Consider the following 144,179-nt stretch of genomic DNA (forward strand, 5'->3'; position numbering starts at 1 on the left):
CATTCCTTGCAGTTACAAGAATAAAGACATGTGGCCTCACCTTGACTCTTGTCCAAAACAAAGCATAAACAGGGCTTCTCTCTTGTAGTCCGGGTCCAAACACAAACGTCAATACAGGGATGACTCGTCAGGGCTGAAGATTCACTCAGTAGATTCACTTCAGATTAATCAATCAGCTCTCTGTCTTGTCTTCAGTGAAGCTGAAGCTACAAGTGCACTGCTACTCAGTAGCACAACGGACAGAGAGGGAGACAGGGAGAGTGAGAGAGAGAGAGAGAGGTCAGCGGGGAGAGACCTGGAGGGGGAGGAGTATATGAGGGGGAGAGTGCAAGGAGGAGAGGAAATGACAGCTGTTTCACAAACGGATAGAGTGCGCACACACATGTCCTGTCCAGACATGTCCAGACCAGATAAGGTATCTGGTCAGGTGTTATTTGACTGTTTTTGTAAGTGGGTGTGTGCGCCTCAGAAAATATTAAACATATAATATATATATCAAAAAAAGTATAAATAAATACATACAAATATAAACAGATCGAAGACACAGTTTTGTACAGTGCCCCTCTGGTGACATGGGTGAATATTTATTAATTTGTTGCCATAGATTAATAATTCGTGGCCACACATTAATAATTTGGGCCCACGCAATAATAATTCGTGCCCACACATTTATAATTCGTGGCAACAAAATAATAATTTGTGGCCACACATTAACAATTCGTGGCCACAAAATAAATAATTCATGGTCACAAAATAATAATTTGTGGCCACACATTAATAATTTGTGCCCGCACAATAATAATTTGTACCCACACATTAATAATTCATGCCCACGAAATAACACTTCGTGGCCACAAAATAAATAATTTGTGGTCACAAAATAATAATTTGTGGCCACATAATAAATAATTCGTGGCCACAGCATAATAATTTGTGGGCACGATTTTTCTTTTTTGAGCCCACTAATGAGTAGGCTAATCCACACCATCAAGTGAAGTCATACCGGGCCGCCACACATGGATAACTGGAGTTTGGAAACGACTTTACAAGGTTGGTCTTACTAGTATTACCTGGCTGAATGGTGGCTTAACAACACGAGACATTAGGAGATATACTGGTATGTAATTAAAGTAAGTGTGTAGGCAGGGGGTATTAAGAAAGTATTTAGTTAAGGATCTTTGGTGTAGCCTAAATTGCAGGCTAATTCCACGTCTGCCCCCTGCACACATGAGGTTGCTACGTAGCTAGCTAACGCTATGTATTTAGTAGACGCTAGAGAGGTTTCTCAAGACACTTTGGAGTCTGTCAAAGGGAGATAGGCAGAGGCAGGGAGCCTGGAAAGACTAGATCTATCGTGTCGACGCCATTACGCACATAGCTGCGGGAACGTATTTCTCAGCAGGGGGTGCTGGAAAAAAAAGCTCAGCCTGCACTTGACTCGCAACTCGCTACATTGATCAAAAAATATATATAGCAGCGCACTGCACAGCTCGATTACACCAATGCAATATTGTGCATGCACGCACAGTCGAAAATTGATCGCTGTATTCACGCCATTGTTCACATCCAGAACAAGTTTAGCGCACCACCGCTCTCCCTCACACTTTTTCAGAGAACCTTTTCAGAACTAGGTCATATGAGCATTAAATAAATGCTGCATCTCAAAACGCCTTGGACAGCAGCAAGGATGACCAGCTTTGCTGCGGGCCGAAACAGTGCAGAGCGACCACAGCCAGAGCGAATGCAGCGGGGCAGAGGAGCATAGGCGTCGATTACGGGGACGGTGGGGACGCGTCCCCACCAGATTTCGTCAAGATTCATTTTGTACCCACCACTTGAAAAAAAAAAAAAAAAAATAGAGTTGAATTATTATGGATTATTACACGGGTCTTCTCAATGCCGTGGAACGCTCCGTTCACTTGCATGGGCTCTTCACAACTTCCGGCAGTGAATTATATTTGATAATTCACCATTGCAAAGTATAATTGACGCTGTCAAGGAAAATAAAGGACTTTTTGCCTATAATGACGTTTTTGGTAATACTCCTCAAGTAGTCCGGTAACTTTTCAACCCCAGCATCTTCGGTTGCTAAGCGACGTCAACGTCTTTGGCAGACTATTTCCCTGCTGATCAACACTACGAATGCTGGTAACAAATAAATTGTAAAAAGACACACCATACAAAGTCATTTTTTCGTTTTTGCACGTAGCCGTGTAATAAGCGGGAAAATGTATAGAACGTCGCCGGTCATTATCGAATTAAGCCCCTTCAGGGCGAACCAAGACACCTTCGCTGCGTGTCTGTGTCCTGTTCGCCCTGTTGGGGCTAATTTTCCCGATAATGACCGGCGTTCTATACATTATCCCTTACTTATTACACGGCTCTTCTCAATGCTGTAGACTGCTCCATTAACTTGCATGGGCCTTCCTAACGTTCAGCTGTCAACTATTTTTGCTCACGTCCACCATATTTGACCGCAGTCAAGGAAAGTGTTTTTTTTTGCCTCTGTATCACTCCGCAGTCCGGCAACTTATCAACCCCAGCGTATTCGGTTGCTAAGCGACGTCAACGACTTTGGCAAACTATTTCTCTGCTGATCAACGCTACGAATGATAACAAATACATTGGAAAAAGACACAGTGTGTGAAGTCATTTTTTCGATTTGGCAAGTAACCATTACTAATAATACCAATACTCTTTGGCTGGGATGATGAGGCATCAGACAATCAAGTCAGTTTAGCCTGAATACATAGGTAAAAAGCACCAGAGCAGGTTGCTATTACCATGGACAGTATGAGAATGATTAACTTATTGAACTAAATGGATGTGATAGGCTACACCATGGGATGCATATGCAGACCACTGCCACATAAATAAAGGTAAGATGCGATATTTATTGCATAAGATTTGCTGGTGCTGTGGCGAGGTCTTTTGTGTTTTTTGCACTCAAGTGGTCGGCTGTTTTAACTTGCAATTGATAGTCGGTGGAGTCAGTTTCTTGTTGACACAAAGTGACTTTTGGTCATCCTTGCTTTGCTTGAATTCTGGAATTATTGTGGGGGGGAGTGCATGAGTTTCGGTCAGAATGCCTGATGTAGGCTAGTTTTGATGGAATGCGTGTTGTGAATTGAGAAAGCCAGCTCATGACAGCGTTCAGCTGTGCAACAAATATTTTTTTCTTTTTCAATCTTGACTTTTGTAGTGCTGTGTGTCAACTCGTGACCGTGTTAACTGGTGACCATTAGGGTTGGATTTAGTGATTCGCTTCCGCGATTCAGTTCGTGTCATTGAGTTCGACAAGAGGAGTCGTTCGCGAATCGTTCGTTCGTTCGTTCAGTCGAGTTTCCGGTAGCGGTGAATCGAATCATGCACGGTTCTCTGAGTCAGTCAGATTCAGCCCCTCCCTCGTTCGTTCGTTCAGTCGAGTTTCCGGCAGCGGTGAATCGAATCATGGAATGAATGGCTCAGACTCAGCGCCTCCCTCGTTCTCATTCTCATACGTCAACATTACAACTTTAACCAAACGCAGCGGGATTGGGGGTGTAGTTGATTATTGGATGTTTAACATATCAGCAAAATAATAGACTTGATTTAGCAATGATGGTGTGGGTCCCGGGTGTTTTAGGCTCTCATAAACAGAACCCTGTGCAGCCCAAGACTAAATCTAGCTGCCAAAATTAACACTGCCTAACTGAGCTGGTTAATTGTGAAAAATGCATTAAACTGTCATCAGACAACGCGTTTATATGCTATTGTAATGACCTCACCGGTGACATAACGATGCCCAGTCATGAGTACTTGAAGGAACTTTAATGTAACAAACCAGGTCACTGAAAACCCGTAACCAACCTCAAAAAGCCACACTAACAACAACCGGTTACCCGGGCAACCCCCAACCCGGTCCCTTCAACGTGCAAGCCCCCACCCTCCTCCCAACGAAATACAATGCAACACATAACACACAAACCCTTTAAATGTCCCAGGGTTGCTACACTATAGACCCTTGAGTTTCTGGTATAAAGGCTGGGACGAATTTCACATGATAAATATGTACACTTTATGTTGAAAGTATACTGTCGCGATTCCCATTGAAACGAATTGAGCGGTGACAAGTCTTATCAACGAGAGCTGGTAGGTTGTGAATAATGTGGTATAAAGGCTGGGACGAATTTTGAATTATAAATATGTACAATGTATCCTTTAAATACGTCCATGCAGCAGATGGCCAATGTGAATAATAGATAGCTGGCTCACTAAGCCCATTTGTTTTTTCCCCATTAAACCGGTTGATTTCTGTCTCTCATTGACTAAAATTCCACAAGAGCGTACTAGACTCAGTCCTAGAACAGTATACGATTGGCTGGCTCTCGTGATTCGTGACGTCTCTCAGTCGGTCCCTCCTCACCACTCACACAGTGAGTGAACGAACTGTCAGCGAGTCAGTGACTACTGGGTCTGGGAGGAGTCAAGTCAGAGAACGAACGAGACGAACGAGAGAGAGAGGAATCAGTTCGGTTAGTTCGTCTTAAAGATTTGTTCATTTGAACTGATTCGTTCGCGACCGAGCCAACTCTAATTCATGGTCTTAACTCTACATGGATAGTAGGGTCACAATTTGATCTGGCTGCCTTTCGTGTTTTCAGGAAGAATTTGTGATTTGTATTACGCCTACTACGGCGGAAAATTTCTCTGTGGGTCTACGGGACAACGGAATAGAATCAGAACTTGTTATTTTTTTCCCTCACAATGGTATGAGTTCGAATCCCGTAATGTAGGCCTATGCTTTGTTGATCTGAATAAACGTTGTGTCTCAAAGTGATTCGCCTTGCGTCACATTGATTTCCGAAGTCGCTGCTTTGCTTACAGAGGCGATCACCACATCAGGCGACCGAAATGATAGAATGAAAGCATAAGTGTTTTTGGCTAGTTTCAAGCAGTGGAAGGAAACACAACATTAGGTTTTGATTAACTGGATGTAAAGGCGTCTTATTTTTGGAAACGCGACCAATTTATGGTCTTAACTCTACATGGATATTAGGGTCACAAGTTCTGGCTGCCTTTCGTGTTTTCAGGAAGAATTTATAATTTCTCTACTACGGCGGATAAATTCTCTGTGGGTCTATGGTACAACGGAATGGAATCCTACATTATTTTCCCTCACAATGGTATGAGTTTGAATCTCGCAATATATCATATTCTAAACATTAATTTTCCATTTATTTCAGCTTAAAGCGGTTCTACGTGACAAGTTTCTTCCAATTACACTCCAAATACAAATGAGATGGGACTGTTTTGGGCATTTTGTGATTGTATGAGAGAGCGCACCTGCCGTGGTGATGTTTGGCTTGTTGTGGGCTTTGTGTATGTGTTCAATGATGTATCTGTCTGATCGTATTAGCTGTAGATGGATGGTTAAATAATGTCACAAGATCGGTCATACTGCAAGCTCTCAATTGCAAGTGCACTGATTGTGTGCCCGTCTCCGATATGCTATATACCTGGCATTTATTCAGTTCATTTTTCTTCTGAGTGCGCAAGAATGGTGCCAATTATTGTCGTGTTTGCATTGTAATGCACAACTTTGCCTCTCCCTGTTATAAAATAATGTACATTTCAACAACTTTAGCCAATGCAGGCTCCTGTCAGTGTAACTTTACGAGTGTTTTGTGTGTGCGTGCGTGCGTGTTGTCATGTAGGCTATCATGCTGGCTTGCATCCATGAAATATTGTAATGTTATGGCCTAGGCTACTGCATATTGAGAACATTTAGATCGGTGTTGCGTAACAATCTGGGGATGAGGACATCCCCGAATATTGACGGGTATTTCGCACACTGCCATCTCAATATATAACCTAACATATTGTAGCGAGCAGTGCGGGAAGAACAAGACAGGAGCCCAGGTCAAGCGGTTACGCAACTCTCGTACCCCATACACCGCACGACTCCGACAGTTGCCTTTATTTTAATACCAAACACACAACACACAGCGCACAGCACACCCAACCAACAATACATGTAATCCTCGGTAACGTGGCGGCAACACTACAGACAACAAGTAAACACTCCACAACACACAATTACACCCTACCGACCACACACCCCAAACCAGTTAACCCCAACACAAAAAGACAATGAAACCCCTTTTCCCCAACCGGCATCACGGATCCCCAGAATCCCCGGTGCGATCCCCGTAGGAGTCGTCACAATATAAACACTGTACTAGACACAAATGTATTTTCAACTAGCTAGTGGTGGTCAATACATTGTAGTGTATTATACTGTAGAGAAACTAGTAGAGTCAACACAGCTTTATGTTACGGCGTAACATGGAAGGCACTGCAGCTCTCGACAATGCATTACTTTAGTCTGGCATTTCTCTTCACTGATTGGTTAGAAAGCTTTCAAAGTTAGTGGTCAAGTAAAAAAGAGGGAGGGGCCCGTTTTGCATACCTAATAGCCGCGGCTATTAGGTATGCAAAAGTGGCTAATCGTCCGCGGCTAAATGCGTCTAAGCCGCGGCTTAGAGTGTTTAAACCGGCCGATTTCCGTACGGATTCCGGCCGGCGTCCGGCCGGTTTAGCCCTTTTACCGCGCCATTCTAGGGCCGTATTATGGCCTTCTTGGCATTCCATAAAGAAGAGAAGTTACTAGCACATGATGTGAGCCTCCTTCAGGCGTTCAGTCGTCTACTCGGTCGTGTCAGCAGCAAGAAACATGTAAACAACTGTCTCAAAGAAATTCAACAGTCCCATTATCTGCAGTGATACAGAAATTACAGGTTGCACTCGCAACCAAACACTACTACACAGTAACAAGCATAACCTGCATTGGTCGTTTAATAATTCGTCATTCAAGTAAATCCGGGATATTGATTATCTTAGATACAGGCGTTACTACTGGTGTTGAACATTCTACATACTGCAGCTGGATAGGGTCGGGCCCCTCAGGTGATATCTCGTCCACATTCACCGGATTATATCTGATCCCCATGTAAGCCTGAATGGCACCTGGCGCTTCTGTAGCGCCCACTGCTGTGGTGATTAGCCGATTCAGTAGCCCTCGCGCGCAGGGAATACAACAGCAGCCGACCACAATTAACACGGTCACTGCCACTATTCCCGCGACGAGCACTGACTGGATCATGCCTTTCCACCTCCCAAACATGTTCTCCATCCATCCTGTGAAAGGGTCATTAATGCCGGAATTCTCTGCCACTTCAAACCTGGGGGATTGTAATCTTGCCAGCGCCCTGGCTACCAACTCATCCGAAGCTGTGCTATTGGGGATAAAAGTACAACATGTTGTGCCTATCATTCAATACACCCCTCCTTGCTTTGCCAATAACATATCCATATCTATATAGCCCTTTAACCTTATGTGACGGTCGGGATTATTGCCGCCGCCTTGTAGGGGTAACACAGTTCTTAGTCTGGAGAGGACTGAGTGGGACAGGGTCTAGGTCCCCCACACCCAATGCCTATGGCTTCAATGTCCAGGTGAGTGAACACGTTGTGCGCTGTTAAGCCGTTTAGATCAACGGTAGCCTACTAGACAGGGTAATGTAGGATTCAGGAGGTCCTGAGGAACCGCCAAAAGTGTGTGCAGTGTATGCGACCTGACACCACCCCCCTTCTTTACTAATATTCGGCTAAACAGGTGAAGCGCCCCTACCCCCAGATAAGTAGCCCAATACAAAATAAAAAAAATAGAAAATGTCTGTAATTTACTTCTGATGTTTACTCAACATGAAACACAGCTTATATTTTCAGAGAAATAGCTCAAAATAGCTGTGTGTGTGTGTGTTGGTTTATGTGGTTTAGACGGGCAATTGACCTGACGCCACACCTGGGCTCCGAAGACCTGAGGGTTTTACGAGGACTATGCCAAGATCCTCATAAAACATGGAGTATAAATGCGTTTTTAGCATCTTAATAGCTTAGTTTAGTTTAGTTTTATTTATTTGTCACATACATAATTGTACAGGGCAATGCGTAGTGAAATTATTATGTAGGCAGTCCGGCTATAATAACATATATTATGATTTTCGTAAAAGTCCTCTTATACCACTTGACTGACTTCGGGTGTATCGCAGTGTATGGGATTGCGACTCCTCTGGCATCTTCCGAGAATGCAGTTCGATACACATTTTGATACACATGGAAGTATTTTGGCGACCTGTCTTGTGATTGGCTGGTTTACGCATGTGGGCGATACCGAAAACATCACCATCCAAGCTCCGCCCCCTCAGCTCGACCTTTAATTTATTAAAGCCCCTGGAAACACGTGCGCGCTGGACTAGGCCGTACATACAGGTAAGCACTTTATATTTCTTAAATACAGCTGCTTTTTGCTTGAGAAAGTAACAGTAACTTAAAAATAATGTATTTTCGTGAAAAAGGCAATATATAAAACATATTTTTTTCCAAAAACTTCGGAAAAAATGTAGCTTTCTCTGAAGTAGCAACCGAGTAAAATCGCGATGTATGGCGAACTGGTTTGGAAGAAGAGGATATGAGGTAACACTTTATTTTGATAGTCCACTGTTACACTCAACAAGCTATCAATTGACACTCAAGAAGCTATCAGTAGCTATCAGTGGACACTCAACAAGCTATCAGTAGATATGCAGTTGCATGTCAACACTCAACAAGCTATCAGTTGACACTCAACAAGCTATCAGTAGCTATCAGTTGACACTCAACAAGCTATCAGTAGATATGCAGTTGCATGTCAACACTCAACAAGCTATCAGTTGACACTCAAGAAACTATTAGTAGCTATCAGTTGACACTCAACAAGCTATCAGTAGATATGCAGTTGCATCTCGACACTCATCAAGCTATCAGTAGATATATCAGTAGATATGTCAACAGTGAATGAGTTGACATTCAATCGTATGTCAACTCATTCATTGTGAAGTTAGGGTTAGGTGAAATGGGTGATGATTGGGGAGGACTGTGTGGTCGCAGTTGCAACTGGCCTATTGTAACGTGTGTGAGGTGAGGTCTAGGTGTGGGTGAAAGGTGTGATGAATGGAAGTAAGAGTAGGATGACTATGTAGGAGGTGGTACCTGGTGGATGTATGTGTAGAATGGGTGTGTAATGAATGTGTACTTGATGGTGGTTGTGTGTGTAGTGAATGAGGAGTGGGTAGTGAATATGTAATGGGTGTCTATATTGAGATATTGTAATAGGTGTATTGTGAATAATGTTGTGTAAGAGAACACGTGCGCGCTGGACTAGGCCGTACATACAGGTAAGCACTTGATATTCTTAAATACAGCTGCTTTTTGCTTGAGAAAGTAAAAATCTATTTTTGTGTAAAAGGCAATATATAAAACTTTTTTTTTTCGAAAAAAAAGGTAGCTTTCTCTGAAGGTAATGGTAATGATTGGTGAGTGAGGGGTGGACGGTGTATGGAGTAGTGTGTGTTCTAGTTGATGTAAGGTGGTGCGTAATAGTCTGTGGCCCAATCTCTTGTGTGCCCAGCTGGTAGCGATCTTAAGTGAGAGTGTGTTGGTGGGCTGGGGTGTTTGTGTGAATTTGTCTATTGTGTGTGTGTAGTGTTCTTTTAGGATCAACATGATATTGTGCATCCAAGTGTTGGTGTTACCAGGATGAGCCTTGCGGCGGTGGAAGGATTGGAGGCAGTATGAACGATGTTAGTAAGGCCGTTGACCTGAATTTATTCCGGTACAAAAATGTCCATCAGAAGGCAAAAAAAAAAAGAACAATGAATAAACACCAAAAAAAACCCAATCAATAATTCCAAATAACTTTCAATAATCGAAAAAAACAACAGTCCTCTTCTCGGCACTAATAAAGCCCTTGGCTGATCTAAGAGCCAGGTGTTGTCACCCGCTCACCTCAGACCCTTCTGCCCCACCTACATGATTTGGACCTGAATATATCCTACCTGGCCTGACCCATACCCCTCTTAATTCAATTAACCCTCCCCTACACATTTCCGATTTACCTATCCCCACCCCTAGTTACCCACCTTACTCCAGACCTATTAGTCTAAAACCCATCCTTCCCCTCTACTTCCCTGACACCTTAAATATTACCCAAGTACCCCAACACACCCCTCTCCTCTCACACACTTGGTCTCGCCCGTCTGACGTCACCCCCACACCGCACAAATGTTCTTCCGGGCTTCACGTCGGGTCCTCCCGCAGCCCCCGGCACCCGGAAGCCAGCGTAACCGTAACGTGAGTGTTTTTACGTTGTCCTTGTTTGTACTGTGTCCCCTGACCGGCTTCCTCATAACGTATGTTTTTTGTGTGTTGCAGGTGGCGTCATGAATGTGTTTGAATGTTCTGTGTGTGTTAAATAAAAGGGTACTTGTAAATCCCGGTGTCAGTCCTGTTTTTATCCATTGCCTGCAGTAACGGGCCGCCGCACCGTTACATTACCCCCCTCCCGTACAGACGACTCCTGTCGTCCCAGGGAAGGAAAAGGCCCTTCCAAGCCGGGCTCCATGCTCACTCCTTCCCCCCCCGCTTCCGGGATGCGGGAAAGGAAATCCGCCACTCTGTTCGTAGCCCCAGGCCGGTAGGTCACGGTGAACCTGTATGGCTGGAGAGACAGGTACCACCTGGTGACCCGGGAGTTCGTGTCGCGCATCCTCTCCAGCCACTGAAGTGCTCTGTGGTCGGTCTCCAGATGAAAAGGTCTCCACAAGAGGTAATACCTCAGGGAGTCGAGGGGCCACTTAATCGCCAGGCACTCCAGCTCCACAGCCGAGTACCGCCTCTCCCTCGGGACCAGCTTCCGGCTGATGTATGCGACAGGCCTCCGGAACCCGTCCACCTCCTGAAGCAGGACTGAGCCCCACCCCAGAGGCGTCTGTCTGGACAATGAACGGCCTATCGAAGTCTGGGCTCAGCAGGACAGAGTCGCCGCAGACTGCCCCCTTCAGGTCCTGGAAGGCTGATTCGCACTGCTCCGTCCAGACCACTCTGTTTGGTGCCGCCGCCCTGGTGAGATCAGAAAGGGGAGAAGCCCTCTCGGAAAAATTAGGAATAAACCTCCGATACCATCCTGCTAAGCCTAAAAAGGATCTCACCTTCTTTTTGGTGGTCGGAGGTGTGCAGTTGCGCATGGCGTCCACTTTCTCCACTTGTGGTCGGATCACACCCTCACCTATCACGTAGCCCAGGTAGCTGACTTCTTTCTGCCCCAGGGCACACTTCTTCGGATTTATGGTCAGCCCTGCTCCCCGAATCCGTCCAAAGACCTGCTTGAGGTGGTCCAGATGATCCTGCCAGGTGTTGCTGTAAATCACCACATCATCCAGGTACGCTGCAGCAAACTCATGGACTCCTGCCAGTATGGTGTCCATGAGCCTCTGGAAACTGGCTGGCGCCCCCTGCAGGCCAAACGGCATCACCCGAAAATGGTAGAGGCCAAATGGGGTCCGGAAATCCATGATCTCCTTTGCTCGCTCCCTCAGTGGCACTTGCCAATAGCCCCGGGAAAGATCGATCGTAGAAATGTACTTCGCCTTCCCTAGGCGTTCCAGCAGATCGTCAATTCGGGGCATTGGGTAGGGGTCCACCTTGCTGAGGGTATTGACTTGCCGGAAGTCTATACAGAATCTGATGGTGCCATCTCGCTTCAGCACCAGCACCACTGGGCTGCACCAGTCACTGGAGGAAGGCTCTACGACTCCCTGCGATAGCATGACATCAAGCTCTTCCCGCAAGGCGCCCACCAACCTTTCTGGCACCCGGTAGCTCCTCCGCTGAGGGGACGCGTCTGGTTGCAGGATGATGTCGTGCTTCACGGCCGTCGTACGCCCAGGTTTCTCCTGGAACAGGTTGGGGTCCAAAAGCTCCTTTACTTGATCCTGCTGGTCTTCCTCCAGATGGGAAATGTCCACCCTCTGTGAGGTGGTCTTGACCGGGAAAAACTGCTCCTCTGGCTCCTCTTCCTCAATCACCGCAATCCCAGTTATCCTTGACATCGTCGTCTTCATCTTCGCCTTCCCATTTATCCTGCACTGCCGCCTTTTTGATCGGCTCGTCCGGCTCGAAGTTGTCGGCGTCCCAGTCCGCCATGTTGGTTGTGTCCACTCTTGCTTCTCTTGACCAGCTTCAACCGTAATTTTCTGTCTGCGCTTCTCCTGCCTTGACAAGTGCTTCCGCTCCCCTCTACTCTCCACGTCCAGCACCAATTCATCCTCCGCAAAGGGAAGTGCCCTCAACTCACTAACCCTTTGGGCCCTAGTAACTGCATTACAGTGCTTAACCTGGGGGATTAAATCACATAAAATAGGTAGATCATGCCCCAACACAACTTTATAAGGCAGCTGGGGTGCTACAGCAACAGACATGAAAAAGGTCTGGCCACTCACGGTAAGAAAAATCTCAGCAGTAGGATAACTCTTAACATCTCCATGGACACAGCATACTTTAACTGGGGGTTGCACCCTACACTCCTCCAACGGGATTAGACTCTGATGAACCAGTGTTTGTGAACTGCCAGTATCAACAAGAGCTTTTACAGCATCTCCATTAACCAAAACCTGAACTGAGTGACCTGTGCTGTTAGGTGTATGTTGTGTGTGTGGTCTCGGTGCATAGCACATGTTTGTGTCCTGTGTTTTCTTCTCCTGACAGTTTTGTCTAGTGTGACCCGGTTTCCGACAGTGATAACAGTTACCGTCCTGTCTGGTACCATCTGGCCATCTATTATAACTGGTGGACCTACCATAAGACTGACCACGCTTCTCATCACCCCATCAGATTTCCTTCCGGCTGAGCTCCACCGGCTTGTGTTGGGGCCTCTGGTGCCTAGTCGAGCCGACTGGAACACTTCTGCCAACCTGGCTGCCTCCTCTGCTGTCTTGGGATCATGCTCTCGGATCCAGATGGCCATATCCTCGCCCAGCATATCCATAAACTGTTCCAGGATGATCATCTCTGTGATCTCCTTCACTGAATGCTTCTCGGGCCTGATCCACTTCTGGAGGTATTCTTTTAGTCTGACATACAATTCTCTTGGTGTCTCACCCGGAAAAATCTCTGACGTACGGAATATCTGTCGGTAGGTCTCGGGCCTTAAATTGTACTTTTTCATAATGGCCTCCTTTACCAGGGTGTAGTCGTCCGTGTCCTCCATGTCCATGGCGACGAATGCACCGCGAGCCTTCACGGTGAGCAGTGGCACAATCCGTATGGTCCATGTGGACTCCGGCCACCTGCAGGTCACTGCCACCCTCTCGAACGTGGCTAGAAAGTGTTCGATGTCATCCTCTTTCGATAGCGGTTGAAGCTTAGGGTCCTCAAACCTTGTTTCTCTGGAGTGTCCCGTCAGCGTGTTGGCTCTTGACGACCCACTGCCTAGGATGTCTCCCACCTCACCCTGGAATAGCTGGAATTGGTGGCTCATCACCTTCCAGCGCTGATCCTGGGACTGTACCACTTTCTCCCATCTGCTTTCCCTCACTTCTTGGGTCTGTAGCAGTGTCTTCATCATGCTCGCCAGCTCCGACACTACTCCCCCTGCTGGGCTACCGGCTACCGGTTCCTGAGGGTCCCTCTCCCTCTGCTGCCTGGTGCTGGTGGTATCCACCTGTTCCTCTTCCTGCTGGTGACGTACATCGCCCTCTTTGGCCGGCTTGGCTTTTGGTCCCATCCTCCACACTGCCCCCTGTTGAGGCGCTCCGGTTTCTTCTGACACCAATTGTTACCAGGATGAGCCTTGCGGCGGTGGAAGGATTGGAGGCAGTATGAGCGATGTTAGTAAGACAAAAAATGTCCATCAGGAGGCAAAAATAAATAAATAAATAATGAATAAACACAAAAAAACAAACCCAATCAATAATTCCAGATAACTTTCAATAATCGAAAAACAACAGTCCTCCCCTCTGCACTACTAAAGCCCTTGGCTGATCTAAGAGCCAGGTGTTGTCACCCGCTCACCTCAGACCCTTCTGCCCCACCTACATGATTTGGACCTGAATATATCCTACCTGGCCTGACCCATACCCCTCTTAATTCAATTAACCCTCCCCTACACATTTCCGATTTACCTATCCCCACCCCTAGTTACCCACCTTACTCCAGACCTATTAGTCTAAAACCCATCCTTACCCTCTACTTCCCTGACACCTTAAATATTCCCCAAGTACCCCAACACACCCCTCTCCTCTCACACACTTGGTCTCGCCCGTCTGACGTCACCCCCACACCGCACAAATGTTCTTCCGGGCTTCACGTCGGGTCCTCCCGCAGCCCCCGGCACCCGGAAGCCAGCGCAACCGTAACGTGAGTGTTTTTACGTTGTCCTTGTTTGTACTGTGTCCCATGACCGGCTTCCTCATAACGGATGTTTTTTGTGTGTTGCAGGTGGCGTCATGAATGTGTTTTGAATGTTCTGTGTGTGTTAAATAAAAGGGTACTTGTAAATCCCGGTGTCAGTCCTGTTTTTATCCATTGCCTGCAGTAACGGGCCTACACCTGCATGCTTCTTTATGCTTTTGTTTGTTTAATTTGTCAGTTCCTTTCATTTAACTGTGGGGGTTTATCTGTCCAGTCTGCTAATTTATTGTGTACTGTCTTGTGTGTCCCAGGTGGTGACCAGACATGTAATTAGTATCCGGTATTTGTAATAAATTATATTAACTTGAACTCAAGTCTCTTGCCCAGATTGTACGAACTTGTATTGCCTCAAGCTTTGTAGTGTCTCGGGGGTTGCTATAGCACATGTTAGCTAGCAAAGTTCTGGTCCTAGGGTATCCCCTCCCCTAGGTGGCGTTGTCGTCTATTAACAAATTATTGCCATGGTCCCATATGCAACCAATAAAATGTTGTCTCTGGGCTTGCAATTGGACTATACCTGATCAGTTTGCAAAATACTGACAATTGCAGTACAGCAAGCCTGATATTTTATCTTCAGATCAGAAATGTGTTGGATTGCATTGTGTCCCCTGTTTTTCTATCTCATCATCATTCAGTAGCTCTAGCTCTGACTCTTCTTTTACTTGATCAGACACTGTGCCTGTCTGCGTCTCCTTCTCATCTTTTTTATTCACCAGGTGGTCTTGCTCAACATGTTCAATCAATATCTGTCCTGTAGCCTGTTCACTCTGTCTCTGTAGTGTTGCCTCCACCCTGGTTTTTATGCCTTTTCGGTTTAGTGTCCATGTAGTGGACACTAAACCAAGAGTATAGCCACTTATGGTTGTTTGAGTTGTCTTGGCCGAAAACAACTGAAGCCAGTGAGACCAAACCTCAGAGCTTGATGATATAGGGTTTGGCAAATACCAATAGCGATGAAACTCTGTAACACCCTGTCTTCTCCTCCAGCAAGCGGCCAAAGGTCCCTTCTGGTACCTCCACGTCCTCTCCGTAGTTTTGGCATGATTTCTTCTCTGAAGTTTAATTACACCTAGAGTAATAAATGAAAATACAATAACATATTAAAATCAACTACTTCCTGACGCTGCATATGAAATTGTGGCTGGATGAAAGTATTATTTGGACAACATTTTGGAATTAACCATGGAGGGAATTTGTCTATCATACCCATCAATCATTTCATTATTGTCAGCTGCAATACGGTTTTGAGAATCTGCTATAATTTAAGTGGAGATTTATGGATCAGACTTGCGAAAATGTCTTTATCTTTTTTAATTGTTGTTGGCAGCATTTCGATCCACTAAGGGTGGGTCGATCTAAATGACACACAAATACTGTGTGTTTCTGCAAGGAGGAGATCGAGTTCTTTAGAATGCAAAACCTGCTTTTTTCCTGAGATAATCATTTTTATTGTAGGCTTAAACTGTTTAGTTTCAATTGTTTTTGTGCCAGTTATGTTATTGGCTGTTTTATGTGTAGCTCCTCCCATTTTGGCCAAAATGTTCACCGACCCTAGGTAGCCTAAAGGTGTTGTGTTGCTCAAACATCCATAATTGACTTATTCTAAACTCAAATTAGATACTTGCTGTCAGCCCTTATCGCAATGATATTAATGACAGAACATATTTGTTTTCTTTTTTAATGACATTAATTGCGTGCAACCAAAGATGTTTTATTCACTTGTGCTGTTACTCTTTCTTTGGTGGCATGCCTACTATGTGGAGGCTGAATTGCGCGTTAAAAAAATAATAAAGCTCGGCACTTCGAGTTCAAGCTATCATACCATGAATCCTCAAATTATGGCCGGGGTCTTTTATTAGGTGAGTGCTGCATGCAGCGCTCAACTATTGTTCTTCATAAGTTTTATTAGTGTGAATGCTGTAGCATTCACACTCTAGATATTGAAATCTTTATTTTTCTTATTCTTCTTCCGCCTGTTTTTTGGTCTTCAACTCCTCCGCCATAATTTCAGCTACAGAAACAATTCAACTATTAAAACGTTCAGCTCTTTAATGACATGATGGCTATTATTCAGCCTTTTTCAACTCTTTCAACTTTTTAAACTATTCAGCTTTTTCCAAAAAAATGTTAACATTCATTTAACATTTCCTCTGGTACTTCAACTGTTTAAGACTTAACTCAATCGATTTTCAACTGTTTATCTTCGTTCAAACCATTTAACAAGTCTACACACTTATCTTCTGTATCTTCCATAATATCTAAACAGAATTTCGATATCATTTAAACTTTCTTCAGAATAACAGTTTTAGTTTCAAACCGTCATATTCTACAGTTGGTCCCATTGAAGCCGTCTGCCCATTCTGACCCTTAAACTAGAAATTGCATTTCCTGCAGAAAACGTGTGTGAATGCTGACGTCTGAATGAAAAGCTCAAAGTATTGCTGAAAATGAAGAAATGTAAAATCAATTGAATAGAAGAATCTGAAAGAAGTAGTAATAGTAACTGGAGTAGTAGTAGTAGCTGAAGTAGTAGTAGAAGCTGAAGTAAAAGTAGTAGAAGCTGAAGTAGTAGTAGCTGAAGTAGTAGCTGAAGGAGTGTAGTAGCTGAAGTAGTAGTAGTAACTGAAGTAGTAGTAGTAACTGAAGTAGTAGGTAGTAGCTGAAGTAGTAGTAGTAGTAGCTGAAGTAGTAGTAGTAGTAGCTGAAGTAGTAGTAGTAGTAGCTGAAGTAGTAGTAGTAGCTGATGTAGTAGTAGTTGAATTATAAGTAGTAGTAACTGAAGAAGTTGTAGTAGCCTAAGTAGTAGTAATAGCTGAAGTAGTAGTAATAGCTAAAGTAGTAGTAGTAGCTGAAGTAGTAGTAGTAGCTGAAGCAGCAGTAGTAGCTGAAGTAGTAGTAGCTGAAGCAGTAGTAGTAATTGTAGTAGTTGTATTGGTAGGAGTAGTAGTAATGGTAGTAGTAGTAGTAGTATTGGTAGGAGTAGTAGTAGCAATGGTAGTAGTGGTAGTAGTAGGCAGTAGAAATGTTGAATAGCTTTAATCAAGTGAGATATTTGAACACAGATCAAAATGTTAAAATCGAATTGGAATAAAGCTGTGTGTGCATGTGTTTTTGTGTGTGTGCGTGTGTATGTGTCTTAAGAGAATGGCGGGGACATTGCATGTTTGTGTGTGTGTGTTTGTGTCTCTTTAAGAGAATGGCGGAGCCATTGCGTTTCTGTGTGTGTCTTTAAGAGAATGGCGGGGCTAATGCTTGTGTGTGTGTCAACGGAAATCAATGAGAGCAACTGAAAACAATGCCGGTTTGAAACTAAAACTGTGATTCTGAAAAAAATATCGTTGGGATAGTATTGAAGATACAAATGTGTAGATTTGTTTAATGGTTTGAACGATGGTAAACGATTGAAATTTGAATGAGTTACGACGTCCTAAGTAATTTAAGTATCAGAATGGGCAGACGGCTTCAATGGGACCAACTGTAGAATATGATGGCTTAAAACTAAAAACTGTGATTCTGAATAAAGTATAAATGATACCGAAATTCAACTGTTTAAGACTTAACTGAATCAATTTTCAACTGTTTATCTTCGTTCAAACCATTTAACAAATCTACACACTTATCTTCTGTATCTTCCATAATATCTAAACAGAATTTCGATATCATTTAAACTTTCTTCAGAATCACAGTTTTAGTTTCAAACCGTCATATTCTACAGTTGGTCCCATTGAAGCCGTCTGCCCATTCTGACCCTTAAACTAGAAATTGCATTTCCTGCAGAAAACGTGTGTGAATGCTGACGGCTGAATGAAAAGCTCAAAGCATTGCTGAAAATGAAGAAATGTAAAATCAATTGAATAGAAGAATCTGAAAGAAGTAGTAATAGTAACTGGAGTAGTAGTAGTAGCTGAAGTAGTAGTAGAAGCTGAAGTAAAAGTAGTAGAAGCTGAAGTCATAGTAGTAGCAGCTGAAGTAGTAGTAGCTGAAGTAGTAGCTGAAGGAGTGTAGTAGCTGAAGTAGTAGTAGTAACTGAAGTAGTAGGTAGTAGCTGAAGTAGTAGTAGTAGTAGCTGAAGTAGTAGTAGTAGTAGCTCAAGTAGTAGTAGTAGTTGAATTATAAGTAGTAGTAACTGAAGAAGTTGTAGTAGCTGAAGTAGTAGTAGTAGATGAAGTAGTAGTAGTAGTAGTAGCTGAAGCAGCAGTAGTAGTAGCTGAAGCAGTAGTAGTAATTGTAGTAGTTGTATTGGTAGGAGTAGTAGTAATGGTAGTAGTAGTATTGGTAGGAGTAGTAGTAGCAATGGTAGTAGTGGTAGCAGTAGGCAGTAGAAATGTTGAATAGCTTTAATCAAGTGAGATATTTGAACACAGTTCAAAATGTTAAAATTGAATTGGAATAAAGCTGTGTGTGCGTGTGTGTTTTTGTGTGTGTGCGCGTGTGTGTGTGTGTCTTAAGAGAATGGCGGGGACATTGCATGTTTGTGTGTTTGTGTCTCTTTAAGAGAATGGCGGAGCCATTGCGTTTGTGTGTGTCTCTTTAAGAAAATGGCGGGGCTAATGCTTGTGTGTGTGTCAACGAAGATCAATGAGAACAACTGAAAACAATGCCGGTTTGAAACTGAAACTGTGATTCTGAAAAAAATATTGTTGGGATAGTATTGAAGATACAAATGTGTAGATTTGTTTAATCGTTTGAACGATGGTAAACGATTACAATTTGAATGAGTTACGACGTCCTAAGTAATTTAAGTATCAGAATGGGCAGACGGCTTCAATGGGACCAACTGTAGAATATGATGGCTTAAAACTAAAAACTGTGATTCCGAATAAAGTATAAATGATACCGAAATTCCGTTTGGATATTATTGAAGATACAAGTGTTTAGATTTGTTAAATGGTTTGAACAAAGGTAAACGGTTGAAAATCGATTGAGTTAAGTCTTAAAGGAACACTCCACTCATTTGCATTAAGCTTTGCATTGTTAGAAACCCAGTCATACTTTTGAATGGTCATGCAACACTATATCATTTTCCCCTGAGACGGGATGAATCCATATTTACCTCTTACACTTCCTTCTGGCAATGACCCAAAAATCATCATTTTCGGTCATTGCCAGAAGGAAATACAAGAGGGGGGATTTCTATTGAGACTACAAGCACTAGTCCAACCCTTTCAAACCCGCCCATAGGGGGTGGGACCTAATGCGCTTACAGACCTATCACAGATCAGTGCCAGTGCGTTAGACTTCACCTGCAGAAAACATGGCTAAAGGTACTGAATAGGCAGACGGACACATTATGGAGGATTGGGATTTTAAAGAAGTTACGGTAGAAACGGATGTTCATGGCTACCTTCATGAGCCACAATATAGCGACGAGCAGCTGAGGGCTATGGAGGAACAGGAAGCTGTATCGACGGCTGTAGCTGCCGCTGCTTCAGCCGAGGCAGACGACCTGCCTGCCGCAGATGAGGAGCCCGCAATGGCTCGAGCTGGGCGGATTGGTGGTGCCTGTGCTCTCACTGTGCGCCAATGGACACAGAACAAGAGTCTGTCGAAGTTACGGTAGAAACGGATGTTCATGGCTACCTTCATGAGCTACAATATAGCGACGAGCAGCTGAGGGCTATGGAGGAACAGGAAGCTGTAGCGACGGCTGTAGCTGCCGCTGCTTCAGCCGAGGCAGACGACCTGCCTGCCGCAGATGAGGAGCCTGCAATGGCTCGAGCTGGGGCGGATTGGTGGTGCCTGTGCTCTCACTGTGCGCCAATGGACACAGAACAAGAGTCTGTCTGCTGCCGAGAATTCCAGCGGTGCCAATTTCTTCTGGACGAAATCACGGATTCGGAGGATGACACGGACGTGTGTGTTGTCGATCACCTGAGTTTCCCACCCCAGGCTTTATGCCTCATCTGAACAGTTGGGTATTGGATACATATTTCCGGACCCAGAAAGTGGACTGGAAATGCCAGCCAAAGCCCACCGGGAGAAACAGACGTCTGAGCATAGAGTAAGTGTTTGTTTTTTTACTAACACATTGGGTACAATAGTTTTGAGTCCCGGGCAACGTGACAATGTAGCTATCCGAAAGTAGCCGATCTTATTGGCAGATCATAGGCTACTTTATGTTAGCTTGAAGTCCGTGTAATGCTGTATAGGCTCCTCAAGGCATAATTTATCTTGCTTTGCTAATGTTGTTTGCTCTTTCTTTCTTAGACAGTATCGGCTTCCTGTGTTGTCCAGGCCATCAGAGTTAATTACCCAGTACAAGATGGGCAGTACCGTGGCTACCAGGAGACAGTAGATGCTCAAGATGAGCTGTGACTATTTTGACTCTAGCAAACGCACACTACACGTTTTATTTTTGTAAATAGTTCATATTTTTTCATGAATAAAACTTTAAATTCATGTTGGTTGTTGTGATTTGTTTACTAACCTAAGTGAGGTTATACTAAAGTAGGCCTACTGTATAAGATAATCAATTATTTCAGCTGGGGAGAAAAGGTTGAGTACAAATACTTGATATGCTGAGCTACTGTAATTAGCAAATGTTTTTATGCTGTACAGTAATATACAAATAATGTGTTTGGAAAAACGAGGGCATTGACTGTTAAATGTTTAAAAAAAGTGGGAAAGCTGAATAGTTGAAAGAGTTGAAAAAGTTGAAAAAGTAGTTTAATGGTTTCTGTAGCTGAAAGTATGGCGGAGGAGTTGAAGACCAAAAAACGGCAGAAGAAGAATAAGAATAATAAAGATTTCAATATCTAGAGTGTGAATGCTACAGCATTCACACTAATAATAAAGATTCCAATACCTAGAGTGTGAATGCTACAGCATTCACAATAATAAGAACTAAAAATTGCATTTCCTGCAGAAAACGCTTGTGAATGCTGACGGCTGAATGAAAAGCGCAAAGCATTGCTGAAAATGAAGAAATGTAAAATTAATAGAATATGTAAGTAGTAGTAGTAGTAGTAGTAGCGTAAGTAGTATCAGTAGCTGAAGTATAAGTAGTAGTAGCTGAAGTAGTAGTAGCAGCTGAAGAAGTAGTAGCAGCTGAAGTAGTAGTAGTAGTAGCTGGAGCAGTAGTAGCAGCTGAAGTAGTAGTACAAGCTGAAGTAGTAGTAGCTGAAGTATTAGTAGTAGTAGCTGAAGTAGTAGTAGTAGTAGCTGAAGTAGTAAGTATTAGCTGAAGTAGTAGTAGAAGCTGAAATAATAGTAGTAGTAGCTGAAGTGGTAGCTGAAGGAGTAGGTATTAGCTGAAGTGGTACTAGTAGGTAGTAGCTGAAGTAGTAGGTAGTAGCTGAAGTAGTAGGTAGTAGCTGAAGTAGTAGTAGTAGCTGAAGTAGTGGGTAGTAGCTGAAGTAGTTGTATTAGCTGGAGTAATAGTAGTAGCTGAAGTAGTAGTAGAAGCTGAAGTAATAGTAGTAGCTGAAGAAGTATTAGTAGCTAAAGTAGTGGTAGTAGCTGAAGTAGTAGTAGCAGCTGAAGAAGTAGTACCAGCTGAAGTAGTAGTAGTAGTAGCTGAAGTAGTAGTAGTAGTAGCTGAAGTAGTAGTAGAAGCTGAAGTAGTAGTAGAAGCTGAAGTAATAGTAGTAGAAGCTGAAGTAGTAGTAGTAGCTGAAGTGGTAGCTGAAGGAGTAGGTAGTAGCTGAAGTGGTATTAGTAGGTAGTAGCTTAAGTAGTAGGTACTAGCTGAAGTAGTAGTAGTAGTAGCTGAAGTAGTGGTTAGTAGCTGAAGTAGTGGGTAATAGCTGAAGTAGTAGTAGTAGCTGAAGTAGTAGTAGTAGCTGAAGTAGTAGGTAGTAGCTGAAGTAGTAGTACTAGCTGAAGTAGTAGGTAGTAGCTGAAGGAGTAGGTAGTAGATGAAGAAGTACAAGTAATGGTAGTAGTAGTATTGGTAGGAGTAATAATAGTAGTAGTACTATTGGTAGGAGTAGTATTAGTAGTAATGGTAGCAGTATAAGAAGTAGGCAGTAGAAATGTTGAATAGCTTTAACCAAGTGATAGATTTGAACAGAGTGTCAAAATGTTAAAATTGAATTGGAATAAAGCTGTGATTGTGTGTGTGTGTGTGTGTGTGTGTGTGTGTGTCTCTTTAAGAGAATGGCTGAGCTATTGCGTGTGTGTATGTGTGTGCTGAACGTCCTCACGTTCTGACGTCAACGGAAATCAATGAGAGCAACTGAAAACTATGCCGGTTTGAAACTAAAACTGTGATTCTGAAAGAAGTATAAATTCTATCGAAATTTCGTTTGGATAGTATTAAAGATACAAATGTGTAGATTTGTTTAATGGTTTGAACGATGGTAAACGGTTGAAATTTGACAGAGTTACGATGTCCCAAGTAATTTTAGTGTCAGAATGGGCAGACGGCTTCAATGGGACTAACTGTAGAATATGACGGTTTGAAACTAAAACTGTGATTCTGAATAAACTATAAATGATATCAAAATTCGTTTGGATGTTATTGAAGATACAAATGTGTAGATTTGTTAAATGGTTTGAACGTAAACGGTTGAAAATAGATTTAGTTACGTCTTAAACAGTTGAAGTACCAGAGGAAATGGGAAAAAATTTGTAAAAAGCTGAATAGTTTAAAAAGTTGAAAGAGTTGAAAAACGCAGAATAATAGCCATCATGTCGTTAAAAAGCTGAACGTTTTAATAGTTGAATGGTTTCTGTAGCTGAAAGTATGGCGGAGGAGTTGAAGACCAAAAAACGGGCGGAAGAAGAATAATAATAAGAAGTAGAATTGCAATCCCTGAATCCCTGTATTGCGGTGTGAATGCTGACGCTAAAATGATTCGCTACACTGCTGAAACTGAACGTTGAAGAATCATTATACTGAATCTAGGAAATCTGCGGAACAATTTGAATGTAGAATGAAGTCTGTAGGATGAAGTATGAATGAGTTGAAGGGTTTTGAAGTCATACTGCTAATGTCTGCTGACGCTGAAATGCTCCGCTGCACTGCTGAAGCTGACCGTTGAATCATTTCACTGAATCCAGGTAATCTGCTAAACATTTTTAAGGTAGAATAAAATCTGTAGAATGAAGTATAAATGAGTGGAATACAGTTCCAAACGTTACGTGTGTTTGTGTGTGTGTGTGTCTAAAGAGAATGTCGGAGCCATTATATGTGTGTGTGTGTGTCTTTGTGTGTCTGTGTGTTTGTTAAGAGAATGGCGGAGCCATTGCGTGTGTGTGTGTGTGTGTGTGTGTGTGTGTGTGTGTGTGTTTGTCTCTTTAAGATAATGGCGGCACAATTGCGTGTGTGCCTGTGTGGGTACCAGATTGACTCGGCTACCAGATCGACTCAGGGTCCTGTGCTTACAGATGACGTATCGACACTTGACGTATCGACACAAGCCAACGGACAAAACCCGGAAGGGTTGTTTATTAAAGGGGCTCAATCATGGACATAAAAAGAAGGCTCAATCCGTTTTGGCTTTGATTTCATTGAATGCAGCCCGTTCTTTCGCACAAACAAAGCCATTGGAAACATGTCTAAAAGCACTGATGAATGCTTATGTAACCCAGTTTCTGTTAGGGACTCTTATTCTGAAGGAGGAGAACGGAAGTGTCTGCGTGTGGGTCGCTGTTTTGACTCTGTGTTGGGAGCGCTGGAAATAAAGTGGATCGCCCCGTTCAGTGAATGGAGTTAACCGATTCTTCTTTTATATATTACCCAAGTATAGGCAACAATAATTTGTGCATTTCATTATTATTTATAGATTAGAAAACAAAAGGAGATCATTAATACTTGGGAATAACATGGGAATGAATGAAACGCGCATGCACATTTAAAAGACAGCGTTTACAGGAAGTGCGTCATTATTGCGCATCTAGGACCCCGAGTCGATCTGGCAGCCGAGTCAATCCGGTACCCACACCTGAACGTCCTCACGCTCTGGCGTCAACGGAAAACAATGATAGCAACTGAAAACTATGCCAGTGTGGTAGAAAATAACCGAGTTCTATCACTTCAACTAACTAAGAGAGCAAAAGAAATCGAGGGGTCCGGAGCAAGTATGACAAAAAGACTTCATCATTAAAAAGGCAACAACAAAGCCGAGTAGTTTGCAAAGCACTGCCAGTTAACAGATCCCGGCCTCTTTTTTATCCTCACGTACAAAGCTGTTTCTTGTTTGAGGTGTCCGCCCATGGCCACCCATGGCCGATCAGTCATAAATTCCTTTAAGCGAGTGGCCGGCAACACTTATCTAAAACACCAGGCTGAGGTCAGCATGCATCGACCCCATAGCCTCTGGTGTCGTGTTGGCTTCTAACTTACGCTCTGACCCCAGACTCACTGGCGCCATGCCAAGTCTTAGATAAGAGTCCAGAGGCGTTTTTAGATGTTTTCAACCAGTAGATATATAGGCCTAGTAATAATCATGGTTTACCATACAATATAATCATTAATTTCTTCCATACCAGAAAGAAACTAAAACTGGGATTCAGAAAAAAGTATAAAAGCTATCGAAATTTCGTTTAGATATTATTGAAGATACAAGTGTGTAGATTTGTTCAATAGTTTGAAAGAAGGTAAACGGTTGAAAAATGATTTGGTTACTGTAACATAATTCACACATTCATACCAACAGGCCACATATGCCCTTGCCAATTAAAGAGGCTTCTTTCTCATGTTAGGGAGGTATCCTGAGCCTAGGGAGGCGTCCAGCTCATACAGGAAGACATTCATCATGTGTCAATTCTAGAGATACGAGCGGTCAAGATGTTCGAGAGACCCAGACGCTCAAGGCCACAAAAAACAAATGTAATTCCCACACATAGCCCCAAGAGATCAGCATAGAGTACACATACGGTAACCCAGGAGGCGGGAGTTCAGCGCCATGCTTAGTCAATCAGAGCACATAACTGAGTCCAGGCCTGCCCGGTATTAAAGTCACAACACATAGCCCAGGGGGCCAGAACGCTCCAGGTAACGCATCTATTAGATGCCCTTCTAAGTGTATCTCCACGCGTGCATAATACAATTCCTCTCCTTTTGCTTCATAGAGACTAGACTAAACCTTTACCAAATAAAGTGAGTTAAAAGCGATCCTGATTCGAGTACCTTTTCCAAAGAACACGGCATTACGGTGTGTTGAATTGTCAGAGGTTGACCAGGCGGCTTCAATAGGACCAACTGAAGAATATGACGGTTTGAAACTAAAACTGTGAATCTGAAAAAAGTATAAATGATATTGAAATTCTGTTTAGATATTATTGAAGATGCAAATGTGTTAATTTGTTTAATTGTTTGAACGATGGTAAACGGTTGAAAAATGATTTAGTTACGCTGTCTTTAGTAATCGAAGTGTCAGAATGGACAGACGGCTTTAATGGGACCAACTGTAGAATATGACGGTTTTTTAACTAAAACTGTGATTCTGAAAAAAGTATAAATGATATCGAAATTCTGTTTAAATATTATTGAAGATACAAATGCGTAAATCTGTTTAATTGTTTGAACAATGGTAAATGGTTGAAATTTGACCAAGTTATGATGTCCTAAGTTGTTGGAAGTGTTGAAGAGGATGAAGGATGAATCAGCGTTTTTGGAATTTCCCAGTAGGAATGAATAGGGGAATTTTTGGTGAATAACCTTGATATCTCGGGAATTATGAATCATATGAATACGGAAAATAATAGCAACATGATACTAATGGAGCTGAACGTTTTAATGTTTGAATGATGTATCTACGTTGAAGTATGTTGAAGGAGTCGCGTTCTTAAAAAGTGGCAGAAGACCTATAATAACTAAAATTGCAATCCCTGAGGGTATTGCGGTGTGAATGCTGACGCTGAAATGCTCCGCTACACTGCTGAAGCTGAACGTTGAATAATTACCCTGAATCTAGGAAATCTGCTGAACATTTTGAAAGTAGAATGAAGTCTGTAGAATGAAGTATGAATGAGTTGAATGGTTTTGAAGTCATACTGCTAACGTCTGCTGACGCTGAAATGCTCCGCTACACTGCTGAAGCTGAACGTTGAAGAATCATTTCACTGAATCTAGGAAATTTGCTGAACATTTTGAAGGTAGAATGAAGTCTGTAGGATGAAGTATGAATTAGTTGAATAGCGTTCCAAACATTAAAAATGTGTGTGTGTGTGTGTGTGTGTGTGTGTGTGTCTCTTTACGAGAATGGCGGAGCTATTGCGTGTGTGTGTGTGTGTGTGTGTGAGTGTGTGTGCCTGAACGTCCTCACGTTCTGGCGTCAAAGGAAATCAATGACACCACCTGAAAACGATTCCGGTATGAAACTAAAACTGTGTTTCTGAAAAAAGTATAAAAGCTAAAAGTGTGTAGATGTGTTAAATGGTTTGAACGAAGGTAAACGGTTGAAAATTTATTTGGTTACGATCAGTGGCGGCTGGTGATCAAAAATGTTGGTGGGGCACAGTAATAGACAGGGGGTCCGGGGTTCCCCCCCCCCATAAAAATAATTGAATTTAATAGATTTATTTCCTGTATTCTGGTGCATTTTGGGGATGGCCACTACCTATTTACCTGCTATTCATTCAGATTCATAGCCTACATCCTGACTTGCAGGGCCTGGACAAGCTTACACTGCATATACAGACCTACTTTAGGCCATTCCACCAGCCATTGCTAATTCAGCTACTACTACTACTTCAGCTATTACTACTACTACTTCAGCTACTACGACTACTACTTAATCTACTACTACTACTACTTCAGCTACTACTACTACTACTTCATCTACTACTACTACTTCAGCTGCTACTACTACTTCAGCTTCTACTACTGAAGACACAGGCGGGTGGTAAGGACAATTTCGTAAGGAAAGTTGTGGCATACTGTAACTGACATCCACTCAAGCAGTCCTTTCAGACATCCATACATACCTCATATGCCACACTAGTCAAGGCACAGCTTTACCAACTTTAGGGTCACAGTGGTGCCTTCCGTAGCCTACTAAAACAATTCAAACCCACCGTCCACTCACTCCTCCTCTGAGACAACATAAGATTTCGGCACATGCGCATATCATAACACATTTGAAGACAGAAACAATGAACATATGATAACTGTATTGATAAGCAATGACACTGTACATTAGAGTGATATGTTTAATGATCAATAGCCTAATAATGACATTAAGTAAAAATACATGGTGACTTGTTCAGGACTTGAAAAAGTTTGGGACATGGACTTGGACTCGACTTGGCTTTGGTGTGACTTTGACTTGGACTCGACTTGCCTTTCCCTTTCTTGACTTGGGACTCGACTCGGACTTGACTGCTAAGACTTGGGAATTACTTGGGACTTGCCAAACAGATACTTTGTTTACTAGTAGTAGTTGCTGAAGTAGTAGTAGAACTCAGAACTTCAGCTACTACTACTACTTCAGCTACTACTACTACCTCAGCTACTACTACAACTTCAGCAACTAGCTACTACTTCTTCAGCTACTACTACTTCAGCTACTACCTACTACTTCAGCTACTACTACTACTTCAGCTACCACCTACTACTTCAGCTACTACTACTACTGCAGCTACTACTACTACTACAGCTACTACCTACTAGTTCAGCTACTAGTACTACTTCAGCTTCTACCTACTACTTCAACTACTACTACTACTACTTCAGCTACTACCTGCTACTTCAGCTTCTACTACTTCAGCTACTACTATTAGTTCATCTTCTACTACTATTTCAGCTTCTGCCTACTTCTTCAGCTACTACTAATACTTCAGCTACTACCTACTACTTCAGCTTCTGCATGCTTCTTCAGCTACTACTAATACTTCAGCTACTACCTACTACTTCAGCTACTACTACTACTTCAGCTACTACCTACTACTTCAGCTACTACTACTACTTCAGCTACTACTACTACTTCAGCTACTACCTACTACTTCAGCTACTTCTACTACCACTTCAGCTTCTACTACTACTTCAGCTACTACTACTACTTTAGCTACTACAACTACTTCAATTCAATTCAATTCAATTTTATTTGTATAGCCCTTAATCACCATTACAGTCTCAAAGGGCTTAACAAGTCAAATATTTATGACACCCCCCTTTACCCAAGCCCCCACAAGGGCAAGAAAAAACTCCCTTGAAATTACCAAGGAAGAAATCTTGAGAAGAAACGCATAGTGGGGGATCCTTCTTCCAGGGATGGTCAGGAGTGCAATGGGTGCCATAATTGACATACAGGTAAATACATGCACAAAATTGGTGATGTGGTGCTGGCCGGTTGACCATGAGGAGAGTCCAGGCATCCAGTCCAGTCACCGCAACATGCTAGAACAGACAGAATAGTGAATTAGAACGGAACAGTACATAGCGGGAATGTATACTGCATTAACAACACAAACAACCAGAGTGGTCTTCACTTCGCATTTTCACAATCGTTTTCACAATCCTATGTTCCAAATGCAAGATCGTAGAGGTGCGTTTTGAGCTTTCCTTTGAATAGCTCCACAGAGTCAGCTTCCCTGATCACTTGTGGCAGCCTATTCCATAGGAAGGGGGCTCGATAGGCAAACGCTCTCTGTCCGGCCGATTTCTTTTTAACCTTCGGCAGTGAAAGAAGGCCAGCTCCCGAAGACCGGAGGGACCGAGAAGGACTATAAGGAATGATCAGGTCCTTCAGGTAGGATGGAGAAGATCCATGCACGGCTTTATAGGTTAGCAGTAGCACCTTAAAGTCCGATCTGAAAGTTATTGGTAGCCAGTGCAGAGAGGCGAGGATAGGTGTGATATGATCAAACCTTCTCGTTCTGGTCAGCAGTCTAGCTGCAGCATTCTGTACAAGCTGTAGACTTTTTGTGGTAGATTTTGGTAGTCCCGAGAACAGTGCATTGCAATAATCCAGTCTTGATGAAACAAATGCATGAATCAGTGTCTCTGCATCCGCTGCAGATAACATTGGTCTGATTCTTGCAATGTTTCTCAGATGAAAAAAGGCAATTCTAGTTATGCTTCTAACATGTTGGTTGAAGCACAGTTGAGGGTCGAACAGGACCCCAAGATTCTTGACTGATGCACTCTGTAGGATGGCGAGTCCATCCAACCACAGTGAGACATCCTCAAACTCTCTCCGGTCCCGCTTCGAGCCGATAATTATCAGCTCTGTCTTCCCAGTGTTAAGCTGGAGGAAGTTTTGTGACATCCAGCCCCTCACCGCAGCTAGACAGGACTCAACCCTCTGGATCTGGGGCGAGTTCCCTGAATCCACTGGAATGAAGAGCTGGGTGTCATCCGCGTAGCAGTGGAAACTAATTCCGAAGCTGCGGATAACGTCGCCCAAGGGAAGCATATAAATTGCAAAAAGTAATGGGCCAAGGACCGACCCTTGTGGTAAGCCAAAGCGTAGTTTGCAGTGTTTTGATTCTGAACCCTCATGGAGCACAAATTGGGTTCTATCTGTGAGGTACGATTCAAGCCAACCAAGAGCCGTACCCCCGAAGCCAACATAGTGCTCAAGACGGTGAAGAAGAATGCTATGGTCGATCGTGTCGAACGCAGCACTCAGGTCCAGCAGCACAAGCATTGAGCTTGTATTTTTATCCAAGGCAAGAAGGATGTCATTTACAACTCTTGTAACAGCAGTTTCAGTTGAGTGGAAATTCCTGAACCCTGACTGGAAAGGTTCGAAGAGATTGTTCCTCGTCAGATAATCGACGATTTGCTTTGCTACAATCCTTTCCTGTACCTTGGACAGGAAGGTCAGGTTCGATATAGGCCGATAGTTCCTGACTAAGTCAGGGTCTAGGCCAGGCTTTTTGAGTAGCGGTTTTATCACCGCAGCCTTGAAATTGGAGGGAACAATTCCTGTTGAAAGCGAAAGATTCATAAGCGAGAGGATAGTAGGCCCCACAGTTGGAAGAAGTTCTTTAAGAACCTTGGAAGGGAGAGGATCCAACATACAAGTTGTTGGTTTCGATGCCTTTATCACCTTTTCAAGTTCCACCAGAGGAATTGCCTTGAACTCCAAGAAAGTTGCGTCAGAATTCCCCATCCTACTAGGCAGGACCCCATCCTGCCCCACAGGATGTGTAGGACAAGCTGTACGGCAAGCATCAATTTCCTCTCTTATCGATTGAATCTTATTCACAAAGAAATCCATGAATTCACCTGCCATGATGGAAGAACTTACTGTCTCAGTCTGATTCTGAGTCAGACTCTTCACCGTGTCAAAAAGAAACTTGGGATTGTTTCTATTCAAGTTGATGATACGGGAAAAGTAGGCGTTCCTGGCAGTAGTCAGCGCACCCTTATAGGTGAGCAGACTGTTGTGCCATTCAAGATGAAAGACCTCAAGTTTAGTCGAGCGCCATTTGCGTTCAAGGATTCTGCAGCTTCGCTTCATAGTGCGCGTTTCTGCATTAAACCAGGGAGCTGGTTTTTTCAATGATCGTTTTTTAATTACGAGCGGGGCAACTGAATCAATGGCAGCAGACAGGGCAGCGTTGAGGTCATCAGTAAGGCAGTCCACAGAACCCCTATAGTTACAAAGAGGAGCAAGTGAACGGGGTAACTTATCTGCCATCGCTGTAATGGTTGCAGGTGTGATGCGGCGACAGCTGAAAGTAGCCTGCTGATCGTTGCAGGTGCAGGGTACCACCACCTGGAAAGTGAGCAAATAATGGTCTGATAAAGCTGAGGTGTAGGGAGAGACCACTAGCTGTGAGATGTCTACACCGCGGGTCAAAACGAGGTCCAGCGTGTTTCCACCGATGTGGGTTGGGTGCTGGACGAGCTGTTTGAAGCCAAGCGTATCTGTAATGGACAGAAAAGCCCTTGCGAGGGCATCAGATGGGTTATTCACATGAATGTTGAAATCCCCAATGAGCAAAATATTGTCTGAATATGTAGCCAGATCAGCTGCAAAGTCAGAAAACTCATCAACAAAAAGTGAATACGGTCCTGGGGGACGGTATACTATAGCTGAAACGAAAGAGTCTGGAACTCGTTTCGCTTGTCGGGGAGCTGAGGAGCAGAACGCAAGCACCTCAAAGGATCTGAATGTATATCTATTCTTTGGCTTTAAGTTAAGCTTAGAATTAGATATCAGGGCTACTCCACCACCTTTCTTAATTTCTCTAGATACTTGAGCGCTGACGTAATTGGGGGGAGTAGCTTCGTTTAGGGCTAGAAACTCATCTGGTTTTAACCAGGTTTCACAAAGGCCCAGTATGTCGATCTTATTATCAACAATTAGATCATGGACCAAGAGCGCCTTAGAAGAAAGCGACCTTATATTCATGAACCCTATTCTGAGTGCTTCCATTTTATTATTTTCAGAGGGAGTCCGATTAACACTCAGCTCTGAAGCGATCAAGGGGATGGTGCGATTTCGACATACTGGTCGCGGCCCTTGCCTGCGGGTTTTACACCTCAAGACAGTGCGAGGCCGCACCACCGTACATATAGGAACAGCGTTATTTTCAGAGGGAGTCTGGTTAACACTCAACTCTGATAAGATTGGCGCAATAAATACACCTTCCTGATAAACTGGATCAGCTAACCTGTTGCTAGCAGGTTTGCTAAGCTCCTGCAACCCAGCGTGCTGTGATTGGATGAGTCACGCCTGGATAAGACATCTGTCTATGTTTTTTGACATAATTGAGGCGCCTAACCCAGTAGGGTGTAGGCCGTCTCTCATGAGCACACCAGGGCGGCCCCACAAGGAGGGCCAGTTATCAATGAAACCAAAGCCCTGCTCCGAACTAAATCGTGCCAGCCAGCGATTTAGAGACAGTAATCTACTATAGCGCTCATCATTACCCTTATCGGGTAGAGGGCCAGAGAGGATTAATCGATGCCGACACATCTTTCTGGCGAAGTCACAAAGCCTAGCTATGTTACTTTTTGTGACCTCAGTTTGTCTCGTCCTAGCATCGTTGGTGCCGACATGAACTACAATGTTGTCGAAAGTAGTGTCGGTGTTTGCCAGCACCCTAAGATTAGCTTCAATGTCGGGAGCCCTGGCCCCGGGTAGGCAAATCATTTTTGCTGGCGAGTGTAGTCTAACTTTACGTGTAACAGAGTCGCCTATGACTAGCGTTTTTACCCCCGAAAAGGACTTGCGAGGCAGGCTACTGACAGCACTCTGCCTCGCAGGTGGTGCTGCCGACAGAATTGCCTTGACGGAGTCGCTGCTAACGATAGCGTTAGCTCTACGAGTCCGCCTGGCGGGTCTCTTCTCTGTACTTTCTGGAGCATCTGTCTTCTTTATGCTCGCCACCCTTTCATCCTCCAACTGACATATACGTTTCTCTAACAGAGCAATCTTATTTATGAGAAAGGCGGAACAAGAGCAACCGGAATCCATGCTTACCGTGGTTGATGCAGACGGAGCTCCAGCGGGGGAAACAGCGAATACAATACAGAGTATGCAGAACAGGTCGTAGATATAAATGCCGGAAAATAGATACAAACCAAGATACAAACCGAGGTAGCAGGTCGACGCTAAGCGTCCTGCTAACCAAACCAAACAAACCAAGCCGGCTACCCGGAAGTTGCGTCTGCGGCGTCACACAGCAGCCTCGGGTCAGCCTGTGGAGAGAGACTTCAGCTACTATTACTACTTCAGCTACTACTAATACTTCAGCTACTACTACTACTGCAGCTGATACTACTACAGCTACAACCTACTACTTCAGCTACTACTTAGGGCTGGGCGATATATCGTTATTTAAAATTTAAAAATAAATTAATTTTGCGTTCAAATTACAGTACATTTGTTCCAAATAACATCAGTTTTGAACCGCACCTGCCGCCTGCTATTTCGTAACTCTGCTTATGTCTCTCCCGCTCTGCCTCCGGCTCCCCCCCCCCCCACCTTCCAATCACGTCACTTGTTGAAATCACGAAACATTGAGTCCGCCGGCACAAGCGGCTCCGAGAAGCTTGTGTGTAAGAAAAAGACCAACGGCTCCATAGTATGGAAATGGTTTGGATATAACGTGTCTGACGAATTACAAAATCCCATAATTTGTAGAGAGTGCTTAAAAACTGTCAACAAAAATTGCAACCAAAGGGTTGCAATTCTGTGCATAATATTCCGGAGGCGCACACAGCTTTTCGCCGTGATATTATATATTATAATGTTCTCAAATACGAGGCGGAGGCAGTGTCTAGTCCACGGTTTATTCAACCATCAAACTGTATTCAATTCTGAACGGTAGAAATAGTAATGGTAAATCCAAACGGTAGGTAGGTATAGTAATAACGGTAACTCCACAGCAACTAACTTCAAGGTTTCTCACTCCGCGAGACCCAAACATAAAACATAAACAAGTAACCTAGCAACGCCCCCCCCCATGCAGTCATTACAATTCATAATATTTCGGAGGCGCACACAGCTTTTGGCCGTGATATTATATATTATAATGTTCTCAAATACTAGGCGGAGGCAGTGTCTAGTCCATGGTTTATTCAACCATCAAACTGTATTCAATTCCGAACGGTAGGAATAGTAATGGTAAATCGGTGCACGATTTAAGATAAATATCGACAAATATCGATATTTATCTTCTATCAATATTCTGCTTGAAGATATCGAGATATGACTTTTGGTCCATATCGCCCAGCCCTACTACTACTACTAATTCAGCTGCTATCTACTAGGGCTGCAGGATATATCGGCTATGTAAGATATATCGATATCATTTCCAAGGGGATACAAGATTTGACAATATCGTTTGTATCGATATATGCGTTAAAATGGTCAATTACCGCCTCAAGTGTCTGTGTTTGCGCGACCCCTCCCCCTCCCAATCTGTCCTTCCGAACGTGCCGTGTGCGAAGACGCCTCATTCCCGCCTCCGCCGCCCCCTCACAACACAACAAGCATGAAGGATACCGGTAAAGAAAATGAGACGGCGGCATGAGATGAAATTGTTTCAAAGAGGAGAAACAACCGCTCCATAATATGGAAATGGTTCGGGCTTAAAAAAACATGAGCAGCAGCTGCAGGTCATCTGTAGAGAGTGTAGCAAAACCGTCGCGGCTAAAAGTGGAAGCACGACAAATGTGTTCCACCATTTACAGCAGCGGCAAAAAGTGCAGTATGAGGAATGCGTAAAACTCTGTGGCTGTGCATCGCTGCATCACCGGCCGCGACAGCTTCTTCTGCCCCGAAACCAGGGCTGGCGCTCGGCATAGGCGACCTAGGGGATCGCCCAGGGCGGCAAATGTGTTGGGGGCGACCTCTGGTGGCGCCCCTTAATTAATTAATTAAAATATACGAAACAAGCAAAATTAAACCAAACATGTTCCCAAATGGAACGGAGAAGGGAGGGGGCGGGGGATTAAAGTTAGGGCGCACTGAAACCCTCACCGTAGTACGCAGGACAATGCGATGAAGTCAATGCTCTAAATGGTAGCTAATGTGTGTAACCTACAGCTTTATATTATTGTTTTGCACAGGTGATTATTTTGTTAAGAAGATGAAAAACTGTTTTCTTTTTTTTTTTTAAACATGTTCATTCAATTTAACATTCTAGCACTTGGCACATGTGCCATGTGCCAGCCAGAGTTCCTTAATGGCACAACCAATGTTCTAACTGGCAGCTATTTGTGTAACCTTCAAAGTGTTGCTTTCTGTTGAAAATAACGATACAAAATCACATGTTGCAGTCATACTGACCTGTGTTTTAATAAAAGTGATTGCAACATCTCACATGTGGCCTTTGACTTACAAAAAAAACATCTAACCCACTCTATAGAAAATATCGAGATATATATCGTATATCGCCATTCAGCCCAAAAATATTGGGATATCATATTTTGCCCATATCGTGCAGCCCTACTATCTACTACTTCAGCTACTACTACAACTACTTCAGCTACTACCTGCTACTTCAGCTTCTACTACTTCATCTTCTACTACTACTTCAGCTACTACTACTACTTCATCTTCTACTACTACTTCAGCTACTACTACTACTTCTTCTACTACTACTTCAGCTACTACTACTTTAGCTACTACCTACTACTTCAGGTTCTACTACTACTTCAGCTACTACTACTACTTCACCTACTACTACTTCAGCTACTACTACTACTTCAGCTACTACTACTTTAGCTACTACCTACTACTTCATGTTCTACTACTACTTCAGCTACTACCTACTACTTCAGCTACTACCTAATAGTTCAGCTACTACCTAATAGTTCAGCTACTTCTACACTTCAGCTACTACAACTACTTCAGCTACTACAACTACTTCAGCTACTACAACTACTTCGCTACTACTCCTACCTCAGCTACTACCTACTACTTCAGCTAATACCCACTACTTCAGCTACTTCAGCTTCTACTACTACTTCAGCTACTACTACTACTACTACTACTTCAGCTACTACTACTACTTCAACTACTTCAGCAAGTTGCCACCAACAGGCCAGGGCAGGTTCCGCCCCCCACTGCACGCAGGGGCAGATACACACACGTGAGTGAACTTTACACGCAGCCAATGCAAGAGCCAACTGAACTGTCTGCATGCAACACTGGCAGGCAACTGACTGTGAAGATTGACACTGGGGCCAAATGCAACGTCATATCCAGGGCTCTTCTACAGCACATTGATCCTACTGCTCACATCAATCTCAGCAAAAGAGCAAATTTTGTAGCCTATGGAGGTCATGTAATCCAGACTCTTGGTGCGGCAGACATGGCCTTTAGCTGCAGTTTGCTGTGATTCCAAGTTGTGGACAGAAACGTCAAACCACTGCTGGGTCTCAGAGACAGTGTCAGACTCGGCTATGTGACTTTTGGACCAGAGGTGCATGCCATCATCCAGCAGGGAAAGCCAGGGCTGACAGAGTACAAGGACCTATTCGACACCAGCACCATTGGCAAGCTGCCTGTGGTGTATCACATGCGTCTGGATGACACTGTGCACCCCACTGTATGCGCTCCAAGACGGGTGCCACTGGCCATGAAGGACAAGATTGTGGCAGAACTGCATAGAATGACCCGACTGGGAGTCATCATGCCGGTTTAGGAGCCCACTGAATGGGTCTCAGCCATGGTGGCTGCGAGCAAACGAGATGGTAGCATGAGACTATGCATCGACCCCGTCAACCTCAACAAAGCCCTCCTTAGACCCCACCACCCACTGAAAACTGTGGATGAGGTGATCGCTGACATGCCTGATGCCAAACTGTTCAGCATTCTGGATGTTAAGTGTGGCTTCTGGCAAGTGCCGCTCAGAAAAGAGTCCTCAAAACTCACCACCTTCATGACTCCTGTGGGCCGCTATGCTTTCCTACGGATGCCCTATGGCATCACCACGGGGAGTGAGGTTTTCCAAAGGTGCATGGAGCAGCTTTTCGAAGGACAGCCGTGTGCAATTGTGATCGATGACATCTTGGTGTGGGGCCGCTCGAGAAAGGATCATGATCTACGTCTCCGCCAAGTCATGGACAGGATACGGGCTGTCAATCTCAGACTGAACCCTGAAAAGTGCCGTTCCAGGGTCACTGTGGTTGCTTATGTTGGTCACCTGCTCACCGACCAGGGTGTTAGACCTGACCCTGCCAAGACCGCTGCCGTCCGCCTGATTCCCCCGCCGGAGGACAAGTGCAGTCTCCAAAGGTTTCTGGGCATGACCAACTACTTGGCCAAATTCATACCAGACTACAGCGAGGCCACGGCACCCCTGTGCGAGCTGTTGCGCCAGCATGTAGACTGGTGCTGGCTGGAGCTCCACACAGCGGCATTCACCAAACTCAAAGAACTTATCGCAGGACCCCGGGGCTGCGGTACTTTGATGTGCACCAACCTGTTGTATTGTCAGCTGACGCCTCACAGCACGGACTGGGTGCTGTCTGCCTCCAGAATGACAGGCCGGTGGCTTTCGCTTCAAGGACCCTCACAGAGACTGAGTCACGCTACGCTCAGATTGAAAAAGAGCTCCTGGCCCTTGTCTATGCCTGCACAAAATTCCATCACTACATATATGGACGGGCTGTGACTGTCGAGACTGACCACAGCCACTCATTACCATACTACAGAAGCCGCTTCACACAGCCTCTGCACGCATCTAAAGGATGATGCTCCGTCTGCAGCATAACAACCTCAACATCATCTACAAGAGGGGCAGGGAGCTCTACGTCGCTGATGCTCTCTCCCGTGCACATCTGCCCTCCACTGACCAAGCTGAGGAGGTGGAGGAGTACGAGGTCATGGTGGTGGACGTCCTCTCCTCACACAGGGTTGAGGAACTGAAGCGTGAGACATTGGCTGATCCGGTGTGCCGGCGTCTCTCTGAGGTCGTTGCTGCAGGCTGGCCCAATACGTTTAGGGAGGTGCCACGTGACCTGAGGCAGTTCTACGCCATGAGAGAGGAACTCATGAGTGACAGTGGTTTGCTCCTCCGTGGACAGCGGTTCATCATTCCACACTCCCTCCAGCGCTACTACATGCAACAGCTGCACCAGGGCCACCCTGGTCTCGAGGCCACAAAGCGCAGGGCCAGGGAGATGATGTTCTGGCCGACCGTGGCCACCATCTACAGTGATATTGAAAGAGAAGTTTCCAGGTGTGCCCCCTGTAATGGTCTCAAGCCACACCAGCCTAAGGAGCCCCTTCAACTGCATGACATCCCTGACCTACCGTGGTCCCTCAGTGCAGCAGATGTTTTTGAGTGGGAGGGAAAGGAGCATCTAGTGCTTGTTGACTCTTACTCTGGCTGGTTCGAGATAGACCGGCTCCCGGGCACAACAAGTGCCACATTGGTAGCCAAGTTTAAACGCCACTTTGCTACTCACGGAGTGCCACAGCAACTCATGACAGACAATGCTGCTTACTTCACAAGTAGGGAGTTCCAGGAATTTGCTCGCAAGTGGGATTTCTGTCATGCCACCAGAAGTCCGCTGTGACCTCAGTCCAACGGGCTTGCTGAGAGGGCTGTGCGCTCGGCAAAGCACCTGCTGGAGAAATGTGCACAAGATGGAACAGACATAGATGCAGCTCTCCTCAGCCTACATAACATGCCCAGGGATGGGCTGCCGTCACCAGCTCAATGCCTGCTTTCTTGGCGCACCAGGGCTTTCATTCCCATGACCAAAGCCATGTACTCATCCAGAGTGGAGACACAGGTCCAAATGGCCCTGACACAGGCGAGACAGAGAGGAAAGGCCTACTACGACAAATCAGCTAGGCCGCTGGTTCCACTGCGAGCTGGGCAGACAGTGAGAATGCAGACACAGAGAGGACATGACAGGCTGGCAACAGTGGTAGGGGCAGCACCACAACCCAATAGTTACCAGGTCAAGGCTGGGGATGCTACATATGTCAGGAACAGACGCCACCTACTCCAGACACCTGAGACCTATGTTTCTGACTCCACGGCAGGGGACCTACCTGCTGATGCTGCTATCGCACATCCACGAAGCCCACAACATGACAGTGTGGGACCAGAATTGTCACAGGGACAGCGGCCTGTGATTGTTACTCGCTCAGGGAGAGCATCAAGACCCAGCTCTCTCTACAAGGACTTTGTCACAGACCAGCTCTGTGATGTGCAGGCACACTGACCTTTTGACCCCTCCTCATGTTGCAGCCTGTTCCGGCTCTGTGGACTGTTGGACACTCTTTCTCAAAAAATTAAAATAAAAAATACATAAAAAATAAATAAATAGAACCAGGGGGAGGACAACAGATATATGTTACATGTTCTGCATTAGAGGTTTGGTGTTTCGTTATATGCAAGTCTGTGCTATTTTTCTATTATGTGCTTCGTTGACATATAACTTAAGAAGGGGGATGTAGACTGTGTTGACAGTTTCTATGGTTACCACTACAGTATGATGACGTCAGGGGGCGTGGGGAATGCTGGGGAACACATTGGTTGTTGTGTGTGGTTCTTGTTTAATAAAAGCTAACGGGTGTTACACCGTGACTGTTTACAGTGTTCCTCATTCATGCACATCTACAAAATATTAAGAAGACCTCTTTTATTTCATTGGGTTAAATCAAAACAACGTCCTCTAGTGTTCATGGACTGATAGCCGAAGCTGATAGCTACTGGTGGGCAATTATTTCCCCGACTTGTATTTGGGGGCCGGCCTTTATTCGTCTGAATCCATCGATTTGAGGCCCGGCTTTATGAGGTCATTATGATCAGTGATAATCCCGGCCATGATTTGAGGATTTACGGTATTCAAAGTGTTTCAACAAAACTTGTTAACAGAATTGAACATGGGGCTATTGATTAGCCTTCAGATTGTTGACCGCTTTATTGAAATGTGCTGTACATTTTGCATATGCACTTGTGCATATTAGTCAATATGCAACTTTCTTATTTTCAACTGAACTCAAAGATAATAAAGATATAGATAGGATATCCTATGTTTTGTTTGTTATGCATTTTATAATTGATGTACATTTTGTGCAAGCCCTTCTGTTGCAGCATTTAGTTCTGTTTAAAACTTCCTAGATACATTTCTGAATGCAGCATTGTGTTGATACAGGCTCTTTGAGCACATTTTCAGATTTGATTGAGTTTGACTTAAAATTGCTAAATATACATCTTCACATAAAACAGCACTAAGACACATGAAATAGTAACGAAAGTTACTTTTTTTTACTATTGTGTAAGCATTTTCAAGGATATGCCAACCTCATAAACTAGAACAAAAGATGACTGCTGCAGTGTAGATAATTGTCACTGAAGTCCAAACATATCAAAACACAGAGGCACCACCCTAATTGAAATGGCAGGCAATGTGCAAAGTCATTGCACAAGCAAAGTTATCATGCATGAACTATTGCTATCCTGTGGCACATGAGAGCATAGAGCTGACTCATCAATGTATATTACATTTTAAATTAACTTTAGGTCTGCCTAAGATTCTGTACTTTTCACTATCATTCAAATTACAGCTCTAATAACTACATTAAATACTCTCTAACCTGAAAAGTTCTTAATATACGGTTATTACTCCAATAGAAACATGATTTTTAAGATTCAAGACTCTGGGCCTCAATTTCACATCCTCCAGACCCATTAAAAAAGTCTTAATGAAGTCAATGGTGTTAGCCAAGTCTTTAGGGTAACTTAGATGAAGGGCATAAATGAGCCACCTCTGCTCAGCCAATCTCGTTAAATCAGTGATCATGTCAATCAACAACTCAAGAACTATCACAATGCTTTCAAGGCTAAAGAATAAGGCATCCGTTGAACTGGAACTGAGTAAGAGGAGGCCAACTTCAAGGTTGTTAATGTTGAGCTAATCAGACTGTCTAACCTGAAGACAAATACAAAAGACAAAAACAAAGAACTTTTACCAATTTTGATGATGAGGAACATTTTAACAATCAGAGTGTTTGCTTTTCCTCATGCAGAGGGTACTTTTCTTTGTTCATCAGATGTGTTGTGACATGTGTAGGTGAAAAGGTCAAGCCGCATTAATAGATTTAAAGCATTATTTTAAGTTTTTTCTAGAAAATCAAAAGTTTTTTTTTTTTTTTTAATAAGCTTTGTGTTATGTGTGGGGCAGTTAGCTGGGTTCACCAGATGTGTTTTGACATGGGTAGGTGAAAAGGTCAAGCCGCATAATAGATTTAAAGCATTTAAAGCATTTTTATTTACATAAAAAAGATATATTTTATCAAACGGTGAGTTTTTTGAGAAATTAAGCTTTTTGTTATATGTAGGACCAGAGATGGGACGAAGTCACTGTTTGGTTATTCCCAAGTAAGTCTCAAGTCTTAGCAGTCAAGTCCGAGTCGAGTCCCAAGTCAAGACAGGGAAAGGCAAATCGAGTCCAAGTCAAAGTCACACCAAAGCCAAGTTGAGTCCAAGTCCAAGTTCCAAACTTTTTCAAGTCCTAAACAAGTCACCATGTATTTTCACTTAATAATGTCATTATTAGGCTTTTGATCATCTCAGTGAATGCTTCAACGACAGGCTGATGTCCCTCACACGAGATTATGATGAAATCATCCTTGTGTTTGACACATACAGGGATGATTCTCTGAAGAGTGCTACCAGGGATAAAAGAAGGCAAGGAAGAGCACCAATCCAGTATCAGGTCCGAGATGACACAAACATAAAACACATCCCAATGAGCAGGTTCCTTTCACATGACAAGACGACGGCTGACCTGACCAATTATCTTGCTGCAAAGACTCTAGAGCAGTGGTTCTCAAACTGTGGTACACGATGCGCTATCAAGTGGTACAAAAAAGTGGTAGGAAAAAAAAAGTTTAAAAAGAGAGCATCGGCCCTGGAGGGAACGTCTTCCCTGTGCTCCTCGGTCTGTGTGCCGACAGCAGGAAAGGTGTAAAACTAACCATCTCGTAGTTGGAGGCAAGAAAGTAGGCCTACGTGCTCCAATAGTGCTAGATAAAAAATAAAGCACATTCATTTGAATGATTTTAGCTTGTGTGTCCCCGTGCCCACGATAAATCACACACAAGCTAAAATCATTCAAATTAATGTGCTTTATTTTTATCTCGCACTATTGGAGCAGGTATACTCTCTTGCGATCCGCCTCCAATACGAGATGGTTAGTTAAACCTTTCCTGCTGTCCATGGGCGTCAGTTTGGTTTGAAATGTGCTGGGTTGCAGAGACGCATTCAGAAGTGCATTTTCAGAAGTGCTTGGTACAATGAGGATGCACTCTTTTTTCTCTCTTTAGTGCCGGTAATGAAAGGTTCTGAAAGACGGCATACCCATGTAGCTAATTACTAAGGAATAAAATGTATACAAAATCTGTCTGGCACGTTTTATGAAGAAAACGTTTCCAAAAAGCATTGGACATATGACCCACTATGTTCTGCTCCATGTATCCAATGTTGACAACGTGACATGACATGGCTAAGCTTACAACATAAACAAGAGGAGCTAGGAAAGGAAATTAACTGCGTGTTTAAGTTTAGAAGGGCCAAACGTCTGGGTACACACAGCACTACAAAAGTCGTCAAGATTGAACAGCTGGCTGTTCTCTATGGAAGCATATATGTAGCAAAATTCAAATGGCAATGCAATTTGCAATTCAATAAGTCATTACATTATGCAATTGACAATTCATTATGCAATTTAATAATGTAATTTGTAAATAAGTTATTCAAAGTGTATTTTAATATGCAAAGTGACAATGAAATCCTCAATAAAATTTGCAAAAGTTATAACAATAAAAATAGGATAACATTTTGTGTTTTGAGTTCCTTTATTCAAATTGAAAAGCTATAGCGTCCCCGTGATTGCAATGCACTTCGCCACGCTCCGTGTGTTGAACAATTCAAATGACATTTCATTCCGCAAAACACTTGGTACGCTTTGCAAAAGATTTTGCTAAACGTTTTGCAAAACGCTTTGCAAAAGATTATGCAAAACGTTTTGCAAAACGTTCAGCCAATCGCGTCTGGGAGGGAACTACGTCACTTCCTCGTCACACCAGCTGATCATCCACGACCTAGCACTTGGCACTTTCTTTTCTATGCCTAGCATTGTTCCAGGTTTGACTGGGTTGACGTATATAATAATAAGGTGAAAATGGCGGAAAAGACGGAGCGGAGCTGCTGCGGGAGGCTGCAGCTCTAGATAAGCAGCGGTATGCAGGGTCCGAAACAGCGACCAACATGCCTGCACCGGATGCACCGGAGAAGGGCGCCCAAACCGCGTGTGCCACTTTTCTGCTCGTATAGGCTACTTTACTGAAATAATTAGTCAGGGGCGATATCTCCTTTGGACGATCTGTAGGTATGCTTTGTTGATCTGAATAAACGTGTCTTGAGCAGTGCTTGAATTGGGCCGGTACTCACCAGTACGCAGTAGCGGAACTTCTGATTTTTACCCATCTGCATACCGTTACTTCTTACTGCGTGCCGCCACCTCATGACGCATCTAGGTACGCATATTGTAGTTCATTTAACATGTTGTGGATACCTATAAAGAGAGCAAGTGCAATTCAAGCTAATTATATTATATCATAATGTAGAGACCCTGGGACATTTAAAAAGTTTGTATTATGTGTTGCATTGTGTTTCGTTGTCCGTTATGCCAGTTGTTCTGTGAAAGCATTGGAATGTTACACTTGTCAATCAGTGTGGGGGGCGAATCATCAGGTCAGCTGGGGGAGGGGCTTGGGAGAACAGGAGGGTGGGGGCTTGCACGTTGAAGGGACCGGGTTCGGGGTTGGGGGTTGCCCGGGTAACCGGTTTGTAACATTAAAGATGAACTGAACTGGATTAATCAACATCGATAACGTGTTAGTTATGACCATTATAAAAAAAATGACACTAAAAAAAATATTTAAGAAATCAATATATAGCTTTTTTTAGCAACAAAAGAAAATGCGTCTGTTAGTATTAGAGCGCCGACATTTTCGATGACGTCACTGACATGGTAGGACTAGGTAGTTTCTGCAGACACGCGAACGTCTTCTACACCCCATGGCGGAAAATAGTGATTTTAATATGGCTGGTTACGCGTTTCAGCCTGTGAGGGACATGCCTGTAGTGTCCGACTACCACCCGGTGGAGAGGGATCAATTTCAGGCTCGAGCTCCACCTTCGGATCGTGTGGGTGTGACTGGTGTGCAGGTGGGTGCTGCTGGAGCGTGGACACTGCCGTTGAATCGGTCTGCTGCCGAGAGGTCCCTGTCAACCTTGACCATCTAATGGTGGGATTAGGTTGCATAACCATGCTTAGGGCATTTCGGGTGCTGTGCGGCAAGAGAGGTTTTGGAAGTGGCCATGCTCTCTCTAAGGGACGTCCGAGCAGAGACGCTGGAGCTTCCCATGAATAGCAACCACAAGTCGAAAACGATCTTTCCCCCTCCGATTTCCTTTGATGCGTTTCAGGAATATCTCCATAAAGACGGACTCATTGCGAAAACGCATCGAGCAGTACAAACGCTGTAGTACCTACATATTCAAGGCGCTGGTTCTCCACAAAAAAATGTGGAGGGCATCAAGCCTGCGCGCATCCAGCCTGCGCGCCGCTGTATAAAAACATTCAAGTTGAGGAGGAGATAGCAGTTGTTTAACCTATTAGATTGAGTAGAAATACTTTTTAATGTACAGTAAGTAATTAAATTGACCAAGGGGCTGTATTTAAAGCTACAAAAATAATAATAAAAAAAACTAACTTTCAACGCAACTCCAACGTCGCTTCAGACGTCCACACGAAACCCTATAGGTCCGGTTTTATTTGAAACCACCCTGGGACCATGGACCTATTAAAGAACATGGTTTATTATCTGCCTAATAACATGGTTATTAAAGATTTGGTCTCACCAAAAAATCGGTTCCGGGTTGACAGGACCTGAAAGACCTGTTAGATGCACTTTTGGAGATACACCCGCGGATGAGCATAGATGCAAGGCGGATTCACAAGTGTCACGTTTACTTTAGGTGGATGTTAGAGGTTTACTTTCTTGTGAATGTTGATGGATATTGCACAGATGGATATTGCACAGATACATCTTACTATGAAACTACTTCTTCTAGTTTAACTCCCTCTGCATCAGCAACCGGCTTGTCGGCGAACATCAGGGTTAGTAGAAAGAGACATTTGTGGAACTTCCGTTTACAGACCCGCCGTGGTTTAATTAGCAGCTTGGAAACATAGATCTGTGATATAGTCGGAGAGTAATAGTTAATACACTTTATGGTCGGAATGCTAGCTTGTGGAGATTTACATGACGGGGCTATCGGAGGGTTAGCCAGTTTTAAGGCTGCCATGTATTAAGGGCTGGTTTCCTATTCAAAGGTAGCCTGTGGAAATGTATGATTACCCCAACTGCCTTGGCCCTATATAATGCAATACTGCAGCCAGGGGCAATGCAGTATTATCCTCCTGTATACCTGGTTGTTTGCTTTTCCGTAGCCTTTTCAGCGAGCCTCAGAGTCTGATTTATTACCTGCTATGGCTGCTAGAGCCACATAGTAGGAGTAGGTTACCATGCCAGTGACGTTGCTGATTGTTGAAATCCAACATGACGGCGCCCAGTAACATAAATAACACTTTCACGTACAAATTAATGTACGTGAAAGTTCAGCCATTTTTAGTTATTGTACCAATGAGAAGGCAGACAATACATCTGTTATATCAACTAAATTTCAGTTCAGTTCATCTTTAAAGTTCCTTCAAGTACTCATAACTGGACATCGTTATGTCACCGGCGAGGTCATTACAATATAAAGACTTCTCTACCCAGAATGCAACATATTACCGAGTGAATTGACGTGCATAGAGCGCTCCAAATGTGCAATATTTATATTTATGTACAGGGAGCAGCAATGGAAAAATAAAACCGGTCACCCTCTCTGGATAGAGAGGACTAGACAGAGGAATTCAAGAGTGAGTATCTAAGTTGTGATATCTTTATAAAAAGACTCTCTCTCTCTCGCTCTCTGTGTGTTCTAATTGTTTGTGTCTAATTTGCAGATATGCTACTTCAATCAGAGACGACAGAGCTGGGACTAGGGCAAGCAAGTTGAGAGACAGAGCAAACAAACAAGCAAAAAGCAAGTAGCTACAATAAAACCACACATAGTTGCCATCTCACTGTACATTGTATCTATTTGGACAAACAATATTTTCCTGTAGAAAAATATGAACTAAATAAATTTGAGGATAAGGATTGAAGTTTTTTTTAATTTATTATTATTTTTTTAACAGAGAAATGTGTCTGAAAGTTATCAACTAGTATAGGGTTTATCTAGGTAAACCAGGCAAAAACACATGGTACCCACGAGAGCCACAAGCGCGCGTGCTGTGCAGTTGCTGATTTAGAGTACTTTTTTTTAATTTCAATTCAAGCACTGGTCTGGGCATGATCTGTTTTCGCGGGGCCCCCGTTGCCCGGGCCGCGGTGCCCGTGGTTCCCGGGCTGCGGTGCCCGCGTTGCCCGGGCCGCTGTCACGTATGGAAAGCCAAGAAGGCCATAATCCGGCTCTAGGATTACCGGCCGGTTTAAACGCTCTAAACCGCGGCTTAGACGCATTTAGCGGCTATTAGGTATGCAAAATGAGCCCCTCCCTCTTTTTTACGTGACCACTACGTTTGAGAAATGCCAGACTAAAGTAATGCATTGTCGAGAGCTGCAGTGCCTGCCATGTTACGCCGTAACATAAAGCTGTGTTGACTTTACTAGTTCCTCTGCAGTATTATACACTACAATGTATTGACCACCACTAGCTAGTGGAAAATCCATTTGTGTCTAGTACAGTGTTATATTTTTATATGTTAAGCTATATATTGAGATGGCAGTGTGCGAAATACCCGTCAATATTCAGGGATGTCCTCATCGCCAGATTGTTGCGCAACACCGAACTAAATGTTCTCAATATGCAGTAGCCTAGGCCATAACATTACAATATTTCATGGATGCAAGCCAGCATGATAGCCTACATACAGGAGCCTGCATTGGCTGAAGTTGTTGGGATGCACGTTATTTTATAACAGGGAGAGGCAAAGTTGTGCAATACAATGCAAACACGACAATAATTGGCACCATTCTTGCGCACTCAGAAGAACAATGTACTGAATAAATGCCAGGTATATAGCATATCGGAGACGGGCACACAATCAGTGCACTTGCAAATGAGAGCCTGCAGTATGACCGATCTTGTGACATTATTTAACCATCCATTTACAGCTAATACGATCAGACAGATACATCATTGAACGCATACACAAAGCCCACAACAAGCCAAACATCACCACGGCAGGTGCGCTCTCTCTCGCACAATCACGCAATCACTCCAACTACTCCAACTCCAAGGCTAGGCTGTTTCACTAAGACCACAACCAACCACAACTAACCCTGCAGTAGGCCTACCTATGCACAACAATGCAAAACAATCAGTTCTATACATTGCGTCTTTCTTTTGTTTGGCGCACATGGCTAATTTGGACACTCGCACAGGACTGGCTGGCTCCGCTTGCCAAAAAAATAGAACATAGCCGATTTGTGAATAAATGTTTTGAATTCTGAATACTGGACATGGTGAGCTTAAAAACATTTAAGTGACCATTAGTGAGATGGCCTAAAATGGAATACAAGTTAATTATTCTAGGACATAGGCTTTCAGGATCAATTCAGATGTTCAACTGTTCGGGATTAATTTTGCTTAGCCAGTGAAAGTGATCAGCTGTAGATTCCACACTGTTAAAAATACTTCACTACACAAGTAGCCTATAAGTCCTCCAAATACTACAGCTGCATAGGCAGCTGTAGTCATCATGCGCTAAAATGGTCCCTGCCAGTGTTTTCTAATCTGATGTTTGTGGATGAATCTTTCAGCTACAGCTTGGTTACATTTACTCGATGGTTTGCTAGTTTAACCTACAGCAATACATCAAATTATGTAAGATGACCATGTGTCCGTTACGTGGCTGTCCTGAGAGCCGTATACGCCAGGGGTTTTCAAAGTATGAGAGAGTGAGCCCCCCCCCCCAGAGAACAAATTTCAGCTGAGCCCCCCCCCAAAAAAAAAATCTAAATCCCTTCGTTTTGAAAGATCTTTTAATTATTTTACACATTTTAAACATCAGATCATATTTTAAACATCTCTGACCATATTTTACACATTTTTCATTTTTTTAACATTTTTAACATTTTAAACATAATTTTGAAACATTCTAAACATCTTTGTGCGCTTTTAAACACATTTGTTAACACATTTTAACATCTTAATCTAAGCATGTTTTTGCTTAACGTTTTTGAAATACATTTGAACATCTTAATCTGTAAACTGCCAGTTTAGCCTCCTTTTTAGCTCAGCTCAACTTTAGTGGGAGCAATGAGTTTGCGTAGCTGTGTTCAAAATCGTTTCCCATCACGGATATAGTGCACTATATAGGGTGCTCGCCACTTTGTACTGGTGTTCGAATTCTCAGTGGTAAATTTCACGCACTGTAAAGTAGACTTAAAATACCCAAAATTTGATTGAACATACGATGTTCCCTACATGTTACTCCCGTATACCACAATGCTTCTAATACTCTTCATTGACCCTACTCGAGTAGGGTCAATGAAGAGTTAGCGTATCCAAAGTAATTCCCAAGAGAAGTTCACAAGAGAAGTAGCACCTGTAGCATGCAAACCATGAATGAGCACTGACAAGCCATGCGGGGTAGAATTTAAACATGGCCGCTCACTTCCTCACCAGCTCAGCTGAGCTGGCCTTATGCCGACTCCTCAGTGCCCTCTGCAGTCCTGGAGGGGACGCTGTGTGTTGAGTCGTGACTGCAAGTTAAAACAGCCGACCACTTGAGTGCTAAAAACACAAAAGACCTCACCACAGCAACAGCAAATCTTAAGCAATAAATATCGCGTCTTACCTTTATTTATGTGGCAGTGGTCTGCAGATGCATCCCGTGGTGTAGCCTACCACGTCCATTTAGTTCAACAGGTTATCGTTCTGATACTGTCCATGATACTAGCAACCTGCTCTGGTGCTTTTTACCTATGTATTCAGGCTAAAATGACTCGATTGTCTGATGCCTCATCATCCCAGCCAAAGAGTATTGGTATTATTAGTAATGGCTACTTGCCAAATCAAAAAAATAACTTCACACAGTGTGTCTTTTCCAAATGTATTTGTTATCATTTGTAGCGTTGATCAGCAGAGAAATAGTTCGCCAAAGTCGTTGACATCGCTTAGCAACTGAATACGCTGGGGTTGATAAGTTACCAGAATGCGGAGTGATACAGATGACGTGAATCAGAGGCAAAAAAAAAACACTTTCCTTGCCAGTGGTCAAATATGCTGGACGTGAGCATTCCATTGCATTGAGAAGAACCGTGTAATAAACAAAAATAATTGACAGCTGAACGTTAGGAAGGCCCATGCAAGTGAATGGAGCAGTCTACAGCATCGAGAAGAGCAATGTAATAACTAAGGGATAATGTATAGAAAAGCCGGTCATTATCGGGAAAATAAGCCCCGACAGGGCAAACAGGACACCGACGCGCAGCGAAGGTGTCTTGCTTCGCCCTGAAGGGGCTTATTTTCGATAATGACCGGCGACGTTCTATACATTATCCCACTTATTACACGGCTACTTGCCAAAACGAAAAAATAACTTCACATAGTGTGTCTTTTTACAATTTATTTGTTACCAGCATTCGTAGTGTTGCAGAGAAATAGTCTTAGCAACCGAAGACGCTGGGGTTGAAAAGTTACTGGACTACTTGAGGAGTGATACCAAAGACATCATTAGAGGCAAAAAGTTGTTTGTTTTCCTTGACAGTGGTCATTTATGCTTAGCCGGAAGTTGTGATGAGCCCACAACTTATTTTACAAGTGGTGGGTACAAAATGAATCTTGCCAAAATCTGGTGGGGACGCGTCCCCGGCGTAATCAACGCCTATGCTGCTGTCGGCTCCCAGACCGAGGAGCACAGGGGAGACGTTCCCTCCAGGGCTGATGCTCTCTCGAGGGCAACACCCTTCACTTTGACCGGCAGTGGGTCTGCTTATAGGTCGGAATATGGTCGGAATGAAAAGGCCACCGATTCTTGACAGGCTGGGTGCTTTATTCCAAGTGCGTAAGTTTGGTCTCAGCTTTGGTAGGGACACTTCACAGACGTAACCCAAAATCACTACGTAGACTGCATCATGCTGAGCAATAAATACTTTATTCAATTAAAATCTAGATTTACATGTGCACTTATTCACATTTAAACTAGCCTACTGCAAAAAAAGTCAGGTGAGTAGAAGTTAGGAACTTCTGAATCAAAAAATGTGGAGGCAGGTCAGAAGTGCGCGTGTACTCCAGAGGTTCACGTGAATATTTAATCGGTGCTCGTGCCCATCGCGCGAGGTATACGAACCAAGGGGCTTCTCGCTTTCTCGTGAGCACCGTACTTTCTCGTGCCCACGAGAAACTTTTTTTTCAGCCCATGTCCCTTTACGGGTTCCGTACTATCAAATTACTGGTAGGCTACGAATGGAAGTACATTTACCATGAGATCATGTTCTCACTTACTCAATGTGTTTGTGTATTTGTTTCTGTGTGTCTGTTCCAGTGCTACCACTTTCTACAGCTAACAACAGCTAACAATAAATAATATTACGTTTAAGAATAAAAGTGCCTCCTGCATGAGATGTGTGTAGCTGAATAGGGCCCCAGGCCTATTCTACTTTATTTTGTTACATTTTATAACATCTGTCATAATGGTGGTACTTGGGGAGACAAATATTTTCTGTGGTGGTACGCGGTATAAAAATTTTGAGAACCACTGCTCTAATGTACAGTGTAATTTCTTATCAATGCACTTATAATATGTTCATTGTTACTGTCTTCAAATGTGTTGATATGTGCATGCGCCGAAATCCTATGTTGTCTCAGAGGAGAAGTGAGAGTGGATGGTAGGTTTAAATTGTGTTAGTAGGCTACGGAAGGCACCACTGAGACCCTAAAGTTGGTAAAGCTGCGCCTTGACTAGTGTGGCATATGAGATATGTATGGATGTCTGAAAGGACTGCTTGAGTGAATCAGTTACAGTATGCCACAATTTTCCTTAAGGAAATTTTCCTTACCACCCGCCCGTGTCTTCAGTAGTAGAAGTTGAAGTAGTACTAGTAGTAGCTGAAGTAGTAGTAGTAGTAGTAGCTAAAGTAGTAGTAGCTGAAGTAGTAGTAGTAGCTGAAGTAGTAGTAGTAATAGCTGAAGAAGTAGTAGTAGCTGAATTTGTTGTACAAATAGTAGTAGTAGTAGTAATGGTAGTAATGGTATTCTCTTTAAGAGAATAGCGTAGCCGGTACGTGGTTAAAAGTAGCCCAATAGGGTGGGAAAAAACGCCCAATCTGGCAACACTGCCTGAACGTCCTCAAAATGTAGCCCAATAGGGCGGGAAAAACGCCCCATCTGACATACTGCTGAGTGTCCTCACGCTCCAGCATCAACGTAAATCAATGAGACCAACTGAAACGAAGCCGATATGAAACTTAAACTGTGATTTTGAAGAAAGCATAAATGATATAGAAATTCTGTTTAGATATTATTGAAGATACGAGTGTGTAGATTTGTTACATTTTTTGAACGAAGGTAAACGGTTGGGAGGCGGTGTCAGAGGCTGGCCAGACGGCTTCAATGGAACCCACTCAAAACGCAGCCGATATGAAACTAAAACTGTGATTCTGAATAAAGTATAAATGATATTGAAATTTCGTTTTTGATATTATTGAAGATATAAGTGTAGATTTGTCTTTGCTCGCTTTTTTTTTTTTCATCTTCACCGAAGTGAATGCGTCTTGGGTTATTTCCCTCCAGGCGGGAAATATGTTAGATATCTTAAACAATAAATGTTTTTGACTCAAGACATGTCGAGTCATTACAAGTCAAAGAGGCAAAGTCCGAGTCAAGTCTCAAGTCAATAGCAGTCAAGTCTAATGCCTCATGCCCACTGCACCGTCCGTTTACGGATCCCCATTGACTTTGAATGGGGATGGATGTGCAATGCATTGTGGATGAGTCCGTTCCGTTGGATCCGTCGGCGCCGTCAAAAAGTTGAAAAATTTTAAACTTTTTCGGCAGCAACGGATCCGTCATCCAATCAGATCGCGTATGCAAATGTAAGCACTGTGACACTACTCGGGCTCTGACGACCCTGGAAAGCTCCCCCATCTTTCAGCCACGCCTTCTGACGTCCTTTGATGGACGGTGCAGTGGGCACGAGGCGTAAGTCGAGTCGCAAGTCATGCGTAATTTTGTCAAGTCGAGTCTGAAGTCATGAAAATCATGACTTGAGTCTGAATCAAGTTCAAGTCATGTGACTCGAGTCCACATCTCTGTGTAGGACAGTTAGCTGAGTTCACCAGATGTGTTTTGACATGGGTAGGTCAAAAGGTCAAGCCACATAATAGATTTATAGGATTTAAAATGAAAAAAAAAGTATAAAATCAAAGGGTTTTTTTTGGAGAAAATAAGCTTTGTGTTATATGTAGGGCAGTTAGCTGAGTTTACCCGATATGTTTTGACATGGGTAAGTCAAAAGGTGATGCCGCATAATAGATTTAAAGCATTTATCAAAATTAAAAATTGTATAAAATCACAATATTTTTTTTGCAAAAGAAACTTTGTGTTATGAAGGCAGGCTTTGTATTAACACATCAAAGTTGGTTTGACACAAATTCGTACCTCGTAGCCAGTGCTAAATATATTTTTCGAATGTGTCAAATGTCCAACGTCCAATATAAAACCAACTTTACCACGCCTGCTAATTTCGTTCTATGTTGGGAGCGCTGGAATGAATGGCATCGTTCTGTTCCGTGAATTGAGTTGGCCGATTCTTTCTATATACATTACCAAATTATAGGCGACGATAAAACCCTCGAGGCATTTGGAACACACCATAAACCCTTCTTGCACTGTTGCCAGATTTGGCGGGAAATCTAACCCAATCTGGCACTACTGCCTGCTTGACGTCACGCAGCTGCTCTCAAAGTGCGTTCTTCACTGTTTTGGTCCTCACGGTCTTCCGTTTAACCGGAAGCACAAACCAATGAGTGACATAACTAGTGTTTGCGAGCGGTTGCAACAGTTTTGTTGGTCCAGTAAATAGTCTGATCGTTGTGCGCCACTGGTCTTCAAGATGTCCGGCATGCTGGAGAACGAGAACCCCGTGGTGTTCCAGCGGTCCGGAGCGAGGCTGTGGACAGCGGCCGACGAGGACGAGGGGGTCCACGATCCAATCGACCACAGGGAGGTGTTCGATATCCTTTATGAATCATTATCATCGACCACAGAGAGGTGTTCGATATCCATTTTTTAATGAAGTATTATGGTGCATCAGAGGAGATACTCGTGGCGTCTGCATATTCTGTAATCAAAGCAGGTTGCTGAGGCGGTGTAGCTAGTGTGCTGACCAGTGAGGTGATGTAACCAGTGTGAGTCTGGATTCAGTTCCTTCAAAGACGTTGAGCCTTAACAAGATTTACATTTGATCCGATCCATCAACGACCCAGAACATCCTCTGTCTCTGGAAGAACTCAATGTGGTGGAGCAAGTCAGAGTCCAGGTGAGTGCAGGCCTACCTTAACCTGCCATTAGGCCCTGGGGCTGAGAGGTTTCGTAGGCCCCCTGAGAGGGGGTCTTACAATGAAAATGTGTAAATGCCATGTGTCTAGAATGCAAAACCTATTAGTGACCCTCTCTGAGCCACATAACATCACAATATTTATATTGGTAGTTTATAGATGACCAAATAATTTAAGGATGGCCAAGGTGATTATAAAACCATGGCGCATGAAAGTTTGATTTAACTCCATATTACCAAAATAAAACGTGATCCGGTCTGCAGAAACACAAACACGCCTAATTACAGCATATTAACAAGTAAGAGCTTCCTCTTTGGCCTCGGCGGGCCTTGGGAATCCAACACACACACACACACACGCGTGCGTACACACACACACATGATTTCGCACGTGTTTCCAATTAGAAAATCCCACACTGCCAAATGGTGATCTTTGGCCAAAAAGTTTGCTTGCAAACTAAACACAGTACCTTTTGGATGGTGAATAGCACAGCCACTCTCTGGGCAGATACTCCACATTGCAGAGCTTCCGCTGGAAGTATGCCCTCGAGAATAATATTCTCTGATGTTTGTACTAACGTTAAGAGGCAGAGAGATCAGATTCTTTGTTTTGGCACAATTCTGGTCCCATTTTCGCCCAGTAGACACGCACCTGTAAATCCATCGTGTTACCGCAGCAACCCGGGTCAGTGCTATAGGGGTCGTCTCCTCCACATGAGTGAGGTGATGGTCTTTCTGCTGTGTGCTCGTCCTTTTCTGCCTCTTCTCCATGGCTAGCAGAAGAACAGCCAGAAGAACAGCTTGGCTCAGAGCACCATCTCGCTCATCGCTGGTTAGCGAAGCTCCGTCACCGGCATCGCCGCTGGCTATAGGTCCATTCACACCCTATGTTAAATACAGATAGGAACCCTTTCGTCCGGTCCCGGAGGTCGTTTCTTCCGTCAGTGGGTCCGTCGCCTCTGAGCTTACGAATCCGGAGTGCTCCGGGAGAAACGGAGCAATACCAACGGAAATCGAGGTGGCAGTATAGAGTCAGAAGTCCAACCATTCGCGAAAATAGAGAGTAGTATAATATCTGAGATGTATATATATATATTGTATTTAACGTTTTATACTTATATTATACTATATACCTGACCTTTTTATTTTATTGTTCACCTGATTTGGCAATGAGTTCTAACTGGTCATTTGAAAATGGCGCAACATTTTGAGGAGAGAATCTGTGGTTTGGTGAGGGGTGTCACATGCCACCGCCACGTAAGCCCACACTTTTTGCGCCTTTTTTTGCAGATTTCGGGTGACACAAAGCAAAATCATCTCCTCTACAGATGCCATGTTTGCGATTGTCGATGCCGGTAATTTGTGACACGACAGTGACTGCCCTCTAGAGGATGTATTGCGTAACATACATAACAACGCTGAAACTGGACAGAGGTATGAAGGGTAGTCCCGGAGACAACGTTTGGTATGGACGGACGAATTTCGTCCGAATCCGGAGGTATGAATTAGGGCTGAACGATTTTAAGAAAAAATTGAAATTGCGATTTTTCTGGCAGAGATTGCCGTTTCGATTTCAACCACGATTTATTTTCTTTAAATCAAGTTTCAGTGTAAATTAATTCAAACAATGAATTTCATTAAGATAATGCAAGAATGAAACTGCTGGCAACAGATTTCAGATGCAAGACTGTTTATTAACATATCAGTTATATTAACCAAAAAATTAAAATAAAAAGAGCCCTCTTTCTTCAGCAGCATCAAAATAATAGCACTTTTGTAAAATAACGTACGCTTCATAAAAATGATAAATTATAACAAAGTGGAGCAAAAAAAGAAGTCTTACCTTAAAAGTAGTGCAAAATGGCTCAAAGGAGCTAGCTTATGAACATCAACATCAGCAGCAGTTACAGATATTCAACCCGTGTATTCAGAAACCTGTGCTTCTTCTTCAAATAAAGTGTCAAGAGGAAGTGTAATGTAAAGGTAGTAAAAATAAATAATAATAATAATAATTAAAAAAAGTTTAAATTACCCTACATTTTCCTCATCAACAAAAGATGTCAAACTGGTTAAATTATTTTACATCTAGTCTGTAAACAACAGATAAGTAAAAAAGAGTGAACACCTTTTTTAATGGAACAAAGACATGTCAGGGTAAGGTGCCGATAAGAGATTTCAGGGTAAGGTGCAGAAGAACAACAACAAAAATCAATAAATCTTCCCCTTCATCCCTTCAGAGATTTTTGGCCAAGAAAACCAACATGTCAACCTTTGCTGGCTTCAGACTTGCACGCTGACATGTGACAATATTTCCAGTGGCACTGAACAGTCTCTCTGATGGTGCACTCGTTGCTGGTATGCAAAGGTACTTACGAGCCAACTTGCTAAGCCATGGGAAGTTGACATTGTGCACTCTCCACCAGGCCAGTGGATCTTGCTCTCCATCAATGGTAGGAGTTATGAAGTAGTTGTCCAGTTCTGCTTTAATGGTATCCTCCAACTGCACAGTAGAGGAAGCAGGGACCGCCTTGGTCTTGAAAAAGCTGCCCAGTGACCGCTTTCGCTTTGTAGAGGTGGATGGTGGTTCTTCTTCTGCACTCAGGGGCATGGGATGGGTTGTGACACAAGCCCTCTGCTCCTGCAACACACAGTAATAAGAGGCATCAATGTTTTGCTATCAGTTGTGATTAAGACCAACGAGGCATTTTGTCTAAAAGTTTAAAATGTCAGTAGAGTATAGTTAAAAAAAATAAATAAAAAAAAAACATACAACTTTTTGTTTTATTTTGAAACAACAAAGAAAAAGGACAGCTTACCTTTTGTGCCACCTGTTCCATTTCCATCTTCACTCTGTCTTTGATGTATGGGACATTCTCTTCACTTATGTAGCTTGTCTTGAATCTTGGATCAAGGAAGGATGTGATGTCCAAGAGCTCCTGTGTCACTGGGTCGCTGTATTTCTCTTCGATGTAGTGGAGAGCTCTTGATTTGATATCCTTGGTGAGATTCGTGTCCTGGTCAGTTTCAGCAAGCGTTGCTGTTTTGAGGAGATGGAGCACTGGCTTCAGGTATGATACGCTTACGTAGTCCTCACCTGAGAGGGCGTCTGTGAACTCCTGAAGAGGACCGAGGGCATTGTTTACAGATTCAAGGACATCTGTGTCTTGCCAAGTGGGGACCAGGTGCCGCGTCTTCCTGTCTTCAGACAGAACCTGGCACAGTGCCTTGCTCTGCTCCAACACCCTCCCAATCATTTTCTGCCGGGAGCCCCATCGTGTCGGACATTCAGTGACCAGTGACTGTTGAGGTAGGTTCAAGTCTTGCTGTGCCTGTTTTAGTGCCGCCTTCTTCTTCCAGCTGTGAGTGAAGACCGCAACCAGCTGCTTGCAAAGTCCTGTGGCCCGTTTGATTCTTTGCTCATCTTTGACAGCGTTTTCTGGGGGAAATCATTACATGTATTACAAATTACAGTATGAAAAGCCATAAGGATAGCTCATAACACAGTATTCATAACATACCATTGATTACATCTGTTGTCATCTTGTATTAAGTTCAATGACGTTTTTTTTAGCAACAGACGTCAGGTGGTACTACCACAGTAAGTTATTGCCCATAAATTAATTTGTAATTGGTAATTAATGTACAAGCAATTAATATGCTTCTTAGATATTCCACTAAAAACCAAAAAATCTTTTAATCCGTAATAAAACAACATAACTGTTGTGCCGCAGCTCATAGGCGTCCTAATGGCGGCAGCTATGAACTTTCATATGTATTTTACTGTTTTTAACTCTAGTGCTCATAACTACTGTCCTGTCCTCTTCATAATAACTCAGAAATGCGGCGTGCAAGTGGACCCGATACGGTCCGCATCGCGGATCCGTTCCGAAAGCCGCGATACTCCGCGGCGGATTTGCTGTGTGGGTTATTTACGTAGTTACGTTAGTTACGTTATTAACTTAGTTACGTGTGATGTATGACATGAAGCAGTACATTCCCTTGCACTAATCATATACCAAATTATAGAATTATGGCGTATTACTATTATAGCCTAATGACATTTAAAAAGTCGAGTCCTCGTCTTAATCCTCGAGTCCCTAATGCTCGAGTCCAAGTCAAGTCACGAGTCTCTAAATTTAGCTCACGAGTCGGACTCGAGTCAGAGTCCCGGACTGGAGTACTACAACAATGACACTCGCACAAACACACATTTTTGTACTTACCAATTGCAAGATGCAGCCGGTGTCCGAAGCACTGCAGTCTGGTCCATTGGTTAAGTTCCATTGCTTTGACCATATTTGAAGCGTTGTCTGTTGTTATGCACGTTTGGGCCTCTTCTTTTAGACCCCAGTTGGCCAAGCACTCCCTCAGCCCCATGGCAATATTCTCCCCGGTATGGTCAGTGGGGAAGTATGCTGTCTGCAGGCATCGGCTACACAACTCGAAGTTGGCGTTGACGAAATGCACGGTCAAACTCATGTAGGGCTCGGTCGTTCTGCTTGACCACAGATCTGTAGTTGACGCATAAAACTCCGTGTTTTCCAGCTCATTTACAACTTTGGCCTTACATTCTGCGTAGAGCTGTGGGATGGCAACTTGAAGTATGTGCGGGAGGGCAGAACATACCTCTTATCCATTGCTTGTAGCAAACTTATAAATGCGTCTTTGGTCACTGTGTTTACAGACACCATGTTCTTTGATATGTAAGTCGTTACGGCAGCGGTAATCTCCTTGTGTCTTCGGCTAGTTCTTTCATAAGGCGTCACACTGGCGAACAATGATGTTATTGTTGGCTGTTTTGCCGAAGTATCGCTGCTGCTTGATGTTTCGCTGTTCTTTTTCGCCATGCACTCCTCGTACAAGTTCAGGTGGTGAACTCTCAAGTGGCGATATAAATTGGTGGTATTGCCAGCCGATGTAGCCACTTTTACACGACATGTTTGGCACATCACCTGTTTCTGGTGTTCATCAGTGGCCTCAAATCCAAAATACTGCCAAATGACCGACGTGCATTTTTTCTTTGATATTAATTTCGTCGGCTCCGCTTCTGCTCCCGCTTCAGCCATGCTTGAAATTGAATGACGAGAACATGTCATCTGGGCACGTGGAGAACACGTCATCTGGGCACGCGCAGCCTGCAGCTTTCAGATCGGTAGCTGACACAGCCTTGGGCATTCATGTGAAATTATTGACGGAATTATTATTATTATGCACCAAGAAAAACCGCAGCTTTGACGATCCCAAAATCGTGTTGTCTGAGATCGCGGTTTTCGGTCGAAAACGATAGATCGTTCAGCCCTAGTATGAATCGGCCTTGTCGCCGCAGTGTTCGCTCCATAATCACCAGTGGTTAGCGGGGCTCCGTCACCGGCATCGCTGCTGGCTATCGCCGCACCGTTGCCACTCGTTGATGAGCTTTACTTCTTTACTGCCTTCTTCATTTACAGGTTTAAAAAATCCAGTCAGCTTCGGGATCTTTTTCAATAATTATTTTTGCAGTCTTCGTTTTCGCACGCCAATCTTGAACTTTTTCTTTCAGGCATTTTGCCAGCTAGCCACGACAACCTTCATGTCTCATTTGAATCGATTTGAATCGCAAGTCAAAACATTACTCTACATTGTGATAAGCTGTTGTGTCATGGTGCCCATGTGGGTCACTGGTAAATCAGAAGCCACAAAAATTCATATGAAGTGATGGACAGAAAATTAGACAAATTATAAAGAAGTGTTATTTTTATTTGTATTTTTTTGGCTCATGATAGGCCTGATCTTTGTAGGCCCCAAGCAAAAAATCGGATTGTTTTGGCCCTACACCGATCGGGGGGCCTATCATAAACCAGTATTAAAAAAAAATACTGCAGCTCATGATAGGCCCCTGAGTGGTATTCCATCAAAGTCGTTAACGGAAGTGGCGCTTAGTTGATTAAGCCCGGTTAGAACTAATGCCAACTTCCACTTGAGACTAAAGCCATTCCATCAACCCAGTTCAGCCGCGCCTTGCTCCATTTAGTTCAAGCCAGGCTTATGTTATCGTGGATTATGTGCGCTCACAAGATATGTAACCAGCCCAGAACCGTGAATGTCGAATCATTGATCAAATGTCCGAAATGGACCGAGCGGGATCTTTTCCAGCGGCGAACAGACACTGCTTGTGGAGGTCTATGAGGAGTACAAGCATATAATAACTCAAAAAGGGAGCTCTGTAACCATTATTAAAAACAGGGAGGCCACCTGGCAATAAAATCGGCGATCTTTTGAATGAATAAGTAGTATTAAGCGTAACATATTTAAATTTAATATTGACCGTAGATTAGTAATCAGGGAGATGGTCTTTAGGTAACGTGTCGGTTCAATCCCCACCTAATTAGTAAATTAGGTGGAGAAATCAAAAACCTTTTCATGCCATTTATTTTCCATTTCTTTTGCATATGCTAAATTGACTGACCATAGTATTTTTCTCAACAGAAGTGGTCTTGGCTGCCTGCCGAGAAACTCACCTGAATGGAATTTTTGTGGCTGCAATTTCCCATGCAGCAGTGTCTTTGTCATTGTGAAGAACCCTAACATTAATACTAACATTAACTTTACCATGGGTTTTTGCAAGATATGTTTGGGTTCTAGGGATATTGTAAGACATATTTATTATATAAAAAGTCAATTTTTAGGCCTAATTTCTCTGATTTAAAGGAAATTACAAAAATAAGCCAACGGCAAGAATTCAATGACGTGCCCAGGACACCAACTTGGGTTGCCCGTAGTACAGGGCAGATACTAGAGCACTCACCCAACTGCTGGCTCCTAATTTTGATAGAATACATACATTTGTATAAAAATGTGTTTAGAAAATATCCACGATAACAATATATAGCAATTCATTTAATTATTTTATTTGCATCATTTAATCTTAGACCCTTAGTGAAAATGTAGGCTGTTTGTACTTTATATATTTACATTTATGACAAAATCTCAGGCACTAGGCTTGGCAGGAACCTTCTGATGGTACACTTGTTTCCAACAGATGGGACTTCTATGAAACACCGCTCAAGTATGCCTGAGCTTGGTACCGACCAGGTTAGTTTGGTCGGATAAATTGCCATGGTTACTTAGCGGAGATTCCCTTAAGTCATGTTGATGGAACGCAACTCTAGTTTAAAGTGGCGAGGCTAAGCGAAATAAGCCCGGCTTTGCCTTTAGCTTGGTTGATGGAATACCCCTCTGGTTGTCGTAGGCTCTCAGGCTTTAGCCCAGGCAAGCCCGTGCATTAAGGCGGCCTTGGGTGAGTGGAGCTTTGGTTTTTACGCAATACCGTATACACTGTTTAGATTTATCCATCTATATCTATAGATGTATTACAACAAAAAAAATGATGATTTTTGTAACCCTATTCTTGAATAAATGATCTATCCGCATGTTATCTTACAGTTGACCCCCATATCCTCCAGGTAAACGATGAAGACAGTACGGTGGGCATCGAGTTTACTCCCACCATCCCGCACTGCAGCATGGCCACTCTCATCGGCCTGTCCATCAAAGTCAAGCTGCTTCGCTCGCTGCCAGAGAGGTTCAAAGTGTGTATCAGACATATTCAAGTTATGTATCTGAGTGTTGTTCTCTGCTTCCATCACCGCTGCAGGTTGGTTACTAGCCAAGATCGTTGCGTGACACGGGTTGAGGTCGAGCCATGGTTAAATTTGATCCCTTGTCATGTGAATTGTAAATACAAATGTCAAAATGTTATCTTTTTCTTTTGTTGAACGTTTGAATGTGACTCGTGTCATTATTTTTATGTGCCTTTCTTCAGATTGATGTGCACATCACCCCAGGGACTCATGCTTCAGAGGATGCAGGTGAGACATTACATTTATTTGGATAAATTTAATATAGGAATAATGCGTGGTATAATAATTAAAGGGTTATGCAAAAAGTACTCCCTTACTGTTTTTTGATGGGTAGATCAGGACACATTCTTTCGAGTATATTGTTCATTATAAAATATTTTGCAGGGTTAGGCTGAGACCAATCAAAGTCCAGAGTAGAGTGCTGGAATCAAAAAGCAGGGTTTGGATCAGGTCACTAGCAACGTGGTCACGTTAGTTTATCTCAATCGTTTAAAAACGTTTCCTGAAACTCAATTTCTCTTAACTCTAAAAACTAATCTGAGGAGAGTTAACCATTTTGTCAAACTCCACAAATCTCTTGCAAAATGAAACACTGCACTCAAACACTCACCTCTCTTCTCAAAACTGATTCTTTCCACCAAAACAATAAAAACTGCTGTGATAATTTGAAAACACTACCAAAATACTGTTTATTTATGTTTTGGCTTCACGAGGCCATGTTACGTGTTCAAATGTATAGTTTCCTTCTTTAAAGTTTATTAGGTTGCAATTTTATGGTACATACAGTATAACGATTGTTGCCATATTGTTATACAATGCTGTGATGTATCATATAAATATTGCATTGACACAATCATATCAGAATAGGATACAATGCATATTTGTCCATCCATGAGCTCTAATGGGCTAAACTCACGACCTAGCTTCCCAGAGTCATACTGCAATGTTGATACTGCAACATTGTTAGAGTTCTGAGAATACACAAATGTTACCTATTTTTTGGCAAACTCACAGTAATTGCACTGATAAATCAAATGAAAAACACTACAGTTAGGAAATGTTTAGACTGTCTTTCAGGGGATGCAATGATGAAACAAATACAAAACGGTAACAAAGCAAATATTTGTTACTTACAGAAAAATGTTCAATGTTCATGTTTAAAACTGCAAAAATAAAATGTGTAGGCCGACAAAAATGAGGTGAAACAGATCTACATGTAAATCAGTCTGCATCCCACCGCCAATCCTGACAACACAGCTCACCTGAGGCCTCTTTTATGCACTGAAACATGATTGTAGTGTTTTGTCAGTTGAGTCTGAACAGGTGAGAAGTGAGTGAGACTTATTGGTAATTAGGTGTGGCATGTTGAAGGCCAGTTTTTTCCTGTTGAACCAAGAGTGCTAAATTATGAGATTTGTGCTTAGTTTTGCAGAAATGTGATTTAGAATTTCTATATTAGTGAAACCAAAGAAATTGTTCTTAGAGTTTAGCATTCTGGAGTCTAGTTGCTGATACATGAGCTTTAAGTTTTCAGAATTGTGTGCATAGTTCCATTTTTTTGTGTGTATACAGTGGAGAAAAACTAAAAGAACAGTATATCAATTGTTTTACAGCAAACCTAAATCGACAAGGTGTTGTTTAGACTGTAAGGTACTCTGCAGACTGTGTGGAGCTTAGCAGTTTGAGGACTGAATTGCAAACTATGCTTGTGGTGAAGATAAGGTCCAGATTATTAATGGATTCCACTTAGTGGCGGTTTACAAGATCCATTGGATACTGTGAACTCAAGGTATGGATAAGAGTTGTTTCCGTTTAATTGTTCTTTTCAGTAAACAAGCAGCTTGCTGACAAGGAAAGAGTAGCGGCAGCTCTGGAAAACTCCCAGCTACTGGAGGTTGTCAACCAGTGCCTGTCCACCAAGAGTCCCTGACCGGCCAGCTCCCCATCAGTGACTGCCCACCCCTGTGATTCTGCTTTAAGGCTGCTTCTGTTACCTGACATCCAATCCCAATATAACCACAATATTTTTCTGAATAAAACATGATTATTTATTAGCTGACATGTACACAGGTTTGTGAATCTAACTTCTGCATTTATTCTTTGTGACATGCGAGTGATTTAAAATGTTAGTGAATTGGGTTGGATATAATATTTTAAGATCAGTTTGTGTAAACTTTCAATAAATAATATTTTGAATATTATAAACTGATTATTTTTGTATTGCATCGAAACTACTCAACAATGTGGGATAGACATTGGGCGCATGGAAACTGGTTGCTATAAACATTTATATATGTAAGAGAACCGCCGTTTATCTTCTAGCAACCACGTGTCCATTTCTAGCACAGTAAGCATCTACAGTCCTTGTATAGGAACCTTTGCCTGAGGAAAATCTGCACCACATTTAAATGTAAGCCACTTCAATTGAAGTCTTTCTGAAAATGCCCAAATCCCCTTTAAAACACACCAAGGACTAAGTTGATGTACATTACCAAGCATTTGAACCAAATCCCACCAATCCTGCATGTGTATCTTTTGTTTATGTATTTGCACCAGAACACCAAAAGAAGGTTAAACAAGCAGACGCATATTTTGACAAAATAGATTGCCTCTGACTCTTTTAATATCCAGCACCTGCTCCAAACTTGACTATTTGAGCGGGCTGCATTAATTAAGATGCATTTGCTACAGATCTATGGATTGTGGCTTCTGTCCTGATGCATGTAAATGCCTGACCACACAGAGGGGAAACCTTACTGTCTTATCCCACCTAGTTATCAAATCTGAACCTTGCTCTTCCGTAGTAACTAATAAAGGGAATATCCACATGGACTTGATCCCCTGTCCAGAAGGACCGTTGTGATTGGCATCCTGGAAACCCAATGGGTGATCAGCCCTGTTGTGGTTGGGTGAGGGAGGACTCTCCTAGTATGCCATGAAGCACGCGCATGCAACTCTTCAGAATGTTCTGCTCTTCCTGCCGGAGTGACCTGATCACACCCAGCTGCTCTTTCGTTGGCTTGTCACAATGCCGGAGGAGACTGGATATCTACACAGACACACACACACACAATCACACACAATTCTAAGGATATCGCATTTCTCAAATTGGCCCTTACTTTCACCCACCAAAGCGTTCAGATAAAAACACAGGTGCATAGCTAGTGCTTATTACAGTGCACAGTAAATCATATGAAGAGGTTCTGGTGTGTGCGTGTACTTGCCTTCTCCAAGGATGTGTTTGTGTCCTGCAGTAGTCTTTGACAGAGTATCCAGGCAGTCCTACCTGCCCACTGTTCGCTGTCTTCGCACACTGACTGGCCAAGCAACACAGCCTTCCAGGAAGGACTACCGCAACACAAACAAACAACGATGATGATTCCCCTCAACAGGACAGCAGACCAGTGCCATCTGTGTCAGTATGTGTGTGATGAGAACAGGGTACTAGTTACTATGCAGCCTGCGGCAGGGCCAACAGCTTGAGGGCAGTCATCAGCCTCCAACTGGGACCATCACTGGACACGGTCAGATTACTGAGAGAGGGACACGGAGGCATGTAGTCTGGGTTTTCATATTGTAGGTCTTCCATATCCAGAGACTAACAGTACAATTATTTTTATTCAGGATTTTATTCCTGCTTCTAATAGCAGACAGCTCTAAAAACCATGTGGAATGGTTTTTAGAGCTGTGGGTTTACAGTGTGTGGGCGGATGATCAAACAACGTACTGGGAGAAGTTGTTTTCTCTTAAAAACTTCATCTTTTGGTCTACACTCCTGTCAAGCGCGCCCTGCAGGACTTGTTGAAGGAGATCTGAGTGACGGGAAACAGAGGAGACATAATGCTGACCTTTAAAAGCTGATTTTTTTAACTGCACTCCAGCATCACTCACTGGATCCATTTCCCAATACATTCCCCGAAATCCCCAAAAATTTAACAAGCCTGAGTGAAATGAACATCCATTCTGGACTAGAGGGCTATGCAAAAATGGGGACTAAACCTACGAGGCAGCTCTCATTTTTCTCTTAGGATGCATGGATATACATATGTACACTACCATTCAAAAGTTTGGGGTTACGTAGAAATGTCATTTTTTAAAGAAAAGCACTGTTTTTGCAATGAAGATAATATTAAAACAATCAGGAATACAGTATAGACATTGTTAATGTGGTAAATTACTATTCTAGCTGGAAACGGCTGATTTTTAATGTAATATCTACATTGGTGTACAGGAGGCCCATTTCCAACCACCATCGCTCCTGTGTTCTAATGGTATATTGTTTATCTGATCATGTTAAAAGGCTAATTGATGATTAGTAAACCCTTGTGCAATTATGTTAGCACAGCTGAAACAGCCAAAGTCCTACTAGATAGTGATTCAATTGGTTAATGAGTTTGTCTTGTGTATCAAGACAAACTCATGTTGTCCTTGATGGCAGGGACAACAACAGGTAGACTTCACTGATCAACCAGTCACTCGCCAAATGCCTGTGAGGTCGGGGGAAGTGGGGGAAATACAACCACTAACTCATCGCCTGGAGCTTACCTGCATCCACGTAGACCACACTATTGGGGTTGCCGGGGGCAACAAAGCCATACTCTATCAACAGGCGTTGGTTGTCATGGGAACCATAATTAATGAAGGCCTGCTGATAACGCTGTATTCCGGCGACAGTCCTGATCTCGTAGCACGCGTTCACATGATTGAAACTAGCCGACACCTGGAAAAAAACAACAACAACACTAACAGTTTAAGTTTAACCCTCTAGTGGCTTGAGTTGTAGATAGCTAAATCTAATTGAGACCTCTAAAATGTTTTCATGGTGGGGGCAAAAGTGTACCAGAATAAAACAAGAGAAAAAAATCCCTTGATAGCTTGAATTGTGTGTTTCGTTTTGAGAACCTTTCTAATCAGAGAGGTAGGTTGACTCTACTGACCAACAAACCAATGAGACCACACACAAACCCATTATATTCAGTTAGTCTTGTGCATAGTCACGTTGGAAATGTCTTTCTTGTGAATGCATCATTTGGTTGTGGACCGATAGTTACCTGCACATCCGGCCGGTGGTTAAGCAGGTCTAGGAAGGGAGCCAGAGCATACACATCCTGTCCAGACAGGAATTTGTTGGGTGGGCGTGACAGGAAGACTGAGCGGGTATTGACACTGCACCACGCCCACCTACAGAGAGAAAGAGTGGAGGAAGGAGTAGCAGAGGAAAAGCATTCAGATCCAGGGCAGATATCCAAAACTCACCATGAATCAGCAGTTTTGAAATAATAGGATAAACTCACCTCAGAGCGTCATAGGTCAACACCTCCTCCGCATCCCGACTCAGGATTGGCTGCACGGACCTAGACCAGCCAATAAGAAGAATGCAGAGTTTATAAAGAATATCCAGTCTAGAACCAAACACAAACAGCACACACATTTGAATGTGTTACAGATATTTAACCTACAAAAATAAAACAGGCAGACTTGTAGATTGCCTTGATGCATCAGTTTCACCTGAAGAAGTCCTGATTGGAGGAATGAAGATCATTGACTGCCTTTCTCTGATCTCGGGCCTGGCTTTGTATGCTGGCTGGCAGGAGAGCGACGACATTATTGCTAAAATAGGCGGGGCAAGTGTATGTTACGGGCAGGACGTTGATATAAGCGAACCAATCAGACTCTTCTCCTTTGTGTTGCTCACAGACTAGGAAGACACAAAGAACCAATAAGGGAGAGAGGCGGGGTTTCCAGCTGAAAAATAAAATGCATTTGTATCTTAATGAAACTTGGATAGCTAACCGCATCATTGAAAATTATTTTTGATATGGCTTAAACAAAAATATATAAATCTAAAATGATTCCCAAAAAAAGTTATCCAAGCACACAAAGCTTAGATGTGCATCCATAGTAGTTTAGTAGTGCACAGCTTACATAGTGAGTGAGTGAGTACCTCTTGATGTACGGCCCGAGGTAGCTGTCCAACACGGTGGAGGTGGTGATCAGGCAGGCCTCTGGCAGAGAGATAATCAGGTCGTCTGGCTGACAAAGACATCAAGAGACTGATATTATCTATACTGTCTGGATGTGGCAGGTAGAAATGTAAAATATGTATGTAGATAATGAGATCTGATTTTGCTCATTGCATCTGGGTAGCGCTACATATTGCATCCTCGTGACTTAGGACGTTAGTCAATGAGTTAACAAACAACATTCTTCATTGGTAGTTATGAAACGACTTACTTTAATGATCTCTTGGGCCTGCAGACCTCTCCCAATGTCTAGAGAGATAAGGCAAATACATAGAGGAATTTGATCTTAGGTGCATCATTTGCAAATGCATGAATGCATGAACAGAATGTACAACGTATCCCCTGGAGCACACTTGTCCTGTCATATACATTTTCATTCTGTATGATAAATAACCATTGGGAACAGCTCATAGATAGTATGATTGTGGTGTACATTGACATACCAGTAAAATTGGCTGGCTGCAACACACAGTGAAATCCATGCTTGTGAAGGAATCGCAACAAAGTGACATACTGCTGCTGGTGGGATAGGGATACTGAGAGAAATAGCAAAACGTGATTTAATGTCTGAAACTATGTATGATACGGTAGGCCAAATAGCTGCCAATTGATTGGTTATTAATAATGGTAGAGCTCTCACCTGATTTGCTGGTATTCCGCTGTCTCCGCCTTCGCCTTCTCCTCGTTCGTCCTGCTCGCCGACCCCCCGACCTCATCCCATCCTCCATCTCCAACATCAACACACAAACACCGAGATAAGGGTTCTATACCTGATGCTTCATGTGATATAGAACCCATATCTCGGTGTTTTTGTGTTGATGTTTGGGACGCGTAGCATGACATTAGCTCTGCATTACATCAAACATTGGACCAATCATCTCGGCACAAACCATAGAATACTTCCAACTATAAATCTAACATTGTATATACATCATTTACAGTGCTGGACAGTTATTTCCCAAATGGGCTGGGAGTGCAGAAGGGTCGTACCGAACCATACCCCGGGACACAGGTCCATGCACGCAACACCGTTCTCTGTTGTTCCGGGTGTGCGCGGAATCGTTGCGCACAAGTAACAACGGCCGCCTTGACTTGTGCGGGGTAGAGTCTGAAAGCGACTGCACGCTCCAAACACAAACCCTCCCCGAGTCTGCTCGGCTGCTCACGTTGCTTCAAATTTCTACATTCCAAGTAAGTGCAAATAAGTTTCAGCAGCACCTGTAAGTGTGAGTGTAGTACGATGTTTATATCAAATGAACGAGAAATGGGTTCAAAAGCCAAAAACGAGATTATGTAACCATGACGTAGTAGTCTTAGAAAACTAGGATGAAATATGCATCAAGTCTAACCCTTCATGTGCAACATTCTAGACTCATTGATCCATGCTTCTCCATGTTTTGATGTGAAATGCATTGCAAGGTATTAAGTGTTACAAAGTGCACTCTGTTCTGCACATCTACTACTAATTATGGTTCACCGTGGTGCAGGAATCAAGATTAAGCAGAGTTACAAAATGTGTGTAATCGCATTTTACACCAGGTAGTTGTTTATATGTATGCCTAGTGAATGTCAGCATGGCTAAGCATTTTTAACTAATGAACTCTGCCCTATATTTGTTTGGCCTATTGTGTCGTTATCGCATATGGCATGCAGGGTGTGTTGAGCATATTTGTGTTATGGTCCTCTTTACTTACTACATATATATCATATGTAGTAATATATCGTCTGGGCCTAGAGTAAGCACTGTGGGTCCCTATTTTGATTATATTCCCTCATAAGAATATGCCCGAAGAATTCTCTCCTCCCCAAGCCCAAGGTCTGGCTGGCGGTATCTTCTTCGTGACTGAGAGGGTTACGTTGCTAATGTTGGTGTTAGTATCACAGATACTATAATAAAACGTGCCTCATAAAAACGGGATTTCTCCACATAACGGCAACCGACAACACACACCCAAACTGAGCTTGATAATGTGCTCTTCTAATATGCCATTGAGCAGCATCAGCATCGGTAGTGCCTCCGGTCGTCGACATCTAGAAAATAAGAGTGGCTCTGGCATCATTACAACTCTCATTAGTTGTGTCATAGACATGGCAAATTAACTTCTCAGCAGACTTCATTGTTGATTCACTAAGTTCACCCCTGCCGAGTCCATCCAGGAGAGCTGGCTGCTCCAAGAAGGTTTGCCATGACGTTTTCTTGCTGTGACCCGCAAAGTAAGAGACTGTGTCTCCGCCAGTTATCCCATGCTCCCATGCTCATCCACAATTGCTTGCACTTCATTTTATCAAAATGCGCAATTAATAACAGAAATGCATGTGTCTTGACTTGAGACAACAATGAATTCTGCATTAGAATGCACACAGTGCAGGACCATTCGAGTGTGTGCTTCCTCATGGTAACCCTGAAGAGCAGTGATGTCTACATCTGAACGTGAGCATTTCCCTGTGTTCTCCTCTTTAAAACCACCCGCTGCAATGATGATCTTGTCATCTGGAGAAAGAGCCAATAACTCATCTGACAGAAATCGTGCAAGGTCGGCCTTATTGTGGTTGGCTTAGCTCAGGAGGTAAAGCAGTTGTCTCGTAATCGCAAGGTTGCTAGTTTGATCCCCAGCTCCTCCTAGCTGAGTGTTGATGTGTCCCTGAGCAAGACGCTTAACCCTAACTGCTCCTGACGAGCTGGCTGTCGCCTTGCATGGTTGACTCTGCCATCGGTGTGTCAATGTCTGTATTAACCGATGTAAGTCGCTTTGGATAAAAGCGTCTGCTAAATGCCCTAATTCTAATTCAAATTATTCTCGTCAAGAGCAAGAGAGTTAGACCACTTCTTTACAGATGCACAGAACCATCTTCAATGTATCGTCGAATGGGTGAAAACCCTCTAGTGCAGACATAATATCTGGCCCGCCAGATTATTCTGAAGTTATATGATTTTTATTTTTTTGATTATTATTATTATTTTTTTTTAATATCAAATATCTATATCTGTTAGCTTAAATGTAAAGCGCCGGATACAGTTAACCTTTTTTTCTTTCACAACCGTTTTTGAATTTAATTGTATCAAAACCTGCTACTACTCCCGGAAGGTTAGAGACACACTCGTCAGGGTCATGCGTAAGCTGCGAGGGGCTGAGCGGGAGATATTGGAAACTGCAATATCAAATGAAAAGGAACCCCCATTTATAGGCCTATATACAACAACCATGGCGACCCGACATTACGTATTTTTGTGTGATACTGCACGTAGAGAGAGGCAGGAGCTGTTGACAAAAGTCCACAAAAGATTTAAGACGCCAAGCTCTGAGACTTTGCTGTTTAACGCAAGTAGAGTCTCTGATGAGGCTACTTCGCCTACAGCTCTTCTAACAGTGAGTAGGCTAGGAACGGAGGTTTGTGTGTGTGCGCAGTCAGTCAGCACCCGCCATGGTGTGTGGTTGTGTTGTGTTTTAAGAGTGGTTGGCTGCTTTTTTAGGGTGCGCACTACTGCCCTCTCTCCAGCATAAGGCCTTTCTACACTGCCAAGCCGGTTTGGTCGAGGCTTGGCACGCCCGGCGATTTCACCGTCTTATCTCAAGTTTCCTGTGTAAAACCGAGGGGGTAAAATCCCCTGTTCGTCACGGTTCAGGCTTGCTTGGTTCAATGGAGAAGGCAGGGCTGCGCACGGAGTCTAGTCCTCGTTAGAATAATTTGCATGTTCCCGAATCTTTTTATTTTTTTTATGAATGAAGACACCCGCATGCAAGAATGAGTTCACGTCTGAGTGTAGGCTGTGTGTTTTTAAGTGCAAAAACGCCAACATATTCTTTATTTTGCTGACCACTTTTGTGTTAGGGACGGGTTAAGGTTTTTTATCCCGACAAAAGCCTTGTACAAACAGTTCTTCTGCGTCTCTCTTGTAGATCGCACCATCTTTCAACGTCTTTGTTTAATAAGACTGCATCACCTTCTCTCACATGATCAGCAGCTCGCGGATTTCACTTTCTCTCCAGTTAGAACTACTCATGATGATATCGCTGCGTTGTCTCTGTGGAGACAGTGCAGCAACAACTCTACCCAACGTGATCAGGCATGACATTTACGTGATTAGGGCATACACTAGTTTATATGTACGTCTTTTAAGAGTCATCTAGTGCTTGGTAGGCATATGACTAAGCCAGCTGACGGGCCTGCGTCGCGGTTCCAGATGCACTTTCATTAATCAATTCCTTGAACTAGCCTTTGATAATGTTCTACTGGCTGGAAAAAAAAAGTGGCCCGAGGCAAAACTTAGTTGCCGACCCCTGCTCTAGTGTGTTTCTTCCTTGTTGTGTTTTTCATAGTGGTTTCCCTGTATCTGTCACATGTTAAATAAATTCTGTGAAAGTTTTTGCCAATTGCAAGCACCCCTCTCACTTTCCTGCATACTCCTGAAATGTGCTTCAGTCTGATGGGTGTCCCAAATATATAACTAGAGCCTGACCATCTATTACCAGGGTTGAATTAGCAATTTTTGGAGTCATCGCTACTGGGCATTCCACATCGCTAGACAGCACCTGAGTGAGGATAGACTTATTTCCACTTCGCAAATAACCATTGCTACCTGCAATAGCTACAGGGACATTAATCGGTTCATAGCTGAGGGTTTGGCCAAGGTCCACTTTCCTTCCAGCATCACACGCAGTAATGATGCGCTGCAGGATGCAGGTTTCTTTCAGCTTTGATTTTTATTGCTGCCTGATCACCTCCTTTCTTCCCGGCTTTATGGAGAGAGGAAATTGTGAGGGCTTTATTTTTGGGCAAAGTATCTCTGAGCTTCTTCTGCTTGCCGTCTTTCCTTGGAAGCATGAGCCTCTCTTACAAAAAGTTTATACATTGCTCCTGGCCAAGATTAAATGCATTTTCCATAAATTGTAATGTCTTTAAAGACACATTATCATGAATCGAACACACTGTAGTGCACAGATAAATGGAGGCAGAAGATGTCTTTCAGTCAGCAATGCACACATTCAGCGACACACAGGAGCTCTTTCAAGGTGGCACCGGTTCATTCACAACACCTGTCCCATCAACAAGGAGGACCCACCCCTATCACTGCTGTGCCAATTACGAGGCCGTATGTGACACGCTGGCTCTGTCAGGTTCCCCGTGATTGGTCGATAGCCCATTCTTATTATGCTAGCAGCTAGTATTTACAGTTGGGCAAAAAAGTATTTAGTCAGCCTCCAATTGTGCAAGTTCTCCCACTTAAAAAGATGAGAGAGGTCTGTAATTTTCACCATAGGTATACCTCAGCTATGAGAGACAAAATGAAAAAAAAAATCTAGAAAATCACTGTCTGATTTTTAAAGAATTTATTTGCAAATTATGGTGGAAAATAAGTATTTGGTCAATAACAAAAGGTCATCTCAATACTTTGTTACATGCCCTTTGTTGGCAATGACAGAGGTCAAACGTTTTCTGTAAGTCTTTACAAGGTTTTCACACACTGCTGCTGGTATTTTGGCCCATTCCTCCATGCAGATCTCCTCTAGAGCAGTGATGTTTTTGGGCCACACAGACTTTCAACTCCCTCCAAAGATTTTCTATGGGGTTGAGATCTGGAGACTGGCTACGCCACTCCAGGACCTTGAAATGCTACTTACGAAGCCACTCCTTCGTTGCCCGGGCGGTGTGTTTGGGGTCATTGTCATGCTGAAAGACCCAGCCACGTTTCATCTTCAGTGCCCTTGCTGATGGAAGGAGGTTTTCACTCAAAATCTCACGATACATCGCCCCATTCATTCTTTCCGTCACACGGATCAGACGTCCTGGTCCCTTGGCAGAAAAACAGCCCCAAAGCATGATGTTTCCACCCCCATGCTTCACTGTAGGTATGGTGTTCTTTGGATGCAACTCAGCATTCTTTCTACTCCATAAACGACGAGTTGAGTTTTTACCAAAAAGTTCTATTTTGGTTTCATCTGACCATATGACATTCTCCCAATCCTGTTCTGGATCATCCAAATGCTCTCTAGCAAACTTCAAAGGGGCCCGGACATGCACTGGCTTTAGCAGGGGGACACGTCTGGCACTGCAGGATTTGAGTCCCTGGTGGCGTAGCGTGTTAATGATGGTAGCCTTTGTTACTTTGGTCCCAACTCTCTGGAGGTCATTCACTAGGTCCCCCCGTGTGGTTCTGGGATTTTTGTTCACCGTTCTTGTGATCATTTTGACCCCACAGGGTGAGATCTTGCGTGGAGCCCCAGATCGAGGGAGATTATCAGTGGTCTTGTATGTATTCCATTTCCTAATAATTGCTCCCACAGTTGATTTCTTCACACCAAGCTGCTTACCTATTGCAGATTCAGACTTCCCAGCCTGGTGCAGGTCTACAATTGTGTTTCTGGTGTCCTTTGACAGCTCTTTGTTCTTGGCCATAGTAGAGTTTGGAGTGTGACTGTTTGAGGTTGTGGACAGGTGTCTTTTATACTGATAAGGAGTTCAAACAGGTGCCATCAATACAGGTAACGAGTGGAGGACAGAGGAGCCTCTTAAAGAAGAAGGTACAGGTCTGTGACAGCCAGAAATCTTGCTGGTTTGTAGGTGACCAAATACTTATTTTCCACCATAATTTGCAATTAAATTCTTAAAAAAATCAGACTGTGATTTTCTGGATTTTTTTTTTTCATTTTGTCTCTCATAGCTGAGGTTTACCTATGATGAAAATTACAGGCCTCTCTCGTCTTTTTAAGTGGGAGAACTTGCACAATTGGTGGCTGACTAAATACTTTTTTGCCCCACTGTATAGCCTATATAATTGTAGTCGAGGAGCACAGGGGAGACGTTCCCTCCAGGGCCCATGTTTTTTCCGGGGTAACACCATTCACTTTGACCGGCAGTGGCTCTGCTGCTTATAGGTCGGAATATGGTCGGAACGAAATGGCCACCGATTCTTGACACTAGACTGACACACGCTACCGCTTGCTCTCCTCGCTCATACACTCACTTGCTGACGTCACTTACACACGCACTGCCATTCTCGCGCACACACATAGGCTACTCACGTAACACTGCTATCCCGCATGTCTATCTTTTTATTTTGTGCTTGTGTGTTTCCAGCAATTATTTTCTTCATGAATGACTTACCTTCATGAATAACCCATTGGTGAAACACAACTCTGCCAATGTGGCAGTTCCATGTGCAACGGGGATTTCTGGCAGTGGCGGTAACTAGCGTAAGAAGCTGAACCATCACTATGGTAGAGCTAAGAAGGTTCTACGAGTGCTTCAGACCAATCTTACCAACGAACGATGTACACAAGAGATTCGTAGCAAAGAACGTTCCGGGAAACACGCAAGATGTTAAGGTAGAACTTAAAGTAGAGGTTATGAATGACGTAGCGTTAAGAAGGTTTCCAGGCCCTGAACCGCGACATGGATGAGAAAGGGATTGCTGCCAGCGATTGTCTCCCGCCGGAGCCCCGCTGCCCGCTGCCGAGGCACCACCGGTGGCGGGCAGTGGGGCTCCGGTGAGAGACAATCGCTGGCAACAATCCTTTTCTCCTTCATTTCGCGGTTCATGTACTTCAGGGAGGCATGGCCAAAGTTCCTTTCCTCAAATTCCTTCTCAACCATGGCTGAGATAACCCCCACTACGAGTCTCATTGTGGAAATACCAGAGACGTCAGAGAACCCGAAGTGTTATGCGCCATAACACCAACAGCAGAACGGCTATCCAAATAACAAAGAAGTGTACAACACTTCCGTTACAGTGTGTGTATACACACACACACACACACACACACACACACACACACACACACACACACACACACACACACACACACACACACACACACACACACACACACACACACACACACACACACACACACACACACACACACGTGGCGCTCGCACGGTCGTAGCTCATTGTCTCTCTCGCAATGACGAGGCGCACACAGCTTTTGGCCGTGTTCTGTAAATATTCTAGAACACTTCGCCGGGAGTCCTGGAGCTCTATATCTAAATAATATCATATTATACACAGATATCTATATCATATAATATATATTATCACGGCCAAAAGCTGTGTGAGCCTCCAGACGATATTATGAATCTCAAACGACTGCGTCGGGTTCTCCGACGTCTCTGGTTCTTCCACTTTCACATCAATCTGAAGTAGACTGAACCGCGACTTGGAGGAGAAAGGGATTGTTGCCCGTGATTGTTGACCCCGATTGTTTCCCGCTGGAACCCCCTGACCGGAGCCTCAGCACCACTGCCTCAGCAGCGGGCAGTGCCGATGCGACGGTGGTGCCCTGCGGCGGTGGTGCCCCGCAGCGGTGGTGCCCTGCGGCGGTGGTGGTGCGGCGGCGGTGGTGCCCTGCGGCGGTGGTGCCTTGGCATCAGGCAGCGCCGAGGCATCACCACCCCGCGGCAGTGGTGCCTCGCAGCAGTGTTGCCTCCCGGCAGTGGTGCCCCGCGGGCGGTGGTACTCCAGTGGGGCTCCAGCGGGAAACAATCGCAGGCAAAAATACCTTTCTTGGATTTCAACAGCTAGCTTGACAGAAGTGAGCAGTAATGAGAAAAAAACTCTTTAAGTTCCAAAATGTGTCCTATTGTTGCCAACTCCTGTAGGTCATTAATAAGCCACATTAGTACCCTCCCCTTGTCATCAGTTGCCTTTTCTTTTGAGCGTGATACTCTTCTTAGGAATTTCTTGTAACAGTTGGGATGATACTTTGGGTAGAATATTCTACACGCGTGCTCGCGAGAGCACACAATTTTGACCGGGCAGATTTCAAAACACTCGTGCAAGTGTATTGAGGATATTGGAGGAGGAGGAGGGGCTCTTCTGTGATTCTCAATCATGGCCGAGATAACCACCATTGCAAGTCTTTACTTGTACCAGAGACGTCGGAGAACCCGACGCCATCGTTTATGGTTCACAATATCATCCGTAGAAACACACAGCTTTTTGCAGTGATATTGTATATTATATCGTACAGATATTATATAGATATAAAGCTCTGGGAGTCCGCAAACATCAACAATCACATTCTCCTCCATGTTGCGATTTACTCTGGACTTCAGTTGGCTGTCATGAACAAGCATCACACATTTCAACCTGAGCAAAGTGCAAAGTAGAATCACACAAAATGCGCCTGATTCTACCATTCCACCAGGTTGTTCCCACCGCTTCATTCGAGCCATTCACGCCACAGCTTTTTCAGCTGAAAAATGTGCATCTAAACGCGCCTTGGAATCGACTTTGTATGTATTCGTGCTGCTCCTTCATCGTGAACGCACCTTTCTGCTAGTAGAATATTTGCTTGGCTTTTGGTGTGATTGCACCTTAAATTGTATTGATGATGCTATTAATGATGTGGAAAATATCAACGTTCAGCCTGCCCTGTCGTAACCTATCAGACGGCAGCCTATGTAGCCTACTCCTTTATAACTATTCTCTTCTCTTCCTCACCTTTCCCGCAGACATGTCTACTAAGGTTGCCGTGGTAACGGGCAGTAACAAGGGGATTGGTCTAGCCATCGTCAAGGCGTTGTGCCAGCAGTTTGAGGGCGTGGTCTACGTCACCGCCAGAGACATGTAGGATCACTGGAAGATACTACTGTACTGCTTGTGATAAAGCATTTGACAATTACCTCTTTATTTGTTTAAACCATTTAAAACTTTTCTGTATGTATTTATTTTGAATATTTATAAGTTCACCAGATAAGGCACAACTACATAATATACTTAGTTACCTCTGTGTAATAGTGAGAAACATTGGATCTTCTTATCTAGGTCTTAACACAATACAGAGAACAAGACATATTCAGCAATATTGTAAGTGCAAAAATTGCAGTGAATCGCATGTTGGGTACTAAAACATCTGAAGTTTAGGCCTATGCAATTGGATATACAGAATGAATTTCCAAATTCAGCAAAAAACATGACTTTCAAAAAAAAAAGCCATGATCGCAAAGTGGATTTGCATTGACTTCGAAAATTTGACCCATTTTTGTCAACGAAGGACTGAATATGAATTGATCTCAATAAATTAAAAGTGAGTTAGAGTTAGTTTGAGGCATTTTTCTGTGGTTCTAGTGGACGTGGAAAGGAGGCGGTGGAGACCTTGGTGTCGGAAGGACTCAAACCCATGTTCCACCAGCTGGACATCAACGACCTCAGTAGCATCACGGCGGCAGCAGCGTACTTCAAAGACAAGTATGGAGGTGTAGACATCCTGGTCAACAATGCTGGGATAGCATTCAAAGGTTAGTTTCTTGTGCAATATTGCGTTATTATTTTCTGTCTTCTGCAGGGCAATTGTGAAAAACCATTTCCTTTGTGATCAATAAAGTACTCTTAATCTTAGTTGAATCAGATTCTGAGTACTAGGGTGTTATAATATAATTAGGAAAATATCCTAATTATATTATGCAAGTAATGTGTCATATGAATGTCCATTTGTGTTGTCACTTACGTAACCCTCTGGAGGTGTAAAGAGAGATCAGAAAATGGCAAGATTGTTTAGTCACTAAACAACCCCAAAATCGTCCCCTATATCCTATATTTAGACACTGACAACCCAAAAATCCTCCCCTATGTCTCTGTTCCCTGCCTGCCTACATTTCAACACCCTTAGGAAGAGTTGTATTCAGGTGCCTGTGATTGACATTCAAGATGGTCAGAAATAAGCTGGGAGTAGTCTTAAAATCTTCAATGTCTCTTACAGAGTCAGGCTTATTCAACTCTAAACAGATATTCTCCTGTCAAAATATATTATCAGTTTCAATTGTGTTCTTGTTATTCTTGCTTGGAGCAGATACAACATCGTTTGTGTATTTAACTCTGTTTACCTCTTGTGTTGTAGGAGCAGACACAACACCGTTTGTGTAGTGAACTCTGTTTACATCTTGTGTTATCATAGGAGCAGACACAACACCGTTTGCCGTGCAGGCAGAGGTGACACTCAAGACCAACTTCTTTGCCACCAGAGACATGCTGACCCACTTCCTACCGCTTGTTAAAACTGGAGGTACAGCTAACAAACCACATGGAGGCATGGGGTGTGATAGATTGCTATTAATAATATATATATATATTTTTTTCCGTATGTGTGTGTGTGCAGGTCGTGTGGTGAACGTCTCCAGCTTTGTCGGTTCCCGTACATTGAATCAATGTAGCCCCGCCCTCCAGGAGCGTTTCCGTAGTGAGGACCTATCAGAGGAGGAGCTAGTGGGACTGATGCAGCGATTCGTTGAGGAGACCAAGAAAGATGAGCATAAGAAGGGGGGCTGGCCTGACACTGCATACGGAGTGTCCAAGACCGCTGTGACTGTAAGACTGATCAGTTTCTCTGAAATCCATTGATAATTCAGCACTGGGTCCTGATTTGGTCCTCCTGCGTCAACTCCAGGCCCCTCAGGGTTTTTAAATGATAGCATTTACTGCTAACCCTGAAAAAGGGTATCAATTGAAGATACCAAGTATACTAATGCGTGTGTGCAGCTCTCTCTCTCTTTCTCTTAAAGGAATAATGCTGAATAGATAGATGACAGAGGGATGGACAGACCAGAGAGCTGAACAGTTACCGTTTTAAAGGCAGAATTACAGACTAACATCTGAAGTCTAATGGCTTCAAAGAAATGGTCCAGTGTAACAATCCACCTGAAGGCATAATCAACCTAACCCTAACACCTAAAAAAGTACAAACATACAAAACTCTAGTCAGAAATCAGTCAGATAGTTTCACACAAAGAGCATCAAGTAGACGGTCAGTGAGTTAGACATCCATTTAGTCAGAGTTTAGTTCTAACAAATGAGCCTGGCCTCTGGAGACTATAGAGTGGCGAAGTCCCGCCCCTTCCGGTAGAGCCCATGGGACCTATGAGATCGAAAATATGAATGGGTTTCAATGGAGAGAAAGTAATTATTTTCTTTTTCATGCAAAGAAAACTCAAAATTTTTGTGAAGATGTTTGATAATGTTGGGTTTTTTCCAAGGGGAGGATAAAAGCATCAAAAGAGGTGAAAGCCATTATAAGTTGGGGCATGTGGAGAGTTTCAGTTATGCCGATGGGGAGATTGTCGGTCTTGTCCATGCCAGTCGCAGGCAGCGTGACGGTACATACGAGACATGTAGTCTTTCTCATTGTTTTCTCTACAGCCTTTAACTGAACAATTGCACAATGAACGGTCAAACTCATGACGTGAAAAATTATAATTTAAATCCACAAACATGTGTAATCCGGAGCATATAAAGACTGGGACCAGAAGATAATTACTTTTTCTCCATTGAAACCCATTCATATTTTTCGATCTTATAGGTCCCATGGGCTCTAACGGAAGGGGCGTGACATCGCCACTATTTATATCTTTCTTTTGTTCTTTCTTTCTTTTTATCTATATATTTATTTATTTTTCTGTATTTTATCTCCAGGCACTCTCTTTTATCCTGGCCCGCAGACTGTCCAGGGAGAGACATGGAGACAAGGTCACTATATTACACCTATATCCATATCTAGTTATTTCTCCATATTAATCCAAAGTTCATAGCGTATGCAGTTATGTTCTGTGTTCCACTGCCAAGTGTGCCTTTATCCTGTTATGCCTTCCATAACACTCTGCTAACATCTGATCCATGTTGGGTTTGTGTTCATCACGATAGATTTTGCTCAATGCCTGTTGCCCAGGCTGGGTGCGTACCGATATGGCCGGCCCCAAAGCGCCCAAGTCACCAGAAGAGGGCGCTAAGACTCCAGTCTACCTTGCTCTGCTCCCCCCTGATGCCAATCAGCCCCATGGGCAGTTTGTGTCTGACAAACATGTGCAGCCATGGTGAAAAGGACAAGACACCTTTGTGTTCTTATAAAAAGTAAACAATATTACATCTCCAACTCTTTCAAATTTGATTTGATTATTATGGCCTAAGACAATTATAGCAACTAATCTGCTTCCAAAGCCATCATCACTTTTGTTTCAAGAAGTATGGTTTTGTACAACATATGTGTTTCTTTAGTTTGTCCAACACTAACCTGAACAGATTTTAAATCATGTTGATGCTTTTAATAAAATTTGCATTTTCTTTTCTATCACCAATTAGCATTTTATTCTGTGCAAGAACAATGAAAAGTACACTGCAAATAAAAAAGATAAATTGGTCCAAAACCAAACATGGGTCAGTAAATCTAAATACCCAGAGCGGTTGACCTTTGTATGCGTTTGTGGCAGGAGGCAAGATTGCCCGATGCATTTCGTCATAGTCTAACTGGTAAAACCTCACAATAAGGCCACGTTAATTAACACCTTAATGCAATAATAAGCATTGTTATATAGCATGAGCACAGCTTTAGGGTAAAATGTAAGTGGGTTCTGGTTAATTCTATCAGATCATTTATAAATGAATACCTTAACGTGAACATCATTAGTAAATTATTACTAGACACATTAATTGTTATTACTGCATTAACTAATGGTAAATCATTGTTAATTAATGTACCCTTATTGTAAAGTTACTGTTTAGCTGTTTTATTTGCTTTTGAGCTTTTACCTAAACTAAACTCAGATTTGTTTAGTCAAAGTTTCAACACAATATTTTCATGTCATAATGAGACCCCAGCCATCTGTTAGCCTGAAATTAGTTCCTGCTCTTCGTCGGCAGAATCAGTTTTAAGCCATCATCAAGATGATCCTCATCAAGTAACTAGGGCCTTGAGCTCTTCAAAACTGTTTGATTAGATCTGGCCGTAGATGGTCTGTTCCAACTGCTTCATGCAGAGCTTATTATTTTTTACTCATAAAACCACATGACTATTTGCGCCCCGGTTTTCTTCAAGTGTCTCTAAATGGCTAAATCATCAGCCCTGGTTCGGCTACTGGTCCCGCTGGTCTTGCTCAATCGCCGCTTGTCCTTCTGGAAGAAAACTCCACTTGGGCTTGGCACTGGGAATCCTGTTTTACTGTACTGGATCTGAGGAAAAGAAGCTTCCTTGTTGGAACAGTCCACCCCTTCATTCTGGAAGCCACCGTCTTGCATGTGGACACAGTCTCCAGGCTGTCTTTCATGCTGGTAGCAGGTCATCTGGAGGAAGTTCTTCTCCACAGCCATCTTATGCATCTCTGCAACCATGTTGTCAGAGTTCTGCTGAGTGGCCAATCGATGGTTGGGAAACGGGAGAGCTAGGTAATGTGAAGAACCAATCACACACTGGTTGAAGTCTGGAGGTGGAGTTAATGGTGTTGGCAAAGGTAAGTGCCCATTGCAGGGCGATATTCTCCCCTTGGTGATGATGTGCCTGAAACAGAGGGTAACATTATTTTGGGTAATCTTTATCTTGAGAACACACACACACACACACAGGCTACCTGATGCAGTGTCTCCATGCGAGATGCTGGAGTTCAAGCACACTGAGTGCCAGTGAGACCACAGACACAGCCAGCATGAACACGATGAAGACATTTTTCTCAGTGGGTCGGGAGATGTAGCAGTTGACTGGGTGAGGACATGGCCAGGCCTGGAGAGATAGAGATACATAGTCGGGTAGAGAGACAGACATAAAGACAGTCAAAGACAGACAGACGGATGATCAGAACAAGGATAACAAGATATTCCCTTTGCCATTCCGTCTGTCCTGTGTCTGTTTATTATGAATGATTTGTAATTTAGTGTTTTTAATACCTGGCATATAAAGAGAGGATGGAGGAAAATTCCATACATGAAGTACTGCAGACACAAGAACACCACCTGCCAGCAAGAAAAAATAGCCGATGTAATAAGGAAGACACATAAACAATCAAAACCAAACCTTTTTGTTTTATAAAATGTATCATCACATATCCATAACTTATAAGTCAGTGTTCTCCCCTGACCCCAGACACGTATCAGGTGACCCCCCAGTGTGAGTTAGAGATGAGCATCTCAGGGTGCAGTCGGTCAAACATACCTCCATGATGCTCCGTATGAGAATGCTGAGGATGTAGGTTCGTAGCAACGCACCCCTAAGGTGGATACGCCCTTTCTCTCCTCCTGCTTCTCCTACTCTTCCATCCCGCTCTCCCTTTACATTCCTCTCTCCTCCTTTCTGTCCTCCTCCTGGGTCATCCTCTCTGCCTCCACCCTCCTCTTGGATCTCCGCCTCTCTGCTCCTCCTCTTCTCCTCACGGCGTACAATGTGCATGGCATGGCCCATGTAGATGAGACTGGGCGTGGACACAAACACGATCTGGAGAACCTGGTGGTGAGGGACACGTTGAGGTAAGACAACATCAAACTGGTCACCTGAAAGCTAGGCTAATTATCAAGAAGCATGTTTGGACATATTGGTTGAAATTCGTCAATCACCAATTAATAAATATATAATTCAGACAAAATAAAGAAAATATTCTGATTCCTGTGGCTGTTGCCGGCCTGTAATAAGCCTGTTCTTTCAAATATCCTTCTCTTTCAAGGAAAACTACTTTCCTACTCTAACTTTAATCAATAGGATGCCGTAACATTAAGGCATTTTTTTTATCCATTATAACATAACATTATGGCATTCTATTGATGTTTCCTGGTCCAAAGTCTTGAATCAGGTTCAATTTTCCTCTATAGGTTAAGGCAGTGGTTCTCAAACTATGGCACGCGTACCACTGGTACGCAATCAATGCGCTTTCTATTGTTTTTTAGACAAAATATCAAATTACTAGTATGAATGAAAACCAATTTTACCATGAGACCATTAAAATGGGGTTAGAAATAAGTTTGGCATTTCGTTTCAATATCAGCTGAAAAAGATATATAGAAGGGTTGTGCTGCGTGCAAACATCCACGATTAGGCCACAAGCTATAGGGCCTACTGACGGCAAGATATAAGCGCTTAAATGATGAAGGGTTACAACCGTGGCTCCAAACGAGAACTATTGGAAGAGAAATGCGGAGACAGGAGGAGAATTTTTCGGCCATAACTGTAAAATCTGTGACCTGTAAAGTCCTTGAACCGAGCACAGGTAGTATTTGGTGATATTCTTAGAAATTAATCCATGAAACAATCGCATCTAAAATGTCATCTTACAACCAAACACGAGTGCTGAAAGAAAAAACTGTTGATTTTTCCAAAATATACATGTTGGATTGGTCAAAGTTCACGATTAAGCACAACATCATTGCATGCCTTGTCTTGTTCAGACAACAGTTCCGCGATTACTACTCAGTCTAGTATTATTACAATAAATAATATAATTTTTAAGAATAAATGTGTCTTCTGCTTGAATTGTGCAAAGCTGAATAGGGCCGCCGGCCTACGCTGCTGTTTTGTGTTATATTTCATAACATCGGTTATAACGGTGGTACTTGGGGAGACATATTTTCTCAGGTAGTATGCGATATAAAAAGTTTGAGAACCAATCGGTTAAGGCATTCTATTGATTGATCCTGGTCCAAAGTCTTAATCTGATCAAATTGAAGCTGACCCAAACCGGTCGTAGAGAGCGACAGTTCCTTGAGCAAGAGAGCGTAAGCTCGAACTGACGAAAAGCCAGCTCCTAAATGGGAACCAAGTGGGCTAGAAGCCTTCTCTATCTACAGTGCAAAGGGATTAGCTACACCATGCACCATACCCAGTATCTGATATGCGCTATGGGGAAGGCCCGGTCGTAGCAGACGTTTTCACAGCCGGGCTGGATGGTGTCACAGGTGAAGTCCTCTTGTTCGTCTCCCCAGGAAGACTCGGCCGCAGTGCCCAGGACAAGGATGCGGAAGATGAACAGAATGGTCAGCCACACCTGGAGCAGTATGGAGGAAACACAACGTCAGCCACACCTGATCAACATGGAGGAAACACAACGGTAACCCTAACCCTGGAGCCACATGAGGAAAAACAACGGTAACCCTAATCCTGGAGCCACATGAGTAAACACAAGTCAGTCAACACAACCCTAACCCTAAGGCCACATGGAGTCTGGCCTGAGAGGGGAGGACTTTGTTTGCAGCATTTGAATAATACAGCAGCACGGGAAGGATGAGACGGAAGCCCAAGTTTAGCAGCCGGCTGAAGTTCTGCACCCAACCCACTGCTCGACAACACAATTGCCTTTAATAACACAAGCGTGTTACACACTAAAACACATGCAACCATTCAAAGACACTAACACTTTAAGTAATGGTGCAATGAACACGACATGAACACAAGAGTCACAAATATACCCCAACATCGATAAACCCCAACCGATGAACCCTGATTAGTTTCCCAATAACAAATGGCCCTTAAACGGTCCAAACCCCTAGAACAGTAGAACCCCCAGAATCCATAGCTGACCGGCATCAACGCCCGTGGTCGCTACAATACAATATCTAAATCTAGGCAACCTGGTCTCACAGGAATCCGTGAAATGACCACGGACGGTTAACTCATAATCCGTGGAATCCTCACTGAAACACGCCAATTTCCGTGATATGGCGACAGATTTTGCTCCAATGCAAGTTGATGACACTCATATTCCGTGGCACACACACAGATCTCCGTTTCAATGAATGAGTCGACCACGGGCTCTTAACTCATTATCCGTGGTGGCCTCACGGAATCACTTAAATTGTCTGTGATATGCCAACGGAATTTGCTCCAATTCAAGTTAATGACACTTATATTCCGTGGCACACACACACAGATCCCCGTCCCAACGACCGAGTCAACCTGGTCTCACAGGGATCCGTGAAATGACCATAGCATACATATATATATATGAATGAAATTCATATTGACCGTATGGCACTATATCCCTGTTCTTGCTCATGCACCCATCTTGAATTTAATAGACCATTTTCGTTGCTTCGAGGAGGTCTGGTGGTCTCGCATATAAATAAATAAATAAATAAATAAATATAAATAAATAGGTATGCAGCCTATATACCTATTTACATACATACATATTTATATATATTTATTTATTATATACAGAGACCACCAGACCTCCTCGAAGCAACGAAAGTGGTCTATTAAATTCAAAAAGCCGGCGAGAATAGGGATATAGTGCCATACCGTCAATATGAATTTCATTCATTTCCGAGAGGATGGTCAATGGTCAGATACAGATCTCGTTATTACAATAATTTATATTGATGTAACGAGAAAGGATGTAATGATAACATCAAGAAAATAAAGGCTAGGCCTACATGTTTATAATAATTTAAATATAATTAACTTATGAAGCGTATAACAGACAACGAAACAATCTAGTTGTGGGCCAGCAGAGGCTGCATTTTAACCGAATACGGCCTTTAACCTTCTGCATATAATAGTCTTACTCTATATGTCAAATGTATGATATGCTGTAGGCCTACGTATAGGCTAGTTTTTTATATTATAAATATTTAAATATTGTCATACCTGAACCACATTCCCCATAGAAAAAGTACACTGTGTTACTTGGTCAGATAAAGATCTTGTTATAACGATAATAGCTACATGGTCTACTTATAATATTATAACAAAATAATTGTATATTTATTTATATATAATATATATTTTAATATTTAATTTATTCCATATTAAACCAATGCATTTCAATTGGGAGATTATTTTCGACTTCAGAAGGGGGGGGGGGCTGCGCAAGATTCATCAAAACAACAATCCGATTTATCAGATTTTTGAGCAGACCCCCTCAAAAACTGAAACTAACTTAAACTTGTTTCTGCCGAGCGTCCAGACGGAGCCGGCGAATCTGGTGCCTGAAACCGCATATTTCTGAAACCACCCTCGGAGGTGGTTTCAAATTTACATTTACATTTACATTTAGGGCATTTAGCAGACGCTTTTATCCAAAGCGACTTACAATAAGTGCATTTGTTACAATAAGTACATTTGTCATAAGAAGTGAAACAATATATCGCTGTCGGTACAGTAAAGATGTTCATAGAACCAAGTGCAAGTATTACAATCGCTAGGCTAACCCATTCCCCGTGTAAAGCAATGATAGCAGCTACTGTAGATGCTACACAATTAAGTACCTTGAATAAGTGCAATGTACAAGTGCCAGGACGTACAACATTCAATGGTGGCTGTGCATTGGTTTCTATGCAGAGTCGAGGTGAACTCTGAACAGGTGAGTTTTGAGTCTTTTGCGGAAGTTGGTGAGCGACTCTGCGATCCTGACATCGGTAGGGAGCTCGTTCCACCACTGAGGTCCCAAAACAGAGAAAAGTTGTGACTTCGCTGATCAACCTTTGCTTGCTCTTAGCAATGGCGGTACCAGACGTCCAGCTGAGGTAGTTGAGCAGAGGTATCGAGCTGGGGTGTGTGGCTTTACTAATGCTTGGAGGTAGGCAGGGGCAGTTCCATCGACTGCCTTGTATGCCAGTACCATCATCTTGAATCTGATGCGAGCTATTACAGGGAGCCAGTGGAGGTCTCGGAAGAGGGGGGCTACATGTGAGAACTTTGGTAGGTTGAACACGAGGCGCGCTGCAGCATTCTGGAAGCGCTGCAAGGGTTTAAGGCGGGAGATGACCGTGATTGGACTAGAAGCTGAGCTGCTTCCCTTGTGAGGAAGGGCTGGATCCTGCGGATGTTGTAAAGTGCAAATCTGCAGGATCGGGCCACCGCAGTGATGTTTGCGGTGCAGCATAACTGATTGTCCAACACTACACCAAGGTTTTTGGCAGTTGGAGAAGGAGATACAGTGATGTTCTCAACAGTGACCAGTAAGTCCATGTGTGGGCAATCTTTCCCTGGTATTTGGAGGAGCTCAGTCTTGTTGAGATTTAGCCTCAGGTAATGGGCAGTTGTCCAGGTGCTGACTTCTGCCAGACATTCAGATATGCGTGTTGCAATCAGGGCTTTGTCAGATGAGGGAAAAGAGAGAAATAGCTGAGTGTCGTCAGCATAGCAGTGATAGGAAAAGCCGTGGGATGTAATTACAGAGCCCAGAGATCTGGTATAGAGGGAGAACAGAAGAGGCCCCAGTACAGAGCCTTGAGGGACACTAGTATCAAGCGTGCAAGGTTTGGACAAGGAGCCATTCCATGTTACCCGATAAGTGCGATTCATCAGGTAGGATGTGAACCAGGAAAGGGCAGATTCAGCTATGCCAAGTTCGGCGACAGTGGCGAGGAGGATCTGCTGGTTCACAGTGTCAAATGCTGCAGACAGGTCAAGGAGAATGAGAACCAATGAGAGGAACGAGGCTCTGGCCGCACGGAGGGACTCAGTCACCGCGAGGAGAGCCGTCTCAGTGGAGTGTGCTTTTTTGAAGCCTGATTGGTGAGGGTCAAGCAGGTTGTTAGATGAGAGATAGGAGGACAGTTGGTTAGCGACGGCACGTTCCAATGTTTTAGAGAGGAATGAAAGAAGAGATACCGGTCTGTAATTCTTGATGTCAGTGGTATCAAGGGTTGGTTTTTTGAGGAGAGGCTTTATTCTGGCAGTCTTGAAAGACGTTGGAACAATGCCAGAAGTGAGGGAGGAGTTAATAAGCGCGGTGAGAAATGGCAGGATGTCGTTTGACACAGCCTGGAGGAGGGAGGAAGGGATAGTGTCAAGGGGGCAGGTGGTGGCATGGTTAGATGTTATAATTCTGTTGACCTCGTCTGAGGTGAGAGGGATAAATTGGGGGGGAGGGAGGATGGTGGCAGTGATAAAAGAGGAGCTAATGTCCTTTACTTTCTGGGTAAAGTAGGTAACAAAGTCATCAGCAGTGAGGCAGGAAGGAGGAGGAGGGGAGGAAGGGTTGAGGAGGGAAGAGAAAAAGGAATACAGTTTCCTGGGGTTCGAGGCGGAGGAGTTAATTTTGATCCAGACCTATGCGGTTTCGTGTTAGGATTCGTGTGGACGCCTGAAACGCAAACGATGACATCATTAGCCCCCCACCAGCTGGGGGACGTCAGCGTTGCGTTGAATTTGGTATTCATTATTTTATTTGTATTCTTTTTGTAGCTTTAAATAAAGCCCTTTGATGAATTTAATGACTAACTGTACATTAAAAAGTATTTCTACTCAATTTAAAAGGTTGAATCTCGTCTTGACTGAATGTTTGTATACAGCGTGCAGGCTGTAGGCGCGCAGGCTTGATGCGCTTGTAACCCAGGTTTACATGACACCTTTTCATTTAATTTGATTTAAATCACAACCCCTTTTAAAAGTTTGTTACTAATCAGTAAAAAAATACATGGCTTGTGTATTGTCGTTCTAAATAGTGCCACAGAATCAGATAAAGATATATATTGGGAAAATATTGCAAATTAATGCATTTAAATTATTGAATCTAAATAGTATGGCGTGATTTGTTAAACCACCTGTAACTCAACAAAGTCGAATGGCAACTGTTTTGGCTTAGTTAGCCAATCAGAAATTAGACCCGCCTCTTTTTAGTGTCAGCAGATAGCAGTTACGGAGATTCTTCCTTTTCGGGACGAGCCACAGATGAGATTCGACGATAGACTACTGTTTTTTATAGTAACCTAAAGAAGAGAGATTCCCCCGCCACTGAAAGTCCCGAAAAGCCTGTGCAGTAAATCGAAACACTTGGTGAGTCTCCTTGTGTAAACATTTGGATTTGAATTGTGTTTTTGGTTGAGAAAACAACGTGATAAGCCGTTAACTGGCCGCAGCTAATGCTGCTTGCTAACTGCCTAGCATAGCGCGTGGTGTCGCTGCCCTTGGCGTGCCGTGACTGATGTGGGGGAGGGGATGTGAGGCCCGTTGCTGGGGCTGCGGGCAGATTGTAGTTTTGCCGTTGGGTTATGCATGTTCTTCACTGTGTGATGTTGCGGTCTGTTGATGGGTTAGTGATGCTGCTAGCTGTATTAAATTGCCTTATGGTGAAAAGGAATATGTAAATCTGTGATTTATAGAAGTTATCTTCAAAATTATAATTTCTTTCAGTAATTAAACTATAGCTTGCTGAGTGTAACAACACAAAGAAAATACAATTCGAATGGGTTTTGAGCTATTTTATTTGAACCGATTTATATAGAGAGTTAAGTGTAAATCATTTATGTTTTACACTGTTAAATTACCTTAAATATGATTTATAGAAAAGTGATTGAAATGTATTATATAGATAGACTATTAATGAGTCTTTTGGCTTTGTTATCAAGGCCAGGTTTTTTTGTTGTGTGGATTGAGATTGGATCCTGGATCGTCTGCATCCTGCTCGCCCTCCCTGGAGGTCGGCAGCGGTGTACAGACTGGCGAGCTACCCCCATCGGAGCGATCCTTTTGAACCCTGAACGGAAGGAGCAGGTGTTGTTGTTTCTGCAGTGTGGTAGGGGCAAGAGACTTTGATTTATTTGTTTTTATTTTTTTAATCGCACGGACCAAACCAGAGTGGTTTTCCACATGGTCTGAGTGAAGCTAGATCTTTGGAGTAGGCTGTTCTAAATTTTGCTGTGTACTGTTTGTTTTGTTGAGACGTGTGATTCAGGGATGTTTTAATTTGGTCAGAGGTGTTTTAAATCCTGTTGTTTTGTGTTTTTCTTCTGTTTTTTTTGTTTTCTAAGGGTGGACTCTTTTCCAGAGTCTTTTTCTTTATTTTTCTTGAATAATTAGAGGCTTCTTTGTTGCAAAGTGGCCATAAACAATAAACCAAATATATATATATATATTTGAAATATATCCATTGCTTCCGTGTGTCATTCTTGTGCAGACAGTACCATATCTCTCCTTACGAACACTAGAATCTTCTGACGATCTGGCCCATAGACACCAGGTACTGATTTCATAAAAGTTGGCGAGCTAGCCAGGAGACACCAGGTACTGGTTACACGCTCCACATTTGTCTGTGGAGAACCAGCGCCTTGAATATTTACTACAGCGTTTCAGCTCGATGCGGTTTCGCACTGACTCTGTCTTTACAGAGATATTCCTGAACCGCATAAAGAGAAACCGGATCGTTTTCGCCTGTTTCGGCTCCGTGTGGACCCAGTCTCACACCAGATTGTAGTAAAACTGCCCACAGCGGAAAATACATTACGATAACGGCTCTAAACATGTGATACGCATACTTTTTTTTGGCCTATTCTTTTCAATGGGCCTGCGTCCACTTCATGTGACTGTCATGGTTGCTATGGTGGTTGCCATCGACTGCCCCCCATATCTTTCAATTTTCCACAGTTTAGACTTGTAATTAATAAGTTACTTTTGAGATCAACTTGACTCATTTTTTTTAACCACTGTCTGGTGGCTAGTTACGTCACTCTGAGAGATGCGCAGACATATTTGGTAGTGACACAGCCTATAACCTTTTCGTAGAGCAGAACATCAAGCTCATTGATTGAACGAGGCAGGGTTATTTGAAATAATTCATTAAGATATCATGTGTGAGAGGTCATTCCTCCCCCTGAGTGTGTATTGACTATTTCTGGTGATTGAAATGCTCATTGCAAGTTTCCTATTTATGTCTAGTGTACCCCTACTGTCCACAAGCACCCCCCCCTCCCCATATGGATATGGAGAATTGTTGCCATGCCCCAGTGGTGGTGGTGTCATATCTATGAAAGAGGGCGTTCAAATACTACAATGATCAATTAGGAGGCCGAAGCCCTAAAGGAAGTGATGCAATAGGTAACTTCTGAGTTAAGGACAGTAACAAGTAAGCTAGACCTGGGGTCTCATTTATATCAACGGTGGTCTCAAAGAACGCAAACCATCATCAATTTAGGGATTCCAGCCCAACAAGAAATTACTCAGCAAGTGCTTCATCTCGCTGCACCTCACCCAGCGGCTCACTTGCAAGATTTTGGCCTGAAGTTCTTCCCAGACCTACACCCTAGCCATCCAACATTCCTATCTGAGAATCAGGCCTCTCTTAAATAATGACAAAAGTTATGAGAGAAATTCACATTAACTTTTTGTTATCTCATAAGGGGCGTGGTGCCGGCTCTTTTTGACCATTTGACCCCAGACTTCAAAATCTTGTCCACAGGCCAGCTGTATCTACACACCTTAAGGCACAAATTTTATTTAATTAATTTTATTTAATTTATCCATCGCACAAAAAATGGGGACCAGAAACTAACCTGTCTTATGCACATTTACCTTACAATACCTTTTCCCGCCTTTTCAAGAGAGCTACAGATGCCAAAATGTTTCCCAGGGTCCCGAGAACGACATATCTGAGATTTGGAGTTCTAGCCCTTACAGAGAAAAAGTTTTCCAAAATGGACTGTTTTTTTGGACAAAGCCTCTCAGAAGTGTTGCCTGCAAGACCTAGTGGATCAGAATGTCGTTGAAAGACAGTTTTTGAGATAGGAAGGTCCTTCCGCCCTGAAACATTTGAGGTTTTGGGTTAGGGTTAGGGTTAGGGCTGGCCTTTTTCCAGAGACCCACAATTTTCACAATTTTCAACTTGGGAGTAATCCCAAGATACACCCTGGTTGAAGGTCTAATGGACAAGATTCTATCTCTTGTCAACTAATTTAGATTAATTTCTAGCAACGGCTTGTTGCCAATGCGTTTCAATGGAGCATTTGATGATGCTGTGTGAGCCTTTCCTGTAGGGCTGGAGCCCCCAGTTGATAATCGTGTGTGTTCTTTGAGACCCTCTAACGCAGGGGTGCTCACACTTTTTCAGCATGCAAGCTACTTATAAAATGACCAAGTCAAAATGATCTACCTACTACAAAAATGCTAAACATATTTATTCATGAATATATTGAGAATTCACTATATGTACTGTGGCAACCCGTTTCCCCGATTGTCAGATACCCGGTATGAATTACACAGAAAGCAGGGGTTAAAGCCGCAGCCGGCGTTTATTTCCGCAGCATAAATAGTCTGTATACTCGTGCTAGGGTCTCCGTGAGCCTCTAGCTCGCCGGCGTGGTGCGGAATCCCTCCGTGTCGCTTCGTCGTGGTGCGGACTCTCTCCGTGGCACTTCCTCGTGGTGCGGACTCTCTCCGTGGCACTGCCTCGTGGTGCGGACTCTCTCCGTGGCACTTCCTCGTGGGGCGGACTCTCTCCGTGGCACTTCCTCGTGGGGCGGACTCTCTCCGTGGCACTTCCTCGTGGTGCGGACTCTCTCCGTGGCACTTCCTCGTGGTGCGGACTCTCTCCGTGGCACTTCCTCGTGGGGCGGACTCTCTCCGTGGCACTTCCTCGTGGGGCGGACTCTCTCCGTGGCCCTGGCTCGTGGTGCGGACTCTCTCCGTGGCCCTGGCTCGTGGTGCGGACTCTCTCCGTGGCACTTCCTCATGGTGCGGACTCTCTCCGTGGCACTTCCTCATTCGCCCGGTCTGGTGCCCCTTTTAAACCCGGCTTCTGGTCCTTTCCCTTCCTCCAGCCAGGTGTCCCTGATTGCGCTGATTGGGGGGAGAGACGTGGTGCTCTCTGTCGCCGGCTGGAGGTTGGCGACGGTAAACCCGGTCTACTGAGTGTCCTCGGACCCGCCCGGTCCGAGGTCCGGCGGCGGGATGCCACACTCCTCCACCGCTTGCTCAGGCCCCTGGTCGTCGGTGAGCCCGCTCAGGCAGGCATCCCGGCGTGACAGGGCGTCGGCGTTCCTGGCTCCGGCCATCCACTTCAGGGGGGCGTGGTTGGTGACCAGGATGACCTCCCTCCCAAGGAGATAGTACCTGACGTTCTGGAGGGCTGGGAACCACCGCGTCACTCGAGCGTTGGCGTCCCTGGCTCCGGCCATTCACTTCAGGGGGGCGTGGTTGGTGACCAGGATGACCTCCCTCCCTAGAAGATAATACCTGGTGTTTCGGGGGCCCCGGAACCACCGCGTCACTCGTGCGCCGGTGTCCCCGGCTCCGGCCATCCGCCCCAGGTGGGCGCGGCCGGCGACCAGGACGACCTCCCTCCGCCCTCCACCGGCTCCGGGCCCGATCGGCCCACCCGCGGCCCAACGCGATCTGCCGCAGCGGCCCAGCGGTCGACGCACCCCTGGGGCCGGGGTCCCCGGCCACCTCCATCAGGTCGTCGTCGTCGCCATCGCCGTGGCCCATGGGTCCAGAGGGGACCAGGAGGTCGTCGGCGCTCCAGTCGGGATCCGGAGGCCCCACAGGTCCACCTGTCCCACGGAGGCCGTCCCCATCCCCGTCCAGCGTGACGGCGTCCCCGCTGGGGATCGACACGGACAGGCGACCGTCCTCCGCCCCTCCAGCGGAGTCCCTTGCTCCGACCGACGTCTCATCGGCCTGGATTGAGGCCTCTGTCGTGGGCTCGGTGTCGATGTCGGTCTCTGGATCGGCCTCGAGCTCTGGCTCCGAGTCGGCCTCGAGCAGCGCCACGGCCTCTGGTTCCGGTGAGGCCGCGGGCTCAGCCTCCTCTGTTCGCCCTCCAGGGGGCGACGGAGGCCTGGTGGCCCCGTAGGCCTGTTGAGCTCCCCTCACCCCTCTGCGGGGTGGTTCTCTCCGGCTCCGGAGTTCACGCGCCGGGTCCTGTAGCCGGTGGAAGATCGGGCAGTCCTTCCCGATTAGCAGCGGCACCGGTAGGTGGGGTACGATCCCTGCCCGCGTCGTGAATACCCCGTGCGGGGTCCGGATGACGACGTGGCAGGTCTCGAACGTCCGGGTGTCCCCGTGTATGCAGGTCACCTCTATGGGCGCGCCCTCCTTCCCGCCCGCCAAGTCGGGGCGGAGGAGAGTGACCACGCTGCCGGTATCCACCAGGGCCTGCGTGTCCTGGTTCATTACCCGCGCCGGTATGGTCGGGCTTCCCGTTTTCCCCTGCGCCCAGCAGGTCGCTCGCATGCATGGCTGCGTCTGCTGCCGGCGTGGCTCGTCTCGCGGCCCCGCCTCCCGCGGCCTCATCTCGGGCCGCGTCGTCTCTGGCGGCGTCGTCTCTGGCTGCATCGGGGCGGAGGTTGCGGCGGCGGTCGCGGCGCTTAGTTCGGTGAGCCGTAGTACGACCTCGTATAGCAGGGCCAGACTCTCCGTGGTCTCCCGCTGCTGCTGCTGGGCGGCCGTCGCGGCGGTCCCATCCGGGTTCTGCATGCCGGCTGAAGGGGGTTCCCTCACAAAACCGGCCCGTAGCGGGGTCGAGTTGCCCGCATTCTCCGCCATATGTGGCAACCCGTTTCCCCGATTGTCAGATACCCGGTACGAATTACACAGAAAGCAGGGGTTAAAGCCGCAGCCGGCGTTTATTTCCGCAGCATAAATAGTCTGTATACTCGTGCTAGGGTCTCCGTGAGCCTCTAGCTCGCCGGCGTGGTGCGGAATCCCTCCGTGTCGCTTTGTCGTGGTGCGGACTCTCTCCGTGGCACTTCCTCGTGGTGCGGACTCTCTCCATGGCCCTTCCTCGTGGTGCGGATTCTCTCCGTGGCACTCCCTCATGGTGCGGACTCTCTCCGTGGCACTGCCTCGTGGTGCGGACTCTCTCCGTGGCACTGCCTCGTGGTGCGGACTCTCTCCGTGGCACTGCCTCGTGGGGCGGACTCTCTCCGTGGCACTTCCTCGTGGGGCGGACTCTCTCCGTGGCACTTCCTCGTGGGGCGGACTCTCTCCGTGGCCCTGGCTCGTGGTGCGGACTCTCTCCGTGGCCCTGGCTCGTGGTGCGGACTCTCTCCGTGGCCCTGGCTCGTGGTGCGGACTCTCTCCGTGGCACTTCCTCGTGGTGCGGACTCTCTCCGTGGCACTTCCTCGTTCGCCCGGTCTGGTGCCCCTTTTAAACCCGGCTTCTGGTCCTTTCCCTTCCTCCAGCCAGGTGTCCCTGATTGCGCTGATTGGGGGGAGAGACGTGGTGCTCTCTGTCGCCGGCTGGAGGTTGGCGACGGTAAACCCGGTCTACTGAGTGTCCTCGGACCCACCCGGTCCGAGGTCCGGCGGCGGGATGCCACAGTACGTACAATGTATGTTGATGTCCCTTGCATAACAGCATGACCCCAATTGCACAACACAACACAATTAACCGTGTACATTTTTTGTCATTACCTTATTCTGATGACTTGCACTGAATGGAATCAGTCAGGGATGCATAGTCCGGACAGTAGCTGCTGACAGCCAGCCTCAAGCACATTTTTAAATGATCATCAGTTAAGGTGGAACGGTACTTGGACTTAATGATCTTCATGTGGGAAAAGGCTGACTCACATAACTAAGTGGAGCCAAATAAAGCAGTCAAGGAGGTAGCACATTTCCTCATATTGGGGTACTTTTCCTCTGTGAGTAAGTTCCAGAACTCTCCATGAGCTCTGGACTTCAGCTGAATGTCTGCTTGTAATGTCAAAATCTCATCTTCCACTCCAGAAGAGTTCAGGTGAAACAGTGTTGAAATTTTTGATGCGAGTGAATCAACCTCAGCATCTTCCCGAAAAGGATAGCACATGAATGTAGCGACTGGCTCGAGCAAAGAAAAGTCTTGACATTTTTTGTCAACTCTGACAGACATTGGTCCATCTGCTCTGTGTACCGTGCACTGTCAAGTTGCACACAGGCTTTCCCTTGCATCTCCAGCTCTGACGCCAGGTTCTGGACGTTTGCCAAATCATGGCGCCGCAGCTTTGAGGAGAGATGTTGCATCTTTCGTTTGAATGCATTAACTGAGCTGATCATATTAATCACTGTTTTGTCTTTTCCCTGCAGCTCTAGATTAAGGTCATTCCATAGGTTTGTCAGATCAGTTAAAAATGCCAAGTCTAACAGCCACTGACCGTCATTTAGTTGCTTGTATTCTGCATGTCCAGCTACATGGAAAAACTCCTTAATCTCCGGACAGAGCTCTCGAAATCTTTGCAGGAATTTCCCTCGTCTAAGCCATCTCACGTCAGTGTGTAGCAACAACTCAGAGTGGTCGCAGTCAGCCTGCTCCAGATGTGCACGGAATAGCCGTCTTTGAAGAGATCTGGCGCGAATAGAACAGGCGATCTTCATTGCCACATCCATGATCTCTTTCATGTTGAGCATTTTAGCGCATAACGCTTGTTGGTGTTTTATGCAGTGGTAATTCAGGAAGTCCGGGAAAGCATCGTCCTCCCTGCACTTGGCAATAACTCCATTCACGCGGCCAGCCATTGCGGGTGCTCCATCCGTGGTGATGGACACCAATTTGTGCACTGGGAGCTGGGTTTTCGTAATGAAGTTATTGAAAGACTGAAATATATCCTCTCCTCGTGTGTGTTCTTTCATGGGCAGTAGTGTTAACAGCTCCTCTTTTGCAGTCATGTCAGTAAACACCATCCGAATAAAAATGCACAACTGGGCTGTGTCACTCACGTCCGTAGATTCGTCCAACTGCAGTGAGAAGCACTCACAATCTGCGATGTCCTTCCAAAGTTGCTGCGTCAAATCATCGGCCATGGCTTCACTGTGCCGTGTAACTGTACTTCTTGACAGCTGGAGAGCTTTGATCGAAGATAATATTTCTGCCTTGTTTTTAAAGTCTCGGAACAATGAGTCAGCTGCTTCAACGAATGCCTCTTTTACCATCTCTCAGTCTTGGAAGGACTTTTTGTTCTTAACGATTAAGTGGCTCACCCGGAACGATGCTTCGTGGTGGCTTTGGCTTATGAAGTTAGCTGTGAGAAAAGTGACTGCTGTCCGGACAATTGGCATTTTAGTTCCTTCACCTTTCTCATCCTCAGCTCGCTTTTCAGCGGGAAGTTGGTGTCATAGTTTTAATGAGCAGTCCGAAAATGCCGCTCCACATTTCCCTTCTTCGGTATTGCAATGGTAGACTGGCAGATGAGGCAAACGCACTTCGAAAATGACAGTGAAAAAAAACTCCTCCTCCCATTCCGTATGAAAGTGATACGTTTTTGGCTTCTTACTCGGTCCAGCTCCCCCACTCATTTTTATACCCTTTCTTAAGATTAAGAGAAAAAACGAGGGCTTAAAATTGGAGGCTAACTTTTTTTTAGTTTTCCTGCACTTAGTGCCGTTGTTTGCGCATGCGCAAATTTCATGATGATAGGCTGACGTCTATTTTTTAATGATGATTTTTGTTTTCCTTCAATGCCATGCGATCTACCCACGCTACCTTTGCGATTGACCGGTCGTTCGCGATCGACGTATTGGGCACCCCTGCTCTAAAGAGATCCCAGGTCTATAGCTTACTTGTTAATGTTCTCGCCTCAGTCACCTATTGCATCACTTCCTTTAGGGCTTTGGCCTCCTAATTGATCAGTGTAGTATAGCCCTCTTTCATATATATGACACCACCACCACTGGGACGCGGCAACAATTCTCCATACCCATATGGGGAGGGGGGTTGTGTGCTTGTGGACAGTAGGGGTACGTACACTAGACATAAGTAGGAAGCACATTCAGGAGGAGGAATTACCTCTCACCATAGGCGTTGATTACGCCGGGGGCGCTGGGGACGCCTCCCCACCAGATTTCGTCAAGATTCATTTTGTATCCACCACTAATAAAAAATTTCTTTTAAAAAATTGAGTTGAATAATTATGGATTATTACACGGGTCTCAATGCCGTGGAACGCTCCGTTCACTTGCATGGGCTCTTCACAACCTCCGGCGGTGAATTATATTTGATAATTCACTTGCTAAGTATAATTGACCGCTGTCAAGGAAAACGAAGGACTTTCTGCCTCTAATGACGTCTTTGGGAACACTCCTCAAGTAGTCCGGTAACTTTTCAACCCTAGCGTCTTCGGTTGCTAAGCAACGTCAACGTCTTTGGCAGACTATTTCTCTGCTGATCAGCACTACGAATGCTGGTAACAAATAAATTATAAAAAGACACACCATCTGAAGTTATTTTTTCGTTTTGGCAAGTAGCCGTGTAATAAGCGGGATAATGTATAGAACGTCGCCGGTCATTATCGAAAACAAGCCCCTAAAGGGCGACGCAAGACACCTTCGCTGCGCGTCGGTGTCCTTTTCGCCCTGTCGGGGCTTTTTTTCCCGATAATGACCGGCGTTCTATACATTATCCCTTACTTATTACACGGCTCTTCTCAATGCTGTAGACTGCTCCATTCACTTGCATGGGCCTTCCTAACGTTCAGCTGTCAATTATTTTTGTTTATTATACGGCTCTTCTCAATGCAGTTGAATGCTCATGTCCAGCATATTTGACCGCTGTCAATGAAAGTGTTTATTTTTGTCTCTGATTCACGTCATCTGTATCACTCCGCAGTCCAGTAATTTATCAACCCCAGCGTATTCGGTTGCTAAGCGACGTCAACGACTTTGGCGAACTATTTCTCTGCTGATCAACGCTAGTAATGATAACAAATACATTGGAAAAAGACACACTGTCTGATGTTATTTTTTCGATTTGGCAAGTAGCCATTACTAATAATACCAATACTCTGGCTGGGATGATGAGGCATCAGACAATCAAGTCATTTTAGCCTGAATACATAGGTAAAAAGCACCAGAGCAGGTTGCTAGTATCATGGACAGTATCAGAACGATAACCTGTTGAACTAAATGAATGTGGTAGGCTACACCACAGGATGTATGTGCAGACCACTGCCGCATAAATGAAGGTAAGACGCGATATTTATTCCTTGCTTTTGCACTCAAGTGGTCGGCTGTTTTAACTTGCAATTGATAGTCGGTGGAGTCAGTCTCTTGTAGACACAAAGTGACTTTTGGTCATTCTTGCTTTGCTTGAATTCTGGAATAATTGTGGGGGGGGGGGGGGGGGGGAGTGCATGAGTTTTGGTCAGAATGCCTGATGTAGGCTAGTTTTGATGGAATGCGTTTTGTGAATTGAGAACAGCCAGGTCATGATGTGATACAGCGTTTAGCTGTGCAACAAATATTTTTTTCTTTTTCAATCTTGACGACTTTTGTAGTGCTGTGTGTAGCCACACGTTTGGCCCTTCTGAACTTAAACACGCAGTTAATTTCCGTTCCTAGCTCCTCTTGTTTATGTTGTTAGCTTAGCCATGTCATGTCACGTTGTCAACATTGGATACATGGAGCAGAACATATGTCCGATGCTTTTTGGAAACGTTTTCTTCATAAAACGTGCACGACAGATTTTGTATACATTTTATTCCTTATGTAACGGGTACAAATATAGACTGCGCCTTTAAGACGCATCACGTGCACCGGAGAGGAAAACAGGCGGGAAGAGAGTGAGGAAGCCCGGCGGTGTGCACTAGAGGTGGATTCAATGATTCGTTTACGTGAACCAGTTCGCGTCAGTCAGTTCGCCAAGATGAGTCGTTCGCGAATCGTTCGTTCGTTCGTTCAGCCCAGTTTCCGGTTCAGTCCAGTTTCCGTTTCCGGTAGCGGTGAATTGCATCATGCAATGCACCCGTTGCATGGTTCTCAGCTGAGTCAGTCAGACTCAGTGCTACCGGAAACTCGACTGAACTGGTTCAGTCGAGTTTCCGGTGAATCGAATGGCGAATCGAATCACTTTATCCTGAAAGTTGAGTCAATATCGTTAATTTTATATATTAAAAAAATACCCGAGATAAAGGAACAATGTGAAACCCTAACCCTAAAATGTAAACACCAGGCTACTTGACAAGAAAATGTAACGGACCACCTGAGGCTTTACTTCACCTCAGAGATAATGCGTTAGTTAATAATGATATGCCTTGCGGCATATCATGCGGCATCACCTGCGCATAGTGCTGCTGCGTAGGCCTACATGGACGTTCCAAGTATGTTTACTTCATGTATCGTTGAAGCTAACTAAGTAAAGCCTAGTTATAACTATAACCTGCTCCTGGTGCAGTGCAAGCAACAGTGTGTGCCGTGAGTCGCCTCGGTCCCTCGTCTTCCTGAACGAACTGTCTGCGAGTCGTGGGTCTGGGAGGAGTCAATTCTGAGTCGCGAACGAGACGACCGACGCGAACGAGACGACCGACGCGACCGACGCGAACGAGAGAGAAGAACCAGTTCGGATCGTTCGTTCTAACGATTCTTCGTTCGAACGAATCAGTTCGCGACCGAACCACCTCTAGTGTGCACGGCGAGGTGGTGCGGTTGTATGCTGGTTTTTCCGTTTTGTTTTTTTGTTGGGTCTAGTACCAAGTTAAGGGTTAGGTTTTGCGTCGGCTCGGTTGCTGAGAGTGGTGCGGCGGTTTTGGGTGTTTCGTTGGTGAGCCTGGACGTCGGTGAAAGCGACGGGGAAAAGAGACCCTCCGTGTGATGTCCTACGTGGTTGCCTAGAGCTGCCCGAGAGCTGGGGACGTTTCAGGAGAAGTTTGCCCTGCCAGCCATCGCACATCACGAAGTGCGACCTCTGCTGCGGTATCGTAACCCCTGCCCCCCACCTAACCATTTACACTGAAACAGAAGACACACGCACCGTGCGCAGCCCGAGAGCTGGGGACGTTTCAGGAGAAGTTTGCCCTGCCAGCCATCGCACATCACGAAGTGCGACCTCTGCTGCGGTATCGTAACCCCTAAACCCCACCTAACCATTTACACTGAAACAGAAGACACACACACCGTGCGCAGCCCGAACAGAACTGTGACTGAACAAACTGACACACACGCACGCACCCACACACACACCCACACGCACTGCGCTGGAAGGAACATTGCACCGCTGTGCATTCCGTGCACATACCCCTGTTCAGGACTGAAGAACAAGTGTCTTTCTTGCCCGAGTATTATAATTGTTATAGTATATATAAAGTGTTATAATTGGATTGTGATTGTGATGGTGATTCAAACGTTAAATGCACGTCGGGTGATTTAACATTGAAATGTGATTAATGTTTTCCTGGTTTAAATGTTATTGTTGATTGGAACCAATGTATGTAAACTGTGTTGAACAAGTGTCTGTTGAACCATTTCTCTGAAGTAAGCTGTGTTTCATGTTAAGTAAACATCAGAGGTAAAGGACAGACATTTTCTATTTTATTCACTTTGTATTGGGTTACTTATCTGGGGGTAGGGGCGCTTCACCTGTTTAGCCAAACCTTAGTAAAGTAGGGGGGGAGGTGTCAGGTCGCAAACACTGCACACACACTGTAGGCGATCCCTCAGGACATCATGAATCCTACTTCTCCCCTGTCTAGTAAGCTAAGCCATAGGCATTGGGTGTGAGGGACCTAGATCCTGTCCCACTCAGTCCTCTCCAGACCAAGAACTGTGTTACCCCTACAAGGCGGCGGCAATAATCCCGACCGTTACACTTAGTAATAAGCTACATGGGTATGCTGTCTTTCAGAACCTTTCATTACCGGCACTAAAGAGAGAAAAAAGAGTGCGTCCTCATTGTACCCAGCACTTCTAAAAATGCACTTCCGAATGCGTCACTGTCCCCAGCACATTTCAAACCAAACTGACGCCCATGCCTCTCACACATCAAATAACCCTGTCTCGTTAAATCAATGAGCTTGGTGTTTTGCTTTCACTAATAGGTTATAGGCCTAGGCTGTGTCACTACAAAATCTGTCCATGCGCATCTCTCAGAGTGACGTAACTAGACACCAGACAGCAGTTAAAAAAAACGAGTCAAGTTCAATACAAAAATAACTTATTTTACGCAGTTTAAAATTACAAGTCTAAACTGCGTAAAATGGAAAGATATTCCATGGTGTCCTTCTATTTCCTAGCCAGCGGACCCTAGTTTACGACAAACAACACAATTGACGGAAACTCAGTTGCCGCCCTTAACGTCGTTTACATGGTTTGGAGAAGAGATGTTTGAACTCATGAAGTTGTGTGCAAAGTGAACGGTGCATACATTGTGTACATTAATGTTCCTCATCAAAGCATCCCGGTCCTATCACAGGAATCTAGAATCAATATGTTCGGGCCTTTGTTCAGAATATTCTGCATACAACATGAACATGTATTAAATGCAGGATATATGCGTGGATGTCACAGAAAATGAAATAATTGCCATAGGTCGTAAAGGAGTGCACATGGATGTATAGGATAACTGTGGGAAAAGGGGGGGGGTGGGGGGTGGAAGGGGGCGGTCGATGGCAACCACCATAGGATTGTTATTTTGACGAATCCTGCGCAGCCCGCTCCCCCTTCTGACGTCGAAAATAATCTCCAGATTGAAATGCATTGCTTTAATATTGAATTAATAAGTAGTAGACCATGTAGCTATTATCGTTATAACAAGATCTGTATCTGACCATTGAAAATCCACTTACACCAATCCAATCAATGAAGAGGGTTGTAACACCAAGTAGCACAGTGTACTTTTTCTATGGGGAATGTAGTTCAGGTATGTCAATAATTAAATATTTATAAGATAAAAAACTAGCCTATGCGTAGGCCTACAGCATATCATACATTTGACATATAGAGTTAAGACTATTATACGTATAAGGTTATAGGCCGAATTCGGTTAAAATGCAGCCTCTGCTGGCCCACAACTATCGTCTCGTTGTCTCGTTATACGCTTTCGTTACATCGATATAAATTATTGTTATAATGACCATTGACCATCCTCTCGGAAATGAATGAAATTCATATTGACGGTATGGCACTATATCCCTATTCTCGCCGACCCTTCTTGAATTAAATAGACCACTTTCGTTGCTTCGAGGAGGTCTGGTGGTCTCCGTATATAATAAATAAATATATAAATAGGCATATAGGCTACATATCTATTTATTTATATTTATTTATTCATAAACGGAGACCACCAGACCTCCTCGAAGCAACAAAATAAATAAATATATAGGCCTATGAATATATATATATATATATATATATATATATATATATATATATATATATACACACAGATATTTATTTATTTTGTTATATATAGATGTTTATTTATTTATTATATACGGAGACCACCATACCTCCTCGAAGCAACGAAAATGGTCTATTAAATTCAAGATATGTGCATGGGCGAGAACAGGGATATAGTGCCATACCGTCAATATGAATTTCATTCATATATATATATATTAATCATTTTCGACCCGGTGTTACACCGAATTCTGCGACCCACCAAAAAATGTGACCCCAGGGGGCGCTGTTGAATATTTTTTGCAATATGCACAAGTTTGAAGTGTAGACAGGCATGACAAAAACATAAATAAAACATAAGATCTCCCCCCAACCAATTACCTTTTTATTAAAGGTGCTTAATAAATACAATTGTTTTGATTTGATTAGCATTTTACTAACCTATACAATGATAGGGCGTTTAGTGCGGTCCTTCACCGTTGCTTCTTTACCCATAAAATGCTAGTCAGTGTTAAATTACGCTGATTTACCTTTGAGCATTTCCTACTATAGGCTACTCTGTAAAACGCTGTTTAGAATTAATGTTAGTATCAAGAAGAGAAAGACCCACCGGTGGGGGGAGATCTTATGTTTTATTTATGTTTTTGTTATAATGCAAACGTGCATGTTGCCAAAAATGTGCAACAGCGCCCCCTGGGGTCACACTTTTTGGGTCGCAGAATTCGGTGTAACACCGGTCTTGTCCAGAAACGCCGCTCCAAGTACGGTTTGAACTGTCGTCTTTCGGGTTTTTTTTTACCATCACTGAAGAACATTAAGTACAGCGCTCGCCTCCAGCGTTGGAGCAACGAATATGTTTGAGGCAAATTGTCGAGTTGTTTCTGGAGATTAATTAGTACATTGTACAGAGAGATCATCATTTGCATTTCACCTGCCATTTTTTTGATGAGCGTCTCGTTCTCGAGCGCAAGCTTGTGGCAATGTCATGGCAGTGTCACCGCAACTGAACGTCATAGTTTCTGAAAGCCTCCGTCTACCCTGTCCACACTACAACGCGAACCCAGCGTTTTCACATTTATATTTATGCGTTTGTAGATTTACCCGGGTTAGTGTGGACGGGGCCTCAGTTGGAAGCATATCAGGGCCTTGAATGGGCAGTTCAACCATTTAACACATTAAAGGGGTAGTTCGGAATTTTGGACATAGGGCCTGATTCCCAAGTGAACCTTGGTGTTCTTTATCAGTGGAGACAGTTTTCAACACATTTCATTCAGTCCTTCTAGTTGCAGAGTTCGCTCGTGCTAGGCTAGCGCACGGCAACGGGCAATGCTAGCCTGCTATTAAAAACAGTCTTACCCACTCCACAGTACACCCGAGGTAAATCAATTATAACGACAGACTATAGATTTAAATGTCTGTTTATAGAATAGTGTTAGAAATAAAAACAACCTTGCATTGCATTGCATTTTGAGGGAATTGCTGGGCCTCATCAGCAGTGTTATTTCCTGGTAGTAGGCTACGGCAGCAGCGGACTGATACCTAGGTTACCGGCTCTAATTTTTTTTACATGCCGCTGTCATTGCTACAGACGCAGAGTACAGTGAACGAAGTAATTCTATTATCGTATTCAATGAAAAAGATATGGCCACGTTTGGAGGACTTAGCGATGCGTCTGCTTTTGAAGACGATTATGAGGATTCGTTGTATCCAAAGAACCGTACATGTATGAGCCGGAATACACGGATGAAGAACTGAGAGAGATGGTTGCTCAAAGGGCAGAACGAGAAAGAGCATCTTTAGAGACAGCCCCCGCTGGAGCTGCAGTAGAGAACCGGGACAGAACAGCGGGAGACTGGTTGTGCCAGTGCAGAAAATGTATTCAAATGCCGACAGAGGACGAATGTTTTTGCTGGAAGGAGTGGGACTTAGTCATTCCACAGATGCAAGAGCTGGAGCTGGACACTCGTTTTCAGGATCTCGATGTGTCTGGGCATAGCGCCTCCCGAGACAGAGCAATCTGCATTACGGAGCACGGAGTGCTGGAAACATTCTTCTCCTTCGATAAAATAAATTGGAAAAGAAGACCCAGACCTGCTGGACCCAACGGCCATTTGTCAATGTTGTAAGTGTGCAATCCAAACAAAATGTAATTATGTGTTGCCATGCATGAACATGCCATATATAATAATTTAATTGATTTATTAAAGTCCAATCAATCAATCAAATATTATATATGGTATGTTCATACATGGACTCAAAGTCTGTTTTATTATAGGCTAGGCCTACTCTTTACCCTTGATGTAGGCCTACTACCACAGCCTCCGTCTAAAGAGTGGCTGATGGAGAAAGCGTAGAATAACTAGCCAGCTATTCTTTTTTATTAACTAAAACAGTTTCTTATCGACAATACTGATCTGGTTCAAAAGGTCCCACCAGGACTAAAGGAAAAAAAATAACACACAAGCGTGACTTACTTGAACAAAAAGAACGTTTTTACCATATAGGCATAGGCCGTAGGCTTTTAGCCTGATCAATTCAGCAAATCAGTCTACCACCATGAACAGCAGTAGGGCCATTGTCTCTATGTGGTCTATTACCATAGTGTAGCTGTCTTTGGTAAGAGCTAGCTTGTTTTCCTTCTTGTTTTAGGCAGTACCGATTGGTGGCTTACAGAATCGTTCTTGAGTGGGGGTTGAAAGGAACACAGCTGGGAAGAGGATACCGACGTGTTCTTCCATCCTGTGTAGTGACCAGCATCCGAAACAAATACCCTTCAGCCACTGGACAATATGTTGGCTTCAGGGAAGCACAAGATGCTCTAAGATTGTTCTGAAAACAACACTACTGTAGGCTACTAGAAAACATTTGCTACTGTACCAAATCCTTTATATCAAACACAGAAAGAACACATACATTTGGTTACAGATGACGCAATACGATTGTGAAGATACTCTGTATAATTTTACTTTTTTATACAAGCAATTGCACCAAAGAGGAGATTTGAACAGTGTTCTAATGTTTACAGATAAATTTAATAACAATGTACGTTACTGGTTCAATAAAAATAAGTTTGCTGTTGACCTTTTGTCTTTTTACTATTTTACAAATATCTCTAATATTTGTCTGTTTGCAGACAGTATTTAGCACCACACTAAACTACAGTTAGACTTTAATTTTCCCCTTTTAATCAGGTTTTAAAACGGGAGACGTGCTCTGCAATACTTTGATCTTTGCCCGGTCTTGGAGTGCTGGCTATGTTGTCGGATATAGTAGCTGGTTGCTGGATATAAAAATGTGGATCTGCAAACTTCACAGTAGGATCCTTGCGCCTTTCCAGGATCCGCTCCACCAAATCCTTCCTGAATGTCTGCGTGGTTGGCTCGTACCTCTTCCTGGCAACCCACCTTTTAGTTTGTTTGGGAAAAACCAAATTGTATCTCGGAGTCCCTGAGGGAGACAAAATGCACGACAAACACACAGTAAATTTACAGTGTAGTTGTTAAAGAAGGCTTACAATTTTTGCTGTTATCTATTATGTGTAGGCTTACCATCACTGGTCGTTGCTTGTTGACGGCCAACATTCTCGTTGTTGTCCATCACAGAGAGTAGGCGTGCCTTCATAGAGCTGTAGGCGAAGTGAAGCCTCTTTTCAGTGTACTTCAGCATTGCACTGTGGTACAGTTCCAGGGCTCCTGCAGTTTATATTAGTTGGTTATTACCTTGTGAATGGTATCCAGAAGGTTTATATTCAAAAATAGTTTGTATAACGATGTTGGACAGTCTATGCCTTTATTCATTCAATCACAAACAGTTACACAGTAGAAACTCTCAATGGCAGATGTGCTAATATCTAAAGCACTCATGGCAGCATGAGTACTTTAGATTGTAATGCTCTACTATTTTAAGTAGAGCATTACAAAAAATTTTTTTTTTCGATAATTCAAGTTGTGTAAATGCTCAACTAATTGGTAGCAGCACACATACCTGTATGTTGGAAGAGAGTCATGTGGTTGAGGTCTTTCAACAGGTTCTTGTTCAGGACGTGGTCTGACAGTGTCTTGAATGCAGCAGAGTCGGTTTGCAGCCATTTCTTCCTTCTCTGCTGCTCTTCAGTGAGGTCCTGGTGGTAGCAAGTCCTCTCCTGTCCGTCTTCCTCCCAGCGATGTATGCCACAAATGTGATGGAGAACGGACGTACAGCGGCGTTTCAACTCCTGCCAAACCACAGTTTTTCAGGGACACACACAGACATTATACAAAAAACCCGAAGTACAGAAAACAAGAAAAAATCAGTACAGAAAACAAGAAAAAACATCTAATGAACTTGCCTCTGCATCACCCCCGCATGACTGGCAAGACCACCACAGGTGATTAGTAATTGCCTTTAGCCAAGGCTGCAGATCGTTGTTTTTTTTGTTGTTTGCAGCCGCAGTCAACTTCTTCTTCAGTCCTAAGAATTAAAAGGACAATGAGGGCAGGGATGAGAGAAAAGAGGGGGTGGGGGAGGTTTCAACAGAGTCTGATTGCATTTAGTAAAAAGCTTACCTTTCGCAACATGCCAAGGGTCAAACTGATGCTCGATGTCAGAGTAGGTCTCTCTCATAAGATTCCTGATAGAAGGAGAGCGTTCTGTAGTGATGACATCCACTCAAACTCCTGCCTGAAGTAAACGGTCCAGACCCCTTCGAAACCCCAGTGTCTCCATGGCTGGTGAACTGGTCGCCTCTGTAACCTTTGTAATGACAATCAGTGTACGTTATGAGCAACTACTTCACCTTCCACCAATCACTCAATTGCGCCCCCCACCCCCAAACACGTACAACTGCAATGAAAGTAGACAAGCATTATATACATTTCTGTCTATTTACCTGAACTAAATCAACCATGATGATTTCCTGTGTTTCATTACTCATGAAACTGTATGTAGTGTACTTGGCACTAAATCCAGGTGAATCCGAACGACCATCACCGCAGATTGAAATCCCTCCACCAACTGTCTGTAGTTGTAGATTGCTCATTATCTCTTCGTGATGGTCACGGTATGCATACTCAATCACTGGTATGAGGTAGGTGGATTGCAGGGTGTAAAATGTAGTCTTCTTTGGAATTTGGAGATTCAGTAGTTCAGCCCAATCAAAGATTTCTGTGTAAGTTGAACCTGTGAACAGGATGGATGAGGCAACCAGCAGGTTGTTTTCGGGCATTCCACGCAGTTGAGAACATGACTCCCATCCACCTGAGTGTCCTTTCATACAGCTCCACTTGATGTGTATGCGGGTCCCACTAGTGGTCACTTGCTTGTCTTCCTCTTCAATTAAAACTCCACACTGGTGGCATGTTGTGAAGAGCTGCATTAGCTTGGACTCGTTGACTATCCATTTTTTTTCTGACCAGTTCTTGGCTCCTGCAGCCGAGAGTATGTCAGGTATGTCAGAGCTGGAGGAGCTTGATGTGCTGCACAGTGGAACAAAGCTCCTGTCAACTGGATGACTTCAAGAGGCCTCAATTGAGCTCATACTCTGGTCTAGTGGGTTGTCATCTTCAGCTACTGTTTTTTCCTAATTTAGAAACAACAAAATTCAAATGAATATGCAAATATATCTACTGTTTCAATAGTGTAGTGGACAACAGATGTCTATTGCCGGTGAGCCTAAGAGCAGAGAGACCGTATTAAATGTAACTGTGAACATGAATTAGCCAAGTTATTGTTACATTTTTAAGATACTGCATTGTCCTTTTATAAGAGCGTATAATCATTGTCATCAGTGTATGAAGTCATAAATGTCAAACAACTAGAAGTATTTATTTGAGTTCATTCTCTTACTAGTGCTGATGGCATTTGGATTTCCTTTGGCTGGCCTGATGCTGCACTGTGGGTCACCTATACAAAAAACATGAATGCAATGAAAATACAGTTGTTGTCACAGATCACAATATGAATGAAATGATCATATAAATCACAAAATTACCTCAATTGACCTCCAATTTCTGAGAGGACGGAAGGCCAAATAGAAACCAGATGAAGAACGCCGCTTCTGTGGGCGTGGCGAAGCCTGTTCTGGAGTGGAGATGAATATCTTCAGTGCACCAGAACACTCAGTTGAGTCCTTGGATGATACTGGTCCGGAGGAGTCCTTTTTAGGGGTGGACTGTGGTATAGTGCACATCTCCTGTGTCTCATTTTCAGATAACAACAACAAGATATAGAAATAAAATGTATTACAACACACAACATAAAGACAAATAAACAACTTTCATGGATTTTAAAGTCGATCAAATTCAAGTACAGCTGTACAGTAGGCCTACAAGGTTTGAAAGACTGTTGGACCAATTCATAAACCACTACACTTCAAAGTTGCTAATCGATGGCTGCATCCATGATTGTTGCCTGTAGGCCATGCACAGAAGCCTCTTCTGTTGCCAATGTAATACGTTTTGCCCCAAAGTTACAGTACAAAACGTTAGCATAAACTCATGCTCTTGTTATGGAATATATCCTATATCTTTGCAAGATTCTCTCTGTCCCCCTCTCCCTCTGACACTCACACAGGCCCTGGCCCTGGCCCTGACACACACACACACACACACACACACACAATCGCTTTTGTCCTGATGTGAACTCTCTGCCAGGGAAGTTTGCATGTACACTTTACGAGCTTACATTACTTTTCTATCAGCAATTACCTAAAGTTAGCAATTAGCCATTCACGTACCAAGTGTGTAGCTATACCATTAGCTAACGTTGTCACTGTCCAAAATGCATTGAACTGTAACTATACCGCTATGTCCACTAACGTTGTCATCATGAATCTATCAGTAGGCTAACATTATGAAAGGGGCAAGCTTTATTAGCTAGAGTAGCCTACCAAAAGTTATTACCTGTTCATCAGTGGCTGTTAGTGCATTTGAAAAGACGGATGGCACCGCATTCGATTTCAGCAATGTCTTGCTCTTTAGATTGCTGGGTTTCTCAAAGTCGTCCGGTCTGAAATGATCGCTACAAATTTTCCAATTGCGAGCACTTTCCGCCGGTGTTTTGATGTCCAAGCCAGCAGCAACAAGCCACAGTTGAGTCCTTTCTGGATCTCGCAATGGAAATTGGTGGAAACTTTGTGGTGCCCATCTGTAGCGTTTATTTCTACAATTGCTAAATGCACACTGAACCACCATGTTGCCGAGTCGTTCAATCCGCTTCTGTCCAACGCTTGTCTGTTTACGTTCTGCTGTAGTGATGCGGTTACACATCTAACCGCAGCAAAGTGAAATTCCGCTGCTGCTGAGAAAGTAGTCCCTCGATGATTCATGCAATGCCAGGTTAGTTTTATTTCTGAAATTATTCTATCAACAAAGACATTTAAATCTATAGTCTGTCGTTATAACTGACTTACCTCGGGTGTACTGTGGAGTGGGTAAGACGGTTTTTAATAGCAGGCTAGCATTGCCCGTTGCCCTGCGCTAGCCTAGCACAAGCGGACTCTGCAACTAGAAGGACTGAATGAAATGTTTTGAAAACTGTCTCCACTGATAAAGAACACCATGGCTCACTTGGGAATCAGGCCCTATGTCCAAAATTCCGAACTACCCCTTTAAGGCCAAGTGGAAACTGCTCAGAAAAATCCAAATTCTTTGACATATAGCAACTTTCTTTTTTTTACAGTAACGCAAATAGTTACTTTCCCTGGTAACTAGTTACTTTTATTATAGAGTAATTCAGTTACTAACTCAGTTACTTTTTGGAACAAGTAGTAAGTAACTATAACTAATTACTTTTTTTAAGTAACATTCCCAACACTGTTCATAGTACTTAACTGTGTAACATCTGCAGTAGCTGCTAGCATTGCTGTACACAGGGAATGGGTTAGCCTAGCTATTGTTAGTACTTGCACTTGGCTCTATGAACATCTTTACTGTACTGACAGCGATATATTGTTTCACTTCTTATGACAAATGTACTTATTGTAAGTCGTTTTGGATAAAAGCGTCTGCTAAATGCCCTAAATGTAAATGAGCAAAATCCGTGGCTATATCACGGAAATTGGCGTGTTTCTGGGAAATTCCACGGATTGTGAATTAAGCGTCCGTGGTCATTTCACGGAGACCAGGTTGATCTAAGGCAATACTTGGCTAATTAATATGTGTATGAATGTGTATTTTAACAAGTGTGTGTGCCACATATGCCTGGTACCTTGCCAACAGAGGTAGAATGTTCCTGTACTTCTTCAAGGAAGTTTCCCAGAAGGCTCCAGTCTGCCATGACCAATCAGAGCACAGCAGGGTCACAACAGCGGACTGTGATCAGTTTGGTAGTAACCTGTCGGAAGGAAGAAAAGGGTTATCTTAGTGACCACAGTGTTAAAGTCTGGAACCACTCAATTAAAGATCATATATCATGCTTTTTTAGGGTTAATAATTGCAATTGGGGGTACTTCTAGAATAGAATGGTTCTAGCACTGTTCATTTCTTCAAAATCCATATCAGCGTCTTTCAAAAACGCTCTGATTTGTATCATATCGCTTTAAGGCCCCCCTCCCGAGTAGGACGGTTTGCTGTGATTGATGAGTACGCTCTCTCTGTTGCGATTGGTCGAACACTTTGCGCATGTCTGCAAATTCACACCCCTGAGAAGTTGTAAACATTGCGTGCCTCTCGGCATTCTCTACAGTAACAACGCAGCGACATCAACATGAGGAGTTGTAACTGTAGAGATGGTGAAATTCGTGAGCTGCTGATGATCATAGGAGAGAAGGTGATGCAGTCGCATTTAACAAAGAAAGGGAAAGATGGTGGCCAACTACGAGAAAGCAGCAGGGGAACTTTCCTTACGAGGCTTTCGTTTGGATAAAAAACATGTGGTCAGCAAAATAAAGAATATGTTGGCGTTTTTGCACTTGTAAATAGTAGCCTATACTGAGATGTGTGTACTCATTCGTGCATGCGAGTGGCTTGAATTAAAATAAAATTGAAATCAGAGTATGCAAATGATTCTAAAGAGGTCTACTCTCCGTGAGTAGCGTCGCCTACTCCAATGAACCAAGAAAGCCGGCACTGTGACGAAGGTTTTACACAGGCAAGACGGTGAAATTGTTATTAACGGGCGCAGACCAAAATGTCTCTGGACTCAATTGTTTAGTCCGACAACCAATCAGAGCAACGGAATGTATGACACATTGTGGTTGATTATGAAAAAGCTTCAACAGCTCCCATAGGGCCTGGGTCTAAACAATCATCGCCCTGTCGGACCATCACACATTAGATCAACGCTTGGGATTGACTTGACCCGGGCCAGGGCAGCTAGAAATCTTTCTGATGGGACGGGGGCCAGACACATGCAAGAGCAAATAAAACATAAACTCCCAGATTCGTCTGGTTCTAAGGCTTATACAAATGTACAAATTAAGCAGGTTTCTTAGTTTGTGGACGGCAAACATTAAGTAGTTTAGAATTTGGAATTGTAGTTTGGGAGGATTATCTACGTGCCCTTGCTTTTCCCGCCATCCACCCATTTAGTGGATGGGTGTGTCTGTGGTTGCATGCGTGTGTGCACGGGAAGCTGGGTACGTTTATTGTAATTGAAATTTGTGTAACCTTTAGCCTTTACCTCCTCTATAATGTCTCCCAGGGTTTATTGAAGTTTTATGTGTGTAACCTTTAGGACCTCCTCTATATGTCTCCCAGGGTTTATTGTAGTTTAAATGTGTTCCCTTTAGGACCTTCCCTATAATGTCTCCCAGTGTTTATTGTAGTTCAAATGTGTGTTACCTTTATGAACTCCTCTATATGTCTCCCTGGGTTTATTGTAGTTTAAATGTGTGTAACCTTTAGGACCTTCTCTATATGTTTCCCAGGGTTTATTGTAGTTTAAATGTGTGTTACCATTTAGACTACATTAAACCCTGGGAGACATTATAGAATGTAGTCCCAGGGTTTATTGTAGTTCAAATGTGTGTTACCTTTAGGAACTCCTCTATATGTCTCCCTGGGTTTATTGTAGTTTAAATGTGTGTAACCTTTAGGACCTCCTCTATAATGTTACCCAGGGTTTGATTTATTCTGACTCAGGGTTCCCACGCGCCCTCTCTCTGGGAAAGGAAATAAAGACATAGAGTAAACACTGCCACACTGGAAATAACACAGTAACATACCTCACATACTGTCTGTCTGTGTCTGTGTGTGTGTCTGTGTGTGTGTGTGTGTCTGTGTGTATATATGGGTAATATGTCTATGTATTCCTAATTGCATTCTTACATTTCAACATGTTCTACACATTAAAAAATGGCAGACTAAAATATCTATAATAAAATAAACTATACTTTACACAGTTTTCTTGTAACAACTTGGTCATGCACATTTGTACATTTCGTTATTAACAATACAGGAAACACAAGGGAAAAATTGTAATTGGCAAATCTTTCTCTCGCTTACACACACACAAACACTTTACCTGGTTAGATGTAGAGGAATATTGCAAGCAGTCCAATAAAATGAATCCAGACCAGAGGGGGAGCAAGGCAGTACTTATCCAGCAGCAAAGCACGATGTATATGTTTTTGTGTTTATACCAAGCGGTTCCAGTTGTGAGAAAGAACCGTACTTTAAGTCTACCAAAAAATGGAATCAAAATCAATAAATCATTACAGAAAAAAACATGAGGTCTTGTGAATGTTGAGCTCCGGCGGCGATCCCGTGTACAGCAGATCTTCTCAAAGTATCCAAGTCACTCTGAGCTGTGTTCATCACATTCAAGCGCTCTGAAGGAGAAGAAGCGGCTCATTAGACAGGGAGCAGAGCTCACTCACAGAGAAATAGACAGACAAGAAAGTTAAACAGTCTAACATTTACCGTTTTAAAGGCAGAATGACAGACAAGTGTAACAGCTTCAAAGAAATGGTCCAGTGTAACAATCCGTTTAAAGGAATAATCCATGAAACACATAAAAAAGTGCAAACATACAAAAGTCTACCTTGTAGCAGACATTGGTCAGCTAGTGTCACACAAAGAGTTGAAACACCATCAAGTAGACATTCAGTGAGTTAGACATCCAGTCAGTCAGAGTATATACTGCGAAGAAACAAATGAGCCTGGCCTCTGGAGACTTTATCTTTCTCTCTCTCTCTCTCTCTCTCTCTCTCTCTCTCTTTCACTCTCTCTCTCTCTCTCTCCCTCTCTCGCTCTCATTTAGGTCCTCTGTGTGTTTGTGTTTGCCTGGATGTGAGTGGTTGTGTTGTTCTTTCCTTTTTCACGTGTGGGTGTGTGCTGTACATGGGTGTGTACTCCTTGCCTCTTGACTGCAGAGGAAGACAGATTGTGTTGGCATACAATGGCAGCAGGGTGCAGACCTACATTCCTTACAGGCTTTGTTAACCCAGTCAACGTGTTCTGCTTCTCTCTCCTGTACTGGTCTCTCTGTGGTTGAGCTCTGTCTCTCTTGTCCTGGTCTATCTGTGGATGTGGTTGAGCGCTGTCTCTCCTGTACTGGTCTCTCTGTGGTGGAGCTCTGTCTCTCCTGTACTGGCCGGAGATGGGAAGGGGGCCTTTCTCTGAGGACCCAATTAGCAGACCGGTGAATGAGTGGCAGGTGCTGTCAATGGACCAATCACCTCGATCTCTCTATTCACCAGGGCGGTGGCAGTGGGCTGAAGGCCAGTGGAGGGATCTGGGCAACAAGGTTTCCTGTTTGCAGCACAAGAAACGTGGTTTCCTGCATGCACTCTTGCTAGTCAGAGCCTCCAGTCCTCCACTCTTTCTGTTCCCTTTACTTATTGAACCTTCTGGTCATTCTCTTCTCCTCTTTGTCTCTTTCAAACCTTCATGTTGTTCTTGTTCTGTGGTCAAAGAACACCAGAAATGTAATGCCATCCAAGAGTTTTTGAACGTCCAGCAGGAACACCAGAAGTACCAGTGACTGGACTCTATATTCAGAGTCAGAATATAACGAAGCACGCATATGGTGCTGAAAATAGAACCATATTTTGGCATTCCTCAAAATTGGTTTTATATGGATTATTGAAATAGAATAAGGATTATATTGTAATTGTGAGCCGTTGTTCCTGTGGTTACACGGATAAAAACCATGTGCTGTTTGTGGCGAGGCACATGGCAGCCTCAGACAAGCATGGGACTCTCAGCCCACCACAGATTCCCCAAATAGATGTGGCAGAATCTCAAGGCATGTTTATGCAATAGTAAAGCTTTAGGGACATTCTTTAATACTTTTGGGCAAACATGTTGCACTATTAATAAATCGGCTGCCTGCCTATTCTTTTTGTGTGTGTGATCCTGGGTCTAATGGTGGGCCAATATTTAAGTCACATTCATTTAATGTAGAAATGTGTACTTATTTGTACGTATTTGTTCATGTCTGACTGATGCATGTGTGCATATGTGGTGGCATATGTGTCTGTCTATAAGTTTTCTAGTTGTGTGAGTTTATTGTAAAGTTTGTAATTTACAGTAAACATAGGTCAAAGTTATTTCAAACGTAGGGCATAAACAATTCTTCTATTATCCTGGAAGCAGTTGCTCTGTTTTTGTTGAAAACCAGTTTATAGCAGGGCTTGAAGGTTTTTTGCCTGCAGAGCCGATGTTACAAGTTGAGATGACAGGGCTCTACTTCTGAGTGTGTGGTGACTGGTGCTGGTTTGTCCTGTGGGCATTGATTTCCCAATGATTCACAGCTGCAGCCTCACCCAGCCCCAGTATTCAATCAGCTTTAACCAGCCATCATCGACACATGACCCAAACCCCTTAAGAAGATAATGTAGACCATGTGACTCACACCGTAATAATTATGATGTATGGGTGGAGAGAGGTAAAACAGGGATACAAATAAAAATAAAAATAAATAAATACATAAGGATAAAACCTAAACATAAAAAAACGGCATAAAAAGATAAATCCTATTATCATAACACACATAACACCTTATTTTGTCTTTAATCTTACTGAATTAATCACAGACATGGACACACATTTCAACTCATTACTGTTGCTTTACTGGAATTCTCCAACTGCATGTGATACATTAAACATATTCCCTAATTATACATGCAATATAACGTTCCTCTTAAAGGGATAGTACTACTCAGTACCCGACATCCCCCCTTTAATTGGACTTAAACTCTGTCTCTAAAATAAATATTTTATCTTCTTCAAATCAGGATTCTCAGTTACAAACATCTGTATGCATTAACTTCTTTCAGTAACTTAAATTGAAAGGAATTTCTTCCCTCATATCATTTATTTTGTTAAATTCAAGTCATCAGCCTTAACCATCAGTATTAAACACTCTAATCTTAACTCATAACTGATTTTTTCAACTCATGCAACAACATACTGTAAATACCTGTGTTGACAAGAACAGTCAACCATTTTACTCAGTGCGAGAGACCTAACTAATGACAAAGTCTTTCTGTCTCTCAGGAGGCTTTCTTGTTGGCCTGAGAAAAGGTTGGGAAAGACTGTTATGTTCGGCAGGCATTGCCAGACATCCGGAAGAGATCATGGCTTGATGTTGTCCTGGGTATGACCCCGGACACATTCAGTCTGCTTTTCACCGTGTGTCTTTCACCACAAATGCTTAGTCTGCTCGCTCTACCTCATTTTTGAGCGTTGATTTCCTAGTGTTTTTGCACACTTTAGAAAAGTGATCTCTGCCGTTACATTTATGGCATTTCTGACCCCTAGCTGGACAATTCGGGTCTATGCCAAAGTGGTCTGTATTCCCACATCTGTAACAGCTTGGCTGATCAGACTTTCTTGCTTGTGGAATCTGTTCTCTCTGGTATTTTGCTGTGCCGTGCTTTTGACCTATAGGATTCACTGTTTCCGGCTTTGCACTTGCTGGCTCCTCCCGCAACGTTGTTGCCATCTGCTCCGCAATTTTCTCAGAGTGATGCAACTTCCAGTGTGCAAACAAGAGTGAGATCGTTACCCTCCTACAGAAGTTTACGGCGCACATAGCTTGATGAACACCGTGCACCTACTTCATCACGAATTTGGTTATCCATATCTGCATCAAATGCACAGTCCCTGTCTGCTGGTCTGAGCCTTGTAGCAAACTGCACTGTCTCTCCTTGTCTTTGCAAAAGTGCATGGAACGGCAAACAAGTATTATTCAAAGCTATCACTGCAGCATCATAATCGGCACGTCTCCCTGCATTATGCAAGGTAGAGAAAATATCTTAAACATCTGGTCCTGCATGATGTAAAAGAAGTGCTTTCCTAAATTGTAAGGGTTCTTCTGGTGTGTCATCTGCAACTAGGAGACCCTTTCCATCCGCAAAAAGTTCAAAAGACGTTAGCCATTGAGGCAATCTCCTTCCTGGTGTAACTGGGTTTTTGAAGCAGGGACAGTATTCAGTAGGATCAGGGACTGCCAGTCTTCAGTCTCCAGTAGGATCAGGACAGCTAGTCTCCAGTACGATCAGGGACAGCCAGTCTTCAGTAGGATCAGGACAGCCAGTCTTCAGTCAATAGGATCAGGACAGCTAGTCTTCAGTCTTCAGTAGGATCAGGGACAGCCAGTCTTCAGAAGGATCAGGTACAGCCAGTCTTCAGAAGGATCAGGTACAGCCAGTCTTCAGTAGGATCAGGGACAGCCAGTTTACAGTAGGATCAGGGACAGCAAGTCTTCAGTCTACAGTATGATCAGGACAGCCAGTCCTCAGTACGATCAGGGACAGCCAGTCTTCAGTAGGATCAGGACAGCCTGTCTTCAGTCAGTAGGATCATGACAGCCAGTCTTCAGTCTTCAATAGGATCAGGGACAGCCAGTCTTCAGTAGGATCAGACAGCCCGTCTTCACTTAGGAGGATCAGGACAGCCAGTCTCCAGTAGTATCAGGACAGCCAGTCTTCAATAGTATCAGGACAGCCAGTCTTCAGTCTTCAGTAGGATCAGACAGAAAGTCTTCAGTCAGTAGGATCAGGACAGCCAGTCTTCAGTCAGTAGGATCAGGACAGCCAGTCTTCAGTCAGTAGGATCAGGACAGCCAGTCTTCAGTCAGTAGGATCAGGACAGCCAGTCTTCAGTAGTATCAGAACAGCCAGTTTTCAGTCAGGAGGATCAGGACAGCCAGTCTTCAGAAAGGATCAGGAAAGCCTGTCTTCAGTAGGATCAGGAAAGCCAGTCTTCAGTAGTATCAGGACAGCCAGTCTTCAGTCTTCAGTAGGATCAGACAGACAGTCTTCAGTCAGTAGGATCAGGACAGCTAGTCTTCAGTCAGTAGGATCAGGACAGCCAGTCTTCAGTCTTCATTAGGACCAGGGCGGACAGTATCCAGTCTTCAGTTGGATCTGGACAGCCAGTCTTTAGTAGGATCAGGGACAGCCAGTCTTCAGTAGGATCAGAACAGCTAGTCTACAGTAGGACCAGGACAGCCAGTCTTCAGTCTCCAGTAGGATCAGGAGACGAGGAGGCTCTCCTGTGGCTTTGATGAGAGGAGGCCCATTCAGAAGTTGGAGTTAACTAGTCCATACTCCTGTTAATGTCAGACACTACCAGCTTTATGATTTTGACTGTCCATGCCACAGACAAATAGAGTGGTATTGTTGACTATTTCAATGCATGTTTTACTGTTTAAATGAATATTGGTTTTACAGGGCTCATCTCTTAAACACATGTGGTAAGTCATGAAGGTTTACGATCAAGTTAATAAAATGGTGATGAATAGATTTTAATCAAAGACCTCACTTCATATAACTGTAATGTGTAATCTGTAACTTCATGTAACTACAATGTTTAATATGTACACCTTTTGTGCATAATTCTTTTTATTCTTTTGAATTACTGTATTTGAATTTAATGTGGGCACCGGGAGAGGGAAGATAAATGTTCATGGGGAACGAGGAGGGCCCGTAGTTTAGAGCATTGTGATTGGCCAACGACATCTTAGGGGAGAACACACAAGTCAGAATATAATGTGTGGGTCTGAGGCCGCTCGTGAGTTCTTTGCAAACCAACTCAGGTTTCGTTGCTACTCTATGCAAGTTGCAATAAAGCCTTGATCATTCAACCCTAGTCCTTCTCGACCTCTCGTATGAGTATTAGATTGTTGGTTTTATCCACAACATCCTTAGTAGGATCAGTACAGCCACTCTTCAGTCTTAATGATAACAATTATAATACTAATAAATTGTGTTTGCATTGCACTTTATATTTCTTGAATCTCAAAGAGCTACAGAGAAGTTAAAAAATCAGTTCTACAGTCTAGGGGCAGCAGTGGAAAAGACCGCGATCACCCATGGTGCGAAGCTTTGTCCTTTGGGCTGGGAGGGTGCGTGTGGATGCAGAACGGAGGGTAGGTGAGAGGGTCTGGGGGGTGAGGAGTTCCCTGGGTTAGAGGGGGGCATGTCCGTGAATGCACTGATGGGTGAGGAGGGAGACCTTGTACTCAATTCTGATTGGGACAGGGAGCCAGTGTAGAGATTTCAGGATAGGGGTGATGTGATCATGCTTGCGCACCCTCTTCAGGATCCTGGCAGCACTGTTCTGTATGTACAGAAGCATCTGGATGGTCTTGCCAGAGATCCCGATGAGGTGTGCATTTCAGTAGTCCAACCTGTAGGAGATAAAGGCATGGACGAGGTGTTCCTGAGGTGGTAGAATGAGGTTGTACAGAGATGTTTGATGTCGGTGTCAAAGTTGAGTCAAGGGTCCATTTTAACACCCAAGTTGGTGACAGATGTGGAAAGGGAGATGTTTTGGCCAGAGAAATGCCAACAAGGATGGCTCCCGTTTTGGAGCTGTTTAGTTGAAGGAAGTTGAGCTTCATCCACGCCTCTATCTCCTCCAGGCAGGTGGTCAGTGTGGATGTTGGCAGAGGGGCAGAAGAATTGGGGGTTGACCTGAGGTAGAGCTGTGTGTAATCAGCATAGCAATGGAATGATAACCCATGCCTTCTAATGACACTGCCCAGGGGGAGCATGTAGATTGAGAAAAGGATGGGGCCCAACAACGAGCCCTGGGGGCACCGCAGGTGACATTGTGCGTGTGTGACTTCGCTTTGCCCAGGGCGACGTGCCCTTGTCTGCCCGTGAGCAATGAGGTGAACCAGTTATGTACATTTCCTGAGAGTCCAATGGTGTATTGCAGACTGTGGAGGAGGATATTGTGATCGACTGTATCAAAAACAGCTGTTAGGTCCAAGAGGATGAGAAGAGATGGAGAACCGGTGTCTGCTGCCATCAGGAGGTCTTGGTGATGAGCGGAGAGATGGCAGAGATGTTGGCCAGTGCACAGGTGAATGGCTTCATGTTTCTGATGAAGTCCTCCACCTCTTCCTGTGTGTCGCCAGAGAAGGAGCAGAGTGCATGGACAGTCTCAAACGGTGGGTCGCCAGACTTCAGTAGGATATGGACAGCCAGTCTACAGTAGGATCAGGGACAGTCTTCAGTAGGATCAGAGAAAGCCAGTCTTCAGTAGGACCAGCACAGCCAGTCTTCGGTCCACAGTAGGATCAGGACAGCCAGTCTTCAGTAGGATCAGGACAGCCAGTCTTCACTCTTCAGTAGGATCAGGATAGCCAGTCTTCAGTAGGATTAGGGACAGACAGTCTTCAATAGGATCAGAGACATCCAGTCTTCAATAGGATCAGAGACAGCAAGGCTGGCCTGGTTGTTATAGAGCAGTCACACAATGAGGAGCTTGAAGAGTAATCCCATGATGAATAAATTCCCAGATTAACCAGGACAGGATTAACCTTGATGTCACTGAGGCATTTATCTGGATAGCTAGGTTGTCCTGGTGTTGATGAATTTTGCTAGATTCTTGGGGATTGAAAGGTATTTTGGAGGTGAGCCGGTTGAACAGTCTGCATTTATTATTTGCTTTATATTGACAAATTGTTCTATGTAATGCATTTTTTTCTCCATTTCATCCATATCTGACATCTATCTACCCTTTATTTTGACCTTTTACATGTCCAACCACTTCAAGTTGTTGTGCCTTGTTTTGGGATCATGGCCTAACCCTAACCCTAGCCCCAAAGAGGGTGTAAACCACGGGGCTGAAGGACATTTTGACACAGACCTGGACAGAGTATTTTGAATGGGACCAAGTACTGGAGTTCAACACTGTATCATGAGTTAATTAGCATGTGGTCTTGTAATAGGGTTGTAGAAAGGATCCTGAAAAAGCACACAGTATACAGTGCTGGAGAGCCAGGGTATGGATGGAACCAAAGAGTGCAAGGCATATACAGAAGAGTGACTGCATACTCTAATTCCTCCCTCTCAAACCAATACCTCACTCTCATGGTGTGTGTCACCTCACTCTCAAAATATGTGTGTGTGTGTGTGTTGCTGTGTCTGTTTGTGTCTGTGTGTGTGTCTGTGTGTGTGTGTGCGCGTGTGTGTGTGTGTGAGTGTGTGTGCGTGCGTGCGTGTGTGTCTGTGTTTGTGTGTGTGTGTGTGTGTCTGTGTGTGTGTTTGTGTGTGCCTCACACCTCTTGAATTATTTTTGGTACATTTGAGCTGATAACATACTTTCCCTTACATCACACACACAAACAAAACACACTCACTTTTTGTCCTACTCAACCTACTCAACACACACACACAAACACAGGCTATTTTAGGGAGCTCTTGATTCTCTAGTGTCAGAGCCAACACCAGAAGGGGGAGGTATTTGCTCTTAACACCTCCTCTGACACCACCCTGCAAAAATACACAAACGCTGGTAGGATGTGTTGGTGGTGGAGGTAATGATGGTGGAGGTGATGGGGGTGTTGATGGAGGTGGAGGTGATGGTGGAGGTGGTGATGATGTTGGTGGAGGTGATTGTGGTGGTGGGGATTGAGCTGTTGATGGTGATGATGGTGGTGATGGTGGTGGTGATGGTGGTAGTGGAGGTGCTGGTGCTGGGGGTGATTGTGGTGGTGGTGGTGGTGATGGTTTAAGTGGAGGGGATGATGGTGGTGGTGGAGGTGATGGTGGAGGTAAGGTTGTGGAGGTGGTGGTCGTGATGGTGGTTGTGATTTTGGTAGTTATAATGGTGGAGGTATGAGGTGATGGTGCTGAAGGTGGTGGTGATGGTGGAGGTGATGGTGGTGGAGATGGTGGTGGTGATGGTGGTGGTGCTGGTTTTGGTGGTGATGGTGGAGGGTGAAGTGTTGGTGGTGGTGGCGGAGGGTGAGGGGATGGTGATGTGGTGGGGGTGGTTGAGGTGAAGGTGGTGGAGGTGATGGTGGTGTTGATGGAGTTGGAGGTGGTGCTGGAGGTGATGGTGGAGGGTGAGGTGATGCTGGTGATGCAGGAGGTGATGGTGTTGATGTTGGGTGAGGTCAGGTGATGGTGGTGGAGGTGACGGAGTTGATGGAGTTGGAGGTGATGGTGGTAATTGTGGTGGTGGTGGTTGTGGTTTTGTGGTGGTGGTGGAGGTGGTTGTGGTTGAGGTAATGGTTGCGGAGGTGATGGAGGTTGAGATGGTGGTGGTGGTTGAGGTCATGGAGGTGGTGGTCGTGATGGAGCTGTTGTTGGAGTTGGTGGTGGAGGTGATGGTGGTGGTGGTGGTGAATGTGGGGTTGGTGGTGATGGTGTTGGTGATAATGGTGGAGGTTTGAGGTGATGGTGGTGGAGGTGGAGGTGATGGATGTGGTAGTGGGTGTAGTGGAGGTGGAAGTAGTGGTGGTGGTGGAGGTCCTGGTGGAGGGTGATGTGCAGGTGGTGGTGGAGGTAGTGGTGGGTGTGGTGGTGGTGGTGGAGGGTGAGGTGAGGTGATGGAGGTGGAGGGGATGGTGGTGATGGTGTAGGGTGAGGTGATGCTGGTGATGCTGGAGTTGATGTTGGTGGAGGCGGTGGTGATTGTGTTAGTGGTGGAGGTGGAGGGTGGGGTGAGGTGATGGTGGTGGTGGTGGTGGAGGTGATGAAGGTGATGGTGGTGGTTATGGAGGTGGAGTTGGTGGAGGTGGTGGTGGAAGGTGAGATGATGGTGGTGGTTATGGAGGTGGAGTTGAAGGTGGTGGTGGTCGTGGGGATGGAGATGGAGGTGTAGGTGATGGTGATGGAGTTGATGGTGGTGGTAATGGAGGTGGAAGTGATGGTCGTGGTGCTGGTGATGGAGGTGGAGGTGATGGTGGTGGTGATGGAGGTGGAGACGTTGACAGTGCAGCCAGGAGAGACGATTTACAATGGTTTGATCACCCCGACTGGTGTCCTTCATCAATTTCAGCCTTGTCCCTTTACTCTCCCAACATTTGGCAACATTCTTAATATCATACACTGTTCTGTTGCCATGGTTCCTACTCAAAATGAGTAGGTCTCTATTACTATTCTTCTTAGAAAAGCTAAGTAAAGCTTAATCACAGGATGAAAGTTTCCGTAATTAACCAGTACATAACATCAATTTGTCCTTCTTTAGCTGAACTCTGCAACTGTTTGACTGTCACTAGAGAGGGGAATGGCAATGTCAGGTCCAGAGAACAGAGAGTTTCCAGAGAGCATGCACACCCCATTGAGGTCTGCATGCTCCGATCCTTACCACACTTACTACTTACTGTAACTTGTAAATTTATGGCACAACGGGCAAAGCAGTGGCATCATTCACACACACAAACCATTACCACCCTCAATGGGTATTGGACATACAAACAAAAAAAGGGTATTGCAAAAAGGGATTGAAATGACACTTGAATAGGCACCGTTCAAAAAACAAGGGTTTAATTTAAATCGCTATATAGTATGGAAGCATATATGTAGCAAAATTCGAGTGGCAATGCAATTTGCAATTTGCAGTTCAATAAGTCATTACATTATGCAATTGACAATTCATTATGCAATTTAATAAAGCAATTTGTAAATACGTTATTCAATGCGTATTTTAATATGCAAAGTGACAATGAAATCCTCAATTAAATTTGCAAAAGTTATAACAATAAAAATAGAATAACATTTTGTCCAATATTTTGAGTTCCTTTATTCAAATTGAAAAGCTATAGCGTCCCCGCGATTGCAATGCACCTCACGACGCTCCGTGTGTTGTGAAATTCAATTTACATTTCAATCCGCAAAACGCTTTGCAAAAGATTTTGCAAAACGTATCAGCCAATCGCGTCTGGGCGGGAACTACGTCGTCAAACGTATTTTCACGTCGTGAAAATGGTGGAAAAGACGGTCGCGGAGCTGCCGCAGGAGGCTCATCGACCTATTAAAGAAAGCAAAACGTGGCGTGTTGGTCGCTGTTTCGGACCCTGCCTCCCGCTGCTCCTCTAGAGTTGCAGCAGCCTCCCGCAGCAGCTCCGCGACCGTCTTTTCCGCCATTTTCACGTTATTACTATATACGTCAACTCAGAGCTATAGAGAGAAGAGTTGCGAGACTCTCTGATCTCGCCGGCAGGGTTGTCACCTGGTTCATGTAAGCTTGTATAGTTCCAAAACACGCCGCGCTGCCGTGTTCTTCAATGGGACTGACAGCAGCGATTGCAATATTGAATGGTAAATATAAATTAAAAAGCACATACCCAAGTACTTTTCCGACTATTGTTGGATATTTGTAAATGTCAGTTTTACATTTGGAGTGGTAGGGTGACAACTGCAAGCTACTTAGATACGTTAAGTTTGAAGAAAAGCTTCACTTTTGTGTTAGCATGGGTGGGACTACTGACTTTAGTGGCTTAACCTGACTACATCTGTTCTGAAATCAAAGACGATTCAAGATGCTCATTTTTGCGCAACTGGACTATTGGATTTTCTTGATTTCGCTTGTAATTCCGATTCACTTACCCGTGGTCAGAGAGTGATTGAGAAAGCAGAGTAGCAACAGTCCATTTAGCATTTAGTTTCCAGGCAACTTCTTCCACACAACCATGATACTTTTAAGACTAAGCCATACACAAAGTATCACATATATTAAAGAATAACAAATGAATGTTGGATGAATGAAATAGTATTTTTTTTATTAAACAATGGGTGAGACAACAAGAATGTGTGTGTGTATCCAACTTGAAAAACAATAACAAAGTGAAGGAACAGGGATGAATATTGTATATATAAGTGTTAACAAGAGAGGAACACGGTGAGGAAAGGAGACAATTAAAAAAGCAATACAAGTAAAATGGACCACTGGTTATAAAACCCTCCAGCAAATGCAGATTCCACTGCCCAACAGGAGGATGCACCATGTAATAACACCCCAAATGTAATAACATTTGAAAGCTTGTCGTTATGGCTTATATTTTTGGTGTGGAATAATTTCTATTCATATATGTAATCCAACAGCCTTTTCAAGGGTATAATTAAACAAAAGCAACCTTATTTCTACTAGCTATAGCATCAGACACAGTACTCCAACACCGTAGCTAACACCGTCAGGTTCAGCAGATTAAACCCGTCGTTATTCAACCTCATTGAACCTAGTAATCCTACATCAATAACTAACTAAATAAAAGTTGTCAGAGATTCACTACTTAACTTCTGGTGCAGTGATACCTTAACAGCTGGCGAAATCGAGCTAACTAGCAGGCAATGACTGAAAAAAAAATATATAATTACGCTGTGCACATACAAATAAAGATCAGTATATGCATAATAAAGGCCCTCTGATATAATATAGAGAGTTGACAATTCAAAAGAGGTAGCAATTTAATCAAATTTATCCCCGGAGATACCTTCACAGATGGCGAAGTCGAGCTAACAAACTAGCAGGCAATCTGTCGTCTACAAAGATAAAAATATACATAATTACGCTGTGCATATACAAATAAATATCAGTATATGCATCATAAAGGCCCTCTGATACAATATAGACAGTTGACAATTCAAAAGAGGTAGCTATTTAATGCACTTACCTCAGAAGTTACTCAACGGCCAGCAATGGAAATGAATGATCTCCTACGCCGTAAATGGATGTTTTGGAACTATGCGAGGCTCCAAACCCCGGAAGTAGGCGGCAAAAAACGCTACAACGGAGTCCAATGGAAGTGTCGCCACTGTTATATCTATCACTCTGCGTCAACTCAGTCAAACCTGGCACAATGCTAGGCATAGAAAAGAAAGTGCCAAGTGCTAGGTCGTGGATGATCAGCTGGTCTGACGAGGAAGTGACGTATTCCCGCCCAGACACGATTGGCTGCAAAGCGTTTTGCGGATTGAAATGTAATTTGAATTTCGCAACACACGGAGCGTGGCGAAGTGCATTGCAATCACATGGACGCTATAGCTTTTCAATTTGAATAAAGGAACTCAAAAAATTTGATACAATGCTATTCTATTTTTATTGTTATAACTCTTGCTTAATTGAGGATTTCATTGTCACTTTGCATATTAAAATACACTTTTAATAATGTATTTACAAATTACATTATTAAATTGCATAATGAATTGTCAATTGCATAATGTAATGACTTATTGAATTGCAAATTGCATTGCCATTTGAATTTTGCTACATATATGCTTCCATAGTAAACAGGAACAAAGAAATAAATGAAGTTATACCTTCAGGGTAGCCAAGGCCAAAATAATAACCACAAGACTTCCTGATTTCTAAACAAAACCCACAGTCTAGGCTTAAACAAAAACACAATTCTAAACTAGGGCTGCGTTCCAAATCACATACTTTTTATTTTAACTTGTACTATGTACTGCAAGTGTAGTTCTGCTGCACTCTGCAGCAGTCCAGTGTGGACTGCCCTTCAGCGGCAGTAAGGATCGGAGCATGCAAACCTCAATGGGTTTGGCATGCTCTCTGGAAGCTCTCTTGACATCGTCAAGATCACATGCTTTTTATTTTTACTTGTGCTACATACTGCAGCTTCCCTTACAAAGAACGTAGTAATCGCATCTCAGTCGGCAGTACAGCCTAAAGCAGGGATGGGCAACTTTCATGATAAAGAGGGCCACATTTTTCATCATAACCATCAGAGGGCCACATGACTGCACACTTCAACTAATTGTAAGCTGAGAGAAGATACAAAATTTTGAATTTGGCAGATATGATTTCCTGTATTCTGGTGCATTTTGGGAATGGCCACTACCTAATAAATCGTCCAGAATCATAACCTATGTACGGTATGTTAATTGAACCAACATACTTTAATTTCATGTTTTCCATGCTCAAAGTTTATCAGTGCAAAGGGCTCACATACATCATCATTCAATGATGCCACAAAACTGAAAAACAGTGGCCCAACATTAAGTGCAACAACTCAATGAACTCAAACTCCACAAGCATGATATTCATTGCAGTTGTAGTAGTTGTAGTGGCGACTTAAGTGGAAATCTTTCATGACTGATATCGCTTCTAAGCAAACTAGACCCATGGGTTTGCCAATAAATTCTATGAACTATGCTTCTCATCTTTCTTGACTGAGTTTTCTGTAACTCAATCTTTTTTTATTATTATTATTATTATTATTTTTTTTTTTTATTATGTGCAGGCCTGACTGATTGAGGATGCGGGCCGTATGCAGCCCGCGGGCCGTCAGTTGCCCATCCCTGGCCTAAAGCATGCTGCCTGCATACTGCGAGTTGTGCCCAGATTTTGTAAAATCCTGCCTTTCCCATATCATGTATTGGGACATACTAAATACTTTTTGTGGGATAATAAATGGGTTGGGGTGGGTATTGAATGCAGGGTCTCTCTAGACAAACACAGGAGAAAATATGAGCAAATCAACCCTGACACTACTTATCTAGGCTCTCCTCAATCAACCTATTACGGCCCAAGGTTGGGGGAACCCAAACACACGACAACAGACAAGGGTTGTAGTGTTCAAATATTTATTTGATGGAATTGAGCAGAGGCTGGTTGATGCAGAAGGCCACCAAGGTCAGTGTAAAAAACATTTTTATGTTTGATCACGTTCTTTCTTGAGCTCCATCATTTGTAAAAAAAAAAAAAAATGCCTTTGACCCAAAACTACGGTGCCCCTCTGGTGACATTGGTGAATATTTATTAATTTGTGGCCACACATTAATAATTCGTTCCCACGCAATAATTCATGCCCACAAAATAAATAACTTGTGGCCACAACATAATAATTCGTGGCCACATAATAATAATTTGTGGCCATGAATTAGTATGTTGTGGCTATGATCAAACTAGGAGCTTGTCGGCTGTAGGCCTATACGTTGGAGAACTTGGAGAAATTGAAGAACATGGAAAACTTTGAATTTATTTTTTATTTTTTTTTATTTAGGGGTTGATTTTAATCAAATACTTAAGTCACTTGCGGTTAGGCATGGAGTCATAATTAGCAAGAGACACCTAATGCGGCTGCTAAAAATGCATGGCTTGATGCTCAAAGTATATGCTGATCTCGGGGTAGTAATAGATTTCATTATTCACCAGCTGAAACGACCTGAGAGACTTCACGCATACAGATGGATGCACCAAAAGTGCTTGTCAAATGGCATTTGTGCAAAAAAGGAAGATGTTTGTGTTATTCTTTCAGCCTTGGACCCTGACGCATTGGCCATTCATCGTTCCAGAAGACTCAGCCGTAGACAGTATTTTGCTGCAGGACCCAACTACTTCTGGCATATAGATCCTTATGATAAATTAAAGCCACGTGAGATTTGCATCAGTGGGTGAATTGATGGCTTTTCGCGGAAAATCATATGGCTGAAAGCCGCCTACACAAGTAGCGACGCACGCGTCATAGGGGGTTACTTCGTAGGGGCCGTGGAGGCGTTTGGTGGCTGTTCCCGAATTGTCCACACTGATTTAGGGACGGAGAATTTGTTTTTCCGAGATATCCAGACTTACCTGCGCACTAGTGATGTTGACAGTAGAGCAGGTGAAAAAAAGCTACATTGCAGGAGCAAGTACTTCAAACCAGAGGATTAAAAGTTGATGGAGTATTTGGAGTACTGGATACAACTCCTGGGAGAAATGAAAGACGAGGGCCTGTGTGTTGGGGACTACCTGGACAAATCCCTTGTGTAGTTTTGCTTTTTTATTCAGGTGAGTTTGAAAGTAAGAAATGACAATTTGCTACATTGTAAAGTAGTCAGTGTACAGCTTGCATCACAGTGTAAATTTACTGGGGTAGCTTAAAATATGGGTAAGCTTATATTAATTTCTCAATAATCGTGTATACTTTCTTTCATGTTCGTCTGGTAGGACGAGCTAGATGAGTTTATGAGGGTCTGGAACAGCCACCATATCTGGCTAACCAATAATCCCAATGTAACCAGTGGGATTCCTGATGTGATATTCACTGTACCACAGGTCTGGGGTACTGAGGACTTTATTGTTCTACATAGTGATCTTGATGTCTGCAAAGAGGCTTGCAAATTCCTCTAAGCTGACCCCTGAGATGAAGATATATTTGACCTGTGTACTATGATCATGTCAGAGTCGGGCCTTACTTTCCCCCAAAACATTTCAGAAGCTCAAGAGTTTTACTTGACAGTTCGTGTGGCTCTTCGCTCCCTCATATTTAACGGAGCTGCCTATTGACAACTAAAATGATTGAAGATACACCCCATACATGTCTTAATTCAATTCAATTCGATTTTATTTGTATAGCCCTTAATCACTATAACAGTCTCAAGGGGCTTAACAGGCCAAATATTTATGACACCCCCCTTTACCCAAGCCCCCACAAGGGCAAGAAAAAACTCCCTTGAAATTAGCAAGGAAGAAATCTTGAGAAGAAACGCATAGTAGGGGATCCCTTCTTCCAGGGATGGTCAGGAGTGCAATGGGTGCCATAATTGACATACAGGTAAATACATGCACATCATGTTAAATTGGTGATGTGGTGCTGGCCGGTTAACCATGAGGAGAGTCCAGGCATCCAGTCCTGTCACCACAACATGCTAGAACAGACAGAATAGTGAATTAGAACGGAAAAGTACATAGTGGGAATTAGGAATGTGCAATATAAACGATATACGATATAAACGATAAAAAATGGCCTACGATAGAGATTTTAGTTATATTGCTCTATCGCGATAATGCATGTTTGACGCAATCTATCCATGACCCGCGAAATATAAAGAGCCATGAGTTGTAACCGTCTGCAACGCATTGTCCAAGACCCACGAAATTTAAAGAGCCACGAGCTGCAACCAGCTGCAACACATCATCCGCGACCCGCAAAATTTAAAGAGCCATGAGCTGCAACCGGCTTCAACGCATCATCGTCATCTAAGTACATATGGCTGAAAGCAAAACGGAGGAGCTGGTGAAAAAGAAAGGTGCAACTTCCATCATTTGGAATTGGTTCTGATTCAAGCGGACTGACGAGCAGCAGCAAGCTATACTCTGTAGAGTGTGTGGGGCAACAATTCTGGCTAAGAGCGGTAACACGACTAACCTGTTTTACCACCTCAAAACGAAACATGTCGTTGAATACCATGAGTGCCAGGCAATGCAGCCAACCCCAAGCTCAAATCGGAAGAACGCAGGAAAGAAAAAACAGGAACCGATCCAGTCCTCCATCCAACAATCATTTTCAAAGGGAACAACTTACAATAGGAAGAGCCCGCGATGGATGGAAATTACAAGGGCAATAATTGTTTACTTGTGTAAGGACATGGTCCCCTTTCAAGCGGTAGAGAGGCGCGGCTTTAGCGCCATGATCAGAGCTATTGATCCACGATACGAGGTGCCTAGCCGCAAATACTTTACAGAAACAGAGATGCCAAAATTGTATGCCGAGCTCCGCGAAAAGGTTGAAAAAGAGCTGTGTGACTTGAAATACTTTGCCACTACAACAGGCCTGTGGTTGAGCCGTACCATGGAGCCTTACCTCAGCCTGACCATTCACTATATAACGGACGATTGGAATCTTGGCAGCCGGTGTTTGCAGATGTCGTACTTCCCCGCTGAACATACGGCCGAGGAGATAGCACAAGGACTCAAGGAAGCGCTTGAGTCATGGGGTTTTAAAGAAGAACGCCAAGTGTGCATCACTACAGATAATGGATCGAACGTGGTCAAGGCAGCGTCTCTGAATGATTGTACCAGGCTGCAATGCTTCGGACACAGGTTGCACCTCGCCATCGGTAGGTTAAAACATTTTGTCCTTAATATAATAATATTTTAACATTAGATAGCAGCATTTAAATGGACCCTTCTGATCCGATTAGATTTCTAATCGGAATAGATCTATTCCGATCATGCAATCTTAATGTACTGTAGGCCTATATACGGCATTTACATAAGTGGTAAGTGTATGTTCGTATGTCTCTCGCGCTGTTATGTTGGTCTTGCGGAGGTGCGCTTCGCCCTGAAGGGTATTTTTTTGATAAAGACCATTGACGTTCTATATATTATCCCGCTTATTACAAGGCTAATTGCCAAAACGAAAAAATATCTTCACATGGTGTGTCTTTTTACAATTACCATTCGTAGTGTTGATCAGCAGAGAAATAGTCCGCAAATAGCGCGTGTTCTCCACCGCAGCTAACATCATGAATAAAAAAAGAGCCGCAATTTTTCTCAAAAGTTATAGCCCTAATAGTAATGTTGCATTTGCGTTGAGAGATGTAGACTATGCCTCTGTTCAGTTGTATATAGCCAATGCTATTTTAATGTTGCATTTGTGTTAAGTAATGTTCATTCAATCCTAATCAAGCATTACTGTGTGTGTGTGTGTGTGTGTGTGTGTGTGTGTGTGTGTGTGTGTGTGTGGATATGAAGATTATAGATTAAATTAACTAATAATATCTTACAAATTTGTCAACAGAAAAAAGCGTGAAAGACCCCCGAATCGACCGCGCGGTTGCCATGTGCAAGAAGATTGTGAGTTCCTTTTCACACTCTTGGAATAGAAGAAAAGAGTTAAAGAAAGCCCAGGCAGAGCACAATCTTCCCTTACATCGACTCATCACAGAAACACCAACAAGGTGGGGTTCACACCAGATGATGATCCAGAGGGTGCTTGAACAAGAGAAGGCCCTATCACAGCTACTGAGAGCAAACAGGAAAACCAGACACCTGGTACCCACTTGGCAAGATACAGATGTCTTGGAATCTGTAAGCAAGACCCTCGGCCCACTGCTGGAATTCACAGACGCGCTGCCTGGAAAACAGTGTCAGTGTGTCCTACATCAAACCGGTTCGCCATCTTTTTAACAACACTGTTCTTGCTGCAGCTGATGATGACACTGAGCTGACCAAGGACATGAAAAAAATCATCCTGGAGTACTTAAACGAGAAGTACTCTGACCCAGAAACAGTTGACCTGCTGGATATGGCTTCCTTGGTCGACCCACGGTTCAAAGATACATATATAGCTGATGAGGAGTTCATGAAGACCAGAGCGGTGGCAGAAATTCAGTCACTGTTGGAGGTGCAAGCTGCAATGGTCACAGAGCCACACACAAGCACAGAAGTGGCAGCTGACGGTGCTGAAGCTGCTGATGAGACTGACCCACTGGACTGGTGGCGGCTGTACCAAACAAATTTTCCAAGGTTGGCAAGACTAGGCCAGAAATATCTCTGTATCCCGCCCACAAGTGCTCCTTCTGAAAGGGCATTTAGCATTGGTGGTAACATAGTTACATGCCATCGGTCTCTTGAAGCCAGAGACTGTGGACAAGCTTGTGGTCCTGGCGAATAAAATAAGTCGCTTTGGATAAAAGCGTCTGCTAAATGCCCTAATTGTAATTGTAATCTTTAGGTAACAACTGACAAATGGTGTAAACACAAAATCTCAGTGAGTTCCCAATCCTAAGATTTGTTGTTGTGTAGCTTATTTAACTGAGAAGACACCAGTTTTTCTGTTCTTTGCATCTTTTTTTACCTACATTTGGTGCGTTCTGCACGGTTTTTGCACTTTTTATGGCACGTCTATGGCACTACTGTTAAGAAACTTTTATACTTGAAAGTAAACATGTTCTTTAGTTGACATGTGCCTTATACAGGAAGTGTATTTTTTATTCAAAAAATGTATTGCGCTCATTTCATGTTCATTTCAAAATTGTATGTGTTCATTTTGCACTTTTATGTTTTAATATCAAGTATCTGTGCACACACTTGGAAGATTTTTCTTTATTTAAAATAGCCATGCCTAATACTGGACGTATTTCCCTAATTCACAGTATCCGTTTCTTTATTAACAAGACACCACCAGTTTTAATTTCATTAAGAGAAGTATACGTCATTACACTGAAGAATTCTGTCTTTGTTAAAGTCTCTGCAGCTACAACATTATGTTGTATGATTACAGGTTTGCACAATAAATGTTCTCAAAACGACATACTAAGTTTCTTTCTTCTTTTGTTTTATACATATAGCAGTTTGGCTTTCCTTAGAGTCTATGTAACCTGTTCTGAAATGGTTCTATTATGATTTATATATCGTGATATATATCGTTATCGTAATAGGTTGCAATGTATATCGCAATATGGATTTAAGGCCATATCGCCCATCCCTAGTGGGAATGTATACTGTATTAACAAAAGCACAAACAAACACAGCGTGGTCTTCACATCGCATCTGTGTCGTTTTCACACTCCTATGTTCCAAATGCAAGATTGTAGAGTTGCGTTTTGAGCTTTCCTTTGAATAGCTCCACAGTCAGCTTCCCTGATCACTGGTGGCAGCCTATTCCATAGGAAGGGGGCTCGATAGGCAAACGCTCTCTGTCCAGCCGATTTTTTTTTAAGACTTCAAATAGAAAATATAGGGGCATAGTCTTCAATGAACAGACTAGATTTTGGTGACCTGTGAAAGGTCAAAGTATAATGTCATAGAGCACATAATGAACTGGATGGATTCATTCCAACGGTTTATTTTATCTATTTCTGTTTCCTTTTCAACAGTCTGTCTCCTTTTCTGTTTCAATTTCAACAGTCAGTGCAACTCTTAACACTGAGGTCAATAAACCTTTTATGTTGATAAATTGACTTTGACTTGGCTCCTATCTGTGCTGGTGACTCTTTGAATTGCACATGTAGTTACAGTATGCCCCACTGTAAGCCATACATATGAACAGCTACAATATGATATAATTTGTTTTATTTATGTCCTAATGTTGTTAATCATTGAGTATTATTCATTATGCTTCCACATCTCTGGTGTAGGCCTTTACTCAAACAGTCTGCAGTAAAAAGGATGCATACACACTTTAGCGGGCCAGTGGTTGTGGGCTTTCCACGCTGCCAAGTTGAATGATAAAAGCACACAACACAGAGATCAGGTCCAACTCAGGATGGTTTATTCACCTAGTAAATCAAAACCACCAGGGTGGGTGAAACAGGGTAATCCCCAATCTGTAGTCCTCTCTGTAGCTTGCTAGCCCTAGCTCTGGCTTGTGGTAGCCTTCTCTTTCTTTTAACAGCCAGCACTCTGGGGGGGGGGGGGGACGGACAGGCTGCAGACCTTGTTCCATTGTTATTCAACAGCTCAGAGGATCAGACAGACATCCCTCTGTAGCCAATGACATCAGTCTATCTCTCAGTTCACTTAGGTACAAGTATAAGTAAGGTTAACTTAAAGCATGAATTATATAAGAATATAAAATAAATATATTTACAATGGAGCCAAATGTTAAACACTTGATATTAGCTGGCTTTCCTTGGTCAACAAGTATTTGCATTCCGAGGGACATTTACATGTCCTTAATTTACGTATAAGTGGCCCCTCAAAGACGGCTGGCTCACGTCACGGTGAGAGGAAGCCCTCCTATGGTTTCTCGTCTGTGGTTTCAGAATGTATATTCTGTAGGCTCCAAGTTAGAGTTAAGGTAACTAATCCATAACCTGGTTAAAATCAGACACTACCAACTTAAGGATGACTGTATATGCCACAGACAAATAAGGCGATGAATGGATTTTAATGAAAGACCTCACTTCATATAACTAATGTATAATATGTAACTTCATGTAACTAATGTCTAATATGTAACCCTTCTGTACGTAATGCTTGATTACTGTATGGACTGTATCGTATGGGCGTGAACGTCAAGAGCCCGTAATTTAGAGCGTTGTGATTGGCCAAGGACATCTTGGGGGAGGCCACACAATTAGGATATAACGCGGAGCTCCGAGACTGTTCGCAAGTTCTTTGAAAACCAACTCAGGTGATGTTAGTCTCTGCGGTGACAATAAAGCCTTGATCATTCAACCCTAGTCCTTCTCGACCTCTCGTAATTTGTTAGAGTATTAGACCGTGGGCATTATCCACGACAATATCAAAAATGAAATCAATATAACAAAATCATTCGAGGGCACCACATTACTTTTCCATTATCACACAGTTAACACATTTTTTTCACAAATTTAAAGAACATGGAGAGTTCCAAGCACATGGACAATTTATAAACTTACAATATAGAATACTATGAAAGGACATGAAGTGGCCGAACATAACACATTGCTTTTGTAACTGGTATGCAAGTCAGGTAACTGTAGTTTGAACTGTAATGCAGATTATATTCAGTGAATGTATAAGCAACACACATTTTTAAAATCTTTACAAGAACCATGAATGAATTTGCAAAATTTGTTTTTAAGACTCGATAAGTAGATTGGCGAACACAGAGCTTGCGTGTTGCTGACGGATGTCACAATCTCTGTGTTCGTCAATCTACCCATCGAGTCTTAAAAACAAAATGGCGTCGACGGGTGATCTACTGATGGTATTGTGTGTATAAAATGTCCTTTTTAATAAACAATCTGTAAACTAACAAAGTTCTCAATGCCTCGTTTTATATGTTAAGACCCTTATTATACTACCAAAGAAGTGTCAGGCTAGTTTTAGCCTTTTAAGTGGTTTAAAATAGCGATTTAGTTTTTACCATAACCAGTGCCCCCATCGTTCCAAGTTTATAGCGTTTTTCGGCTAAAAACAGCCAACTGAAGAAAGCGTCTATATATACGGTTTTTGTGCTCCAAAACAAACGTTTCAACTCGTTATCATACAAAACATATCCCAAATCCATTTTACACCGGAATTACCCTTTAACAAGAGAGGAATACGGTGAGGAAAGGAGACAATTAAAAAAGAAATACAAATAAAATGGACCACTGCTTATAAAACCCTCCAGCAAATGCAGATTCATCATCTGCACGCTGTAAAGGAGGATGCACCATGTAAAGCTGGACCCAGTGTTTGAGATGCTGAGTGTTTAGAAAAAAATCCTCTCCACATATATCAGGCTGAAGTTTGTGGAACCAAAAACAAGTGGGAACAAGGACTAAGAACAACGAAGCAAACATACAGTAAGTGTGAACAGGAACGGCAAAGTAGAGCCAGGGGGTATCAATAAATAGGTGTGCATGTGTAACTTGTAAAACAAGAACAAAGTGAAGGAACAGGGAGGAATATTATAAGTTATTAATAAACAAAGAAAATACTCTACATACATCAGGCTGAGGTTAAGGATAGTAAAGTGCATCAGGTCGAAAGGAAGGACAACAATCGCAGCCGTCACCGCCACCACCACCACCACCACAAGCCACCAGCAGTCGCCACCACCAACAGCCGTCGCCAGCACAAGCCGCCACCACTAGCAGCAGAAGGCGACACCACCATCCTTCGCCACCACCAGCCAGCTCAAGCAGCCATCGCCTCAAGCAGCAGCGACCTGCAGCAGCAGTGTTTGCCGGCACCAGCCAGCTAAAGCCACCGCCATCCACCACCAGCAGCATCCACCATCAGCCGCATACACCATCAGCAGCAGCAGCAGCAGCCGCCGCCACCAGCAGGAGTGAAGATAATCAGACAAGACCTTGAATAGCCTGTAGGTCAATGAGTTTCCCAACACATGGCCAAATTGCTGCCAAGTAGGGGAAGGGGTGGACAGAAGCTTACATTATGAAAAAAACGAATGACACTACTGTCTGTGTAATAACATTTGAAAGCTTGTCATTATGGCTTATATTTTTTGTGTGGAATAATTTCTATTCATATACGTAATCCAACTGCCTTTTCAAGGGTATAATTAAACTAAAGCAACCTTATTTCTACTAGCTATAGCATCAGACACACAGTACTCTAACACCGGCAGGTTCAGCAGATTAAACCCGTCGTTAATCAACCTTATTGATCCTAGTAATCCTACATCAATAACTAATTAAATAAAAGTTGTCAGAGATTCACTACTTAACTTCTGGTGCAGTGATACCTTCACAGCTGGCGAAATCGAGCTGACTAACTAGCAGGCAATGACTGCAAATCGGTCGTCTACCAAGATAAATATATATATAATTACGCTGTGCACATACAAATAAAGATCAGTATATGCATCATAAAGGCCCTCTGATATAATATAGAGAGTTGACAATTCAAAAGAGGTAGCAATTTAATCAATTTACCATCGGAGATACCTTCACAGATGGCGAAGTCAAGCTAACAAACTAGCAGGCAATCGGTTATTAAAAATATACATAATTACGCTGTGCATATACAAATATGTATCAGTATATGCATCATAAAGGACCTCTGATATATAGACAGTTGACAATTCAAAAGAGGTAGCTATTTTATGCACTTACCTCAGAAGTTACTCAACGGCCAGCAATGGAAATGAATGATCTCCTACGCCGTAAATGGATGTTTTGGAACTATGCGAGGCTCCAAACCCCGGAAGTAGGCGGCAAAAAACGCTACAACGGAGTCCAATGGAAGTGTCGCCACTCTGTTATATCTATCACTCTGCCCCGGCCGCAAGATCTCAAGCATGCGCAGAACACGAAATCCGATATCCGATACGATGTGGGTTTACATGCAGGTAGAAAGCGGACTATGATCGTGTTATCTAGGTGTTCTTATCCGATTTCGCTTGTCCATTTATGTACCGATTTCAGTCCGAAGTAGATCGGGTGAAGGTGTTTACATTCATTTTAAAAGTCCTGTTGAGGTCTTATTCGTTTATTTACCCAATAATGACTGCATGTAAACGCACTGACTAATACCCTTCAGGTTAACGAGAACTTCATCGTTCCTGAATATGCTCAATACATGGTCCGTGTCGCCACCTATTGGCGCAAAAGCAGAACTGCGTAATCAGTACCGCTGGAAGCAGGGGTGCTGGGGGTGCTGCAGCACCCCCAGGTCCAACCCCGGGTTGGAGCTTCATTAGCGCCAACCCGGAGAGGAAGGCCACATTTGGAGTTGTGTAGCGGTAAGTATAGGTACTTAATTGTGTAGCATCTACAGTAGCTGCTATCGTTGCTTTACACGGGGAATGGGTTAGCCTAGCGATTGTAATACTTGCACTTGGTTCTATGAACATCTTTACTGTACCGACAGCGATATATTGTTTCACTTATGACAAATGCACTTATTGTAACAAATGCACTTATTGTAAGTCGCTTTGGATAAAAGCGTCTGCTAAATGCCCTAAATGTAAATGTAAAGGTGCTTACACACCGCCGCGCGGCGACCGCCCTGATAACCGCCTCGCTGCCGGAGGTTTCTGTGCGGCGGTGTGATGAGTACACTTAAACGAAGTACACTATCCGCACTCACTAAGTGCGCTTATTTTCAGATGTCAGTGTTGTTCCAAATCGAATACTCCGTGGGGCACTAACCGGAAATTACGATCACGACTGCCGCCGCTCCTCCCCCGCAATAAACATCCCGCTTTGAACGGTGAACTCTTTACACCTAGCTGCTATAAAAAGCTATAAAAACTACAAAATGATTCTATTAATGCAGGCTATGTGGAAAATGCGCCGACTTTGGCTCAGCCTGGCTCCACCCTCTTCTGCTACATAGCTAAGATGGCTGCCGTTGAGTACGAAAATTGTACGGCAATCCACACTTCTCGATTTGACCGTTTTGAGTACACCATCCGGGTCCTTTCAGTACCCGGATGTGAATCCGAACGCCCTACATACTCAAACTTAGGCTAGTAAGTATGGATAGTGTGGATATTGGAACGACCGCGGCGTCAATCACGGGGCGGGTCTTCGGTCGACGTCAGAAGAACCCGCCCAAAAGTGCGCAGGATATTTCCCCCCTTTTTCCCCTAAACATATTTCATATTAATACATGGAACTATTACAAGTTGTAATCTCTGTATATAAGCGTGGATGTAGAATGAAATTGGATAAAAAAAGACGGTTCTGTCTGAAAAATAATTCAATAACCTACATAATGCCAGACCCTTTTCATTAAACTAAGAAACTAATAAAACAAAATGCATTTAATTGATTGTTTTAAATGTATATTTATGTTTAAATAAGGCTATAAATTAATAAATGGTTCTGTCAGAGTGAGTTAACTATTGGTTGTAGCATTGACCTATTAGAGGTTCTTAGCAAATGCAACATTTTGGAGGGAAAGAAAAGAAAACATTTTTTGGGGGAAACATTCAGCTTCTTTTCAGATAAGCTATGGAAGAGGATACGAAAGCATTGTTGTGTGTTGCTCTGATCTACAACAGAAGAAAATCCAAAGAAAAGGAGAGAGGAAAGAGGCGAGCATGGGTGCATCCACTTCTGAAAGTTGATACAGGCTCCAGCATCATCTGGCTCACTGTATTTCAACTACAAACACTGTTTCTCCATCGTGCTATTGGCTGTAGTTGATGCAGATTACCTCTTCAGGGTAGTAGATGTTGGGGGATATGGGAGAAATAGTGATGGGGGGACAGTAAAAAGTTCCAAGTTTGGGAAGGCTCTAAGAGAGGGAAAACTGGATCTGCCGGTGGACTCCCCTCTTCCTCAAACAGATCACCTGGGGCCTGTACCGCATGTCTTTGTCGGTGATGCAGCATTTTCCCTCCGGACCGACCTGATGCGACCTTACCCAGGACGGAGACTCACAGAGAGACAGCAGGTCTTCAATTACCGCCTGTCAAGAGCAAGGCGCATTGTGGAGAATGCTTTTGGCATCATGGCCTCCCAGTGGCGTTTGTACAGGCGAGTGCCGGGGATCAAGCCAGAGCAGGCAGAGGTCATTGTCAAAGCCACACTCGTGCTACATAATCTGCTCCGCAGGGAGGCCGTTCTGAAGGGATCCACTTCAGCAATGACAGCACCAGACCAGGGATGTCCAGAGGGGTCTTTCCAGTCCCTCAACAGCACAGGAGCCCACAACTCGAGTAGGGCAGCAATGCTAGTGAGGGAGACCTACACCGAGTATTTCAACTCTGCAGCTGGGAAGGTTCAGTGGCAATACAGTGTCATTAGATAAAGAACTGTGTGTCTAAATATGTAAATAACACACAATGTGCTCAATTCTGTATATAGTTAACTTAAATCATAAAATACATTTTCTTGTTTTTGTATATAAAATAACTACTGTTCAATAAATAATTTGTCATTTCACAGTGCATGTTTCACTGTGCATCTGGTCTGCAATACAGATGTTTTAGTTTAGTAGGCTTGAAACAAATTATAAGATATTTTTTCCATCAGCTTATTCATACATTGTGAACAGGACACGTCTTGCTAGTCTCTGCATAAATGTAGTTATTAACCAAGAAAAGATTTTGAAAGTCCTGTGACGTTTTGTAGTAAAGGACCACTTTGCTAAACGAGGACCACTTTGGAAATAAGTGTTTAAAGTAATGCTTTTAAGTGGTAACCTCTGGGATTATTGTTCATTGATACTCCTTGGAGTTTTTTGTATGCTACTTTTAATTTCCTAATAATCTAATCGCAAAACACAGAAATGACCCGCAGCTAACGTTGGCTGCATAGTGTAGCAATCGTTGGTGGCTCATCCGCGGCTAAATGCGTCTAAGCCGCGGCTTAGAGCGTTTAAACCGGACAGTTTCCGGCCGGCGTCCGGCCGGTTTAGCCCTTTTACCTCGCCATTCTAGGGCCGTATTATGGCCTTCTTGGCTTTCCATAGAAGCCCCCCGGGGCTGGAAGATAGCGCTGCGGTATTTCTCTCCACGCGTGTTAAATACAATTCCCTCCTTTTGCTTCATAGTAACCATACCGAAGTACTTTAACAAATAAAATGAGTTAAAAGCGATCCGGATTGAACTACTTTCTTCAAGAACACGACACCAACGAATGACGTACGTAAGAGATTCATAGCAAAGAACCTTTCGGGAAACACGCGAGATGTTAAGGTATAACTTAAAGTAGAGGTTACGAGTGACGTAGCGTTAAGAAGGCTCTACGAATATTTCGGGAAACCGGGCCCTGATTTCTGAAAAAAAAAACATGAAAAATGCAACGTTCCATTCATTTATTATCATTCAAACGCAGAGGCTGGGCATTGACACACGGCTATTTCTGACCCGATTAGGAGAGCTAGATCATATTGTTGGGCAGGATGATGATGATGGTCAAATCCCCCGTTCGTCACGGCGCAGGCTTTCTTGGTTCACTGGAGAAGGCGGGACTGCGCACGGAGTCTAGACCTCTTTAGAATAATTAGCATACTCCCGAATGTATTTATTTTTTTATGAATGAAGACCCCCGCATGCAAGAATGAGTTCACGTCTGAGTGTAGACTACAAACGGATTAACTATGGTCAGGGAACTTTTTATTGGACCGTGTCTGTCTAGACACGGTCCAATAAATAGTGAACAACAATCGCAATATAAAACGCCTGCAGAAATTCTCAGACACCCGCTGGTCTCAGCATGATTAGTCTTCTGTCATTGATCAATGTGAGGAAATTTTTACCACGATGGTTGAATTAAAATCAGAGGGAGACAGCAAGTGCAGCTCGAAAGCGACCTACCACACAAGAGCAATGGCATCATTTTATTTTATTATATGCCTTGTGACGGGGCGTTTGATCGGTACGTTTCGGCTGCGCATGTATTTTTGGAATTTTTAATTGCTGCAATAAAGTATGTTGTTGTTGACTTCTAACATGTCTCTGTCTTTGCTGTTTAAATCTAGCAGAAGTCTATGAGTAGCCTAATATATCGGCGGCAACCACTGTTTTGGGTGCATTGCGAAATTGCGCCAGCTGGACAATCCGTGGTATTGAATGTCCAGCTGGCGACTCTACTGAGGCTATAGTAACGAATGCTCTTAGCACCCTAGGAATACCCCTGGAGCCCTCATTAGCTACGAGTGTTTTCACAACGTTCGTTACCAACGATGCTTTCGGGAAACGGTGTGAAAACTGTACAATGCTCGTACGACGAACTTCACGCACCACTTAGGCTAACGATGCTTTTGGGAAACTGGGCCCTGGAGTGTTCTAGAATATTTACAAAACACGGCCAAAGGCCGTGTGCGCCTCGCCATTGTGATACATCCACTGTTAACAGAGTGCACATGGTACCGTGGCCCCGAGCTGCTCAAGGCCACACCCCCACCCTCCTCCTAGTCCCGCCTCTCTCCTCCTCATTTGCATTAAAGCTACAGACACTGAAACGGCGCGTTTGGGGAAAGCTCAATGTGCAATTGGCTCGTAGTGGCTGTAAATCTGCACCACGGCTGAATTTCGGGAACGTCTTCAAATACTGTTAGGGGCCCACTAATCCCTATATTAAAGCATCCATAAAGTAGCATGCCATGGGACCTTTAAGTTAAATAAATGGGCACTTTTGTGTTTAGCGAGAACCGTAAATCTTTTATTGAGACTTTACTTGGAACGTATTTGTACATGTTGTATTATATGCAAAATAAAATAAAACGATAGTGATCATTATTTTGTATGTTCTTTGAGAACGTCTCCCCAGTCTAGATATTGAACAGAGCCTCCTTGGGAATCTAAAACCCATGGCTTACAATTTGGACTTAATTAAAAAAAATAGAAAAAGTCAAACAGAAAGGTTATAGGCTTCACACACGCCAGATTCTTGAGTTTAATCACAACAAATGGCAGCAAAATGGAGGACGCACTGGGTCATTTTCATCCCCCCCCTTGTACTATTCAACAGAGCGTTGCTCAGCCTTACAGCATCATCCAGTCCATCTGTCACCCACCTTCAGACTGCACACAGCTCCACATCAAATGGATTTTGGGATTCCTTTGTGCTTTTGATTCTTCATCTCACACCTGTTTCTCCTGTCCAATCAGAGTCCAATGCAGCGGTCCTCCATGACAATTGAACCCCCCATTAAGAATCCCTTTGGCTTAGATCATCCAGATCAACCCAGGATTGGCAGTGGAGCGGGGCCAATGAGATGCTCGACTTCCCCATCGAGTCATTGGTTACCGCTTAAAACACAACAGTGTTCCCCATTTTGTGTGGATAAGGGCAGAAGAGATTAGCTGATTGTGTCCTCCATGCAAACTGCAACTAGCCAGTTTATGTGTTGTGTTCTTGGCATGCTTTAAAAACTTGTTTGGTTATCCACAAGCATGGCTGGGTCTTCCATTTCAGCCCTGGCTTTGAGCTGGAGAACAGTTATTTTGCTATGGCATGCAGCTTGTACACAAAAACAACTTTATTTTTCTATGTCTGATATAAATGTAAATGAGGTCATATAAGGTCCATTGGGTGTTGCTGTATCAGACGCAGGGCTGATAAAGAAGCATAGCTATGGCTATAAATTGGCACTGTGTCAATCTTCCTCTAGTGAGACCTGTGCACACCTTTCCCTCACAAACGGACCAAGCTGAAGTGCAATTAGTCGAAGGGGTTCCTTACAGCAATTTGTCCTCTTGCTACGGGGCCTTTTCCTTTCTTTTGTTTTCCTTGATTCAAGGAAAACTAGACACTAAAGAATCCAAGCGTTTAGTTATTATTTTTACATCCCTCCTCCCTGTAGAAGCGGTCCGCAGTCTGACGGTCAGACACGCGCTCCGAGGTCACACTGCTCCCTGAGTTGTGGGCCGCGCAGGGTGGGACAGAACAACAAGAGACAAAGAGAAAGATATCAGTAGGTCAAGAAACTGAAAAGGAAAGGATAGAAGAAGCACTCGGATCCGACCACAGGGACACCACCGTCTCTCAACTAACATGGTGCATTTACAATTTCTAATGGGTTAAAATGAGTGGTGTCACCAATGTAACACCAGACATTATTTGCCAAATGCTATTCTGTTCATAAGTGCACTTCTTGCATTCAAGGCTGTCCCTGCATGTGGATTTAGTGCTGCATATATACATACATATATACACACATACACATCTACATATATATATATGTACACATATACATACACATATATACACATATACATACACATATATACACATACATAAACATATATACACACATATACATATACATATATACACACATATACATATATATACACACATATACACATATATACATATATATACACACATATACATATATATATACACACACATATACATATATATATACACACACATATACATATATATATATACACACACATATACACACACATATACATATATATATATACACACACATATACATATATATATATACACACACATATACATATATATATACACACACATATACATATATATATATACACACATATACATATATATATATATACTCACATATATATATACACACATATATATATACACACATATACATACATATATGTATACACACATATATATACATACACATACACATACATATATACACATACACATACATATATACACATACACATACATATATACACATACCCATACATATATACACATACACATACATATATACACATACCCATACATATATACACACATATATATTAGTGCTGTCAAGCGATTAAATTTCAATTTAATCAAGATCAATCGCATTAATATCATAGTTAACTCGCGATTAATTGCATTTTTTAATATTCTAAATATCCCTTGATTTCGTTCTGCTAGGCTTTAAGTGAGATCAGAGAGTGTTGAGAAGGACAGTAATAAAATATATTTGGTAAGATGGATATAAGAAGAGAGACCCGCAGTGAATTCAACCCGGTCCGTTTGACATCGGGTAGGTGCATGACAGTGGTA

General features: G+C 43.6%; 5 protein-coding genes and 2 long non-coding RNA genes across 9 annotated transcripts in view; 3 read left to right on the top strand and 4 right to left on the bottom strand.

Annotated features, from left to right (window-relative positions):
- Nucleotides 1–44,674: 44,674 nt before the first annotated feature.
- LOC307091919 lies at nt 44,675–45,797 on the top strand. The gene is made up of 3 exons (XR_013812777.1): nt 44,675–44,833; nt 45,571–45,640; nt 45,728–45,797. It is a non-coding gene; the product is annotated as an uncharacterized lncRNA (long non-coding RNA).
- Nucleotides 45,798–52,791: 6,994 nt separating this feature from the next.
- Nucleotides 52,792–62,916, top strand: ciao2b (cytosolic iron-sulfur assembly component 2B). 2 transcript variants are annotated; one of them, XM_079729439.1, is made up of 5 exons: nt 52,792–53,006; nt 53,232–53,311; nt 60,772–60,962; nt 61,131–61,176; nt 62,778–62,916. In XM_079729439.1, the coding sequence occupies exons 1-5, from the start codon at nt 52,886–52,888 to the stop codon at nt 62,778–62,780; spliced, it is 441 nt and encodes a 146-aa protein (XP_079585565.1). In that variant the 5' UTR covers nt 52,792–52,885; the 3' UTR covers nt 62,781–62,916. The 2 variants fall into 2 exon arrangements, with proteins under 2 accessions (XP_079585565.1, XP_079585564.1); XM_079729438.1 differs by having other exon boundaries at nt 60,772–60,897.
- A 922-nt stretch (nt 62,917–63,838) lies between these two features.
- On the bottom strand, nt 63,839–68,003 carry setd4 (SET domain containing 4; the record flags this gene model as incomplete). Of its 2 annotated transcripts, none has more annotated exons than XM_079729436.1 (13): nt 67,962–68,003; nt 67,612–67,699; nt 67,415–67,507; nt 67,183–67,220; nt 66,893–66,981; nt 66,457–66,693; nt 66,243–66,302; nt 66,000–66,129; nt 65,494–65,668; nt 64,676–64,760; nt 64,401–64,481; nt 64,173–64,296; nt 63,839–63,997 (listed from the first exon to the last, which is right to left on the bottom strand). In XM_079729436.1, exons 2-13 carry the CDS (start codon nt 67,697–67,699, stop codon nt 63,839–63,841), a joined length of 1,359 nt encoding a protein of 452 aa, XP_079585562.1. In that variant the 5' UTR covers nt 67,962–68,003. The 2 variants fall into 2 exon arrangements, with proteins under 2 accessions (XP_079585562.1, XP_079585561.1); XM_079729435.1 differs by having other exon boundaries at nt 67,972–67,999.
- Nucleotides 68,004–68,048: 45 nt separating this feature from the next.
- On the top strand, nt 68,049–80,032 carry cbr1 (carbonyl reductase 1). Its single transcript, XM_079758626.1, has 7 exons — nt 68,049–68,162; nt 76,425–76,539; nt 77,041–77,210; nt 77,867–77,974; nt 78,068–78,276; nt 79,378–79,431; nt 79,606–80,032. Exons 2-7 carry the CDS (start codon nt 76,427–76,429, stop codon nt 79,777–79,779), a joined length of 828 nt encoding a protein of 275 aa, XP_079614752.1. The 5' UTR covers nt 68,049–68,162; nt 76,425–76,426; the 3' UTR covers nt 79,780–80,032.
- Nucleotides 80,033–80,089: 57 nt separating this feature from the next.
- Nucleotides 80,090–113,495, bottom strand: LOC307091810 (gap junction alpha-5 protein-like). Its single transcript, XM_079758625.1, has 8 exons — nt 113,414–113,495; nt 112,895–113,201; nt 110,639–110,764; nt 83,535–83,699; nt 81,881–82,168; nt 81,616–81,681; nt 81,303–81,451; nt 80,090–81,232 (listed from the first exon to the last, which is right to left on the bottom strand). Exons 3-8 carry the CDS (start codon nt 110,705–110,707, stop codon nt 80,779–80,781), a joined length of 1,191 nt encoding a protein of 396 aa, XP_079614751.1. The 5' UTR covers nt 110,708–110,764; nt 112,895–113,201; nt 113,414–113,495; the 3' UTR covers nt 80,090–80,778.
- Nucleotides 107,891–108,610, bottom strand: LOC307091812. The gene is made up of 3 exons (XR_013812769.1): nt 108,423–108,610; nt 108,278–108,334; nt 107,891–108,011 (listed from the first exon to the last, which is right to left on the bottom strand). It is a non-coding gene; the product is annotated as an uncharacterized lncRNA (long non-coding RNA).
- A 28,388-nt stretch (nt 113,496–141,883) lies between the features above and the next one.
- Nucleotides 141,884–144,179, bottom strand: part of ccdc88ab (coiled-coil domain containing 88Ab) — a 127,003-nt gene continuing 124,707 nt past the window's right edge. The window contains exon 36 of the mRNA XM_079730193.1: nt 141,884–143,038. The gene's annotated coding sequence lies outside the window, so the exon portion shown is untranslated. The remainder of the gene's footprint in view (nt 143,039–144,179) is intronic.

The sequence above is a fragment of the Pollachius pollachius genome (genome assembly GCF_949987615.1).
Source record: "Pollachius pollachius genome assembly, chromosome: 2".
NCBI classification, from domain to species: domain Eukaryota; kingdom Metazoa; phylum Chordata; class Actinopteri; order Gadiformes; family Gadidae; genus Pollachius; species Pollachius pollachius.

What these genes read in the sequence shown, in the direction of transcription:
- LOC307091810 (XM_079758625.1), bottom strand. Translation starts at nt 110,707, where the DNA reads ATGGCAGACTGGAGCCTTCTGGGAAACTTCCTTGAAGAAGTACAGGAA. An exon ending in TCATACGGAGCATCATGGAG is followed by an intron (nt 81,682 to 81,880) that starts GTATGTTTGACC and finishes TCTTGCTGGCAG; the next exon opens with GTGGTGTTCTTGTGTCTGCA. An exon ending in GCATGGAGACACTGCATCAG is followed by an intron (nt 81,233 to 81,302) that starts GTAGCCTGTGTG and finishes CCTCTGTTTCAG; the next exon opens with GCACATCATCACCAAGGGGA.
- cbr1 (XM_079758626.1), top strand. Translation starts at nt 76,427, where the DNA reads ATGTCTACTAAGGTTGCCGTGGTAACGGGCAGTAACAAGGGGATTGGT. An exon ending in TGCTGGGATAGCATTCAAAG is followed by an intron (nt 77,211 to 77,866) that starts GTTAGTTTCTTG and finishes GTGTTATCATAG; the next exon opens with GAGCAGACACAACACCGTTT. An exon ending in GGGAGAGACATGGAGACAAG is followed by an intron (nt 79,432 to 79,605) that starts GTCACTATATTA and finishes TCATCACGATAG; the next exon opens with ATTTTGCTCAATGCCTGTTG.
- ciao2b (XM_079729438.1), top strand. Translation starts at nt 52,886, where the DNA reads ATGTCCGGCATGCTGGAGAACGAGAACCCCGTGGTGTTCCAGCGGTCC. An exon ending in CGACCACAGGGAGGTGTTCG is followed by an intron (nt 53,007 to 53,231) that starts ATATCCTTTATG and finishes AACAAGATTTAC; the next exon opens with ATTTGATCCGATCCATCAAC. An exon ending in TGGAGCAAGTCAGAGTCCAG is followed by an intron (nt 53,312 to 60,771) that starts GTGAGTGCAGGC and finishes CATATCCTCCAG; the next exon opens with GTAAACGATGAAGACAGTAC.